Source organism: Crocodylus siamensis, chromosome 2 (assembly GCF_052110815.1).
Source record: "Crocodylus siamensis isolate JL-2025a chromosome 2, ASM5211081v1, whole genome shotgun sequence".
Lineage (NCBI taxonomy): Eukaryota > Metazoa > Chordata > Crocodylia > Crocodylidae > Crocodylus > Crocodylus siamensis.
The window spans coordinates 280,241,328-280,385,506 of record NC_143396.1 but is presented as its reverse complement, the minus strand read 5'-3'; the positions used below and the strand labels follow the sequence as shown (position 1 = coordinate 280,385,506).

Genomic DNA, 144,179 nt, shown 5'->3' with positions numbered 1-144,179 from the left:
TGGTTCCAGACCCTAGCCGCCCTGACTGTGAAGTCACGCCTCCTGATATCTAACCTAAACCTACCCTCTGCCAGCTTGTGACCGTTATTCCTGGTCACTCCTGGCGGTGCTCGGGGGAACACCCCCAATACCTGCTGATCCCCCCTGACTAGTTTATAACAGGCCACAAGATCTCCCCTCAGCCTTCTCTTTTGGAGGCTGAACAGGTTCAGGTCCCGTAGCCTCTCCTCATAGGGCCTGCCCTGCTGCCCCTGATCATGCGAGTGGCCTCCTCTGGACCCTCTCCATGCTGTCCACATCCCTCTTGAAGTGCGGCACCCAGAACTGGACGCAGTACTCCAGCTGCAGCCTGACCAGCGCTGCATAGAGGGGGAGGGTCACCTCTTTGGACCTGCTCGAGATGCATCTGTGGATGCATGACAAGGTGCGGTTGGCCTTCCTGACTGCATCCCCACACTGCCGGCCCATGTTCATCTTGGAGTCAATGATGACCCCCAGATCCTTTTCCGCCTCCGTGCTGACAAGAGGGGAGTTCCCTAACCTGTAGGTATAGTGCCGGTTGTTCCTCCCCATGTGCATCACCTTGCACTTGTCTGTGTTGAAACCCATCCTATTCTCGTCCGCCCACCCTTGTAACCTGTCTAGGTCTGATTGTAGCCTGTTGCATCCTTCCAGTGTGCCCATGTCCCCCCACTTCTTAGTGTCATCAGCAGATTTGAACAGGGTGCTTTTTACCCCCTCGTCCAAATCACTGATGAAGATGTTGAACAGTGTGGGCCCGAATACGGAGCCCTGGGGGACCCCACTGCCCACGTCCTACCTACGCCTAGTGCCATGTGTATGCAGCTACTGTTTCTGGTTCAGGATCAGCCCACCAGCAGAGCACAGCATGGTTTCGGACACCAGTCTAGCACTTGGTAAGTGTACCGCATAGACATAACCTTAGATCAGTGGTTCACATAGGTGATTGGTAGAGGGTGCATGGGTGTGCATGTGGCCCCCCTGACAGGGCCACTGCCCCCTGCCAGATGGCTGACACTGGTGCTGTTGGTAGGGCTGGTGCCACCGTCAGTAGCTTCTGCGAGTGCCCCCCCCAGATTCAGGAGGCACCAGTCACTCATGGTGGTTCACAATTGTTTTAAATTCAAGGCACTGCTTAGAAAATGCCAGCTCTTCATTTTCACTTGTTACTTGACTACAGAAAATTTAATACAGCAATTCTTCTGTTGCAAAGAACTCAAAGACCACAACAGGTCAGAATGTTTTTACCACTGTGGATTCCTATTTGAAATCTTGGGGTTAATCGTGCTTTGTATACCTAATGATGATAGTATGATAGCATTGTGATGCACCCTGTGGCATCCTTGACAGGATCCCAAGAATCACTGCCTTAGTAAAGTTTCATTTTCTCCAGTGGCTTGAGCACTTAGGGTAAAATTTATAAAGAAATTCAGGCACCTCCTTCCCAAGATTTCAGTGAGAACTGGGTTCCTTTAAAACTATGGCCCATCAAGGTGAATTAGGGCCCTAAGTACCTATGTCACCTTTGAGAATGGGACGTAGCCCAAGTCTTTTAGGTCTGCAGTGCTGAGCAGAGCGATGCCTTTAAAAATCTAGGCCAAAGTGAATAGCTCAACATCCCCAGCGGCCCAATGACAGAGCTAGGGTGAACGCTCAGGTCTCCTGACTCCCAGCCCAGTGCATGATTCACTCAGCCTACAGCTTTTTTATGAACAGATCAAGGTTTGTACTCAAGTTAATTATTACTCTTTGTATAATGATTCAGACCCAGTGGATGAAGTGAATGCCTCTAAAACATCTTACCTGATATCTACAATGACTTGAGTATCCCTTTATTCTGCCATGACTTCTTCAAAAAGAAATTAAAAGTAACAAAATAGGGCACAAGCCAACCTGGCCAGACTTGTCAGGGCTTATCTAAACCACCACACACCTCCATGATGAGACATATCTCTTTTTCACAGGGAGATGGTTGGTGTCCAGCACCATGCTGAGATGGCTTTGCTACTTTTGTTTTGGGAGGTAGAAGATGTGGCACAATCACGGCAAACCTCAGGATGGAGGTCTCCAGCCTAATACGGAGGGCCGTGTAGATGTGCCTGTATCTGGTTGTTTGGGATGAAATTCCCCACTGGACAGCCAAACCAGCACCACACCATGAACCACTTGCTTAAGTGGAACCTAATTAGTGGCTAGGTGTTGCACGGGGTTTTCTCTGACTGCCTAATACTATCAACCAGAATATCAAAAACACTGTACTCCTGACTTCCTCTCACCATATTGTGTCTGTTCATGGGCAAGGGGTAAACACAACTGCTGCTTCTTACCCAAACCTTGCACTGAGTTGAATAGAAGCACCAGCTTAAAACATACTCACTTTAAGTTTTGAATTTTCTTTCCCCGGTTTTGCCAGAAATGAATGGGTGCCAGCCTGAGTGTTGAGTGACTTGTCAGCTCCCAGTTAGGAGTCTCAGTGCAGCAATTGCTTGTATATATGTATGTATATGTGTATATATGTATATGTGTATGTACATATATGCATATGCATATGTATGTTAATGTGTGTGTGTGTGTGTATATAATGTCATGGGATTTGGGTGCAGTGGCTGCCATTTCATTAAGTTGTAGTCTCTCATCTGGAGCTGACACTGCATACAGTAGACATGCCATGAGTGTCTGAAACAGCAGCAGGCTCCGGTGTGAAGGAAATTTTGTTAACCTTCTACCTGTCAGTCATCCTCTAGGTGCCAAATTCTGACCTGCTCATTCTCAAAATCAACCGACAGGAACAAAACCAGGCAGCGTGTTCCTCAGCTCTGTGGTCACTCCTTCTGCTTTCAAACCTTTCAACCAAAGATATGAAAAAGGAGCATAAAGTATTTAAATGCAATTAAGTGCTGCTTCTGGCTCAAATTCTTTAATTAGAGACGCTCTAATTAAAGTGCCTGGAACATTTTGTGTACCAGAGTCTCTTGCACTTCAAAATGGTGGTGGGGGCGTTTATTCAATGAGCTTCAGATGAAGCGCCCTGCCATCATTTTGAAGCACAGGGATGCTAATACACCGGACACGGGAGGCTGCTGGAGCACAGTAATTGCAACACTCCAGCAGACCGGATTAATGAAGCCTGCTCCAGTGCACTGGAATTACAGCATATTGGAACAGCCTCCCTGCTCGCGTGTAGGCTACTTCAGAGTCTACATTTCAGACAGACCTCAACTACAAGGGTGCCTATACACATGCTCTGACATGTTCTACTTAGAACACTCTAGCATCATGTCAGCATTGTGTGTGTAAGTCCCCATGGGTTTAAAACTGGCCGCTGAGGCACTTTAACTAAAGCTCGTCAAATGAGCTTTAGTTAAAGCATCCCACAGACATTTAAATGTGCAGGGGCTTAACACATGGGAACTACTCTAACTAAAACACCCCCTCCCACCCCTGAGCATGTGTACAGGCACCCTCAGGGCCTCGACATAAGATCCATTTACACTGGTCCAGTAGGGGAATGGGCAGACAGTATAAACTGCTACGCTGAAGTAAGTTTGCCTGATCTGAAGCATAACTACTCTGGTGTATGATACTCTGGTTTAAGTAGTATGTGTCCGCAGCTTACCACATGATAGCCAGTTGTTCAAGATGAGCAGGCCATTAACAGTGATGAGGGTCTGTGATATCCAGCTACTTCATGCAGCTACCCTGGGAGAATTGCACGCCTAGCTGCTCTGAATCCTTGTGTAATTTATGTTGGTACAAAACCAATGTCTGCTACATCAGGTTAAACACTCCAGGTCTCCAGGCCAAAAGTAAAATTTTAGAGTAAGGAAATGTAACAGTAAGTAAAAATAAAGGAAAACGGCCCAAGTAGAGTATAAAAGTAAAAGTCTGGGCTTTACGTGTTGTGGGTAAAGTCTACTTCCTTTCCAGTCGATGGTTCTATCCTAGTTTACAGCAGCTGAGAATCTAGCCCTGAACTCATCTGAAGTGAGATTATGGAAATAGCTGGGTACAGAGCTTGCAGTCTGTGAGAACTATTACTGCAGTCTTCACTTGCATGCGTTTTGGCTGTCACCAAGTGGAATAAGATGCAGTTAAATTGTGGCCTGTGGCAATAGTGCACATTTTTGGAAGTTGTTTTTATTTTGATCAATATTTCAATTAGGTTTCTACCAGCCAAAGAGAATGCAGATCATGTAAAACTTCAAGCCCGATACAGCAGAAGAAAGGAATGCTGCCAGCCACTGATTGATGTTTTATGGGGCTGTAATATTAGAAGCTCTTCCTTGAGAGAATCAAATGTTAAATCTGTCTCTGAGGGATTTATTTTTCTAGTACCTATGGGAACCAGCTGGGCTGGTTGCCTGGAGGAATAGACAAAGAAGCTAGTCAGGAAGTTTATGGTGATTTCAGATGGATGCTGATTAGCGATTCACATTTGTATGAATAATAAAAAATGCGGAGGGTACGCTGAATTGTGACTATATTTCTCCACTGCGTTTTCATAAAAAAGACCTGCTGTATATAACTTAAGGCTGGGAATTTTCCCATTGAGACAGACCTATTTCATCGCAAAGGAGAGAGCAATACCCTGGAGAGGCAGAGATGTACAATACAGTATTGTAAATGTTGGAAATTCTGCACTGGGGACATTCATGTCAGTGAATTGATTGTAGAGAAAATTTCTGAAACATAAACAAGAAATGCTATCTTGGGGGCAAACGACACCGCTGTAAAGACTTGGAACCAGACCCTCAGGGCATTTGCCAGGGAGGCAGATCTGCACACGTGTAAGTGTTAAAATTCAGCCCGGAGGGAAAGAGTAGGTGAGACTCTCTAGCTTCCAAGCTAAATTTTGCCGACAGCATTGCTCCTGGCCTGGGCCAACAGATGAGGATGTGCTTATTACCCTTTTCCTCTGCCAGAACTATGTTTCTGAGGGGTGTTTGTCATGCCTTGCACAGAGTGATGATTTGTTTCTGCAAATGTATCTGTTGTACATTAACAGAAGCATGCACATACAGTTTGCATTTCCCAGAATGTATTAACTCTGAGGGAAAAAAAATTATTGGACTTCACAGGAAACTGGAGGAACTACATTTAATCCAATGAACGGGCATCTAAGAACTGAAACCAGAACTCTTAGTTTTCTGAGTTTTTAATGACTTGGGTGATTTTTTGAGTAAGTACCACTGCCTGGGAAGAATCAGCAGATCCTCGGTTATCGATATGGACTCCCTGACTTAGTTAACAACCTATGCATGAACAGGTTTTTTTCATTGCAATAGTATTAGCGGAGTGAGTTAAGACAGCTTCATAATGGACCACATAAAGGATGCAGGCAGGGAATAAAATGCTAAGGGAATTCCTGAGATGAACCTGCACAGGTCTGTGGAGAGAGTGTTTCTGAAACAGAGACCTCTCTAAGCTATGCTCACAGGTTGCTGCCCGGTTTGTCTGGTGGTGGAAAGGGATAGGCCTGATCCTGATGTGGATGAACTGTAACCTTGAACCTGCACGTTCCACTGAGAGAGGTAACAGCAATGCTAGATGCGAGAACCTCTCTCCGTGTCTAAGCCAGGGGCACTAAGCTGTTTAAGACATGGCGTAACAAAGTCACCAGAGGTTTAGAGCAGCGGTGCACAGCCCCTGGCCCACAGGCCAGATCTGGCCCCTGCCCCCCTGTTATCTGGCCTGTGGACCTCCGCACAGTCCATGGCCCTGCATGCTAGATCACATGATCAGGGCAGTACAGGCCCCAATCCTGATGCTTGGGGGCCAGATAGGGGCAGCACAAGGCCCTAGGGCCTGTTCCTGGCCAGGCAGGGGCAGTGCAGGGCCGCTGGAGCCCAATCCTGGCACGGTGCAGGGCTTGATTTAGCTCGTGGTGCCAAAAGCCTAAGCACCACTCGTTTAGAGAGTCAATAACCTTTACAGAGCCATGGATGAAAAATACCCATGTTATCACATACTGCCAGACCCTATCCCTTGAGATACAAGGTTATAAAATTGTACCAGATATCACTGCCGTATATTGTCAGCAAGCTCTAGTAACAGAACTTGCTACCTTTTTTCTTGCTTTTTTCATAATTTTTTTTTCTTTCTTGTACTCTGCTTCACTCTGTCATTTCCAATAACATACCATGGTACATCATTTTCTGCATCGTTTTCTAATTTTTTCCTCTTTTATACATCTCTCCTACCCTCCTTCATTTCTCTTGCTTTCTCTTCCCACGTAGTAGCCTCTAGCTCAGGGGTTCGCAGTTATTTTAGCTGGAGTGCCACTTTAAATGAGAGCAGCATCCAAGAGCAGAACAGGTGGGCAGGGCCATGGCTGGGATTGGGATTGGGATTGGGATTGGGATAGCAGGGTGCATACAGCATGGGGCAGGGCCTGGGGCAGAGTTGCAATCCGCTGCCCACACACCTCTGAGACAGGTGCCGGTTCCACAAGCAGGGGCATGCCAGGAGCAGATTGTAGTTCTGCCCTGGGCCCCAGCTCCATCCTGTTATTGTCCGGTGATCCCAGGGTCTCTCTGGAGCTCAGCTGGGACCTACATGGGCAGGGGACACAGGTAGGAGGACGGGATGGAGCCGCGGGCAGGGGGTTGTGTCTGGGATCAGGACAGCGGGCAGGGCCAGGCTTGCCCATAGAACCAGTGCCTGTCGCAGGGGTGGGCAGGCTCTGCTTCAAGCCCCATCCCCATGCTGTCACTGCCCTGCAATCCCAATCCTGACCCCCATCCCTGCCTTCCCATCCTGCTCCTTGACACAGCAACCCCTCCTGCCTATGGCCCCATCCCAGCTGCCTGGCCGTGTGCCCTGCCCAGGCGGGTCCCATCCCCTGGTATTGGGTGCAGGGTGGAGAGGCCAGGGTGCCCAGGCAGCAGGGCTTGGTTCAGCAGCAGCAGCCAGAAGAAGCCACTGCTGGGAAATGGAGTCTGGCTGCTGCACCGTGCCGCCCCGGCCCCATTGCCTGGGCCAGGCAGGGCCAAGGGACCTGTTGTGAACCAGATAAAATGTGTCGGTGATATTTTGCCCACCCCTGGTCTAGCTACTCCATACAAAATATGGAGTAAAAATATTTTACTCATACAAAATATGACCTATGGGTCATATTTTGCCCACCCCTAGTCTAGCTACTCGATTGTCTTCTCCACATCTCCCCCAAATTAGCCAGTCACTGGGAAGCAGGTTCTTCAAGCCCTAGCTTTAATAGTATGGTCTAGAAAAATACCCTCAGTGTGTGTAGTGCTAAATTGCAATGGAAAACAGCTGCAATATTCTGGCCATGTTCACACAGTTCTTAAAATAGAAAAGCGGGACCCTTTGTAGGGTTAAGTTCAGACATTTGTCTGATACCATGCTACGAAGACTCAACTTGTATCCTGGATACACAGGTGATCTTATAGAAGTGGTGGTGGCTTTATATAGCATGCAGACAGTAGCTCTGCAATAGGCACTCTAGTATTACAGGGATGGGGATCATAACAGTACTCGCATAGTGATAGAGTTCTGATCCTTCTTTTCACAGAGATGCAATAGGATCTACCTGTGTAGTCTCTGATAAGAGGAGGAAATCATGATGATTTCAATACAGCAGTATGAATGGCTTAGCTCCATTGGGGCTACAGTGATTCACAGCAGCTGATGTAGATCAGCCGTATGGCTCAACGTTTTAAAATACGGAGAAGCTCTTGAAAGAGATGCATGGGAACAGCTAAGAGTTGTAAACCTGTTCAGACATGGGCTAAATGTTACTAGAGAGATCATCTTGTTCATGCCTCCATTGTCAAACTTACTACAATAAGGTAGAATGCACCCATTTCAGAATTACAGCCCCAGAAAGATTATTTGTTCACACTGGTACGATAAAGTGGTGGCCAGCCAAAGCAAGCCCCCAAACAAGAAAATTGTAAGCAGTCAGATCCGGGTGTGCGAGGTCAGTGTGGCATATGTCTGAATCCAGTGTGCAGGGTTGATCCAATCCATGGCTAGACCTGGGCACATGGGAGCAAGCCTGGCCAATACATTGGATCACACCCAGGGACCAACTCCATGCATTGATGCCATATAGGAACTTGTCTGTGAACTGACCCTGCAACACTCATCCAGCCCACAGGGCTGGAAGTTTGGGCACCACTGATTTACATTAGTAGTCAAAGCCAATTTAAATTACACTGAAATATATGTTTGTCTATGCAAGGCCTCAGTAACATCCTCGTGGCAACTACAGCAACCTCTCACATGGAAGAGTAACACTAGGAAAAGCACTTGGAGTATTTCTAGCTGCCCTGTAATCTAATTCAGCATATCATAGCAATATGGAAGGGGGCAAGATTGTGAGGAGCTAGTGTTCCTCACCCCAACCACACGCACTCTATGGACCACAGTTCAAGAACTACTATTATTGATGCAGAGCCTCACTGAAACAAGGCAACCAATAGGACATAGGATACTGAGACATGTCTGAAGGAAGGAAAAGGTAGTAAGGAGGAAGAGTATGTAGGACAGGGCTAGGCAATTATTTGTGCTGGAGAGCCACTTCCCAATTTTGGGTGAGCTGTTGAGGGCTGCACACGCATACGTATGCACACATGCACGCACACGCACCTGCTTTCTGACCCTGGCCCACCTGCCTGCCTCCCCTCCACCCCCATCTGAAGCTGGCATCAGTCAGCTGCATCTGCAGTTGAAAGGGTGGGAGATGCAGTCTGGCCATGAGCCACCCAGCCATCAGGGCTCCTGGTACACACACACCCTCTACCGTAGCTCTCAGGATCCCTGATGGAGGGGTGGGCTAGGAGAGAGCAGAGGCCCATGGCCAAGCTCCATCCCCCACAAGCAGGGGATGGATAAGCTACTCTCAGAGCCTTGTGGCTGCTGGGCAGAAACAGCCCCACCTGCCCAGTACCATGCAGTGGCCAGAGCTGCCACAGCCTGAGTGCAGCTCACCCAGGGCCTGCTACACAGTGCTGGGTGGACAGGGCTGCTTTTACCCAGAGTCCCCTGCAGCACCTGGGAGATGCAGTCCAGTCCCAGAGGCCCTGGGTGCCATCTGCTAGCAGAGGCCAGGAACTGAGCACAACTCACCCAGGGCCTGCAGGGCTGGACCCTGTTTCCCAGGCACTGCAGGGATTGCTGGCAGTCCTCCTGTCCCTTCCATAGCACTGAGCTGAGCGGGACATGACCAGGCCCCAGCAGGTCATTGATAACAGTGTTTGTCACTCCTAACTCAGTGTTTAAGACCCCATTAAGAAAACAAGAGAAGGACATTACCAGCTACCTGTTGATTCTACCTGTTGACTGAGCACAGACCATAGCTAGCATGTGGTCTGCCATCTAATACACAGACACCTCCTCAGCAAGGCAGAGGGGAGCAGGGGGCACTCCCTGCTTATCAGGGAGTGGTAAGGGGGAGGGGGGAAGCAGCAGGCAGTCTCTGTCAGAGCTGCAGCCAGGGAGCAGAGCGGAGGGGCCAGCCCTGCTGTGGAGCAGAGAGCCCCGCCCAGCCCAGAGAGCATGCCGGGATGCTGGAGGTTCCTGGTTTATCTTAAACCAGAAAGGGGTCTGGGACAGACACTGCATAAACTGGTTTGACCCAAATCAGTTAAGTCTGATACTACATTCAACCAGGTTTATCTCAAACTGGTTTCAGCCATTTTCAAGCTGGTTTATGTGCACTGAACATCTCTTCTGTTACAGGTTTAAACCAGTTTCTGATCACTTAAACTGGTGTACGTGTAATGTCTGTCTCTAGCCCAAAAACCGCAACCGCTATGACAGTGACCAACTGGAAGCAGAAGGCAGGTTGGTGAGATGCTGTAGCAGTGATCTAAATGTGAAAAAGGCCCTGAAACAACTGGGACTCAAGTTTCAGAAGAAAAGGCAGAAGTTGCAGTGGGCCAGGCACTTTGTATTGTGTTTTCTGGATTTTAAACTCAGAAGTTATGTCTTTTCACTACGGATAAGTCAGATAAATCAACCAATGATACAGTGTCTTTCTTGGTCTTTCCTCATGGCGTTAGGTGCTGTACAGACTCATTACAGAAAAGTATCGCCTGTTCCAAAGTGCACAGCTTAAGTGTGAGATGAGGTAACAGCTAGATCCTGCTAGAGCTGGGTGTGTTTCTCCTATCCCACAAAGCTTTTTTTGGAGATTTCAATAATTTTCCTGTTCTGACTGAAGAATTTTTTAAGTTTTTCACAGAGAAAGAGACACTAACAGACAGTTTCCCAACTCAGCACAGCAAAAACCTGGCAATCTAAGCACAGGCCTGTGATGTGGGAAATTCAGGTTCAAGCTTTTGATGTGAATTGGACTGAGCAGGGACTTGAACTTGGGTCTTTGATATCTCTTATGAGAGCAGCACTAGCACTAACTATTTATGATGCTGGGTTAATTTTTTGCTCTCACTCTCTCTCATTTTAATCAAACATTTCCTCCAGGGCCTAAGGAAACCTTCTTTAAAACTGGTGTATTCCTGAAGAAGCTTTCAATTTCACCAGCCTGACATGTCCAAATAAGAAACAGCTTAGTCAAACTATTCCCAACAGCCCTAGGTACAGCAAGAGATGGAAGTTCCAGTGGCAGGAGCACAAGGAAGCAAGGAGAAAATACATTCAGCCAGGATGCTATGCACTAAGTACAGCACAGATAATGATAAAAAAGGGGGAAAAAAAGTCTGCTTCCTTTTGAATGAAGTTCTGCAGGAGGAACAGGATTAAAGTTATTCTTACCTCCCTCTAGTGAACAGATCTGACTCAGGCTACTAAGAGGGAGTGGTTCTCTACAGAAAGAAGGTGCTGCTTTTTTCCCTATAGTCAGTGGTTGTGGCCATATATATGCAGGACAGAATGGAGCTAGACTTTAAACTGGAATTTGACTGAGATGAGGGCTGAAATGTTCATCTCATTCCCTTACGCAGTCACAGTATGGGCACTGGACTCAGAATTAGACCTGGTTATTGGCAGCCTCAGCTGAGAGGCAATAAGTGTATACACTTCAGCAGATCATTGACAAGATGGGCTCTGTAGGCCAGGCTGGCAGCTGTGCATGGGGCAGCTTGCCCTGCCGTTGTCCATCCTGTGGAGAGGAGGGTTGTTGCTTCCACTGCTGGGAGCTTGGCAGCTTCCACGGGCATTAAATTCTCTCACACACCCATACTTGGACAGATAATTAAACTGCAGATATTAATTTTGGTCACACACAACCAGTACCTCAAAATAGAATTTAATTTCTATTTGATAAAGAACTATTAGCCAGCATGACAAATACGCTAGAGGCAGTTGTCCATCACAAGTGAAATTTTCTCATTCATAGAACAGGATGGAGTCTACCTAGCATGACATGCCACTTAAGTGCCCAAGGTATATAAGGAGTGAATATTGGGAGCTGGGAGAAAAGCTGTTCACTAGGCACCCTAGGGGAGAACAAGGAGCAATGGCCATAAACTGTTAGAGGATGATTTCAGATTGGATGTAAGGAAGAACTTTTTTATGGTAAGAGTGACCAGAATCTGGAGCAGACTTCCCAAGGCGGTGGTGCAGTCCCCAACTTGGAAGTCTTCAAGAGGAGACTGGGCAGACACCTTGCGGGGATCGTTTGATCTCAGCTGTATTCCTGCCCAGAGCAGGGGGGTTGGGTTTGATCTTGCAAGGTCCCTCCCAGCCCTTAATTTTTATGATTCTGTGAAAATAAGGATTAAGAGTCCACTGTGATCCAACAGAACAGATACAGGGAGGACCAAGGCAAGCTCCACCCACACTGCCAGGCCAGTGGGCTTCTACTAAGACTGGAACAATGAGAAGGTTTTCCATTGCCTCTGCCACCCTAGTGCCACTGAAGCTGGCATGAGTTAGTGGTTCTTGAGATATAAAAGGAACAGGATTGAAAGCTTCAAATCAACTCAAGAGGCTTCTGACAAACTTGAGCAGACTCTCAATGCAGATGCCAGGTAGTGATACTGGATTCTATCACCTAGTAGTCTATTAATGACCTAGTCCATCGGGTTCCCCAGTAGGTGGCTGTGCTGAGGCTTCTCATCTGGTTATGGAAGTGGTGGGAAAAAAATAAAAAAAAACCCAGGGAATTTTTACTTTCTTTTTTTTTTAATTCTGAAATTCAAAAAAATTCCTAAGTGTGAAAATATTTTGATTGTTGAAACTTTTGAACTAGTTCAGGCCTTTGCCTCGACTACATTTAATCCTTAGAATGGCATTACACAAGGTTGTTTTCCTTTGGGTGTGTGTGTGTTTGCTGCTTTAAGTGTGGACATGGACATTACCTTTGTGCTGTTGTAAAACTTTTTATAGTGGTGCGAAAGCCAAGCAGACATCCATGCCACTTGTCACACCAGCAGTGCCCAACATTAGTGGCCATGACGTAGACAGTATCAGTTTATGCTGCTTTATCGTGGCAGATGTCTGTTTGGTGGGAGAGCACAGCGAGACAAATGCTGCCCACACTCTCCAGCTGCCCCAAGCAAGTGCTGCTGGGACTTCAGGGTCCCAATCCTGTGCTCCTCAGGAATTTCTAATCCGACATCATGCAGGATTGGGTCCTGAAGCCTAGGACCTTCTGCCTGGATTCCTCTATTTGGGTTTCCCCAGGTACCTGTTCACACTGGTGCAGTCAGTCCCTGGGGTGAGCCTGCCAATCAGATACCTCAGGGTGCAGCTCTGTAAGGGGAGAAATACATCACCGTTGTCCCACAGGATCAACTGTTTAACCCAGTGAAGCAGATCAGCTGTTCCGGGACACTTCCCAGCACAGCTAATCCTCTTCATTTGGTGACATCAATTTACACCCTAACTCTCTTAACCAGGGTTGTAGTAGGAGTTGGAGAATTGTCAGTAACGTCACCGAGAGGGGATGACTGCAGCAGTCCCAGGGGATGCAAAAATAGCTGGTGCAGTTGGTGAGTGGATCTGCCACCGCTACAGCTGACAGGTGGCTGCACCATCCCTGCCAGCAGCACGGCAGGTGGCATTACCCTGAGCACCACAGCTGCCCAGCTTTTCCTCTGGTGGCTGTAGCTGTGAAGGTCCAGGAAATGTATAGAGGCAAGAGTTTTTGTGTGATATTTTTATTGGATCAACTGTATAGTTGGGAGAGAAGTTTGACCAGCTTTTGGGCACAAAGCCTTTTTTCTTCAAGTTTGAGAAAGTTTAGCCTGTGCATGCCTCTAAAAACCAAGATGAGACAGCAGGGAGTTTTGCTTCAAGGTGCTTATTTACAAGAGGAAGGTGTTCAAGAACACATTCAGACACCTCACATATGCGGGGGAAGATTCTGATGAAGTTTCTTAGGTTACTTAAACATAAATTATGTATGTTTGTAATTTATCAGGTCCCTTGTTCTCTGTGCATAAGTAGACTCCTTATTTACAGTGTTCACTGTAGACACGCACTCCATACAGAAGACCAAATGAGCTGAAGCGCAGGTTAGCAGTAACTTACACCATGACACTCTGCAGATGTTTTCTGCAATCCTCTGCTTTGTCATTCAATTATATGCACTCCAGCAAATGGCAAATCACCTGATGATGATAGAGTGTCATTGCATTGCTGCTGAGCCTGTTAAAGAGAGACGCACAGACAGACATGCAGTGCAAAAACACATTTTAGGTGGCTGGGGGAGCATGTTCACATACCTTTGCTTGTTAATTCTGCCTTTAGCTTAGCTGTGCTGCTTTAGCTTAGCTGTGCTGCTTTAGTTTGGAGTTGACCTTTTTCTTTTATATTTCTCCATAAATGTGCGAGAAGTGGTTATAGCTGCTGCAGAACAGGAATAGATACATCAAGAGCTAACTAATGAGGGAGTTGACTGCAGTGTGTGGTTATGCCGTTGTTGATGCAACACACTCTTCATTACTGCTGTATTGAAATCATCATGAAACATTTACCAATATAGAGACCTGAAAGACACTGTCCCCATGCTACCTGAGTACTTCACAATCATTAACTGACTTTGGAGAGGTAGAGTAATAATATTCCCCAGTTCACAAATAGAAAAATATTACACATTGTAGATTAAAGGCCAGATCTGAATCATCTTAGAGGCACCTATACAGGACTTATGTGGAACTTGGGCCCCTGAATCCCAAAAAACAATCTCGTCACCTGAAAAACTGATTAGGTTGTTAGAATCATCAGGTGCCTCCATCTGGATCTCCCAAGATCCCCAGGCACCTAGACTTAGGTGCATACTCAGAAGCAATCCAGATCAAGCACCTAGGGACCTTTGTACACGCCACAAAATTGGCCTTTAAAGCAGCTTAAAAGCCCATTTGCACTGCTTTAATGGCATTGCTGTTTGCATGCTCAGCAGTGTATTCCACTTTAAATGACTTTGGTACGTAGCAAAACAAAACACCTCTGAGGTGTTTTATAGTTTCATAGTTTCATAGGTGGTAGGGTCAGGAGGGACCTGAGCGGATCATCAAGTCCGACCCCCTGCCCTGCGCAGGAAAGAATGCTGGGGTCAAGCGACCCTGGCTAGGTGATTATCTAGCCTCTTTTTGAAGACCCCCAGGGTAGGAGCGAGCATCACTTCCCTTGGAAGTTGGTTCCAGATCCTAGCCGCCTTGACTGGGAAGTAGCGCCTCCTGATGTCTAGCCTGAATCTACTCTCAGTCAACTTATGGCCGTTACTCCTTGTTATTCCCAGTAGTGCTCAGGGGAACAAGGACTCACCCATATCCTGGTGGTCCCCCTTGGCCAGTTTGTAGACGGCCACCAGATCCCCTTTCAGCCTTCTCTTGTGGAGGCTGAACAGGTTCAGGTCCCGTACCCTCTCCTCGTAGGGCCTGCCCTGCTGCCCCCGATCATGCGAGTGGCCTCCTCTGGACCCTCTCAATGCTCTTCACATCCCTCCTGAAGTGCGGCACCCAGAACTGGACGCAGTACTCCGGCTGTGGCCTGACCAGTTTTAGTTTACTACCTAACAAACTGCAACAGTGCCTGGGGTCCTGGAAGCTGACGTGCTTTGGGTTTGACAAGGCCCACACAGCTTAGGGGCTGTGGGACCCGACAGAATGCCATACAGGCAGGCTCCACTAAAGGAAAAAAACCAAAATGGTGAGCCTGATCTTTTTTTTTTCTTCTCCCCGGAACCTGCCTGCCTCCTGAGCTGTGCAGAGGCCTGGTACTTCCCTCCGCAGCTGCAGGGGCGGGTACGGGTGGAGGAGAGGTAGTGTTTCCCTCCATGGCTGTGGCACCTCCCCCACCCCGGACTGCCCAGGCTCGGTGCCAGCAGGTGGGTGCCATCTGGGGACCCCCGCGCAGCTTGGAGACCACTCAGCCTGCCCCCACTGCCAAAGAGGCAGGTAAGGATTGGGCCCCCACCCTTGTGTACTCACCATGATGGTTTAGTTTGGTTTAAGTCTTCCTAACTTGAAGTGGTGTTTTTAAAAACCTACCGTTTCAATTTAGGGAGAACTAAACCGAATTAAACCCCCGTGGCATGTACAAGCACCTAGGTTCCTAACTCTGCCAAAGTCCAGATTGGACCCGAGAGGCACTTACATTCCACGTAAGCCCCTGCTCCACTAGCCACCCACAGAGCACACCGCACAGCAGACTGACACCGACAGCGCTGATTCAGAGTTCAGTGCCAAGTTCCATTGCCTGTCTTAAGCATGATGGAGACAGTGATTTGGCGAGCAGAGGTGCAAAGAGGTGGCTGTTGTGCCAGGAGGAGGCAGCCAGAGCAGAAATGGGGGGGAGGTGGGAGTGAAGCTTATTCTGGTGGAAGTCTGGAAAGCAGTGCGGATCCAGCATAAAAATGCCCTCTCTTTGGTATCAATTCAGATGTTCAGCAATAACTCTTCCATCACTCACCCTAGGGTCACCAGCCTGATTAACTTCTAAGGAACTTTTAAAACATCCTCATTAAAAAACGCTAAATAGTTTGTCAGGCAAATTTTCTGAGCTTGGCAGATCTATCGTTTTCAGCCTACATTATAAAACAGTGAAAGCTTCAGTTATCTATAGATTTCTTTTCATGGACATGTCGCAGCCAGAATATAAACATTTGAAGATTTATTGAGTTGTTTTTTCCTCCTCTTTGCACAAACTAGCAGAAACATGTTATTTTATGAACTGCTATTTATACAAGTCTTGGCAGAGGATCAAAGGGTTTTTTATTATTATTATTTTTATTTGTACTGCACGTGGAATGGAATAGAAGGTTTGGGACAACAGTTAAACCCTGGAGCCTTTTTCAGGTTGTAAGAGGAAAAGAAATAAATCATAATTTAACAGGAACAAAGAGACTCCCTGGAGTTAATTATAATGGTGCTTTCACATAGCTGGACGGAAGACGTATATGTCAGCACTTCACAAATACACTGCTCTTTTCAGGGTTCTGCAAATGTGCTTCAGTTTAGGTGCAAAGGCATAACACCAATGTGACATACATGGGGAAATCAGGATTCAAATGCTAATTTATGAATGAGAGGAAAGCAAACGTTTACCATTTTAATGTCATTTTTCTCCATGTTTAATTATTCAAAAACAACGCTGGTTTTAACAAAAGAAGTTGGCAAGACAAAATGCAAGCTATTGATGCCCGACATAATTTGATTTATGGCTTAATTGATCCATGTGTCAGGTGTATGAGGAGGCATGAGCACAAGTGTACCTCTTTGGACTGGGTCCATCAAAGCTTGCAAACACATGTGGGCTTTTAAGCACCTGTGTCAGCCCACTGGAGCGAAGCTTAAAGCAAAGTATGTACTTAAAAGTGTTGCTGGATTGGACCGCTATTGCCCCAAGGTGTATATTACTGGGGAACAAAACCCATCCTGGACTGCTTAGTGCTAACAGAATACAGCTGTTACATTATTTTAAATCATTTTAAACAAGAAATGGAGGATGGTGCAAGGGTGTTAGAGCAAAGGAAGTGCTATATCAAGGATGTTTAAAAAACCCCAGCAGCTGTTTTACACTCTAGAGTGAAGGCATCCGAGTCTCTATGGGTTCAGACAGAAGTGACAATTTTCACCTGATCTGGCCACAGAAAGCAGTCTATAGCTGTGGCCAAACACAAGTGCACGGCTACAGACCACATCAAAAATGGCTGATAGGCCACAAACCTGAACCCTCATTGCACGAGGTTTCAGATGAATACATTTCAAAACAAAGCATCTTCTGTAACTTGTGTCTCTGCTGCATCACAGCCTCTCACTGTTTTCTGAATAGGAGTGAGGGAGAGAGAGTGGAGGAAGCTCAGTTTGTGGGTTTTTCAGCCCTTGCTGGAGGGTGGGGTGGGTGTATTGGAGCCCCCCAAAATTGGGGGGGGGCTCCAATTCACCCACCACACCCTTCAGCAAGGGCTGGAGAACCCCTAGAAAAATCTCCCTTTCCTCCTTCCCCCACCTCCCATTCTGAAAATGGGACAGGCTGAGACAGGGCCATTGCTAGGGGAAACTGGCTACAGGCTCCTAGCAAGCAGCTAGATTCCCCTCCCCTTGGAACCAACAGTGAACTTCTGTTTGCTCCAGGGCATCACAACTCAGATTGCTTCCTGCAAAGTGTTCTCAACTTACAGTGGGGCACTGTGCTTCTGTCTGCACCCTGTGTCGCTTCCCCCTTTGTAACCCATGCTGCAAAGGGAAAAGAGATGAAGAGGCTAGTATGGACAAGACTCATACTTTGAGGCCAAAAGGGACCTGATCATCCAGCCTGACATCTTCCATTACTCAAGTGCTAGAATCGCAACCTGTGATTCCTACATCTGCCCAACCGCTTGCATTAGAACGAGAATGCCTTCTGATAGACAGAATGTTCATTTTCAGCTTCCAGTCGGTGAGAATATGTATACCTCCTCCTGTCAATTTTAGATCCTCCCCTCCACCTATGGTCCCAAGATGTTTCTTGTGCTTCCCTTTTACCATTTCTCTTCCACGTGTTCCTGAATCCGCAGTTATTTATATGCACAGCTGTCTTTTTTCCTTTGAGTTGTCATACTTGAATCAATAAATATCTTCATGTAAGAGCCAATGGAGAATGGCCCTTATCATGGCCATTTTTTGTAAAAAAAATGATCAAAGAATCCATCAACAACAGGCTAACAGAAGACAACATTCTGAGAGATAGCCAACATGGCTGCACTGTGGGTAGGTCTTGCCCTACCAACCTCTTTTCCTTCTATGACCAGATAACACATCACCTGGACAAGGGAGATGAGGCTGATGTCATTTATTTGGATTTCAAAAAAGCCTTTGACTTGGTCCCCCATGATGTCCTCATGGTAAAATTGGGGATCTACAGCCTCAACAACTTTACAGTCTGATGGCTGGGGAACTGGCTCTGTGGACGGACCCAGAGAGTGATAGCTGATGGAACCCAGTCAACATGGTGCATGGTGAACAGTGGCGTCCCCCAAGGGCTCAGTACTTTGACCAGTACTCTTTAATATATTCATAAATTATCTGGATTCTGGTGTCAGAAGCAGACTGGCTAAGTTCACAGATGGCACCAAATTATGGGGACGCACGGTCATGCTGGAAGATAGGCCAGCGATTCAGGCTGACCTGGACAGGATCACAAGGTGGGCAGATCAAAACCTGATGACATTCAACACAGAGAAATGCAAGGTGCTCCACCTCGGGAGAAAGAACCCACAACATAGTTACAGGCTTGGCAGTGCTACACTCATTAGCAACATGACTGAAAGAGACTTGGGGGGGGTCATCACTAATCACAAGATGAATGAGCCATCAATGAGATGCCAGAGCCGGCAAAGCAAATAAAACTCTGGCTTGTATCTACCGATACATCTCAAGCCAGACCCAAGAAGTCATCCTCCCATTTTACTTGGCCTTGGTGAGGCTGCAGCTGGAGCAGTGCATCCAGTTCTGGGCTCCACACTTTAGAAAAGATGTGGAGAAGCTTGAGAGAGTCCAGAGGAAAGCCACACGCATGATTAGAGGTCAAGAGAGCAGGCCTTATGAAGAGAGGCTGAGAGCCATGGGACTCTTCAGCCTGGAGAAGCGAAGGCTCGGGGGGACTTGGTGGCAGCCTATAAGTATATAAGGGGTGTACATCAGGAACTGGAAGAACGTCTGTTCAACAGGGCACCCCAAGGGAAGAAAAGGTCTAACAGTCACAAACTGCTGGAAGACTGGACATAAGGAAAAACTTCTTTACCGTCCGAGCCTCCAGAGTCTGAAATAGTTTCCCCCATCCCCCCGCCTCAAATGCCAGTGAGCTCTCTGAACTCACCACATGTCATAGATTTCATAGACATTAGGGCTGGAAGGAACCTTGCAAGATCAGCGGATCCAGCCCCCTGCCCAAAAGGGGATGACCCCAGCTGACTTCCTACTCTTTGGGCAGGGGACTGGACCCAATGATCTTGCAAGGTCTCTTCCAGCCCTAGTGTCTTTGAAATTTATGATGTGGTGATCTCAGAGATCTCACTGGCATTCAGGATGGTGGTGAGGGCATGCAGCCACACCTTCTTTGACTGTGTGGCACATGCACAGTGAGCGTGTCCCTTGCCCACACCCTCCCTCGCTGCACCTTCATGCTGCCATCCTGAATCTGCCTAGGGCGGCAGCCAACCATTCCCACTGATCACACAAAACCAGCACTGCCAATTTCTTTCCACTCCACTGAGTTCAACCCCCTGATGGTGTGAAAAAGGCAGGATAAAGTAGAGGCCACTGCTTTCTGCCAGATCCTAAGCTAGCGTAACGGTTGCTGCCAAAGAAACATTACGGGAGCCCTAAGTCTGCTCTAAGCTTTGCTAGCCAAACGTGGCTCCTCCTCTATTTTGCTCCAAGGCGGTCCATATTGCAAATCAGGGTCTGCAGTGGATCTGGGAAGAGAATACAAACCTCCTTGTTCCTCGACCTCTGCTGCATTGATATTTGCATCCCGTCTGTTGTCGGGACACTTTGTTTTCAGAACCCATTTCTCATCAAAATGCTCTTCTCCTTTCTTCCCTCCATGGGGTAGTAGCCATGGACAGTTTTCTTGTAGTTGGCCTCTGGATGTTTTACCTTAATGAAGCAAGAGACCCCAACTGCTCATCTCCACTGCAGCTGGATGCTTATCTTGACCTAGAGATAAGCCAAGTTAGCAGGGCTGAAAATATACTTGAACTGAGCCTGTATCTAGGTCATATAGCTGCCAAACACCCCCCTGTTCCGTTGACACAGCTATTGAATTTGCTTCTGGAAGAAAAAGGAAACAGTGGCATGCCAAGTGACACTAATTGTTAGGCAGCACCTAGTGAATATAATGTACTCCTACAAATTAGCTGGGAAGATTTTTTTGCTATTTTGTACTGTTTTTTGGGGGGAGGCGTGGGAAAGCGTATTGAGGTGAATATATCATCTAGGAAAATCTGCAACTATAGCTCTTACTGGAGAACTTTTTCAGCAGAAAAGTGTTATTTGCAGGTTAAGCACTGACAGAGAAAATATTAATGAGTCCTTATAGTTGCTTAGGAAAACACATCCCCTCAAAAGTAGAACAGTGCAAGTATTTTCATAGCCCATCAGCCACTCCACCAACCTGTTTGTGCTGCAGTAAGCAGTTCAGGCCAAAGCCCAGTTTCCCATTCTCGGTAATGATAAGGAACGTGATGGTGACTCTGAGCTGTACAATATCCTGTCTTAGTCATGGGATGTCGAGATAAATTGATGCCATAGGCTTGAACGCACAGACTGTTTCTCCTGATCACCAATTATGTTCACCTGGACTCCAGAGCTGTGCAAAAGCAGCGGGTATTTAGTCTCTTTTTTTCAGGGCGTCTTTGGTCTCTTGGCCTCAATGAGCATGTCTACCTATGTGACTAATGTGCACAAATAAATTCTGGAGCTTATTGCTCCAGAGTTTTTTGGTCCTGGGCATGCCATTTGGATGTGCACCCAGGAGCAAAAACTCTGGAGCACATTGCTCCAGAGTTTATTTATACACAACTTATGGGGCCCAGTCAGAGCAGCCCAGGCTGCCAGAGGACCTGGGGAGACAGCCTGTCAGCCCAGGGCTGCTCCAGCAGGGCTCCACGTGCTGCAGGGCAGCTGGCTGATGCACAAGGGTGCCTCAGCATGGGGGCTGCCTGCCAGCTAACCCCACACTGAAGCACCCTGTGCCCCAGCCAGCCCAGGCAGCATCTACACATGCGCTGCTGTGCATGAAAAAGCACAAGTCCTAACCTACTGCAGAGTTTAGTAGCTTAATGGGCTCTAATAGGGGCACACATGTAAATGCTGAGATGTTTACTGCACAGTTAATTAGTCAACTGCACAGTAAACATTTTGTGTAGATGCGCCCAATAGAGCTAATCATATGAAAGCTGATCCCTCTTCCAGTTCGTAATGAATATAACCTTGTTCTGCCAGCAAAAATTCAAAATGACTGAGGACTAAGGAGTTCCTTGACTTTAAAAAAAGAAGGTGGCAGAAATGGATGCTGGGTCTGTTTGTCTCTATTTCCCCATTCCTAACATAACTAGAAAAAGATAGTGAGAGAATAATAATACATAAGTTTATTTTTGGAGTTTTGTCATGCTAAGTTCATTAATGCTTTTGAAGTGCATTGAGATGACTGAGTGGGGAGATGGTGGGTAGGCACAAAATAGTACTGTTATAAAGCATGGGTAGGTGACACAATACATGGAGACAGTTGCACTGTGCTTGTTTCCAATAGTTTATGCATCCAATGCTTTTTGAAAAATAAACGTGCTGTAAGTTATGGTAATTCCTGAATTTATTCCATAGGGGAAAGCTGTTCTGCACAATTGATTGCATAGCCATATGTATTAAATCCCTATTGCTCAATAGCACAGATTCATTGCATATAGATGTAGCTGCATTAGGGGGTTTTATGTGGGCCTGGTATCACTTGCCCTGGCAGTCCAAACTAGAAAGACTATTCATTCTGCTCTGGCTGACTCTGTACCAGACACTTGATTTATAAAACAGTTTTACATTTCCTGGGGACCCTTGTGTCCTGAAGAATCTGACACGATGCATGGAACAAACCTTATGAACAGTATTGAGATGCCTGTAGTAACTATACAGTCTACCAGACGTAACCCTCCTCCAGTCGGAGTAGCAGTGGTATTTTTATTTTCTGCAGTTGGCTCAGGGAGGCATGGGGAATATCTATGCCACTGTCAGATTTGGGCTGCCACTGACAAGAGCATAAAAATATTTCCCTCAAGGGGTAGAATTTCACATGGTTTGGCCAAGGTAATTCAACTTGGGCACAAGAAACTGGAATCATTAAAGAATGATTTTATGGCCACTGGGCTAGAGACAGCTGCGTTTTCTCTGGCTAGGCTCTGGGTCCTTATTGATGGATGACACAATATGTTCCAAGGCTTTGAAGAGCTAAGAAGTGCTAAGATGAAGACATAGCAGCTGTTCACTCTACAGAGCAGGAAAAAGATCCTTTTACATAGGCCAGAGAAGAACCTCTCTGGTTTTATCTGCATGGGCTGTAGGTGAAAATATTTTCTAACAAACTTTTCCCAATCGTGCTTTCAGTGTGTGAATTTACTGTCATGTGACACTTCTGGAGTATCCAACATCCCTTGAGATAACGGAGGCTTTAACACTGACCTCAGTGAGTCTTGTATCAGACTCTATCTTAATTTTTTAATGTGCTCCTAGTCAAGCAGACAACGGCCATATGCAAACATTCAGTTTCTACTGGGTTAATCGCTGTTTTCCTGGGAGAACAAAAGTGTGCAGAAGTTCAAGCTTTTTCTTCCAAAGCAAAAATGGCCACCCGGGGAGAAAAATAGCCAACATTAATGATGTGTAAATCACTCCTGGCCTGGGAGAGTTTCTCCCAGGATGCTGAACTTCTGCACACTTTTCCTCAGCTTAACTCCTTCTGGGGATCAGAAGGATTGAAGATCAGGAAAAGGTTCCTGCACCTCCCAGAGACAGGGCAAACCCTAGTCTGGAGAAGGGCAGGTACTGTCCTGCATCCTATAGACCAGGAGGGCAGGGGAGGAGCAGTTACCAGTTGCTCCCATCTGCTCGTCACGCAGCCAGGCACCATGGGAGCCTGTACATGAGTGCAGAGGCCATTCTGAAGCACTGTAATTACAGTGCATCAGGGTAGACTTGATTCATTGAGTCTGCTGGAGCATGGTAATTACCGTGCTGCAGCCTCCCACATCTCATGTATCAGTGTCCCTGAACTTCAAAATGGCACTGGGTGCTTGAACTAAAGCTTGTTGAACAAGCACCCCCACCACCATTCAGGTGCCCCCACCACCATTTTGAAGTGCGGGGACAGTGTTACAGTACGATGTTTTAATTAGAGCAGCTCCCCCTCCACCCCGAAGCACATGTAAAAGTGCCCCAGGAGCCAAGCGCATGGACTGGTTCTGCTTCCTGCTTGCTCCCTTCCCTCCCCCCATTGCCTATGCTTTCCCAAGACTGGGATCACCCTGGTTTCAGGAAGGTGCAAGGAGCAGGAGAAAGGGGGTGGTTGCAGACTGACCCTCTGTACCGCTCCATTTTCCAGATTCATTTCTAGTGGTAGGAAATTTTACACCATAGTCATTTCTATGCACATTTGTGCCTGACCAATAACTATGTTTCCTCCCCTTGGTTCTTATATTCTTTCTCACACAACCTATTCCTCAGATTGTTTCTACTATAAAACCTTATTATTAAGGTTTTTAGCTGATCAGTATTTTTATTTTCCTGCTTAGACACATATTTAATGTTAAGCATGACTTGTTCCTTTAGCTGCTGCAGGAACCACATTTGTGCTTCAAGCTAAATACATGCTAAACGCTTTACTTAATCAAGACCTTACTGAATAATACCATCCTTATATTCGTATATAAGACATGACCCATCATTTTTGTATTTTCCTCTAAATCCTATCCTTTTTTCTCCAAGGGAAGGTATTATTTATTGTAGTCCCTGGTTGTTACTTTGATTATTCCCTATTATGGTGGCTGTTAACAAGTCCGCATTTATTAAGTCCTGTTGAGAGATGCTGGCATTTCCCCATATTATTAGAACAGAAACTAACAACGGTAATGGTTGAGAATGCCCATAAGAGGTTGATGCTTATCCAAAGGACATGGATAACTTCAGTGGAGATGCGATTTTAAGAGCACTGCGAGGCATAAAGGAACAGTAAAGCCATGTGCTACCTTCTTGGGGCAAAGATAATACGTATCTTGGAAGGACTGGGTGGCCATCCTGGTAACTGTAGCAGTGATGCAGGGATTTTATGATTCACCTTGGCCCATATAACTCACAAGACACTGTGCAGATCAGGACTTCTGAGACCTTGGAAGAGATCTGAGAGTTCAGGGGATCTTTTTTGAGATTCCTCCTGTCACATGACTGAAGAAAGGCAGGAAAAGATAATCAAGTAAACCATAGGATTTTGTGAAATGCTGAGCCACCTTTCATGGTGAATATAGGCTTCAGACCATTTCTGGCTTGGTGAGAGGTCATCCGCCTAACATGCTAGCAAGAAAAGGCAGGAAGGCCTTAAAATATCATGTATGGGGGAGAGTCTCTTAGGTAGCTAGCCTGTCACATGTACCTGACCATGTAACTGCATGAACATAGAGAACCGAGGGATATAAGGAGAATATTTTATTTGGTGACCTGCATCCAGTGCTAGAAATTTGGAATTAGAATGATTCATTTATGAAACAAATTCAATGTAGCTCAAGTACCTGAAACCTGGTGGGGAGGGAGGGTAATGGCACCTTGCTGGAATGCTAAAGGCATTATTTACACCCCCATTCAGCTAAACAGAGTGGGCAGAAAAATATATCTCTATTAAATCATTACCTGCTTTTAGAGCAATGAGCAGTACAGAAGTACAGCACTTGGAAGTCTAGTGGGTTAATGTACTTACCTCATGAATTAGACTGTAGAATACATGTGAGGATGTGCTACAGACCACCCAGTAAGATAAGGCGCATGGATGAGTATTCCTTAAATATCATCATATGCAGGCAAAGGAACTGCATTATCACAGGGGTTTTCAGCCTGGGGAATTATAGGCTGATGTCCCATTTGGCTATTAGTAACACATTTTTGAAGTTCCTCAGAACTAGGTGTGATCACATTTTGATATAAGCCTGTTTTCCCAACCAGTCTGTGGTAGCTCTATATAAGTTCTCATTCTGAGGGATGAGTGAACTAAAATTGATGATTACCTACACGCAAGTGATCATGACTAAATTTCATCTCTTGCACATAAACAGAATATAGTCACAACCAATTATATATGTTCTTGCTACTTTAAAAAGGCCAGCTTGACAGATTCATACAATCCTAGGAAATGTGGCTGGAAGGGACCTCAGGAAATCATCTAGTCCAAACCCCTGTTCAAGGCAGGATCATGCTTCTCTAAAGCATCCCGGCCAAGTGTTTGTCTAACTCACTCTTATAAACGACCCCAGTGGAGACTCCACAACCTCTCCAGGTGATCTATTGCAGTGTTTAACTACACTTATATTTGGAAATTGTTCCTAATGGTCAACTTAAGTCTGCTGTCTTGAAATTTAAGCCCATTACTTCTTATCCTGTTATCTGTAGACACAACAGTTGATCACCTTCCTCTTTATTACAACCCTTTTTATATTTGAACAGTGTTTCCAAATCCTCCCCTTCAGTCTTCATTTCTCCAGAATACCTAAGTACCTAATACTTCCAACCTGTCCGCCCATCATGTTTTCAAAACCTCTGACTTTTTTTGTTGCTCTCTTCTGAAATCTCTCCAGGGCTGTGGACAGACATTACATTTGTAGCACTACAAAATGATGGAAGTGCTACAGAAATGTTCCTGTTTGGAACAGGGACTTCTCCATAGCGCTAGGTTTTGTAGCAGCACATATAACATCTGTGCAATTATGTGTAGTGCTACTGGTGCTATTGTGTACATCCAGCATCCCACAGTGCTTTGCTCTCCCCTGCCCCTTTAAGGGAGAAGGGAGTGGTGTTGACACTCACTAGGAACGTCTACTACGTGTGCAGTAACAATCAGCTACTGCACAGTAGCATTGGTGGGCACTAACTGCGATGCACTGCTAAACTGCACAGGAGCTTGTTGCTACTGCTTAGTACCATCTGAAAAAAAACATGTGTGGACAGTACTGCTCAGTAACACTGCACAGTCGTTTAGTACTTGCTCATGTAGACATGGCCAGTGAGTGCTGCCTGAGTGGTCAGCACTCAGTGACAATTCACCATAGCCTGTTGCACCCAACAGAGGAGAGCTGCTGTTCTTGGACTTGGAGAGCACCATTGTCAAAGTAAAAGGTGAATGTCATTCAGTGAAGGTATTTCTAGTGGGGACCTGCAGTCTTTTGTTTTTGGCTTGATGCTTCTCAGTGTGTTTATTAAAGATATGGAAGAACATAATTGCTGGAAAAACATGCAAGTGACACAGACATTTGGAGCACTAAACAATGACTGAGACAGGCCAGTTCTACCAGCCAACCTGCATTGCATAGTGAGGTGGGCCTGTGTGAACACGTGTTTTAACCTAGCCAAGTATAAAGTTATACAAGTAGGGACACTGATGTGTTTACAAGGTCTATTTGGCTATAACCTAGAATGTAGTGACCGTGACAAAGACTTGGATAGGTCAGATACCAGATAGACATGGGCTCTTAATGAAGTGCTCTCGCTAAGTGTTTGAACGCTAGCGGAAAATATTAAGCATTGTTATTTTCTCTGTGAATGTCAGTAATGAGACAATTACTGACATGCTGTCCTCCAGGTCTCCATCCCCACTCAGAAAATATATAGAAAAATTGAAATGGGCTAAGAAAAGAGATACAGGAATAATCCAATGTCTGAGAACCATGCCTTATTATGAGAGACTTAAGACTTAATTTCATAGTTTCATAGTTTCTAGGGTCGGAAGGGACCTGAGCAGATCATCTAGTCTGACCCCTGCCATGGCAGGAAAGAGTACTGGGGTCAAACGACCCCAGCAAGATGTTCATCTAACCTCCTCTTAAACACCCCCAGGGTAGGAGCCTGCACTACTTCTCTTGGAAGGTGGTTCCAGACCCTAGCCACCCTGACCGTGACGTAGCGCCTCCTGATATCTAACCTAGACCTACCCTCTGCCAACTTGTGACCGTTGTTCCTGGTCACTCCTGGTGGTGCTCGGGGGAACAGGGACTCCCCCAATGCCCACTGATCCCCCCTGACTAGTTTATAACAGGCCACAAGATCCCCCCTCAGCCTTCTCTTGTGGAGGCTGAACAGGTCCAGGTCCCGTAGCCTCTCCTCATAGGGCCTGCCCTGTTGTCCTCTGATCATACGAGTGGCCTCCTCTGGACCCTCTCCATGCTGTCCATATCCCTCTTGAAGTGCGGCGCCCAGAACTGGACGCAATACTCCAACTGCGGCCCGACCAGTGCCGCATAGAGGGGGAGGATCACCTCTTTGGACCTGCTTGAGATGCATCTGTGGATGCATGACAAGGTGCGGTTGGCCTTCCTAATTGCCTCCCCACACTGCCGGCCCATGTTCATCTTGGAGTCAATGATGACCCCAAGATCCTTTTCTGCCTCCGTGCTGACAAGAGGGAAGTTTCCCAACCTGTAGGTATTGTGCTGGTTGTTCTTCCTGAGGTGCATCACCTTGCACTTGTCGGTATTGAAACCCATCCTATTCTCGTCCGCCCACCCTTGTAACCTGTCTAGGTCTGATTGTAGCCTGTTGCATCCTTCCAGTGTGCCCACATCTCCCCACTTCTTAGTGTCATCAGCAAATTTGAACAGGGTGCTTTTTACCCCCTCCTCCAAATCACTGATGAAGATGTTGAACAGTGCGGGCCCGAGGACCGAGCCCTGGGGTACCCCACTGCCCACGTCCCTACAGGTTGAGAAGGACCCATCCACCACCACCGTCTGGGTGTGGCCCTCCAGCCAGTTGGCAACCCATTTGACTGTGTGGGTGTGGACACCACAGCCCCCCAGTTTCTTAATGAGAACAGGGTGAGAGACAGTGTCAAAAGCCTTCCGGAAGTCCAGGAAGACTATATCCACTGCTACCCGTGCATCTAATGATCTGGTGATCTGATCGTAAAGGGCCACCAGGTTGGTCTGACAGGACTTGCCACTGATGAACCCGTGTTGGTTGCCCCTAAGCATGCAGTCCCCTGCTGGCCCCTCCTGGATGTGTGCCAGCATAATTTTCTCAAACAGCTTGCCTAGGCTCGAGGTAAGACTAACCAGCCTATAGTTTCCCGGGTCCTCCTTCCTGCCTTTTTTGAAGATGGGATCCACTTTGGCCCTCTTCCAGTCCTCCGGTACCTCACCAGAGCACCACGAGTGCTCGTAAAGCCGTGCCAGGGGACTTGCAATGACCTCGGCCAGTTCCTTTAGAACCCTAGGGTGGAGATCATCCGGACTGGCTGACTTGAATATGTCCAACCCCTCCAGAAGCTCCCTAAATAAATCCTCGCTAACCCGTGGCCCAGGTGTGCCTCCCCCGGGGCCCGAGGGGTCCCCAGCAGGGAGGTGGCTGTTCTGGTCCCTACTTAGGAAGATGGAGGCAAAGAAATCATTAAACATGTTAGCTTTGCCATCTGGTGTGGTGACCAAATTTCCCAATGTGTCCTTCAAGGGCCCCACATTACCCAGGACCTTCTTTTTACCCCCTATGTATTTAAAAAAGGACTTATTACTGTCCTTAATCTGGGAAGCTAGTCCCTGTTCCATCTCTGCCTTAGCCTTCCTAACTACCCCCCTACTTCCCCGAGCAAATACAGAATAGTCCTCCCTGGTGATGACCCCTTTTTTCCATTGGGTGAAAGCCTCCTTTTTAGCAAGGAGACATTCCCAGATGCTTTTGGTGAGCCATGGAGGCTTGTGTGCTCTCCTGCTCCCTTTGATCCTCATCGGGATTACCTTCCTTTGGGCTTGGAGGATCGTCTCCTTAAGGAGCGATCACTCTTCTTGCACACCTGGCTCCCCTCCTCTCCAGGACCTCAGCGCTTCTTCAACTATCCTCCTTAGCTCATTGAAGTTTGCCCTCCTAAAATCTAGGGCCGCTGCCTCACTGCATGCCTTTGCCACCTTGCGCTGGATGGTGAATTCCAGCAGGCAATGATCGCTGTCACCCAGGAGGTCGAGCACCCGCAGCCCCCTCACCAGGTCATCACTCATGGCCAGCACCAGGTCCAACAAGGCGTCTCCCCTGGTGGGGCTGTGCACCCCCTGGGTTAGATGGAGGTCCTGCACTCTGGCCAAGAACCTACGTGAGCGTTCAGACCTGGCTGACTGCTCTTCCCAGCAGATGTCCGGGAAGTTCAGGCCCCCCATGACTACCACATCCTTAGACTTCACTACTTCTGTGAGCTGACTCAAGAAATCCTGGTCAAACTCTTCTCCCTGGTTGGGAGGTCTGTAGTAGACTCCCACTGTTAAGTCTCTTTCCCCTCGACAGCCTTGTACTCTAACCCAAAGCACTTCAGAGTGCCCCTCCCCTGGCTCCTTGCTAATTGACAAGGATGTGTATTCCTCCTTAATATAGAGTGCCACGCCCCCACCTCTCTTTCCTATCCTGTCCCTCCTGTACAGCCGATAGCCCTTGACATTCACCGCCCAATCATGCATTGCGTCCCACCACGTTTCCGTAATCCCCACTATGTCCAGGCTAGTGTCAGCCAGCAGGAGGGTGAGTTCCTCCTGCTTGTTACCCATACTACGAGCGTTTGTGTAGAGGCATTTGAGGCCTCCTGTGGATGTGTGTACTGACCCCCTAGTCCAAGCGTTACCCTGGCCCCTATCTCTTACCTGTTTATTCGCTTCGCTCATTGGTCTGGGCTGGGCTGTAGTTGTGGGTGCTGTTTGGTCTGGCAGTCTGATGTTTCCTCTGCCTCATCTTCCCCTTCCCCCAACAAGCCTAGTTTAAAGCCTGCCAGAGGACATCCGCCAGCCTAGAAGAGAACACACGCCTACCTTTAGGGGAAAGGTGAAGCCCATCCCATCCAAGTATGTCTCTTGTTGTGATGTGCCAGTCATGGCTGAGGAAGCCAAAGCCCTCCTCGAAGCACCATTCCTGTAGCCACCAGTTGGTCTCCGCAATGCATGTTTCATGCCGTCTGCCTCATCCACCCACTGGCAGGATAGAAGAGAAAACTACCTGTGCACCCATCTCCTTCAGCATGCACCCCAGTTTTATCTGAAAGAAGGGTAAAGGATCACTTGATCATAGCCTGTAAGTACAGGCATACCTTGGAGATATTGTGGATTTGGTTCCAGACCACCGCTATAAAGTGAATATCTCAATAAAGCGAGTCACACGAATGTTTTGGTTTCCCAGTGCATATAAAAGTTATGTTTACACTATACTGTAGTCTATTAAGTGTGCAATAGCATTATGTCTAAAAAAACAATGTACATACCTTAATTAAAAAATACTTTATTGCTAAAAAATGCTAACCATCATCTGAGCCTTCAGTGAGTTGTAATCTTTTTGCTGGTGGAGGGTCTTGCCTTGATGTTGATGGCTGCTGACTGATCAGGGTGGTGGTTGCTGAAGTTTGAAATATTGCGAGAATTACCAAAATGTGACACAGAGACACGAAGTGAGTAAATGCTGTTGGAAAAATGACGCTGATAGACTTGCTCGACGCAGGGTTGCCACAAACCTTCAATTTGTAAAAAACGCAATATCTGCGAAGCGCAATAAAGCGAAGCGCAATAAAACAAGGTATGCCTGTACCAACATGGGATAGAGATTTCTGCTAGGAGACCGGTCTTTAATCTAGGAGAAAAAGGCATAACAATATCCATTTTATGGAAGAGGAAATTTTTTAGCACTGAGGGTAGTTAACTGTTGGAACAACTGAGAGAGGCATGAGGTAGATTCTTCTTCATTTGAAATTTAAATCCAAACTGGATGCCTTTGGAAAGGGAAGTAGAAGTTATGGGTGTGATACACCATTTAGTAGGTGAAGTTCCTTCCAGCCAGAAAATCTATAAATCTCTGATACCGTGGTATCACTTGTAAAACATTGATTTTTTAATATATATTAATGTTAACTGTTTGTGCCATTGCATGGTATAGTTCTCTGAGTCATAAAATGTTTAACAATTTTGCAAGTTAAATTACCTATTGGAATATAGATCCTCATTCATAATGCAGGGTAATCCGTTTTTCTGTCAGGTCAAGAGAAATTTTCCCCAAAGTAGTGTTAAAAAAGCTAGGGACTATACAATCCTCACTCAAAAGTATTATTCTTTAACATGTATACAGCAATAGCTCCTACAGGCCACAACCAGAGTGGACCCCCATTGTGCTAGGTGCTCTCCAAACAGAAGCCATGACAGTCCTTGCCCCAAGGAGCTTGCAGTCTGTAGTCCCCTGATTATGTTAGCATCCAAAATGGAAAATGGAAGAGCTAAAATTTAATTCCCAGTGGTACTGCAGGAAAATAGGGAAACATCCATAGTGTTCTCCTGTGAGACTTTCCTGCTTCTCCATATGCTCATGAAAAAGACTCTCTCGGCCCATCTCACCATATACATAGCTATGCTTGCTGACAGTATATCATCAGCAAGCTCTGCAAAAAGAATTTGGCCTGAGAATTTTTTCCATAAAGCCAGTGCTTCATTTGAGATTATTCTCCACTCCATTTAGTTGTCTAAATTCTGCTTCTGCTTTCTGCTTGATGCTTAAAGAAATGCCTGCCAGCCAGGACTGTGCCCTTCAGGGGAGGACTTCAAGGCTTACTGAGATTTCCATTGCAAATGCATTGTTTTTAGCACAGGTTAGGTGTTAATTTACATTTCAGAGGTTGCAACAAGCAGGGTGTTATAGCATAACAGTCTGATTCACCATTTAGCTCTTTCTCTTCATGAGAAACGTTGATATAGTAACTGCCCCCATGTGTCCTACCATACATTTGGATTATGCACCAGAATAGGAATGTTCTCAGTATCTCTTATGTGCACGGTGGTTCTTGCCTGATGTCCTGGATAACATTTCTCATCACTAGCGCTGGCACTTCCTTGCAGATTGAAAGACTCTAAAATATCTACAGTAAATCTGGTGAGCCCTATGCCATTCCTGGTTCATAAGGTGTGGCATTCTTCCCTACAGAATATCTTGTTCTGCTGTCTAAATCTTGATATACCAAGTTGTTGGCCTCTTCTTCCCCTTGACTCGCTTCAATAGTGGAGATTCTAACCTGCCTGTTCTCTTTGCTTTGGTGGATAGTGCCCATGACGTAGTCTTCCTTGTCCCATTCCAATGGATCTCACTTTGTTAGGGGGGATGGGATTAATCCAAACTTACAGAAGTATACTGGGAATCTGCACAGAGAGTTCATAATTTCTCTCTCGCATTTGCCCTCTCTTTCATTATCTTTTCTAACAATTATTCTCTCCCCTCCCTTTTTCTATGTAAGATACTTTTAGGGCTCCAATAGTATCTGGCCACCTCTTAGTCTGTAAGGTATAAACAGATATGTATGGGAGTTCTTTTAGGCCCACTTAGAGAAGGTGCAGAGAGATTGAATGACTTCCTGGAAGTTGCAAAGAAAGACTGTGGCAAAGCAAACTGCTGAACCTATCTCCTGATTCCTAAGCAAGAACCTTAGACCATCCTTCTTCTCCTTACCACCATGTCCTTATAATCCCATACGTCTTTCCTCCATTGCCTCATCCTTCTGACAATTATTCCACTGCCCATCTCCTGAAAAAGCAGTAGGACCACTGGAAGTTGCATTCCACATGTTCACAATATCTATTGTTGAGGTACTTTCAAGAGGACAAAGTACGCCTTTTCAAGAAACCTGAACCTTTAGAAGAATGGCAGGTGCCTAACAGCTAATTAGAGGTGTTCAAATCTAGACCACCTAAGACTGTATTGAGAAAGGGATGGTATTATGGGGATTGTTTTCTAGTGTGGTTAGCAGGAAGATCCTTGCCTCACCTAAGAGAGAGAGGCAGAATTTTCCATCTGTGCTGCTTAATAGAAGTGCAAGAATTTAAATAAATGTAAATAGTTGTGAGGTCAAGGTGGTTGGAAACTTTTGTGTAGAAAAATGCAGGTATCTTCTGAGCTGCATAGGTAGAGTAAGTGTTAGGCCTGTGCGAAGCAACTAGTATTCGCTTTGGATTCGGCCTATTCGAGGGACAGTGATTCTATTTGGTGATTCGAATCACTGTCCCAAACTGATTCAGCTGAATCTGATTCGGAGATTCGGCCTTTGCCTAATCAGCCAAATCTCCCAATCACACAGGCCCCATCCCCTTCCCGCTCTGCCCAGCCCCAGCTCCTGGCTCTTTGAAAAAAGCAAGCCTCCATTCACCTGATCCTGCCTGGTGGGGTTTGATCTCCACTGCCCCCACTGCTCGGTGCTGTGGGGGGGCACTCTTCCACGGGCCCCCAGAAGCCCCAAGACTTCTGTAGCAGCTGGTGAGTTCAGGGGTTTTTGTTGTTTTTTTAAAGGGCCAGGAGCTGGGGCAGGCGGGGCAGCCATGGCAGGATGGGGGGAGGTTGGGAGAGAAAGTGGGGGTTGGGGGACTCATGGCAGAGCAGCATGGGCCAGTGGGGGGAAGCTGGGATCGCCCCTCCTGCCTGGCAGCACCCAGTGAGTAGGGGCTTTTTTCTAAACAGCCAGGAGCTGGGACAGGCTGGGAGAATGGGCAGGTGTCAGGGGGCACTTGGGAGGGCTGGGGGAGCAGGCAGGGGATAGGGCCTGGCAGGGATCCCCCATGGTCACCTCCCCTCTCCTCCAGCCCCCCCACCCCTGCCCCCTACTTACCAGCATGAAGTCCAGGTCCAGCTCCGTGCTGCAGCCAGTGGGGACTGCTTGAAGCCCCGAAGCTCTCCTGATCTTTTCCAAATGGCTTCAGAAAGCTTTGAATCGATTCGGACCTTTTAATTGGTCCCCTGATTCAATTCAGATTTGTAGATTCGGCCACTGAATCAGACTGAATCGCCTCCCAACTCAATCAGCACCCAAAGCTTCACATAGGCCTAGTAAGTGTGCCTGGAGGAGACCCTGTGTGCTCACAAGGAGCTGGCTGTGATGTCCCTGGGTTAATGTGACTATTTCTGTTTAATTTGAGCTACTGCTTATACCCTGGAGAGGGAAAATAACTAGGTGGGTGGGAAAAGAGAGGTTCTTCTGAGTAAGGCTCAGAATACCTGGGAGAAACAACCAGGTGTAAAGAGGGTCTTTTTCATCAATCTGACTTGTAATACCCACTAGTTCAGTAGTCATCAGGCATGTCTGCACTGTAGTCTCTTTTTAATCCATTTTCTGGAGTTTCATAATAATAATTGTCATTTGGAGACGGAACGTTTCATCCAAAGCTATTGTAGGATTCTGGTCTCTCAGTTTAAAGAAGTTCTGAAGGTGTCAGTAACATGTGTGTCAGCTCAGTGGAGGGCAAGAAAAAGTGCATTCATTTTAATTTCCCTAGACAAAAATAGGCCATGGAGAGCAAATTGCACATGAAAGTTCTCCAAGTGGGGAGATAAAAATAAAAATTTGAAAGAAATCATCTGTAACACAGCAAAAAAAAAAAAAATCATCTCCTAAATCACCCACTGTTACAACCTACCTCAGGATCAAATGCACTGATACTCAAAGCAGGAGAGAACAAGAAAACTCCTTTAACATTCACACAGAAAAAGACACCAACTCTTTTTTGCTGACTCAAAGGAAGGAGGAGTCTGAGTTGAGATAAAAGATGTGTGCCATGCGACTTAAACAGCAACTATTCCTGTAACTAGAGTGGAGTCGGATGACAGTAACAAAGAGAAAGTAAGATGTGATGGACTGGCTCAGACCAAAGGGAAGAAATGCCTATAATATGAAGTTTTCCTTTGATTTTTCCTACTATCATTCAGTATAATCTTGTCTGTTTATGTACTTCTCTGGCCTTCATTACTGTAGTATCTGAGTGCCCCGCAAGCACTAAACATATATCCTCACAACGAGATAGTGAGGGAAGGAAGTCTTAGCCCCATTTTTTATAGATTTTCTTATAGACTGAGGTACGGAGAGATGAAATTGTGCTTGAAGATATGCAGTCTTATTCCACAGTTGAACAGTACTTCTGGGGCAGGGCCAAACCCCAAACTTAGGTCTTCCAAGTGCTTTACTCATGGGCCTATTCTTTCTATGTCACCAGTGCAGTGGGATACACACTATATAAATTTAGACACCTCTGAGTGAATAGCAGGGTGAAGAACAGGGATGTACTGCTGCTTGAACTGTGCACACTAAATAACTTCAGTTCTGTTTCACATACTCATAGCTAGTACAGAACCATTAAACAGTAGAGGGTATTTTCTCCAGCTCTTTCATTATGATAGAAAGCAGCCCCTTAGCTATTTGAGGATTTAAGCTTAAGAGTTAAGTGTGACCCTCGGATTAGAAAGACGTTTGGTTCACATCTTCCGGCATGCTGACCTGTGGATTAGCAATGGAAGGGGTAATGTTTCTCCTAGCAAATCTACAGTGCAGAGTAATGGGGATTAGACTGAATTCTGCATAAGTTTTGAAAACCCAACCGTTTGCAAAAGAAATTCTGTCTCATCCTAATTCCTGTGGCTCTGTTTATCTCCTATCAGAAACGGAGAGCCAAGTTGGCATACTGAATCACACACAAAAAAGAGCTTGACTATAAGCACAGATCATGATTTGCATACTTATTAAACTTGACTGCCAGGGAACATTCTGGTTCTTTTGTAAGCACAGAAACAGCAAAAATGTGCTAATAGTGGTGTATCAAATTTGGGTTGTAGCCAATCTGTCAATATTGAAATAGTTTGAATATAAAGTATTGGGTAAACAACCTGCTAAAAAGTATGATGTGAAGCATGATTCTAATGTGTTGAATTTTAGTCATTCTGTGCATGAGAAACTCACAGAAGATCATGAAGCTAAACACAAGTGTGTAGGCAAGATGGATGTCACACTGACCTTCATCTGTTACCAGTGTTGTTGTTTCTTTCTCCTGCGATGAGAAATAGCTCAGCTGGGCGAAGCCTATTTTATTTATTTATATGCTTCTGAGGTTTATATACCACGCTTCCCAACAAAGGCTCAGAATGGCTAACATTAAGAGACAAACTAACTTACAAAAGCTGATAAAATATTAAAATGTATACAGCAAAACTCCCTAAAAAATCCCCCAGTTAGCCTTGCATGCTAAACAGCTGCCCAAATAAGAAGATCTTACAGCGTATCCAGAAGATGCCCAGGCTTGGCTCTGGCAGGTCTCAAGAGGGGGGAATCCAGAGCTGAGAGCAACCTCCCACATGTTTTTGCAAAGCAAACTTGGTATATTGATGGTATGTGCAGGAGCTTGCTCTTAGCTGACATTAGAGGTTATGTTGGAGCATATGGGATAAAGCAGTCTCTTCGGTATGTAGGGCCCAGACTATTGGTGGCCATGTTAGGACTGTTTTTTTGGAGTATATTGTCCAAATGGAATGGTTAGATATGCCCAATTTATGAAGAAACATGGATGCTGGTCACATTCTCTCTCTATATGTACATCATTTTTTGCCCTCACCAATGGAGCTTCTCCACATCGTTCTTAAATGTGGAGCCCAGAGCTACACAGAACACCCTAGATTAAGTCTAACTGGTGCCACATAGAGTGACGCCAGCACCTTCCCTACAGTTGCTTGTTAAAACAAGTGGTGATTTGGGGTAAATGCTTGCCTGTGAGTGAATGGGACTGGACTGTGTGGCCCTCAAGGCCGCTCCCTGGCTTATGTTCCTGTATACCTATTAGAAGGCCAATCTGTCTCTTAGTAAACCTACATCTTGATAAATAGCAGCAGCCTCTTCCCACAGCTTCAGTTTGCCAGGCATGCCAAAAGCTAACTCCTAAACTAGGTTTCTACCTTCATAATGTTCCAGGTCTAAAAAGCGAGCTGTTCAGCCCTTCTAGTATACAGGGTCCAGTGAGAACAAGCCTGTTCATAACAAAAGTGATTTTTGCTAGCTCTTGCTCCCAACCTTTGCTTCTGGTTGAGATCTGAACATCAACATCCAGAAAACTGTCAAATACACTGCAGTTACTAGATAATTACTTTCAGTATAGGGGCCTGAACCTTACCTCCTAGATATTACTAAGCAAAACTCATTCTCATTCTCTGGGGTCTAATCCCACTAAAACTCATCTTGCTGGGCTTCTCTTTTGCTAAGCCAAGGTGTTTCTCTTAAAAATTAGCCCAGTACCTCACTCTGCAGTTACCAGTCTATTTCAGATGGACGCAACCACTGGGTCTCATTTGCTTCCAGTTATAATCCTCATGCTGGGTACAGTCAAAATGCTGTTTCTAGCTGTGAGACCCCATAGAATATGGGGTAATGAGGCCCATAGGCCTACAGTAATTAAGGGCTATGGGACATGTGGAGCTGCCACCCCTCCATCCCCTGACATACACACCCTGAAGCTAGGGCCACAGATCTCCTGAGCCTTCTCAGTCATTCAGACGAACGTACACTTTAAACCGGATTAAATCTGTGGAATGCTAACTACAGTTAAAGTTAAAACAAGCTGTGAGCAATCACATGTTGAGGTTTAATGCCTTTTTTGACTTCTAGTGGCTCTGATTTGCCACTGGAGGGCTGGTGAGCAGGGGCATGGGTAGGAGCCAGGACACCTGGGGTGCCTATACACATGCAGTGAGGCTGCTCGAATGTGCCGTAATTACAGCACTTGATTAATCAAGTCTGCTGGAATGTAGTAATTAACTGCTGTCCAGCAGACTCCAGTGTCACATGTATCAGGGTCCCCATGCTGAAAAATGGTGGCAGAGGTGTTTTAAATAAAGCTTATTTGACAAGCTTTAGTTAAAGTGCACCCACTGCCATTTTTCAGCATGGGGACACTGACACATGTGACATTCCAAGCACTTTCATAGATTTCATAGACATTAGGGCTGGAAGGGACCTCATGAGAGCTGCTCTGATTAAAGTGCCTCCCCCTACCTCCTAGAGCATGTGTATCCCTATCATGGCTGAGGGGAGGGAAGGGGGAGGGCAGCTAGGAGAGCTGCAAATTACTTGTTTTATCTTCATGGAGCAGATTAAAGTTACCCTAACATGAGTTAGGTAGCATGGCACAAGAGTTAACCCTCGCCTAAAGTAGCATAACCATAAGAAGCTCAGAGGGCACTTAGGATGAGTTAACAAGCTTTAATGTATGGATACTCACATTTTATAGATTCATAGATGTTAGGGTTGGAAGGGACCTCAGCAGGTCATTGAGTCTGACCCCCTGCCCTGGGCAGGAAATTACCCCAGCTAGGTGCTTGTCAAGTCTCCTCTTGAAGGCCCCCAAGGTAGGAGACAGCACCACCTCCCTTGGAAGCCCATTCCAGATTCTGGCAGCCCTTACTGTGAAGAAGTTCTTTCTAATGTCCAACCTAAATCTGCTCTCCATCACTTTGTGGCCATTGTTCCTACTTACTCTAGGGGGTGCCCTAGTAAACAGAGCATCTCCTATTCCCTGCTGCCCTCCCCTGATGAACTGGTAGGCAGCCACAAGATTGCCTCTCAGCCTTCTCTTGCAAAGGTTGAAGAGATCTAGGTCCCTCAGTCTCTCCTCCTAGGGCCCTGACTGCAGGCCTCTAACCATACGAGTGGCCGCCCTCTGAACCCATTCTCCGCATCCCTCTTGAAGTGCGGCACCCAAAACTGGACACAGTACTCCAATGGCAGCCTGACCAGTGCCGCTTAGAGGGGAAGCATCACCTCCCTGGACCTGTTTGTCATGCATCTGCTAATGCATGATAAAGTGCATTTAGCCTCGTTGATCACTTAGTCACATTGACAACTCATGTTCATCTTGGAAGTAACTATGACTCCAAGATCCCGTTGCTGTGCTGCTGAGAAGGTCATCCCCCAGCCTGTCAGGGTGTTGAGTTCTTTTTGCCCAGGTGCAACACTTTGCACTTCTTTTTGTTGAACTGCAACCTATTTCATCCTGTCCATTTTTCCAACCTGTCCAGATCTGCCTGTTTTGTTCCCTACCCTCTGTTATGTTAACTTTGCCCCATAATTTCATATCATCTGTGAATTTGGACAGGGTGCTCTCTACGCCCTTGTCCAAGTCACCGATGAAGACACTGAAGAGCACCAGTCCAAGGACTGAGCCTTGTGGGACTCCACTGCCCACATCTTTCCAGGTCGATATCGACCTGTCCACACCACTCTCTGAGTGCAACCCCTGAGACAAATTTGCCACCCACCTGACCATGTAATTATCTACATCACATCCTGTCAGTTTATTTATGAGAAAAGAATGAGATATCATATTGAAGACCTTCTTAAAGTCAAGGTAGATGACACCTACCTCAACTCCTGCATCTAAGCATTTTGTGACCTGGTCATAAAAAGAAACAAAGTTAGTCAGGCAGGATCTACCTGCAGTGAATCTGTGCTGATTTCCTTTCAGCATTATTTCATCTGTTGGGCTTCCACAAATGTGATCCTTAATGATTTTTTCCAGAGTTTTCCCAAGGATAGACGTGAGGCTAACTGGCCTATAGTTTCCTGGTTCCCCCCTCCTCCCCTTCTTGAAAACAGGGATTACATTGGCCCTTTTCCAGTCCTCTGGGACCCAACCGGAGCACCATGAGTGCTCGAACAGCTGTGCCAGTGGCTAGTTTAAAGCCTTTCGGAGGAGATCAGCCAACCTGTAAGAGAACAGACTCTTACCTTTAGAAGAGAGATAAAGAGCATCTCATCCCAGGATGACTCTCATGGAAGTGCAGATTGTGGTTGTAGAAGCCAAAACCCGCATGATGGCACCAGCTCCGGAGCCACAGGTTAACTTCCCTGAGGCAGGCGTCCTGATGCTGACAGCGACCGCTAACCAGAAGGATGGATGAGAAGACCGCCTGTGCCACCGACTTCCTAAGCCTGGCCCCTAGAGCCCTGTAGTCACTCAAGACACAGTCTGCATTACTCCTGGCTGCATCATTCATGCCCACATGGACGAGGGCCATGGGATAGTAATCAGAGGGCCGGATGAGGCTGGGAATCCTCACAGTGATGTCCCAGATCCTGGCTCCAGGTAGGCAGCAAACCTCCCATGCTGTGGGATCCGGTAACAGAGAGGCCCCTCTATGCCTCTCAGGAGGGAGTCACCCACCACGATGACCCAGCGTCTCTTCCTCCAGCTGCTCAGTTGTCGCTCAGCCTCCCTGGTGTTCGTTGTGGATGTGTCTTTCCCTGCAGCTTCCTCTGCTGCATCATCTTCCAGTGCTGCCAGGGCTTTGTGTCTGTTCCCCACTTGTGTTGGAGAAGCACTCACGGCCGCACACTCTCTAGCTCTGCAGGTGACGGTCCTGTGCTAGGTGTCAGGTCCTGCAAAGAATGAAAGTATCCGTCAAGCTTATCCTCTGCAGCCCTGATCCCCCACAGCCTGCTCACCTCTGCCTGGAGTTCCCTCACCTGCCCCTCCAGGGCCTCAATCCAGGCACGTGGGACAGACAAGGGAACCCCTGGCCCACACGCTACCCCCAGGCCTCATGGGTCCCACCAGGCAACCCCCGCAGGCAGGGGGCCAGGGCCCTGCCGACCCATCCAAGGGGCACTGCCGACCCACCCTCATAGTAGTCCCCCTCCTCATTCACTTCCCTGAAGTCCCTGTCAGAAGCTCCAGTATACTCCTACATGGTGTGTACCCCTACCCATGAACTAACTTGTGAACTTCTCCCCTGTTAGCAGTCCCTGGTCACAGGCTCCCTGGTCGCTTGAGAAGTCTCCTTTTCTACCCTTCTGGGCCTGGGCTGACTCAGGCCCAAGCAGCAATCCCACGCCTTTTCTAGCTAGGGCAGTTGTCTGTCATGCCACACATTAAGTTGTCTTTGGGCACATCCCTGCTTGTGCCAATACAGCATCCAGCATTTTTACACATTAAATAAAATAGATTTGAAAGAAGGTTGGAGACATGGTGAGGGGAATAAAAGATAACCCCTTAATGTTCCTGTTGAACCTTCCTGAGAACTCTGCAACATATAGGTGTCATAGGGCACATCTACACATCACCATATGGCGATGTTGCTATAGTGTCATGTTTTAGTACTTCCTTTTGGAAGCACTAAAGCACAGTGCAATAGGGCGGTTACTGTGCCGTTAGATTTCTCTGCTATGTTGCTGTAGTGGCGCACTGTAACTGGGAAGCACACCGTTACAGCAACATAGCTGGTGATCACGTGTAGAGTCATGTGATTGCTATGTCACCATAGTGCGCCATATGGTGATGTAATGCGTCACTACATCACCATAGGGTGACGCACAGACACGTCCATAGGCAACTGATCGCTCATCTTCTAGTGGCTGCAAGAATTATAATCGCAAAAACCTGGATACAGTGATACCCCTACAATCACTGACTGATTTCAACAAGTTTGGGAAGTTTTTGTAATGGAAACATTGTCCTATTAAGTCAGTGTTCTGCAGGGGAGGGGGCAACAAGATGCTTACTTGGAAATCTGATGGACATTTTTGGAAATTACTAAAAAAAAGAATCTTCGCCTTCCTCCAAACCAACAAATTTGAAAACCCTTTTTGAATATTGAAATGTAAGGTCTATGAGCTAACACTTAAGAATAAATTTAGAATAAAAGTTAAAAGATGAGTAGAACATAATGAGAACTGGATTGTGCAGAATAGTAGGGAAAAGGAGGGGATGAATTATTGTGTGGAGATGAGAAAACATGGGCGCTTAACATCAGTGGAGATATGCGTTTGGTGTTGGAGGCTGAGCGAGGGAGAGGTAGGGAGCATGGGACTTTTGTGGACACTGATCTGGGTTGTAGTAGCACTGTTGATAGGGGATGAACCTCTGTCTTTGTGTAAGTGTTGGGGGATTGGGTGTATCTTTAGATGTTGAACTTGTTTGCTGGGTTGCATTAATTAATAAAGACTATTTTTAAAGGATATAATAGGACTCAGAGATAACATGTACTGCCACAGCTCGAGTCATTCATTTTGGTTAAATACTTTTCTCCTCTCTGCAGTAAATATGGAGGTGGGCATGTCTTTTAGTGTTGTAGGCTGCTATAATTCATCCAGCTATATGGAGTGTGGTTTTTCACCTCTGCAGGTCCTAGAGATCCTGTGGACAGCAGGGATTTTGCTCTACAGATCCTGCTTGAGAAAGATGACCCAACAGCAGAAATAGATATAACACAAGACAAAGATGATCCTAAGGTAGCATGCAACAGAGCATGCCCTTGTGGACATCTGGGAGAGACACTACATCACAAAAAGGTATGCGTTTATTCACTTGTAGCTGAAATTCAGGCAAGAGACATAGGTTTTAAGTGTCTTGAAGCTTATGTTTTCGGTCACGTTTCAGGCTGAAGCTTTTTACCCTTGGGGTATTTCTGTTTTCTTTTAAAAAGTTAGCAAAAGAACTCCAGTCATTTTCTACACTGAAAAGAGGGTGTGTATTTGTGTGTCTGTGCAGCGTGGGGGAACACAACTTTTTGCAAAAGAGACTCTCTGTATTTCTGCTGTGGAACAATGACCAGCCTGGCGCAGTGACCTCCTGGAGAACCGTGCTTCCTGGAGCCTGGCAGGCTTTCTGTTTAGGCACTGAACCTTAGGAAAAGTGGTCGTGGAAGGGCCCAGCTATCTTCCTTGCTTATTTTCCGTGTTAAATGTAGGTTTAAAAACTTTCCCTCCATGCCCTCCTGTTATTCCTGGCTTTCATTCATGTAGGTAGGTAGTTTGTCAGTATAGCTTGTGCTAATTGTGCTCTTTGCCCCTTGGAGTTAACCAGCACTGAGGGCCTGGAGGGTTATTCCTGTTAGGACCAAATACTGATGATGCAAGTCAGGTCTCTGGTGTAACCCTATTCATTTCCAAAGAATGGCCCCCTGGCTTGGTGCCCCTGGCTGCAACAGAAGCAAGCAGCAAACAGTCTCCCTGCTCCCTTTTCTTCTCAGGGTCATGCTCACATACGGCAGAGTCTGAAGTAAGCAAACTTCTTGGCCCCCCGTGTTAGTGATCAGAGACTCATTAGATCATGCAGCTCCGGTCTGCTCCGGTCTTGCAGCACAGCCAAGTGTTTCCAGCCGTCTTGCTGCAGAGGGGCTGGCCTGCTTCTTGTGCTGAAGACTGCTGCTGAATCAGGACTCCATTTTGCCCCAAAATGGCCTACTAACTATCCCCGGAGTCAAACACGCTTGGTGTCCAAGAGGGTAACTTTTCCAGTAATTGTAAGGGACATGCTTCTGAAGGAAACCCTGTTATAAGCAAAAGAGATCACAGAATTTGGTTCTAGTACCCAATGGGGCTTCCTTGTGAGAGCAAAATGTTAGCTATAGGACTTTATTCTGCTCAGGGTAGGTGCCAAGACTAGGCAAAGAAGTACAAAGTAGAGTGAGAGCAGCACAGGAAGTGAAGGTGAACCTGAAGAAACAAGTTATTCCTACCTAGTAGGAGGAGTAAGCTAAAGAGAACAGCGCGGACTCAGCACCCCCTTGTCTAGCCAAGGAATCACGTATATCCTTGCTTCCTGTCAGACGTCCCAGTTTTCCACCCACGGATCTTTTCTGTCCTCTGCTCTGTACCTTAAGAGCAGAGGGTCTTCGGGTTTACACTCGGTTCAGCAGCTCGCCCATGAATGTAGTGCAAGTCTCAGCAGCCTAGAGCCCTAGGAGCAGGAATTACAAATATATATCTATATATCTGAACAGTTCAGGCATCATTTATTTTTAAAAGTAGGCTTGTAACTTGAAAATGATACCCTGAAACGCTCAAAACACCTGAAGGCAAATGAAAAGGCATTTGCTTTGAGGGGCCTGGCTTTTGCCTCTTGAGGGCCCTCAGGGTCATCGGCACACTTTTGTCTTTGCTACTGGTTTTCGTGCTTAATATCTGCCCGCACATTGGCAGAGGCAACAACCTTGCTTTCTCTGCTCTTCATCAGGGAAGGTTTCCAGGATTGACAGCCAGTGATTCAAAGTGCATTAACAAGACATACGCTGTCAGGAAAAAAGTTAGCATTTTTTTTGGTTACCATACAATTGCCTCTGAGAAACAGTGGCATTGCTTATATCTAAAAGAAGGGGAAAACACTTTATCTTGGATATCACAGGGTGGTAACTGTAGGAAAAGTTAACTCGCTAATAGCAATCACTTTGTCTTGTTTGTCAGTGATTAGTTATGTAAATTTGTCCTCCTGGTAAATTCTATACCCCTGCATCAAGGTGACATACCGCACATTCATAATTGCTGCCAGTGTTATTTCCAGTCCTTGATCTACTGAATGTAAAGTGCCACTTACTACAAAGTCCACACAATCAAAAGGGCTCCTTTCAGTGCTTTCTGCATGTTTGCTGTTCTCTTTTGATGGGCCCAGCATGTCAGAAGCCAGTGGGAAGCAAACACTACATGCACAACATGGTTTCTCTTTAGTTAATTAGCTAAATCAGGTGCATAATGTTGTCTGCTTGGCTCTTGGAGAGTGAGCAAAGGGAGAAAGAAAGGCTGTTTTACCTAAGCATGACTCAAGTCAGAAAGGAGAGCAAAAATTAAAGAGCAGAAGGAAAAATTATATTTATTTTGTTTATACAACACCAAGGCACTTCACAGGCAAATCACAAGAAGCTCTCTAGACCCCAGTAACTTATCATTTAAAGGCCAGACTCACGCTGGGTCATATTTTACTTTATAAGTTATCCCATTAGCATTGGTGCTATGCAACCTATATAAAACCCCCAGGATCCAGCTTTAATTAAGGACACCTAAACTACTAATAACTGTTATTAGGTGAAAACGATGCAGCCACAGCCATAACTCTCTTACAGTGGGAAGTAGAGAAAAATAACTATCATCAGGTTTCAATCTGTAATATGCAGGCTAGTAATTTCATGGACTTCTCTAAGTCATGCTGTCCTCACACAGTCAGAAAGTCAGTGTGAGGCCAGCTTATTAAAACAGTCATCCTGATGATTTAAAAGATTCTAATTAGCATATGCTTTGTAAAAAAACATATGCCACTGCTGATGCTTCTCTTGATTACATGAGTTTCTCAAGTAATGAGACCAAAAGAATCCCTTCCAGGCAGCAGAAGGAAATGGGATTCTTCCCATATCAGTCCTTTGCTCCATCCCCTGTCAAGTTCACTGAGATTTTGTGCCTTCCAAAATGTGCCAGCCCCTTGTTCAAATTTTCCTAATAATTTAAGCAGCATAAGTCAAGCACAGGTAAGGCTGCCTGCATATCTCCATGTGGCTAGGTTTGGGCAGCAAGAATAAACAGGCCAGAAATCCAGTAATATGTGTACTTAGTACACTGCTAGCAGGAGTACAGCATTGAAGGTGGAGGCTTGGTCTGGTAATGATTGAGTTATGCGAGTATGCAAATTTCAGTTGGCACCTACTTACAGACATCAGATTGTACACAGCAGCTGAACCAATGGTGCCTAAAATCGCCGGTTGGGCTGGAGTCTAGGGTCCAGAAAAAATACAGTTTTTTGGTTTTTAAAAAGTTAACAAAAAGTAGGGTTCGATATTAGTTGGCACAGCTCATCTTTAACAATATACCACAGGGTGGCTCAAGTCCCAGCCCACAGGCCACATCTGGCCAATGGCGCTGTGTCATCCAGCCTGCAGGGTCCTCACAGGTCTGCAAATTCGGTGGGGGGAGCAATGGCAATGGCAATGGCAATGGCAATGGCAAAAGCAATGGCAATGGCAATATTAAATGCCTCTGTCCTACTGCCATACTTCAGGGCCTGTGAGAAGCCCTGCAGTAAGGATAGCGTAGTCTTGCACCCTAGATTGGGCACACAGGGCCGAGCAGAGGCAGCATGGGGCCTGATCCAGGCATCTGGGGCCAGGGTGCAGCAGGGACCACGGCTGGTGTGCAGGGCCTGATCCAGCCCACAGAATGACCCCATGCCACTCTTCTGGCCAAAGGGTTGAGCACCACTGCACAACAGTAAAGGCTACTGGTGAACTCCACAATACTCTGATGAAGGGATTTTTATAATGAGGGAATCAGGGAGTGATGCCATTTTGTGTTTCAAATTACAGGAAAATAGGCTACTCCCAGGAATATTTCATCACTCTTGAACATATCAAAAAGGCTCTCTGCCAAACCTCTGCCTGTTGAATCAATGTGGCTCCTGTTACTGTAGTGAATGAAGGCCACAATCTCTAACATATTTCTCTTCGTGAAGCAGCTCAAAGGGTTGGGAAGAAATGCTGCTATCCCCATTTCATAAACAGGGAGTGGAGATGAATTCATAGATTACATAGATTTCATAGACATCAGGGCTGGAAGGCACCTTGGAAGATCGTTAAGTCCAGCCCCCTGTCCAAAGGGCAGGAAGTCAGCTGGGGTCATAGGATCCCAGCAAGATAAGCATCCAATTTGCTCTTGAAGGTGTTCAGTGTAGGTGCTTGAACCACCTCCAATGGCAGACCTTGGGGGCTTGGACAGTAAAGAAATTCATGCTTATGTCCAGCCTGAAACGGTCTTGTAGTAGTTTATGACCATTCAACCTTGTCATCCCTTGGGGCGCTCTAGTGAACAAATGTTCCCCCAGATCCTGGTGGTCACCCCTGATAAACTTATAGGTGGCCATCAGATCACCCCTGAGCCTGCGCTCTTCCAGGCTAAAGAGTCCCATGGCTCTCAGCCTGTCATTGTAAGATCTGTTTTCCTGACCTCTGATCATGCGCGTGGCTCTCCTCTGGACTCTCTCAAGCTTCTCCACATCCTTTTTGAATTGTGGGGCCCAAAACTGGATGCAGTACTCCAGCTACCGTTTCACCAAGGCCGAGTACAACAGGAGAATGACATCCCAGGATTTGCTTGAGATACATCTATGGATGCAAGCCAGTGTTTTGCTCAATTTGCTAGCTGCAGCATCACACTGAAGGCTCATGTTCATTTTGTGGTCAGTCATGACTCCCAAGTCCCATTCGTCCATAGTGCTAGCAAGCATAGCACTGCCGAGCCTCTAAGGATGCTGCAGGTTTTTCCTCCCAAGGTGGAGAACCTTGCATTTTTCAGTGTTAAACATCATCAGGTTCTCGTCTGCCCATTTGCTGAGCCTGTCCAGGTCGGCCTAGATCGCCCTCCTGCCTTCAGGTGTGGATGAAGATGTTAAACAATATGGATCCAAGGACAGAGCCTTGGGGGACTCCACTGGTCACAGGGCACCATGACGATTGCCTTGCATCAATTACTACCCTCTGGGTCTGACCACGGAGCCAGTTTCCCAGCCAGCGGATCATGGTGGACCTAAGGCTGCAATTGGCCAGTTTCACCAAGAGGTGATCATGGGATACCAGATCGAAGGCTTTTTGAAGTCAAGATATATGACATCAATCTCTTCTCCCTTGTCCAGGTGATAGGTCACCTGGTCATAAAAGGAAATGAGATTGATCAAGCAAGACCCGCCCGCAACATACCCGTGCTCGCTATCCCTTAGGATGTTGGCGTCGGCCAGTCCATTAAGGATCCTTTAATAAACTTTACTATGACCTTCCCCAGGATAGAGGTCAGGCTGATGGGCCTATAGTTTGCCAGATCCACTTTCCTCCCTTTCTTGAAGATCGGCACCACATTGGCCTTCTTCCAGTCTTTGGGCACTGCACCAGAGTGCCAGGAGTTCTCGAAGATTCGTGCCAGCGGCTGGGCTATGATGCTCACCAGCTCCCTGGGGTGTAGGTTGTCAGGGCAGGCTGACTTGAAGGTATCCAGCTTTTCAAGATGTTCCTTCACGAGGTCAGCATTACTGGAGGGCAGGGGATCTCCCTCACCCGGACCTCCCTCTCTTATAGTGGGCATGGGCGTCCCATGGGACTGATGAAAGATCGATGCAAAGTACCCATTTAATAGGTTGGCTTTTTCCTGGGTTTCAGTTGCCCCATCTGGTTCAGTAGGGGTCCAGTCTTGCCCTTGCTTTTCCTCCGGCTCCCCACATATCTGAAAAAGGACTTTTTATTGTCCTTGATACTTGAAGCTAGTTGGAGTTCAGTTGCAGCCTTGGCTTTCCTGGTTTGCTCCCTGCAGGACTGGAGCAGTGCAAAACAATCCTCATGGAGGTGAATCCCATCCTCCATCCTTTGTAGGCCTTTCTTTTTAGCCTCAGGAGGTCTGCTAGATCCTGGAGAGCCAGGGGGGCTGCTGTGCCCTCTTGCTGCCTTTCCTCTCAGATGGGATAGATTTTGCGTGTGCATTGAGGATCGTTCCCTTGAGGAGCAACCACTCTTCCTGAACTCCCCTCCCCCTGGGGTTTTGGTCCCTTAGGGCCTCACTGACAAGCTTCCTGAGCTTGTCAAAGTCAGCTTTCGTGAAGTCAAGGACTTCAGTGTTGCTGACTGGCTTGCCAGCTTTACGGCAGATGGTGAAGGTGATCAGCTCCCATCGATCACTAGGTGGCCGATTAGTCAACCCCAGTAGCCAGTAGCAGGTCAAGCAGTGCTTTACCTCTTGTAGTACCTATGAAGTGTGAATAAGTGCCACAAAGGTAGTCTGTGACAGAAGAGAGACTTGAACATGGGTCTTGTTGAGTTCTAGCTTAACATCCAAACCTCGTACCATCTTTCTTCTAAGTTTCTGTGACAAGGCATCAGAGTCTTATCAGCATATATTTGGGAAGACAGTTGGCCCTTAACATGTCTTCTTGAAAACAAGCTTGTAGTGGGGCTGTTTCATTATGGTTTGATCACCTTGCACAAAGCTGGCCAATTTAGTATACACTAAACTGGCCAAACAGTCCCTGTCTTCCTGACCAGCCCATAAGCAGTGGGCAGACTGTCATGTCTTCCACCTCTCTTTTGGGTTTGGCTTGATGGGCTCACTAAAGAGATGCCAAAGACCTTCTGACCCTGTTGCCCATTCTTTAGCAGCTCTGTGACGTAGACCAACTTCAGCTCTGTTTGAGGTGAGAGTAACTGGCTAAGCCACTCCACAGACTCAGAGTATAAGACCACAATATGCTCTAGCCATAGCTCCTCCTTGCCTCTGAACATGATATATTTGGGGGTCTGCAGCAGAAGGCACAAAAGCTGATTACCCGAGATCATTGTGGAGTACCCCATGCTCATGGACATGGTCAATAGGGTAGACCTAGCTGTTTTTCACTCCCTTTGTGACATTAGAGCTGGAAGGGCTGGCAGGCCCAGCCCAGCATCTGGGCTGTGGTTTGCAAACCTGCACAAATACGGGCAACCCTTGAGTTTATTTGCATCCCAGTCTCAGTTGCATCCGTTGGTGTAGATCCGGTGCAGTGCCTTTGAGGTTGATGGCTTTGCTCCAGACTGACATTGGTGCAAGTGACATCTGAATAAGCCCATTTGTGTCTGTGGTAATACAAGGGGAAAGCTGTGCTCAATGCTGATGAAATACACATGTCCACAGAAAATTTCCTGCCAGAGCACGCATCCGTCCCGGTATGCTAAACTGGAGGATGGTGCACCCCTTTTCCAAGCCAGCCAGGCCAATTCCTTGCTGTGTCTCTGGCACAGAGTGAGGGATGTGGAGGTTGTCCGTCCTCCTGGTGCTTCAAACAATCAGTGAGAGCCTGGAGCTGGGGCTTCCCAGCTTTCTCAGGAGGCAGCAGAACCGCACAGGCATTTACTGACCCTGCCTCCTGCTTTCTCACAAAATGAGAGGGCTGGAGAAAATTGAGGGTGAGCAGCAATACAGACCAAATAGAAATCGGGAGCTAGACTGAGGCCAAAGGCTCTGGCAAAGCAGTCCCCCTCCTCCTACAAGCCTCTTTAATTAAGAAGTATCTTAATGAAGCCCTGTGCTATGGCTCCTGCTCAGTCGCACGGGAGCCGGAGAAGTAAGCAGCACACTTGCTTAAACATTACAAGGCAGGGGCCTTGCTCCTGACCTCAGACAGGTCTCTAGTGAAAAATGAGAGAGACTCAAATTAACTGATGCACATAGAAAGGCTGGTTTCATAACAAGTGGGAACAGATGGGAATCCTCCTCTCTGGCCTGACTCACCTTCTAACACCACTTCCAGTCACCCCTATTAATGGAACTAATTGAGACATCAGGAGATGCTTGGCACCCAGGTGGATTACATGGCAAAAGCGCCTCTGCTTTTGAGAGATGCTAATTCCTCCCACCCTGGTTTTTGTCTCCAGGGAAAAAATGCAAATGTAAGTGCTCCTCCTGAGCCTGATTTATAAAACCGTATAAAAAGAATGGCTTGGCCAAAGGAGAAATGCTATGGGCCAAAAAGACTTTAGCCTCAAGTCCTTGAGGCAAATCCTATTTCAACTCTGAGGCACCCCTCACCCCTGAATTGGTGGTCCTATTCCATGCTGCCTGAGTCCCAGAAAAGCTGTTATCATACTTATTTTTGTAACATGCCCCATCTTAGCCTTAAGACTATGTTACAGAAAGGAATGAGCAAGGGGAGGAGCCACTTGCCTTTTGTACTAAGATTTTTCAGGGGCCCAAGCAAAGTGAGATATGTTTAGTCTTAGACTTAGATTTTGGACCTTAGACTTAGATTGTGGTGCCTTAGAGGTGAAATAGGATATGGGCCTGCCTTTCTCACTGACTTCAGTGGATTATCACCAGTATAACCAACAGTGGAAACTGCCCCATAGTTTGAGATATATATTAGACCATAGGGTGGAATCATACAACCTTATGGGGCCTGTAATGTATTCTGCAACGATGAGCCTGAGTCCAAAAAAGGATTTGTCGCTGAGATTTTACTTCCACTATTCTCTTAAATGGGAGACTTCCTTAATGTCCACAAAGTGCTCTGAGATCCTGGGATGAAGTTGCAAAAGAACTAGGAAGTATCACTAGCATCTGTTGGAGTACTAAGCCTGGAGTAGGCTCCTGTAGGGAAAAGATGCAGTCTTCATCGTGCAGCTGGCTGAGGCTGGAGGAGCTCAGAGTAGGCAGCATTCAGCAGCTGCAGAAGGGGTTTGTTTTGGTTTTTAGGTTCGGGGTCTGGAAATGAAAGAAGTCCGGAGGGAAGGGGTAGGAAGTGACTGCTTGCTGGGAGCCCTCCCGGTGGGTGTTGCGATAGGCACTGCCAATAGCTCCTTGCGGCAGAGTTAAGGAAAGGCTTTTTCTTCAGGATCACAACTCAAAGCCATTAGCCCAGAACTGGTTTAAGTGATGTGTGGCCTGTAACAGGGAAAGACCAGTGGGAGTAGAAATCCCAACACAGGCAGCAATTTAGCACCATTGTGATGTCGGTTTTTCTCTTTCGTTGTGAAAAAATCATATGTGACAAGCCACTTTTGACTAGGTCACACACTACACTGGTCCAGGTGAAAGGAAGTAGCCCAAAATGATGGAGTTACATTGATGCATTGATGACAAGACGGAGCAAATGACCCAGGACATTCCTCTCTGTCTAGATCCAGTGGCCGTATGATTTCCCAGTATATTCCTACACCTTGAAGGCAGACACTTGTATCATGTTGAAGTGCTTTATTTCCTTCCTAAATCTCTTTCTCTGTTTGCTTGCAGTAGTAATCAGGAGGATATAAAATTTTCCTTTTAGACCATCTGGAAGCCACAGGAAGCATCAATTATCTGCATACATTTGAATCCTAAGCACATTAGGCTAGAACTTTCTACAGTTCATGAAAAGTAAATCCTATAAAAAGATTTTAAGCTGTTTAACATGTAATTAAATGGCAGCACAGCAGCCTATGGTTCAAAATAGTGAACTCACATTATGGGATGGTATTCCCCAGACAGCCCCACAAGAAAACACCATGGTGGTGTGCATGGCATCTCTACTTCCTTGGCATCATAGCACTATCAAAAGCCTTTCAGTGACAGCCTTATCTGAAAGGTAGAAATTTCAGCGTGAGCCGTCCAACAGAGACCCTGAAAAATAAAGGCAGAGCGCGCCCTACTGGATAGACACCCTCAAGGCAGGTCTGTGGGAGTGATTTGGGCCCGTGAGTTTAGCATATGGACAGTAGCTAAAGGGAGTGGCTTTGCATTTTGCTTTCAGTTGGGGAAGTTACAGGGTCATAGGTATAGCCGCTCTGATCTGGTTGCTGTGCAAGGACCAGATGGGGCAGAAGTGTAGGGCCCCGGCATTCTTCAGACAAGGACTACTTATCTATTTCTTTATGAGATGTATACACCAACCTCTCTGATGGGTTCAGGAGGGCTTACAATAAATCAAACTGACCCACTGACCCAAACAACCCCCCAAATCCTGAAAACTACAACTGCCTCCCTGCCCAAACCCTTCTGCAAATTCCAGCCATGCCACCCTGCAGCCACTCACAGCCAGAGACGGCGCTTCCCCTCCACCCCACTCCCTGCCTACCCTGCTCTCTTCACCCCACTTCATCCCCAAGGGGCTTCCCCACCGCCACCCCAACATCCCTTCCAAGCCCATACCCCCTCTCCTATAGAAGGGCTGTGGCTGCCACTCCCTTCCCCCAAAACACACAAAATTCCTCCTCTGCCCCACAACAAACACAACACAAATTCCTACAAACCCTACCAAAGAAGTAAAGGGAAAAGAAAGATCCTTGGTCCCTGCTGAAGTGCGATGCCAAGATCAAAGGGTCCCCTCAAGCAGTGTCCTTCGGTGACCTACGGAGGCCTGCTGACTGGCATTAGACAGGGTGTCTGGTAGTACTCCTTGTTCATCTGGTGCTCTCCTCCTGGATGACCTCGGCAAGGCATTTTGTTTCCATGTGCCCCGGTTTCCACATCTGACCTTCCTTGCAATGAAAGATGAAGAGTGCTGTAGAAGTGTTAGGAGCCAGCTGTTGTTATCAGTGAACTCCTGGCACAACCACAAGCAAGGAGATTCACCTGCTCACAATAGTGAGTGCTGATCATGGTTTCTCTAGGAAGCAGCAGGACTTCTGGCTTCTGTTTTCCTCCCCACTTTCCCAGGCAGTAATGCTCAAAGGGGGAGCAGGGATGAAGTGCAGCTATGCCTGGGGCCACTGGCACCTGGACCACTGGGGAGAATCATCTAGCACTGGTCTAGAGACTAGTCCGTGTGTAAGGAGCAGCAAAAGAAAAGACTGTGCCCATATCCCTTGTGTATCTGTGAGCCCATATCCCTTGTGTATCTGTATCACATTGCCCCCATCTCAGGGAATAGCAATCATGACTGAACATAGGTACTGAAGGGAGTGCAGTGTTCAGGACAGACTGAGATAAAGGGGAAGGTGAAGCCCTGCACATCAGTACTGTGGTAGATCAGGCCTGGACAACTTTGAAGGGGCTGGGGGCCTCATGCTATGCGGGTTGCATCAGTTGGAGCCACAGAGCTTCTAGGCCACATGCCATGGCACCCCCGACCCCCGGTAATCCATGCTGTGCGGTTGCTCCAGCCTCTACCCCCAGGTCCCCAACTGTGGGCTCCTCTGATGCACGTGCCAGGCAGCCACCCCAGGCGATAGGCTCCCCCACCCCACGTGCTATGCTGTGCCACCCTGCTTCCAGGGACAGAGGCAGAAATTGGGCTCTGGAGGGGAGAGGGGAAGCCTGGAGCCCCTGGCTACTGCTGCAACTGAGACCATGTGGAGAATGGCAGAGAAAATGAACTCCTCATAGGCCATGAGTTGGACAGCCCTGTGGCAGACTATAGGGGGGAATAAAAAGGGGTAGGATAGAGAAAACAGAGCCTGTTTGGGTCAAAATCCCTTTGGGGAAGAATGCTAAGAGAGATTCTCCTGGGGTGGAGTTGCAAGGCTTCAGTGGTCTCCTAAGGTCGGAGTGGGACACGGATTGAGAAATCTCTAAAGTTATTAGAGAGAAAAACGCAACCAGGAATTGTGTCAGTAGGGGAGATTTTAACTTCCTAGCTGCAGAGCAGAAAACAAATGCTACTGATAATGGGATGGCCTAGATACTCCTCGATGTGATAGCCAACACATCTTCAGCAAATTGCCACTGACCCAAACAAGACTGATGCAATTTTAGACTGGGTTTGGGGATCAGTAGGAGAGACATTATAGAAGGTCCAGATATAGCCAGAAACATGGAATATGTGATCATGAGTTGATTCAATTTAAATTGAATTACTTAGAAGTAGAAAGAAAATTAGATTTGTAGCTAAAGATCTCAGGTATTCTCAGGGCAAGATTTGATGAGCTAAGGGCAACTGTTACTAATGGTCCTAAATTCCTGGAGAGAGCTGGACTGAGAAGCAAATGGGCTTGAGTGTGCAGAAGGCCTGAAATTTCTTCAAGTCATAGCTACTAAAGCTATCAGGATTCTGAATCCAAGAGAGAGATAAAGCGTGTAGGAAAGGGCTCCTTTCCTAGCTGGAGGAATAACCACCTCCAAAAATAAGCAGAGCATGTTCAAGAACTGGAAAATAGGACTGTCCAGTAAAGAAAGCTATGTCTTAGAGGTCAAGAAGTATAGGGACAACATGGGAACATCCAAAAGTCAAGCAGTGTTAGATGTGACCAAAGACACTTTAACAAATAGCAAACACTTCTTTTGCTTTGTAAGTAAGCAGTAAACACAGAGAAAAGGGCGCTGCTCTCGCTCTGTCATAAGGATAGGAAAGAGGTTAAAGATAATCTAGGTGTTGTCCAGAATCCAAAGGAGTACTTTACTTTAGTTTTCAGTAAGGAGGATTATATTCAGGGGTAGCGCTAGGGGGAACCTTGGGGGAGGTTATAGCCACTGCAAAACGTGCCTTAGCCCTCCTATAGCCACCCCGCACATAGCCACCCCTCCCACTGCCACCCCTGTCCAAGTCCCATGCCTCCCCTCTGGCCCACTGCTGTCTGCCCTGCACAGCTGAGCCAGCCCCACTCCCCGCCACATCCTGCAGAGGCATGGCGCTTCTGGCCCGGCCCTTGGGGCCTGTGTCCAGCCTTTGTCTAAGGAAGGAAGGACGGAAAATGTATAGTGCAGCCCCCTAAATTTTCTGTCTAGTCCACCTCAGCCCTGCCACTGGGAACAGACAGGCACCACCGCTGATTATATTAAACTTGGGGGCAGAGCCAACCCATGAAACTCTTGGGCGGATAGCAAGGAATTTTAATAATTATCTTAAGCCTTGGCTGTTACTGGAAAGTTGCAAATGTAGTGCTAGTTTTTAAAGAGGGGCAGACTGTGATTTGGGCAACGACAGACCTAGAAGCTAGACCTCAATGGCGTACAGGCTCTCAAAGAACTCTTTAAGGAAAGCATAATTAAAGATGTGGGGGGCAAAGGCAAAAAGGGGTGAAATACAATGTGGGTTTACCAAAGGTTGATCATACCAAACTAACCTGAGATCTGTCTTGGGAGGGTGGAAATCACTGATTTGCTAGACCAAGGAAATGTGAAATCTAGACTGATGAGATCTGTCACTAAATCATCGCGCACTGTGTCCATGGCGAACCATTATTTAAGACAGAGGGAACAGGGATAAGCAGCAAATTCATGAGGCAAGAAAGAAACTGGCTTAAAGGGAGATGGTAACCAATATTGTTCACAGGGGAAGTGTCAGCCTCGGGAGAGGTCCTGGTGCAGTTCCTCAGAGATCTGGCTTGCAGTTCATGTTGTTTCGTATTTTTACTAATGGCCTTGGCAAAAGTAGCAGGAAAGTGCTTCTGAAATTTGCTGATGCCAAATGATTGTGAGGCATCAGCAATACAGACAAGTATCACAGTGCATCCATGAAGACCTGGATGACTTTGAAGACTGGAGTGATGCAACAGGGAGAGAATTCAGTTGTGAAAAGTGCAAAAATCACACACTTGAGAACTAATAACAAAGATCTTCAGCCATCAGCTAAGAGCACATTAGGTGGGAACAACAGACAGGGGGAAAGGAACAGACTGTTCCAGTCAAACACAAGGTGACTCAGCTACCAATGCGATGCAGCCATGAAAAAGGCTACTGTGATGGTTCAGGAGAGGTAATCCCAGTTCAGATCTGCAAAAAATAATATCATTATGAAAGGCAAGTTCAGACTGGAGCAGGTGCGGAGAAGGACAACTGTAATGATCAGGGGACTGGTGAATCTAAGCTACAAGAGGAAACTATAAGAGCTTGGCTTGTTTAGCTTAGCAAAATGAAAGCCGAACAGGGATCTGATTGTTCTCTAATACATGGGGGGAGATAAGCATAAGGGAGATAAATGAGGATGTTAGCACAAGAACAAATGGGCATAAACGGCTCATGAATAAATTTAGCCCAGAAATTAGAGGAAAGCTTCTAACTCTTAAAGCAATCAGGTTCTGGAACAGCCTTCCATCTGGAGCAGAGGACTTGGAAGCACCTCAAAGACCTGCTTCGAAACGGTCTTCAATACGTTTAGAACAGAGATCATATACTGCAGTGCCCTGTAATAGCAAGGGGACTTCATTCATTGACCCAGCAGGTCACTTCCAACCTCATGTTCTGTGATCCTATTGCAGCAGTGCAAATCAGAAATCTGATCTTAGCTTGCCATCTTCTGCCCATTTGCAAGACTGCAGCCCAGTCTCACAAAGCAGGAGATGGTTTTATGCAAATGGTTAAAAAATCCTACTGAGTAGTTGGCTTTTTTAGGTGTGTGTGTTTGGGGGAGGGGGGAGGTTGGTATCTAAACCGTACAAGTTCTGGCTTCTTCCTGGCACCACATCTATCATGGCAATGTGGATCTCTGCCATCTAGGAAAACAGACACGTTAACACATGCAGAAAGAGCAGAAAGAAAACACAAGCAGAGAACTTAATGAAGTTTGGAATATTCCAAACTATGCTGTCCTGAAGGAAGGATTATATTAATAATAATTGCAACAAACTACAAAAGCTGGAGTCCAGAAAAAGGGGGTTGAATAAAGCAAAACCACTGCAAAGTCAGGGTGATTTTTTTTAAAACCTTCTAAGTAGGCTTGTTGGCAGTGAATTTTATTTCTTCCAACCTCTGGTCACATCTGCTGCTGCTGCTGTTTGGAATCAGCTGCTTCGGGTGCTTTAAATAAGCCATCGGTCTTGTGTTTTCTATAGAGTCACTTCCTTCGATAGCTTAGGTGAGCACCCAGCACTTAGAGAAATATTGCAAACTTTGCAATTGAAACATGTATATTGCTTTTTAATTTTCTGAATTACTAATTTTTCATATTCTTCCTGTTCTCTTTAGTTGTGGGAAAGGGAAGGACTCCAGACTTGAATTTTGCACCCAAGAGCAGATAAAAAGACCCATTTGTTTTATTTATTGTAACATATAAGACAGGCAGACGGATCACAAGTATGGCCTCTGGGGCTGCCAGGTGCACAAAATTACCCACAAGCTCATTAACAAGGTGTTTCTCTGTACACAGCAGTGTCTGCTCGGTATTCTCATTAACTCTATTACATTAGAACGAGAAGTCCAGCACAGATCAGGGCTCCGCTGTGCTAGGCACCAGGCACATGTATAATGTAAAGAAGGGCCCTACCCAAGGAGTTTACAGTCTGCGATGAAAATTTCATTCCATTCTATCTTAATTCCCACATTCACTTCAAAAGGACGCAGTATTTCTCCCACTTGCTTTTGTAACCTGTTGCATGATGTTGCTTGAGCTTGTTAAAGAACTACCATGTTCCACCCCAAAAGCAGATTCGTTTCATAGGTGAATACCGTGGCACAGGCACACAAGCACAACCTCAGGGATAGTGTGAACTTAAAGTGCCTTAGTTAATGTACCCATGTGTATGCTTTTACCCCCAGAGAAAGGCAGCTTGCTCCTTAAAGGGTCCAACTGCCTCTATTCATTCTGGGTAAGAAAATGCACAGTTGCTTTAGGGTAGCTGATGTGGTATAAATGTGGTATGAAAGGGACAGTTGCTTTAGGGTAGCTGATGTGGTATAAATTCACAGCCCAGCTGAACTCGCAGGCCAGGTACAGACATTACACATCAACCAATGTAAGTGATTGGAAACTGGTCTAAACCTGTAACAGAACAGAAGTTTGGGGCACATAGCTTGGTTTGAAAATGGCAGAACCCGGTTCAAGATAGACCCGGATGGATGTAGTATCTGACTTAATCAGTTTACGTTAGATGGTCTATCAAACTTCTGCACCAGATCCCCTATTGATTCATTTTAGGTTGTTGTCCACCAGCGTCTCAAGGGCCATTGTGGGCCTGCCCACTCCCTTCCCCCTCCCCACCCACCTCGCATGGAGGCGGGGAACTCTGCTAGGGTGCTCCAGCCAAGCACCTAGCTGGCCCCATGCCTGGGCTGTCATACAGCCAAGGCAGCAAAGCTTTTGCTTCCTAGCACTGTGTCCGGCCTGTGGCAGCCAGTGGCAGCACCAGGAGGGGGGTGGGAGAGCAGAGACCCCCACTACACAGTCCTGCCCCAGCTATGTTTGTCAGGTCTGGGGTGTCTGGGCTAGGATGCAAGTTGGGGGTCTGCACTCTCCCCTGTGCTTCCAGGGCTGCCTGGCCTGGCTGACAGCCCTGCGCTGCTCTTCGCTCTGTCTCCTGCTTGTTATATAATCACAGAATCACAGAAAATGAGGGTTGAAGGAACCTCAGGAGGTCACAGCTAGTCCAACCCCCTGCTCAAAGCAGGACCAGCCCCAACTAGATCACCCCAACCAAGGCTTTGCTTACCTACGTCTTAAAAACTACCAAGGGCAGAGAGTCCACAACCTCTATGGGCTTTCCAGTGTTTTAATACAATATCTAACCTAAACTTCCCTTGCTGCAACTTGAGACCATTGCTCCTCATTATGTCATCTGTCACTAACAGTTTAGCTCCATCCTCTTTCGAACCCCCTTTCAGGTAGCTGAAGGCTGCTATTAAATACGCCCTCAGTCTTCTCTTCTTCAGACTAAATAAGCCCAGTTCTCTCAGCTTCTCCTCAGAAGTCATGTGCCCCAGCCCCCAAACCATTTTCATTGCCCTCAGCTGAACTCTCTCAAATTAGTATACATCCTTTCTGTATTGAAAGGCCTAAAACTAAACACAGTACTCCAGATATAGCCTCGCCAATGCCAAATAGAAGGAATAATCACTTCCCTCTATCTGCTGGCAACCCTCCTACCAACATAGCCCGATATGCTGTTAGCCTTCTTTGCTACAAGATGTGCTGAGGGTGCGCTCCATCCCATATTCCACTTCATTGATGACCAGCACCACAACCAACCCCTGGGGCACCCATTTGATACCAGCTGCCAACTAGATGTCAAGCCATTGACTGACTACCCTCTGACCCCAATGATCAAGGTAGTTTTCTATCCATTACAGTCCATTCAACCAACCTGTATTTCCTTAGCTTGCCTATCAGCATGTTGTGGGAGAATGTATCAAAAGCCTTGCTAAAATCAAGGTATACCACATCCACGGTTTCTCCATGTCCACACAGCCAGTCACCTCATCATACAAGGCAGTCAGGTTGATCAGTTTTGACTTGGCCCAGTAAATCCACGTGGCTGTTCCTAATCACTTCCTTCTCTTCCAAGTGCTTAGAAATGGATTCTTTGAGGATCTGCTCCATGAATTTTCCAGGGACTGAGATGAGGCTGCCTGGTCCATAGTTCCCTGGATCTTTCCCCTTCCCTTTCTTAAAGATGGGCACTATATATTTGCCTTTTTCCAATCGTTTGGGACATCTTCCGATCATCATGTATTTTCAAAGATGATGGCCAGTGACTCTGCAGTCACATCAGCCAACTCCCTTAGCACTCTTGAAGGCATCCCATCTGGCCCCATGGACTTATACATGTCTAGCTTTTCTAAATACCTTCCCCCAAATTGTGCTGCCAAGTGCAGTAGTCCAGAAGGTGACCTCGCCTGTGAAGACTGAAGTGAAAAAGGTAAGACTGTGCAAAATTTCACCGGCAGTTTTCGTTTCGACACTGTTTCAACTCATTTCAAGCTCGAAACAACAAAATTGAAATGAAACAGAGAGCTTTGAAACAGCCTTGAAACGAAACGAGGCAAGTCAAAATGTTTTGAAAATTTAGAAACGTTTTGAGTTTTGAAGCTCAAGCTGGGCTTGCCTGCAGGGAAACAAACTACAGTAAGGAGAGGGAGGGGGAAGAGGGGGGAAGGAGTGCTCTCATATTGGCTGTGCAGCTGGCCAGTGACTGTCCCCCTTCCCTGAGGTCCCTTCCAATCCCAGTGCTTTGGGGAGGGATGGAAAAACTGCATAAAAGGCAGCATTGTTTGAACTGCCCTGCTTTCTGCCTTGGTGTCAGTTGAGTGAGGGCGCACCTTAACACACTCACACAGTGTCACCCACCCATATCACAAGTTTTGCCTGCCGGCAGCCAGAGGTGCAGGGCCCCAGAACCCAGACTCCCCTGCACCTATCTCCTTGACAGCTGGCAGGCTTTGTGGCTGCAGCAGGGCCTAGCAGACCTGCCCCAAGACAGACGCAGTCCCACAAGCACTCATGTCGCAAGTTTTGCTTGTTAGCAGCCAGAGGTGCAGGGCCCCAGAACCCAGAAGCCCCTGCACCGATCTCCTTGTAGCTTGGCAGGCTTCGTGGCCTCAGCAGGGGCTAGGACGCCTGCCGTTTTGACCCATGCCACACACATATGTGGCATGAGTTGTTTGCTCTCAAGACTTTGAGGTGCAGTTTCCCTAAAACCCCTGCACCTCTCTCCTTGAAACACGGCAGGCTTCATGCTACCATTCCTGCAAGTTTCATCCAAATCAGGCCAGAAATGACAAAGTTATGGGCTGTTTCAAGCTTCCGCATTATAGCCTATGGGCGAAACTTCGAAACAGCGTCGAAACGGCAAAAGTGTTTTGATGAAACGAAATGGAACAGCAGTTTCGAATCAAAACAATATTCGAAAAAAAATGCTGTTCCGTCAGAACGCAAGTTGAAATGGAACGGTGCCATTTTGCACAGCCTTAGAAAAAGGCATTGAGCACTTCAGCCTTTTCTACATCATCTGCGATGAGGTTGCTTCTCCCATTCAGTAAGGGACTTGCACTTTTCCTTGCTGACATACTTCTAGAAACTTCCACTCTTGTTGCTGACATACTTCTAGAAACTCTTCTTGTTACCCTTCACATCCCTTGCTAGCTGCAACTCTACTTGCACTTCAGCCTTCCTGATTTCACTGCTGCATGGCTGGGCAATACTTTTATACTCCTCCGTAGTTGTTTGTTCAATTTTCCACGTCTTGTAAGCTTCCTTTTGGTATTTTAGCTCACTTAAGAGTTCCCTGTTAAGCAAAGTTGGTCTTCTGCCACACTTGCTCGTCTTCCATTGCATCAGGATGTTGCCCTCAGTAAGTTTTCTTTAACATAAAGCCAGCTGTCCTGTATCAGCTGAGCTGGGCAGCACTGGAGAGGGAGGCAGAGGGTGGGGGGTGGAGGCCCCCCCTCAGCTGTGCTTGCTCAGGTCTGGGGGTGCCAGGACTGGGGGTCTGTGCCTCCCCATCTCCCTCAGCGCGGCTCTCAGCCTTTCCTCCTGGCTGCCAGTGTCAGCCGAACCACACAGTGGTGGAGGATTGTGGGAGCAGAGTCCCCCACCCTGTGGACCTGGCCTCAGGTGCTGGGGGGGGAGCACAGGCCCCTGCCCCATGGCCTGGCCCTGCCCCCCTCCACCCAAGCAAGCACAGTGCGGGGGCACCCTCCTTCTCTCCCCTCTCCCCCCCCACCACTGCTGCTGCCAGCTGCCCCTGGGCAGGGGCAGAGCTGGGGAGAGGAGCTGCACTGAGCGGTGTGCGGGAAGCACCCCCTGCCTTCTGGCCTCGTCCAGTTCTGGCATTTGTGTGCCGCCCAACCCCAGCGTGAACGTGCGCTCTGTTTGCTCCCAATCCAATCTGCACAGCTTAGAGAAACCCATGTAGGTTGGCTCGATCCTCCCTCGGGTTTTTTGAATGTCTGTACCCAGCCACATAACTTGTTTGTGTGCTCAGAGCGCAAAGTAAAATTAGGCCTGTAATGAGCTTTAAGAGTCTTCAGGGCCATATGAGGGGGTATAAATGTATGCTACTATAAAATGATTTTGGACTGTCTCTTGAGCAACTCAACCTCCTGAGGCCTCCTAAATTATGTAGAGGCTTCTGCTTATACTGTGGGATGTAAACTGGCACATTATGCAGTGCCCCCAAGAGCTGGTGAGCTCTACGTATAGCAGGTAAAGAACAGGCAGTGAAATGCTTGTCTCATAACAGCAAGGTAAAGAAGGAAAAACAAGTAGTGCTCTGGAAAAGATCTGCCTTGGATGTTAATTAAGTATAATCTTCTGTGCAGCAATTCATAGATAATTACTCTTAATTTTGTATGTTTAGTCTAAGGGGAAGTAATAATGCTGATGCCTTTTGTCCTTGCCAAGACTCTTATTACCCTAATATTTTTTTGGATTATTGTGTTTCTCAGGAAGCAAATGTCAACCGGAGGCAAGTCCCATGCATTTCCAGTCTAGATTTATTCCTCCTGATGCATAGGTTAGCTCCAAAAGAGGAGAATATTGCAGCAGTTGATGCATGTCCCAAAACTCCTGCAGAGAATAAGAAACACGAACAAAAGAGGGCGCCAAAGATAGCAACATGTTGTCAAGAGAAACAGTATCACTAAGTCACCCACTCCAGTGTATACTAAAAAAAATGTTCAGCGTTCCAGGGCAAGATCAAAATGAGGTGCTTGGAGCACGTGTTAGGAATACAGAGCATCAAAATGACAGCGCAGACAATTCAATGCATGCTGGCGGTGAGCCCAATCCGATGCCTGGTCTGAATCTGAATTCGCTGTGCCACATTCTGTAAGTATAGCAATACTGCAAGAAATAGTGATGTCAGAGGTTAGGTCAGATTTCTGTTTGTTAAAGGACGGCACTTATCCCTGTTTGCACACCAGACAGGGCAAAATGTGTCAAGTTAAGCATGCATAGCCAGCTCCTGGCCCCTGCTGGAGTGGATCCATGGATCATGACGAGTTGGTGCAGTGACACTCACCTTGGGCAGGGCATGGAAAATGTAATGAGCTGAGCTCCCAGCTAGTCAGCATGGACTCGTGCTGGATCCACAGCTTTTGTGCAGCTCTGGTACTGAGGGAGTGGGCACTGCTTACCCCCTTATCCTCTGCCCCCAAATTCAGCATGGGGCAGAGAGGGGGGTGGGGGAAGAGAGAAATGGTGGCATTGCTCACCTACTGGGCTCTGGAGATGCATGAAAATAGTGGCTCTGGCAGGAACCCATTTGACCAGCTGGGAGCTCAGAGAGTTCATTGCACATGCACCATACAGCCAAGGGGCTGTGTGTGCACCCCCCTCACATCTCCCCTGGATCTACCCATGGCCCCTGCTATAGGGCTCTTTAGCAGTGGTCTAATTTTCCCATTTTCAACCAGCTGTCTGAAGAGAACTTTCCAAAGAATGAATTGTCAACCCAGAACCACAGTATTTCCCAGAGATGCCTCCCCCATACCAGACCCATCGCCCTCCGGAAGAAGCCTCCCTGCATATACTCAGATCCCTTTCCAGATCATCAAGTTCAGGCTCTGCTTTGAAAAGGCTCATTTCCATTTTTGCGCAAGCATTTGGCTTTTGTTCCCCTGCAGAATGTAAATAAAATCCTGAAACTTGGGAAGTTCATGCAGAAGGGCAGCGGTGTCCTCAGGTCAGTTCTGCCGGGATATAGGATTATAGAAAAATAGGGCTAGAAGGGACCTCATGAAATCATCTAGTCCAGCCCCCTCCTCAAGGCAAGATCATCCCTGACTAAATTATCCCAGCCAAGTGTCTGTCTAACCTGCTCTTGAAAGTTTCCAGGAATGCAGATTCCAGATATAACGCTAGGGAAGCACGGGGGGTAGGACCAGGCTCTTGAAGTCCTGTCATCATCTGCTCAGATAAAGCCCAACAGGCCATTAGGAGGCATTCTCTTTTCTCTAATCCCAGGCCAGAGGAATGCAAAAATAAGTTTCGTAAAACAATCAGAGTATTTGAAACAGGAAAAATGTTGCACGTATTTTTCTCACAACACATTGGAACAGACCATGCAATTGCTACTTTGGGAATATTATTGTTGTTACTACTACTATTATTATTCAGTATAATGCTAAAGCTTGATGTTCCAGGAATCTCTTTCCCAGAGTATAATGGGCCCCCTGAAATGCCTGTTTAGGTGAATGGGGAGGCTGTAATTCAGGCAAGGTAATGAACTGGCACCATATTCAAGTAAATAGGAGGAACGCTTCTTGATGCCTATGCAAAACTGCTCCCAAATGCCATCATTTAGATCCATTCTTGGTACTTTTAAGAGAAGCTGTAACAAGGTGTGGTTCTTTTCCTTTGCATGTTGTTTTTTTCCCTTGTTTTTGACAGACAGAACTGCCGAGTCAGGTTGTTGGCATGGACCACGAGGTCTTAGAAAAGAGATCATAATACTAACCTAAAGGAGTATAGGCTCCTCAGTAGTGCTTTGTTCCCTTCTGGGATGGGGAAAACCTCAATCTCCTGAAACCAAGGGCAGGTAAGTTAAAGATATATGCTACCTTCAAAACTTGGCCTTATCTCTGCCTTTGGGAGCTGCCAAATAGCCCTTGGGAGTGCATGAGGAAGGGGAATACCATAGTAAACAGATATAGGGAAATTTTAAAGAAATGTGCTACTACTTGTGTTACAGTCCACACATTCAAACTCCAGCCAGCTCCCTTCGTTATGCTAGGTGGCACTAAAGGAGGGGTTTCTTAGAGCGTCTTGACAGATCTGTTACTCTTATCTGAAGAGAGCTATACTTCAAAGGCTCAAGTTCAACTCATTGCAGGGCCAAATTTTGTAGGTTGTCTGCAGATGTTCTCCAGAGTTTGCATTTAGGCCAGTTACAGATAGCTCTTCTCTGCTGTGCCTGAGTTAAACCTGTGTTCTTTAGTAGCAAAGAAAAGGTTTCATAGACATCAGGGCTGGAAGGGACCTTGGAAGATCATCAAATCCAGCCCCCTGCCCCAGGGGTAGGAAGTGAACTGGGGTCATAGGATCCCAGCAAGATAAACATCCGAATTTCTTGTGAAGGTGTTCAATGTAGGTGCTTGAACCACCTCCGGTGGCAGACTGTTCCAGACCTTGGGGGCTCGGACAGTAAAGAAATTCTTCCTTATGTCCAGCCTGAAACAGTCTTGCAGGAGTTTATAACCATTCAACCTTGTTATCCCTTGGGGTGCTCTGGTGAACAAACGTTCCCCCAGATCCTGGTGGACACCCCTTATAAACTTATAGGTGGCCATGAGAGCACCCCTGAGCCTACGCTTTTCCAGACTGAAGAGTCCCATGGCTCTCAGCCTGTTGTCGTAAGGTCTGTTTTCCTGACCTCTGATCATGCGCGTGGCTCTTCTCTGGACTAGGTGCTCAACTTGGTCCTACATTTCTCAGTCCAACTGTGCTTTGTACCATTTCTCCACCATTCATGGTTCTCCAACTGCTCAGTGACCCCCACCATGCTCCAGCAGGGTCCCAGTTCTTCTGATAGTCTCTTCATTACACTCGTGGCTCTGACCATCCACTCATATCAAACCACACACACATTGCTCCAAGCTTCTCAAGCACATGTGCCACACTCCCAATTGACACTCCCTGGGAAATCTTGGAGAAGCCATGTGGGAGTGGGCAGGCAGTAGTACTTTGAGAAGTATCATCAGAACCTGTGGAGGCTTTAGATCACTTTTAATAATTTCTCATCATCCAGAAAGTATAAGACAAAAAGTGATGAGCACTGCTAAGGTTAAGGTTGACAGCATGTGGTTGACTTAGGTTCAATGGCCATAGCATGTCTTCCATAACCACTGTCTTAGGTGACTACAACACTCCTTCTTCTCCTCTTGCTCTACTTGAACCCTAGTTTTGTGGTACATGTCCACTTCTATCTGTACAGCTCAGCAGTTTATCATAAGCCATTCCATAAATCCAAACCCCAGGTCAGTATTGCACAGTGAATGCCTTGCCTTAGCCAAGCTATGGTTTTGAGGCAGGGGTAGTACTTAAGGAATCCCTTGCTCAAATGACCCCAAATTTAGATCCTTAGCCCTACTTCCAAACTCTATAAAGCACAATAAATTTCAAGCCAATAGGCACGTGGATCACAGAGCACTTAGAGTAGTCCACCTGCACAGAGAAACGCACAAGCACCACACCTATGTTAAGGCCAGCACTCCATTACAATTTTATCTTTATGTAGAAACTCCCTGCCAACTTTAGTTTGAAATTCATTCCTGGGCACAGGGCTCACATGCACCCTATTTACCTCTTCTGTCTTCTGCTAGGGGGCTAAGTTGTGTGTGAATCCTCTGCAGAGGAGTGAATTAACTTTCCTGAGTGTGGCTAGCCAGGGAATATTTTCCTCATAAAAATGATGGAAATGGAAGTTTTCATATGTATTATTCTTCCAAAGTTTATCCTTTTCACTGAAATCCAAAAGGCCAAAAGACCATTTTTCTGAGATTGGACATTTCTCAGTTAAATTGACATTATGAAAAAAAAAAAACCAAAAAAACCCACCTCCTTTGTCCTTTCAAATGAAACTGAATTTCAATCAACTTTTCTCATAGCATTTGTGTCAGAGAAGTCATTCTCATTTTCCTCATGCAGAAAGAGGTGAAGTGAAATAAATCATCTTGTCCCACAACATAAAACAAGTCAGCTACACAACACTGGAATAAAACCAGTTCACTGGATTCCTTCTCCTTTGCTTTGACCAGAAGATCATCCTTCCTAGCTAACACTCCTCCTCCAGTTGATTAAATGGGCTGATTTTGTAGCATGAGATGGCAGTAGATAAAGGAGGGCCTCGCAGCAAGAAACAGAATAAAATGTATATTCTCCAACAGTGCAGATGGCATCTTTTTCTAAAGAATCTTGTTGATAGTATAGTGGGCACATCACAGAATAATTCAAACCAATAAAGATGCAGAGTCACTGCAAGGCTAGATCAGGCTTGAGCAGAACGATGAGGAGGGGACAAGTAGTAGATGAATTCTGACTCCTACTACATGCACCCAAAGCCTGAGGAAATAGAGAACTGAGGGACACTAGTCCCCAGCTTTGCAGTTCCTGGCCATCTTCATGGAAGGGCTACCCTCTCACGTCCCACCAGTCATAGCAGCATGGTCAGGCTTATCAATGTGTTGGCATAGTTCTTCCCTCCCAAATCTTAACCCTCTGTGACTTTCTTAGGGGAGGAATTTGCAAAGCACGCAGTGGAGTTACTGCTACTTGGAGCAACAGTAATAATCCCCAGGTTCCTCCTACCAGCATGTCCTATTTCTTTGGGGGTAGAAGAAAGCTGTGGTGCTGCTTGGGCCGTAGCTGTGGTGTTGCTTGGGCCATACTTTACTTGTTGCTGCCATTTAGCACAGAAATATTTTTTCTGAGGCGAGTTGGACAACGGTGCTGAGATGAGGGACATTTTGCTTTGATATGTTTCTCCTCTACCCATAAAACTGGTTAAAATGTTCCAAATTCTATTCTTTTTAATATATATCTATGTTTTGTGACCAAATCTGAGTGAATTTTACACAGAGTTTTTGCCCAAAATTAAACCCAACTGTCAGCTAGCTATTATCTGGTATAATGGAGGAATATAGGGGCAAAGGAAAAGAGAGCAATCCTCAAACTTCCTGGCCTAATTATTATTGCATATGCTATAAGACTTTTCATTTGGTATATTCATTGCTGCCCACAGTTCTAAGACCTGATTCACAATTGTGTTACTTCAGTTTATGCGATGGTCACTCCATTGACATCAGTAGAACCTAACTTATCTAAAACTGGAGTCATGCAGTGTTGACTGTAACTGTAAATGTTCTCTCTTCTCCAATAGTAAATGCAATTAAGATGAATTAATAATAGGCATGTCAGTTTTCAGTATTATGAACTTTATATACAGTACTTGTAACTGTAGAGGCACTTTTAGTATATATGGAAACCCTGTTTTTCAAGTATTTGTGCATATTGTGAATGTGACTCTTTTGGCTTCAAATCCCTTGTATTATTATAGACATCCTTCTGAAGGAAGGATGCCTGTAAATTGTCTTTAACTATCATAGTGTGAAAATAATATGTTTATCACTTAAGAGTGTTGACACACATTTTGCTGTCAGAAGACCGAAGAAGGTGGTTTATATCAGTGGCCCTCAATCGTTTTGGACTCAAGGCACCCCTCACTGGACTCAAGGCACCCCTCCATAACTTTTGTGAATTGAACGGCACTCAATTTCAAAACTAATTTATATATTTCAGTGATTACCTCCTTGCAGAGGGGCTACGCAGTAGGTACGGGGGATAGTTCAAGTAGGTACAGGCCTGAGCCTGCCCTTATCTGCTTATCTCCTCACACCTCGGTACACCTTCCAAAGGAGCTGGCAACACTCCCAGCACCCTTGTTGAGAATCCCTGAAAATGAAACACTTGAAAGTTTCCAAGTGATTACCCAATGTATTCCTTGACTATGGATTGTACTTTGTACCTGGAGGACTGAGTCACATACTGCTTTGTGGACTTTTCAGGATGGGACTGGATATATATACCCCTAAGACATGATTATAGATCAAGCTCCAACATGTGTGGTTTAGTCCATCTTGTCTAAGAAATGGTCAAAAATATTCTTCTCGTCAGCTTGACTCAAGTGACTGTTTTACATGTGCCTCGGTAGAGATAAACAGGGCAAAGAAGTTACAAATAGGGAGTACTCTGCTGGGGTGATTTTTTTTGGTCTACCGTTTTGTCACACAATATGACATAAGTACTGTATGGCAGGGGACTGTTGGTGCCTGGCACTTTAAGGGCTGAGCCAGGCAGCCAGCAGGTGTTTAATGGCAGCAGCCATTTTAGATCCATGGCTGCCTATATAAACAGGGCAGTTGGCTGCTGGTAGGCCAGGCAGTAACATTGCCTAGCTGCTAGGTTGAACATAATATCTTGGAGGTAAGGGCAGGAGCTGTAGGGGATGGTTTGGAGGCTCTTGGTCCTGGGCATGACCTAAAACTGCACTCTGCTGAGAGTGGGTGACCTGGTGGGGCTCTCAGTGTCATGGGTGTTCCCAGGAAATGCCAGGCCAGTTATCACCCTGGTGAAAGGAAGGTAGGGCTGCCTTAATCCCAGCTCTCACCTTCAGGTGAGTCATTTACCATCGGAGCAAGGTAGACCAGGTAAGCTTCTGGAGGCACCTGAGCCTGCTGGGGAAGTGACCCTACAAGGTCAGGCATGCTTCCAGGAGCATCTGAGGTGGGAATATAGGACCCAGATCCCTAAGTGCAGGCAGGAGGCGTAAACCCAACTAGAGGGACTCAGCTGGTGAATGCTGGGGCCAGGACCGGAAGGGTAAACAGGGCCAGGGGCCCACCACGAGGGATGCCCATAATAAGCAAAGAAGCTTGGGGTCCCGACTGGCTAGAGACAGGGCCAGGGCTTATGGAAATCAAAGGTCCCATGATTGGGACCACAGCTAATGGGCGAAGGGGATGGGTGAGCCTACTGCCTGAGATGCTATCTGCAAGGCTTGGGCTGTAGTGTAGGGGTGGAACAGAGCCGTGGATATCCCCCTCCATATCAGGGTGTAAAATGGGCAGCCTCCCACCTAATTAACACTCAATTATATTCCTTCAAGGCATGGCAGATGAGACAGGTGGGTGGTGTGCCCAAAGGAAAGTGAGGAAATTAGCCCTGAGGCTAGTCAGGGACTCCCACTTTGCATATACTGTCCATGTTGGTGTCAACTAGGTTTTCCTGAATATGAATCTCAAGTATTGAATGCAGTCTGGGGTTGGAATAGCATAATGTCACCAGCAGCAAGACATTTTCATGATGGAACTTACCTAATAGTTGCATTAAAAATAAGACAGGTAACTTGCACTTTTATATGCACCCTTTTCGGGCTCTGTCTAATATGCTTGCAGAACACCATGGCACCAATCCATCAAGGCACATGTTTAATGTTAAGCATGTGAACAATCCCATTGACTTCATCTATATGACTTGCATGACTGAAGATAAACAAATGCTTGCATGCTTTGCTGGCTGAGGCATATCCAGAACATAAAAAAGGAGGGGAGCAGATGATAGGCTGATGGGATTACATAAACAAGAATGCTTTAAGATTTATCTCTTTCCCTAGCAACATGTGGTTATTTCATAGGGCTGATCACTTGACATGGAAGTTGGAATTATTTATCAGTCTTCTCTGCCACACAAGTTATGCTTTTTCAAATTATAAGCGGTCTTAACAATATTATCATCTGCCTTTGTTGATGCTTATATTCCAAAAGGAATTTACTTCCTATAGTTTTATAACTATTGAGGTTGGTAGAAGTCATCATCACAAATTCACTTCACACTCCTTATTACTTCTTATAGATGACTGATTTTCATAAATTTCATACACATTAGGGCTGGAAGGGGCCTCGGAAGATCATCGAGTCCAGCCCCATGCCCTAAGGGCAGGAAGTCAGCTGGGGTCATAGGATCCCAGCAAGATAAGCATCCAATTTCTCTTGAAGGTGTTCAATGTAGGTGCTTAAACCACCTCCGATGGCAGGCTGTTCCAGACCTTGGGGGCTCAGACAGTAAAGTAATTCCTCCTTATGTCCAGCCTGAAACGGTCTTGTAGTAGTTTATGATTGTTCAACCTCGTCATCCCTTGGGGCGCTCTGGTGAACAAATGTTCCCCCAGATCCTGGTGGTCACCCTTGATAAACTTATAGGTGCCCACCAGATCACCCCTGAGCCTGCGCTTTTCCAGGCTAAAGAGCCCCATGGCTTTCAGCCTGCCGTTGTAAGGTCTGTTTTCCTGACCTCTGGTCATGTGCGTGGCTCTTCTCTGGACTCTCTCAAGCTTCTCCACATCTTTTTTGAATTGCGGAGCCCAAAACTGGACACAATATTCCAGCTGTGGCCTCACCAAGGCCAAGTACAGGGGAAGAAGGACATTATGGGATTTGCTTGAGAAGTATCTATGGATGCAAGCCAGCATTTTGGTTACTTTACTAGCCGCAGCATCACGTTGCAGGCTCATGTTCATCTTGTGGTCAACAATGACTCCCAAGTGTAGCACTGCTGAGCCTATAAGGATGCTACAGGTTTTTTTTTTCCCTAGGTGGAAAATCCTGCATTATTCAGTCTTAAACACCATCATGTTCTCGTCTACCCATTTGCTGAGCCTGTCCAGGTCAGCTTGGATCACCCGCCTGTCTTCTGGCGTGGATGCTTTGCCCCAAAGTTTGGTGTCATCAGCGAACTTGGCCAGTCTGCTCCTGACTCCAGCATCCACATCATTAATGAAGATGTTGAACAATATGGGTCCAAGGACAGAGCCTTGGGGGACCCCACTGGTCACAGGACACCATGATGAGTGACTGCCATCAATAACAACCCTCTGGGTCTGACCATGGAGACAATTTCCCAGCCAGCAGATCATGGTGGACCCAAGGTCACAACTGGCCAGTTTCATCAAGAGGTGATCATGGGATACCAGATCAAACGATTTTTAAAGTCAAGATATATGACATCAATCTCTTCTCCCTTGTCCAGGTGATAGGTCACCTGGTCATAGAAGGAAATGAGATTGATCAAGCAAGGCCTACCTGCAATAAACACGTGCTGGCTATCCCTTAGGATGTTGGCGTCGGCCAGTCCATTAAGGATGGCCTCTTTAACAAACTTTTTAAGATCTTCTCTGGGATAGAAGTCAGGCTGATGGGCCTATAGCTAGCCGGATCCACTTTCCTCCCTTTCTTGAAGATCGGCACCACGTTGGCTTTCTTCCAGTCTTCGGGCACTATACCAGAGCACCAGGAGTTTTCAAAGATCTGTGCCAAAGGCTGGGCTATGATGCTCGCCAGCTCCTTGAGTACCCTGGGGTGTAGATTGTCAGGGCTGGCTGACTTGAAGGTAACCAGCTTCTCAAGATGTTCCTTCATGAAGTCAGCATTTATGGAGGGCAGGGGATCTCCCTCACCTGGACCTCCCTGTCCCGTAGCAGGCATGGGCGTCACTGATGAAAGACCAACGCAAAGTAACCATTTAATAAGTTGTTTTTTTCCTGGGTGTCAGTTGCCCCATCTGGTTCAGCAGGGGTCCAATGTTGTCCTTGCTTTTCTTCCAGCTCCCCACATATCTGAAAAAGGACTTTTTATTGTCCTTGATGCTTGAAGCTAGTTGGAGTTCAGTTGCAGCCTTGGCTTTCCTCGTTTGCTCCATGCAGGATCGGACCAGTGCAGAATAATCCTCCCTGGAGGTGAATCCTATCCTCCATCCTTTGTAGGCCTTTCTTTTTAGCCTCATGAGGTCTGCTAGATCCTTGGAGAGCCAGGGGGACTGCTGTGCCCTCTTGCTGCCTTTCCTCCGAGATGGAATTGAATTAGCTTGTGCATTGATGATCGCTCCTTTGAGGAGCAACCACTTTCTTGAACTCCCCTCTCCCTGGGGTCATGATCACTTAGGGCCTCACTGACAAGCCTCCTGAGCTTGTCAAAGTCAGCTTTCATGAAGTCAAGGACTTCAGTGTTGCTGACTGACTTGCCAGCTTTTCGTTGGATGGTGAAGGTGATCAGCTCATGGTCACTGTCACCCAGCTTCCCATCAATCACTAGGTCACCGATTAGGTCATCCTCAGTCGCCAGGTCGAGCAGCGCTTTGCCTCTTCTTGGCTCATAGACTTCTTGAGTCAAGTAGAGGTCATGGAAGCTTTGTGGCTGCTCGGGTTTTGCTGAGTGATCCTCCCACGAGATGTCCAGGTAATTGAAGTCACCCATGACAACCATGGTCCTGGAGCATGCGGCCTCAGCCAGTTCCCGGGCGAACTCCTGGTTAAGCTCAGGACTTTGGGTGGGAGGTCTGTAGTCGACTCCCACCGTTGTGTCCCCTGTGCTGTGTTCCCCATGGATTTTAACCCAGAGGGTCTCCAGTCGTCCACCCTGGTTGCCAATATCAGCTTGCAGGGATATGTAGCTTTCCTTAACATAGAGAGCTACACCCCAGCCCCTTTAATCTACATGATCCCTCCTGTACAGGGTATAGCCATCTATACCTGAGGTCCAGTCATGGGTGGAGTCCCACCAGGTCTCTGTTATCCCTATAACGTCATAATTATTTGCATTGGGCAGAAGGACGAGCTCCTCCTGCTTATTCCCCAAGCTCCTGGCATTTGTGTACAGGCAGGCAAGTGTCCCCTTGGGGGCTCTTACCTTGCCCACAGATTGTACAAGGGCTGGGGCATGGGTGGGCTCCCTTAAGTGCTGTGGCCAGCTGGTTTTGCAAGGGTTGCTCTGCAGGCCAGCAGTGGCGGTAGTCCCCCTGTCCTCCAGCGGGCTTAGTTTAAAGCCCGGTGTAGCAGGTCAGCCAGTCTGACTGAGAAGAGCCTCCTCCTGAGTGGAGAGAGGTGGAGGCCATCTCTTCCCAGCAGCTTGCTGCCTCTCTCGCCAAAGAGCGGGCTGTGGTCATGGCAGCCAAAGCCTTCCTGATGACACCAGCGCCACAGGCTTTGGTTGACTACGTGAATCCTCCTCTCCCTCCTCAGCCCATACCCCAAGCCTGGGAGGATCGATGAGAACACCACCTGTACCCCCAGACCATTTAGCCCTGCTCCCAAATCCCTGTAGCGCCTCATGACCCAGCTGGGAGCTCTCTGAGCCATGTCATTGGTGCCTACATGAATAAGGAGCATAGGATAGTGGTCTGTGGGCTGGAGGAGCTTTGGGATCTTCTCCGCAATGTTCCAGATGCGGGCCCCCGGGAAGCAGCAGACTTCCTGGGCTAAGGGTTCAGAGAGGCAGATTACCCCCTCAGTCCCCCTCAGGATGGAGTCTCCTACAACAAACACCTTACCTTTTGTCTTGGGGAGAGTGGGGACGGTAGCTGCAGGTGAACCTGTGTTGCCTGTGGGAACTGGCAACTCACCAGGCTCTGCTGGAGCAGCAAGAGGTGTGTACCTGTTGCTAAGCTCCGGCGAGGGAGGGGCCTTGGTGTGGCGGGCCTTAGGGCCCTTGACCACCTTGGTCCATGCCCCTGACTGGACAGAGCGGGAGGTCCTGGGGTCCTCCTTTGTCCTGGAGGGAAACGGTTGTGTACCCTCCTGCTCTCAGGGGAGAAGGGCCTGGCAGTAGGAGTCAATCTCCTGCTCACAGTCCCCGATGGCACACAGTCTCTGGACTGTGGCCTGGAGCTCCTCCAGCTGGCACACCAGAGACCCCAAAAGGGAGCAGACCCCACATACGGAGGTGGCCATGCTCTCGGCCGCCAGAGCTGAAAAAGGGACAGGCAGCCCCCGCAGCCAAGAGCCAGGGGCTCTGTCTGCGTGGAGCCTGGAACCATGGGCTCCGTCTGGGTGGCCGTCTCTGAGGTGGCAGGGGGGTGCCACAGAGCCTGAGGGGACCCTTGGGGTGTGACGCGTGCCCATCCGTGTCATGCCTCTGGTAGGCTGGCTACGGCTGGGACTGTCTACCCTAGCGGGTTCGCAGGCAGGGTCTCGGGCCCTCCCACGCACCCTCCTGCACGAACTCCATGCTAACTCGCACTAGCAGGCCAGCACGCCTGTTTGCGCAGCCTATTCGCACGGCTCTGGTTGTATGGCTCCCTGCAGGGCTGGACGAAGTAGGGGCCTGGGCAGGGCTTGACCTGACCCGGCTCCATTCAGCCGTCTCCTCCCATTCAGTGAGGGGTTAGCCCCCTCCCACCATGGGCCCCGCTTGCCTCCAGCTGTGCTGGGGGTTGGTGGATGGCTCCACGGCTGGTGGGGGGCCTCTGGGGGGCATCAGGGGAGCAGGGGCATGGCAGGCTTTCACCCGCACGGCTCTCACCGCTCCGGAGCCTAACTGGGGCTTTTTTGGCTGTTGATTTAATCCTGCAACTTATAAAAGTACTTTGAAGAAGTCTTTATACATTGATGTATATTTTCCCATGTATATAAGCAGGCACGTATCCAGGACATATGCAGAATACTTATCTTGGTGTGTAGGCATGTGCATGTAGATATTTTCAGCTGAGAAGCACTTCTGTTGGTTGTACACTTGATCCGCTGGCTAAAATGAATGACGTGTGCTGCTGTGAGCCACTGTAAGTCTCCACATTAGTCACATTCTTGCAAGTGGGCTGGGTTTGCCAGCGTTCAGATTACAGGCAGACCATTTGGCTCATTTCCACTTACCATGTGCACCCAAAATGCATATCAGATTTTACTAGACTGTATATGATTGCCAGACTATACCACCTTTCATAAACCCCAACCAGGACAGGAGATTCTGGGTGGGAACCAAAATAAAGGCCAGGGAGGAAGCCCTTTTAAGGCCTATGGCTGTTAGAGTTGAACACCAGTTTATTTTCTGACCCTTGATTGAGTACTCAGGATATGGGATCACCGGGTTCAATAATCAGAGATATACACGAATGAGAAGAACTAAACAATGACCTGTATTGTGGACCAGTAGGCAACTTTGGCAGATCCTTGGTTTCTCTCTAACTAGCTTGCTGCTGTCTCACTGAGGGACCATCTTACAATTTCCAGTTCCCGCAGCTCCCTGTCAGGGAGCATCTCTATATTATAACCTCTGTCACTACATGAGACAGAACAAGAAGTCAAGTTGCTCCTGCCAAACCGGAGTGTTCAGAGGTAGGCAGGAAGGTTAGGGTTAATCTACATGTAAACCATTCTTAAAGACACAATTGCACGGCAGAGACCTGAGCCGCTCTTTCACACATTGTGTTTCTTGCCTAAAGCGAAAGCAGAGGTGTCAATAGCGGAGCCTGAACACTGAGTTCTGCGGGCTTTCCTTTCTTGACCTCTACATTTGCAGCACTTGCTCATTTGGGAAATGAAGACAAGAAACCTTTCCCTCTTCTTTACATGGTCTGCCTCCTGCTTGTATTTAACTGCACGGTTTTAGCAGGCAGGACTCCTGGGTTCTCTCTTTCAGGAGGTCACTGAAATGCTCTGTGCCTCAATATACCTCTCTCAAATAGACAAGTGAGGCTTAAGCATTTACACTAATCTTGGAAGGGATGGCAAGGCTATATGATTGCTTGAAAATGGCTTTGAAGTGAATGGGAACTCTTAAGAGAATAATATGAGAACTCTCCTGTGTTATATAAGAGAGTTTTTCTCCAAAACTTCAACTATGTGCAATTAATGAGACAGAGAATAAGATGAGATGAATGTCAAGGTGTGCCCATGAATTAGCAAATTATAAAAGGCTTCCAGATGGATTAGTTCAAATACATTTTATCTGATTTTTAAATTAAGCTTCTTGCTGCTTGCTCAGCTTCCTATAGAGTGCCCTTCAAGCTGCTAGTAAAACATAAAGGTTGGATAAATGATATTATGTGCGTGTTTCTTTTTCTCTAATGTTTTACTTCACTAAAAAGCCTAGGGTTTAACTGGAGAGAATAGTTAGGTAGAGAGTTTGAAATCCTGGCCCTTCTGAGGACAAAGAGAAAGCCTCTGTTGTCTTTGGTGGAGTCAGAAATCCACTCAAAGGCTCCAGTCCCGCACTTTTCCTATTTAATTCTGATTCTAGGGATAAACCCTTGTCCTTGCTCTAGTGATGAAACTTAACAGCCTATTATAACTCTGAGCATTTTCATTGTTCACACATGGTGGCTGGGAGAATGGTAGTGGTGGCTGCTATTTTGTTCCCCCACCCCCAATTACCCAATATCCCACCACACACTCTGTGGCAGTAATATCCACAGCGTAATCACACTGCATTTAAATGTATTGTGTCTCTTTTAAAAGGTGAAGTATATTGAAATTTTACTAACATAGCCTTATATTTTATGTTCACTGTAAAACATAAATATGTCCATGTAGGCCTCTACATTTGACGTGTTAACTGCTGCCTGATGCCGAACATAACTGTTTTTCTTACTGCACAGAAAATTGACTGCTCTTCTCACACTGGCTTACTCTGTGTTTGCTGTAATGATTCTATTCTATCAACCAGCCTTCACATCTTTCAACCTCATCTCATAATATGTTGGATTTAAAGGGAGCTCAATGTGATTGAGCATACACAGTCTACCCAAAAATTTTGTAGAGAGTAAATAATGGCACTTGACATTTCTTATCATCTCCTTTCATCAAATCTCAAAAAGGTTTCAGAAGTAAGTAGATACTATTATCTTATTTATCTAGTCAAGAAACTAGGCATCTGTATTTTTGGCATTGTGCTATGGTTTGCTTTGAACTAATATCAGGAAAATGTTCCTTTAATACATATAAGAGAGTCCAGAGAAGAGCCACGCTCATGATCAGAGGTCAGGAAAACAGATCTTACGATGACAGGCTGAGAGCCATGGGGCTCTTTAGCCTGGAAAAGCGCAGGCTCAGGGGTTATCTGATGGCCACCTATAAGTTTATCAGGGGTGACCACCAGGATCTGGGGGAACGTTTGTTCACCAGAGCGCCCCAAGGGATGATGAGGTCGACCGGTCACAAACTCCTGCAAGACCGTTTCAGGCTGGACATCAGGAAGAATTTCTTTACTGTCTGAGCCCCCAAGGTCTGGAACAGTCTGCCAGCGGAGGTGGTTCAAGCACCTACATTGAACACCTTCATGAGAAATTTGGATGTTTATCTTGCTGGGATCCTATGACCCCAGCTGACTTCCTGCCCCTGGTTCAGGGGGCTGGACTCGATGATTTTCCGAGGTCCCTTCCAGCCCTAATGTCTATGAAATTGATATAAACTCATGAGACCATAGACACACATTATATTTGTAGCCCTACAAACACCCTTGTAGTGCTATAAAAAGCGAGCATATACATGTGTATGTCATCTCTAGTGCTACAAAAAGGCACCAGCACTACAGAAATGTTCTTGTTTGAAACAGAACCTTCTCTTTATCGCTACATTCATAAAACCACATGTAATGTGTGTCCAATTACATGTTCATTTACAGTGCTACAAAGTTCTTCCTGTTCGTGACAGTAGGGTTTCAGCTGGGCTCATGGAGGGAGGAAGAGCAAAGAACTGTGGGGTGCTGCAGGTCTGAGTGACCCTCGGTTGCACTATAGGCTCTTCTCTCCTTTGACAGCCTTTATCCGTCTGAGCAATAACTGAAACATCAGTGGCAGGAGAACTCAAGAAAGATGGGGAATCTGTGATCTGTTAGGTGTTTGTACCGTATTAAGGCCTCTTAGCACAATCAATAGTTAAATAGTCATTCTTATCACTGATCAAATATGCTTAGGCTGAACAGGAGGCTGTCTACAAACTCCACCTCACTCTGATTTAAACATCTTTGGATCAATTCAATCAGCGAGATACTAAGTTCACGTAAATTGTTATAGCTCCGGTGAAGCTCTTGGAACTTAGGAACAGAGGCCTGGAAGGACTGTCTGAGTCGCTGAATTGGGTACCCTGCTGTGTCAGGCAGCCATGTCATGTAACCCCTTTGATAAACTGATCAAACTCTTAAAATAGACAAGTTATCTGTTTCCACTATTACAGCCTACTGCCCCGGAGCATGTGACCCAATATTTCTTTAAATATATATATATATTATATATATATATATATATATATATATAATGTAGTTCCTCAATCCTCCTGGCTCAACTACTTTTTTTTTTTAGGAAACCTTATCCCTAGCCCTTTAATTAACCACACTGCCCATCTGCTTAAAACTCTTATCAGATAACACCATTCTTGCATCCGTGTTCTTCATCTAGTGTTCAGAGCTATCATGCTATCTGGCCTTCACGATAATCCACCTTCTGTTCCAAGCCAAGGAATTAGTTGGGTTTTTTTTGTTTGGGGGTGGGGGGAGGCAGTTCCCACTCTGTCAGTTATGTTGCACATGGACCTTATTTCCATTAAATAGCTCTGCGACCGCCAGGTTCGAATAGCCACTCTCAGGTGGCCTTTGCCCTGTTGTTAGACATTGAGCACCTTAAGGACTTGTGTCGTCGCCCAAGTCAATGTCTTCCCCTTGGGTCGCCAACCCCATTCTCACCTGCCATGACTTGTTGTTCCTTCAGTAGGCGGGGTTGGTCGTCAAGTGTACTCGGTGGCCCGTGGTTCACCCGATGGTCATTCACAGGGCTCCGCCATCCCTACACCCCGGCCTCACGCCTCCTTTGGTGCGTCACCCACCCATTGGCCTCGTCTGCTCTGTGGGGCAACGCCTTCTGACTTTGCTTCTAGGTCTCCATGGCCTGTAGCCATGTTCACCCAAAGGGGCCTGCCCGTCAGCCCTCCTTACCTTCACCCCTTCCTTCAGGGGAAAACACACAAAAAAAAAGGTAAACCTTCCGAGGCTTCTCTTCAGCCTCGCTCCACGGGGTACACGCCCCCTTCCCCTATGCCCCTTCATCTGGGGTAACTAAATAAATGCAACAACTAAATATTGAATGACAGACCACTCCCTGCCCTCTTACTATCCTCCCTGAGACTCTTACTGGGGTTTTTTGGTCCCCTCCTGACCTGTCACCTCCAGCATTACTCTCATCTGCCCGTCACTCCATCTGGGATTAGCGGCGATGCCCCCCCTGACTGTAAACCCCCTCAGGGCTCTCCCAAGGTCTTCTACCCCTGGCGTGGCTTCCTCAGTGCCCTGTTGTCCCAGCAGTCACACCTGTGGTCAGCTCTGCTTGCAGGTGCCACTCCAGCAAAGTCTCTGGCCGGCGTGCCTACTGCTCCCTCGTTGTCCTGTTTGGGCTCCTGTTGGGGTGCTCTATCTTGCACCATTAGTGTCCTCCCCAGCTTGCCAGGCTCTGTGGGTCCCATGGGGAGAGTCCCTCTCACTGCCAGTGGTGGCTGCAGCTCCTCACCCATGCTGTCTGCCCCATCTGTGGCATTGGCTGCCATTTTTATCTCTGCCAGCTGGCATCTGACACTGACGTCATCGGCCAACCATAATTGAATAAAAAGTTGGCTGATGAGCTGCATGGGCTCTTCATTCCACCTGTTGTATGCTGCGTCTCAAGTTGCTGGTGAGTATTTCCCATTACTTTGTCTCCTGGGACAATCACTTATAATGTTGTCATACCTGGGACTGAGTCTGATTCTGGGGACATGAGAATGAGAGGAGAGTTGACATCTGCTGTCCAATGGGAGTCACTAGATGGCACTGTTACAAACAGATGTGTAACTACCTCGAAGGTGGTTAGATCTTGCTGTGTTCTTCACAGTGTGGTTCTTTTTAGTAGCTATGTGCTTTCACAAGCTACAGCTTCTCCTCTGCATAATTCATTACACTAAGGGTATAGGCCCATAATATGATTGCCACAGGTTGCATCTACACAAGACACTAGGGCACAGTAGCAAAGAGTTACTGAGTTGTAGCTCATTGCTACTGCGCAGCAGTGTTGCTGGGCCCTGTCCCTACGGTGACACTATGGTGCAGTAGTAATGTGGGCAAAAAACATGTACTGCGCAGTAGCGCTGGTCATTGTGCAGTCATTCAGTAGTTGTTTATGCAAGGGCCACATTTGTGAGAGCCCTGCAGGGGAAGTGATGTTGAGGTGTAACCAACATGGGTTTGTGCCAGGCTGATCCTGCCTGACCAACCTGGTCTTTTTCTATGACCAGGTAACAAAAAGCTTAGATGGGAAGGAGGAAGTCAATGTCATCTTCTTGGATTTCTAGAAGGTCTTCAACACAGTCCCACCCAATTCTGGTGGGCAAGCTGAGGGACTGCAGCATTGACAAATGCACAGTCACATGGGTGGCAAACTGGCTCCAAGGGCGCACCCAGAGGGTGGTGGTGGACGGGTCGATGTTGACCTGGGAGGGTGTAGGCACCGGAGTCCCCCAGGGCTCGGTCCTTGGGCTGGTGCTGTTCAACATCTTCATCAGTGACCTGGACAAGGGTGTGGAGAGCACCCTGCTCAAGTTCGCTGATGACACCAAGCTGTGGGGTAAAGTGAATACACCAGCAGGCAGGGACCGCATCCAGGCAGACCTGGACAGGTTAGAGAAGTGGGCAGATCTGAACAGGATGCGGTTCAACAAGGACAAGTGCAGGGTGCTGCACCTGGGGAGAGGGAACCTGGGCCACGGGTTAGCAAGGATTTAGTTAGGGAGCTTCTGGAGGGATTGGACGTATTCAAGTCAGATGGCCCGGATGATCTCCACCCTAGAGTTCTAAAGGAACTGGCCAAGGTCATTGCAAGTCCCCTGGCACAACTTTATGAGCACTCGTGGTGGTCTGGTGAGGTACTGGAGGACTGGAAGAGGGCCAACGTGGTCCCCATCTTCAAAAAAGGCAGGAAGGAGGACCCGGGAAACTATAGGCCAGTTAGTCTTACCTCGATCCTAGGCAAGCTGTTCGAGAAAATTATGCTGGCACACATCCAGGAGGGGCCAGCAGGAGACTGCATGCTTAGGGGCAACCAGCATGGGTTCATCAGTGGCAGGTCCTGTCAGACCAACCTGGTGGCCTTTTACGATCAGATCACCAGATCATTAGACGCAGGGGTAGCAGTGGATATAATCTTCCTGGACTTCCGGAAGGCTTTTGACACTGTCTCTCACCCTGTTCTCATTAAGAAAGTGGGGGGCTGTGGTGTAAACACCCACACAGTCAAATGGGTTGCCAACTGGCTGGAGGGCCGCACCTAGAGGGTGGTAGTAGATGGGTCCTTCTCAACCTGGAGGGATGTGGGCAGTGGGGTTCTGCAGGGCTCGGTACTCAGGCCTGCATTGTTCAGCATCTTTATCAGCGATTTGGATGAGGGGGTAAAAAGCACCCTGTTCAAATTTGCTGATGACACTAAGATTTGGGGGGACGCGAGTACATTGGAAGGATGCAACAGGCTACAATCAGACCTAGACAGGTTACAAGGGCGGGCGGATGAGAATAGGATGGGTTTCAACACAGATAAATGCAAGGTGATGCACCTGGGGAGGAAGAACCAGCACCATACCTACAGGTTGGGGAACTCCCCTCTTGTCAGCACGGAGGCGGAAAGGGATCTGGGGGTCATCATTGACTCCAAGATGAACATGGGCCGGCAGTGTGGAGAGGCAGCAAGGAAGGCCAACCACACCTTGGCATGCATCCACAGATGCATCTCGAGCAGGTCCAAGGAGGTGATCCTCCCCCTCTATGCGGCACTGGTCAGGCCGCAGCTGGAGTATTGCATCCAATTCTGGGCGCCGCACTTCAAGAGGGATGTCGACAGCATGGAGAGGGGCCAGAGGAGGCCACTCGCATGATCGGGGGACAGCAGGGCAGCCCCTATGAGGAGAGGCTATGGGACCTGAACCTGTCCAGCCTCCACAAGAGAAGGCTGAGGGGGGATCTTGTGGCCTGTTATAAACTAGTCAGGGGGGATCAGCAGGCACTGTTTCCCCGAGCACCGCCAGGAGTGACCAGGAATAACAGTCACAAGCTGGCAGAGGGTAGGTTTAGGTTAGATATCAGGAGGCGCTACTTCACAGTCAGGGCGGCTAGGGTCTGGAACCAGCTTCCAAGAGAGGTGGTCCTGGCTCCTACCCTGAGGGTGTTTAAGAGGAGGTTAGATGAACATCTTGCTGGGGTAATTTGACCCCAGTACTCTTTCCTGTCATGGCAGGGGGTCGGACTATATGATCTGCTCAGGTCCCTTCCAACCCTACAAACTATGAAACTTGAAACTATTATGGTTATAGTTAGGGGCTGACACTCTCAGCAGCACAGAGGCAGAGAGGGATCTTGGAGTCAGGATTGACTCCAGGATGAATATGAGTCACCAATGCGACGAAGCAATAGGCAGAGCCAACCGCACCCTGTCATGCATCAACAGGGTCATCACTAACAGGTCCAGAGAGGTCTTGCTCCCCCTCTATGCGGCACTGGTCAGGCCACAGCTGGAGTCCTGTGTCCAGTTCTGGGCGCCACACTTCAAGAGGGATGTGGAGAACCTGGGGAGGGTCAAGAGGAGGCCCCCGCATGGTTGAGGGCCTCCATGGCCAGCCCTATGAGGAGAGGCTGAGGGACCTGAATCTCTTCAGTCTCTGCAAGAGGAGACTGAGGGGGGATCTTGTGGCTGCCTGCAACTTTATCAGGGGCCAGCAGCAGGGACTCGGAGAAAGTCTGTTCACCAGGGCCCCCTTTGGAGTCACCAGGAACAGTGGCCACAAGCTGAGGGAGGACAGGTTTAGGTTAGATATCAGGAAGAACGACTTCACTGTAAGGGTGGCCAGAGCCTGGAAGAGGCTTCCCAGAGAGGTGGTGCTCTCACCTTCCCTGGAAATCTTCAAGAGGAGACTGGATAGGCACCTGGCTGGGGTCTTCTGACCCCTGCCACCCCCAGTGCTCCTTCCTGCCCATGGCAGGGGGTCGGACTCGATGATCTGTCCAAGTCCCTTCCGACTCAGTGATTCTATGAGTCTATGATTTCTATGATTCCTGTCGCACCACCTACTCATACTATTTTGTTTAATCACCAGGACAATAACATTCAAATGATACACCCCCTGTTTCCCCCAGGTCGTCTTTGCCGATGCTGCCTGAGGCTTGGGCTATAAAGATATTCTATAGACCCATTAAATATATTTAACATAGGTCAAAGATCTTATCTTTCCCCCCACCCCTTGCATAATATTTGGTTGCTTTAAAACATGAAGTCTATGTTCATTTTCAAAGTGTAATGTTTATGGCTAGAGCTGATTCAGGCCATCCAGTCCTGCATCAGCACTGATTGCTCCTTCAATAATAAGGACTCTCACCGTGGGTGGATCCAGGATTTTGTAAGGGAGGGAAGCGGGGAGTGGTGCCTGATGCTTCAGTGGCGGCTGTACCCTGGCTCCCAGCCTTCCCCCTCCCCTCCCCTCCCCCCACAACAAGGCAGACAGACCATGCTATCAGCTGGGGACTTTTAAAGTCCCCAGATCAGATAAGAATCTCCCCCCAGCTCTCACAATCCCCCTCCCATCCTCTCTCTTTCACCTGCTTCCCTGCCAATGACTGTCACTGTCCCTGCTATTTCTGGTGGTGGGGCGAGCTGCTCCTGCCCCACTCCAACTGAGCTATACAAAGAGCCAAGCTCATCCAGGGACTGTAGCAGTGGCGGCAGCATTGGCAGGCAGGTTCCCCATCCCTGCACCTGCTCCTGGGCCAGTGGGGAGCCCCTGGAGGGCTGAGCAGGGAGGAGGACCCCTCCCATTGCCATCAATTACCTGATTTGCAGACTTTAAAAAAGTCCTAGACTGCTGCTTCCATGGTTTGACCCAAAAGGGTGATGCAGCCATGCCCCTGTACCCACTCTGGATCTGCCCCTGCCTATCACAGCTTCCCATTTTGAATAGCTGTTCAGTTTAATTTTGAACAAGATTTTATTACCAGGTATTGGCAAGAATTCTTTTTTTTCCCCAAATAACAGTGATAAATTAAGACATGGGGGTGTATGTTTGAAGGCACAAATGGCACTGTACTATGCTACTTAGCTTCCATTAAAAGTTGATAGAAATTAAGTGAGCTCTTGGTGGAAAAAAACAGTGGGTCCTGAGTATCTAACACTCATCCATGTGTTTGAAAATCGCTCCTTAATAGTCATGGGGAGGTGATACTATATGCAAGGTGTACAGCATATGCCATAAAGTGTAGACGCACAGCAGGATTGATCCAGAGTGATTTACCCTGGATTTTACTCCATAGTGTTTATTCCATGGCAAGGGCCAGACTCTGAAGAAGCTGGTTGCCCATAGTAGGTGTTAGTAACACACCTGGTGCCTAGGTGGTGAAGGAGGCAGTTTTCAAGCTACCCAAGGATGAAAGTGGCCAGGAGGGCTGGAGAGTGCACACTAGTGTAGAGTTACTCACTTTGAGAGGTACATTTACCCTGGAATGGGATGATTTGCACCTGCGTAAAACCATGTTTTCTGCCTCCGCACCCTTAAGTCAAAGTGATGTGTATCTGCACCCGGCGTCAATGACCATTTCTCTTCTCCCTGCATCACGTGAGACCCCTTTCCCCTCACTTCATACACTGCACTTCTGCCTACTCACAGCGCTGGTCCCCATCTAGTTCTCCCTCCCGATCACATTCACTTCCTCTTCCAGGTGAGGAATTCTTTCTGTTCCCACAGATTCACCATTGTTGTCAAGGATTAGTGCACAATATTCTTAATTCTAATTCTTTGCATCTTTCTTCCTGTATGCCCACTGCTGTATTTTAGTAATCCCTGAGATGCTGTGGATGCTACCCAGGTCAGGCTGCACTGACATATGCGTTGATAATATATGATTTGAAAAATGTATGAGTAACCAGATTTTTAAGATGGGTTTTTCAAACCAGGATATATGTGCAATTAACCTTGTTTCCTCCTTCTGCGTGTAACAAGTAGATCAGTGAAGTCTAAAGATCACAGAACCTGTTACCCTGCAATAGTGGTGGTCAGTCATTTTGGCAGCTGTGCCACAAATTAGGCCTCCTGGCCATTGCAATCTCTATCCCCTGCCCAAGCTGCTGCTCTGCTTTCTGATTCCTGCCCTGTGCTTTCAGCCTGGTTTGATGCTCTGCTTTCTGCTCCCTGCCCAATCTGGCACTGTGCTACCTGTCACCTCCCCAATCTGCCTTGTGCCACACACAGAGGCTGCCCCTTGCCACTTGTGGCACCTGTGCTGTAGGTTAACTACCCCTGCCCTACAAGTCTCCATCTAGAACAGTGAGATGACTTTAAAATCACTTCCAAAAGTGCTCAGCCTCACAATTAAAAGGTCTGGTGGGTAGGATTGCAGGATCAGTGCAGGTGACTTAATTCTTGTCACTGAAATGGAAAACATCCAAAACCTGTCAAGAAAACATTATTCAAAATCTGGTCCAGCTAATATGGTTGTTTTGTAATGTAGATGGGACCTATGAGTCTTTGTGCTGAAGTTACATAAACAGGAAATGTTAACAATAGCACTGAGACAAGAAGGCTCCCCTGCAATCTGTGGGCCAAATCCTCAGCTGATTGTAATCGGAGGAAGCTTTTTGGACTTCAGAGCAACTGTGCTCATTTACATCAAGTGACAGTCATTCAGGCCCATATATTTCCAGCATACATATAAGACTATGTAAACAGCCTGGCCAAATGTATAAGCACTGGCAGAAGTAAAAGATCAAGTTTCCTTTAAAACCAACTATGTCTCGCTTGCCAGAATAATTCTCTCTCCAATTCCTACTCTGTGTATTTTCAGTCTACGCCATTAACTTAAAACCTGATCTTAGTTATTTGTGTGTAAGCGGCAAATAATCAAATGGTGCAATTGGGCTTGACTCAGCTGACTTGCTCCAGCTAAGATGCTGCCCCTATTAACCTGCCTGTCCTCCTTAATCTCTGAACTGAACTGAGTGGAGTGTTGCAGACAGTCATGCTCTTCATCCCCCGCCATGACGCTGTTTTCTATATATTTCTATGTCAAGCAGAGCAAAGAAGAGTGACTTGGTAGCATTTCACAACCAACTTTGCAGCAGTAACTGACAGCCCAAGGTACAGGACAATGGAAAGGCTAAGATAGATGCAATAACTTTTAGAGGTCCTGCTCATTGCATGGCAGTTCCCTCACTTGGTTGAGGGAAAGACTTACTCTCTTTGGAGTTCAACCCAACAAGGCCCTGATCCTTGATTGCTGCGAGGGGTTACTGCTCCACCAACATATAATACTTGTTACCCTCCACGTGAGCAAACCCACCAGTTTTCAAAAATTATCTTCCAGGCTTGAGCACTGAGGGTTCATTGTTTTTAAACTCACTTCTGTCTGTATGAATCATAGCTCCAGTAAGTCTCCCCAAGCCAGATGTATACTAGGCCCATCTACTTTATGCTTCCTGATCTAAGTGTGTGTCTGCTAGGTGCCTCTGATACAGGGGGTCTCTTACCCTTTCCTGGAAATGGGATCTCATAGCCCAGCTGCCCACAGACCAAAGTTGACACCCTCAGGAACACCTCTATCATGTATCCATATTCTTTCCAACTTTAACCTTGCGGACACTGTGGGTTAGAGTTGACCCTTTAGGAACACCTAGCTGAAGCACAGAGACTTTGCAATAGCTTCCAAAGCCAACCACCCTTCATTCTTGAGAAATATACTAACCCAGGCAGAACAATAAAACTCCTATACATCTCTCCCTACCACTCTTGAGCATTCAGTAAGGATAAATGCAAAGTGCTTCATCTGGGGAGAAGTAACCAGCAACATAAATATAGGTTAGGAAGAGTTGTCCTGGCCAGCATGATGGCTAAAAGGGAACTTGGGGTTATGGTTGATCACAGGATGAACATGACCTGCCAATGCAATGCTGTAGTCAACAGAGTTAATAGCATATTGGGATGCATTAGCTGATACGTTGCAAGCAGGGCTAAGGAAGTGATGCTTCCTCTCTACTTGGCACTGGTGAGACCCCAGCTGGAGTCCTGTATCCAGTTCTTGGTGCCGCACTTCAAAAAAGACATGGAGAATCTTGAAAGGGTCCAAGGAAGGGCCACAAGAATGATTAAGGGCCTGGAGGACAAACCTTATGGGGAAAGACTAAGAGATCTGGGACTGTGCAGCCTGGGGAAGAGAAGACTGAGGTGGGGACTTGGTGGCCATCTATAAGTATGTAATGGGGGGAATATTGGGAGCTGGGAGAAAAACTGTTTACTAGGGCACCCCAGGAGAGGACAAGGAACAATGGCCATAAACTGTTAGAGGACGGTTTCAAGTTGGATGTAAGGAAAATCTACTTTACAGTAAGGGTGACCAGAATCTGAAATAGACTTCCCAAGGTGGTGGTGCAGTCCCCAACCTTGGAAGTCTTCAAGAGGAGATTGGACAGACACCTTGCTGGGATCATTTGATGTCAACAGTATCTCCTGTCCATTTCCTTTTGTCTCTGGAAGTCCCTTTAAGATTTCAAAGATAAGCACTGCCACCTGGTTGTCCTGTTTCCAGCCCCATTTTCCACCCCTGCCTGCCTTCAGACTGCCATACCAAAGAACTCAGATATGATGACTAACAGCTTATTTTCTTCATGCTGTTCCTTCTTCCAAAGGAGGTGGGGTTGGGAAATTTTTACCTGTCAAGACCTGTTGCTACCTCATGGTTGTTTTGCTAAATGCTGAAGAGTTCATCAAATTAACCAGAATTCATAAATTGTACATAGTTTCCCCCAAATGAACACATATGTGTATGATACAGAGTTCACTGTATCAAGTAATGATATAAGAGAGATCACAACTTGATCCTATGGATTTGCACCAATTATTAGCACCAATGATTTTAAGGCTAAGTTAGGTTTGTTTTATGGGATAAGAAAACATGCAATCATTTGCTCAAAAGGAAGAGGTAAATTTGGAGGCCCTGTTTTCTACTCCTGTTGTTCTCAGTTCTGCTGGTGTATATTTTTAGCCAGACCAATCTCATTTGCACTGGAAATGTCACAGTCATTAGTAGTCATTCTAGAACATAGGAATTGCCAGCAGGGTTCAAATTACACTTTGACTATGTGCTACCCATTAGTGGGTAAGTGCTACCCATCACAATGCCCTAATAAAATCAGCACTCTAATCCTCTCAGGTTATGATTTTCAAATCTTGCGAGGCAGTTCTCATGCCTTATGCGGGGCCTCAGCCCCCCCCCGAGCTCCCCCGTAGTTCAAACCCTGATTGCCAGGCTGGGAACAGACTGGTAGACCCTGCAGCCCAGTATCCGGTTATCAAGTTGGCCAGTACTGCAGGGGAAGGTACAAGACGGTTGTAGTTGGCAGGTATTGGATAAACTGACTCCAAGCATGTTTTATCTCAGTGCCCAGTTCTCCAACTACATCTCCATGTAACTGAGGTCAAAATTAATGTGGTGGGAGTAGACAGCGTGCAGTGCTTCTAAGAACTTTATTTAGGAGTTGCAACACAAAGCCTTAGTGCCTAACCTTACACACCCAAGTCTGTAAATTGTGGCCAAAGTAAGCATTTTAACTATAGCAATGTCTTACTTCACATATTGCTTCCTGTGCTTTTGTGCATTGTTACTTCTAAAGTTATTCAAAACATCTAAAAGAAGGCTGAGGCAATTAAATCTGCACTAAAATAAAGTCCTAATTTTATAACCCACTTCCCCCCTCACCCACAAAGAAAAAATCCATAATTAAAATGTTGAGCATGAGAAAATACAAAGTATTCCACCCACCCTGAAACGGTGTGTGTATCAGCACATCTCTATCACAGCCAGCACCAGGCTGCACCGCATTTCATTAACTCATATTATATATGGGTATAAGCTTGATAAGAAAATACCAGTGTTCCCAGCACAGCAGCCAAACCCTATGAAAACCCAAAACAATAAATTTATTGAAAGCTTTTTTAAAATAGGAGGAAATTATTACTCATTTGAATTCTGTTCTTGTTAAGGTCAATGGTCTTTTTTCTTCTGATTCTGATTGTTAATATGAGATGAAAGGACATTTCCTTTACATTGTATTTATGAACTCTAAATGGCACAAGGAGGATAACAGCCACATACATTATACACCAGAAACATTTCTAGGTTTTGCATTGTTTGAAGCTGAGTTCATTACTCATTTTCCTTTGACCTTTAAGTTAAAGCCATGATTCTTTAAATACACCGGACCAATTCTGATTTCTGGAGGCACAAGGCTGTAGCTTCACCTTGTAGATTTGTGGGTTCTTTGGCGCGTGCGTTCTTTGAATCGCAACACGGACAAAGGGCTCCTGGGGATGTGCAACATTCACGTACTTGGACATAAAGGGTTAAGGACGGTTTAGGGGAGTAGGGTTTCAAAGTAACACGAGTGATTCACATTTTGGACACCAGTGGCCACATCCTCAATGAGGGGGCAGAACCCAAGTGACTTGGATGGAGCTGAGCTAGTCTATGCTCAATGACAGTTTGGCCCATGCCACTCCCTTCTGTGTGGACAGCTTTCCAGGCCCGAACAGCTGCATCGTGCAGCCTTTGTGGGTAAATGTTATCACTTACTTATTCAGATGAAACATGCCAAAAACTGTGTGTACAACATAATCTGGCCTGTTACACCTATAGTCTAGCCTTAATGTGACATGTAACAGAAAGAGACAATTCTATCATGAACATTTCCCAGAAACTTTATTTTTTTGTGTGGCGGTAGTTCTCTTACATCAAATCAATCTACCCTTATGTTTTCATCTCTAATTCCCCAGAAACAGCTACCTTTTAATAGTCTGGTATTGATACAAATGAAGTCCCCTGCTCAGTATGGCCAGAGGCTTTCTGTTCATACAGGAGAAAGCCAGATGTGAATTTGGAAGCTGCGTAACATCCTGTTGGGCATCACTGCTCTTAGCCATGGCTACTGATGACCCAAAGGAGCATAGCTTTTGCCAAACATTCACCCATCTATGAACTTAATCCAGATTCCCTCTGTTATGCAGGAAGGGCAGAAGTTGGCTGTTGATGTTGTGTAATGCAACCTCTCCAGTCTTTGACCAACTGACAACGTAATATGTTCCTCTGCAGGAGGGTACCATGGTGTGTTTTTTATCTGGAGATGCCCGTGGTTCTGCTTCTTGTACAAATCCTCTTCTGTTTTGCTGACATAGTTCATGCTTCTTTAGTTCATGCCCATGTTTCCCTGTTGGAATGATGCTCCTTTTCTTATCTGATGTCCAACACCGACCACATTTTCCTGGTGAGAGTGAAACAGTTTTGCTTTTTGGGACTCAAATTCTACAAAACAATGACAAAATTATCCTTCAGGCTAGCTTCTTAAAAAAAAAAAGCAAGGGTGAATTATGGCAAGGAGAAAGGCAGTAGCTTAGAGGGGCTCCATTCCCCTTGAAGAACCTTTGCTCTTCTGAAAAGCAGAGAAAGCATTTTGGCCTTAATGACTGATTCAGGAAGGGTTTGGAAGAATCAGAAATGTTGCTTCTAGTCCATCGTAACAGATGATGATATGAATAGCCAGCATAGTCCATATTCTCTCTGATTATCTGCTGAAGGCTGTTGAAGAACACATCAAATCAACTAGTACAAGCACTTGTTACTGCAGCACAGATTTCCCCTCTATTCCCAAAACAGAATTTATCAATAGCATACATGTTTGATTCTAGATTTTCTAGGGTACCAGTATGACCTTAAAGTAAGACGTCTTGGTCTGTTAGCATTGTACCAGAATGGGGCACAGGTTCTTTCTCACATTGTTTACTAATCCTGCTCTGCTCACACATCACACCCAGTAAAAATCTAGAGCAGTGGTTTTCAACCTGTGGTCCGTGGACACATCGGGGCCTGCAGGCTATGTCTAAGGGGTCCACAAAAGATGACTTTGATCAATCAAAAGTATGTGAATACCCACATTTACCATTCAACAGTGTCCACGCCTCCATTCCAAAATTTTTAGGGGTCTGCAAATGAAAAAAGGTTGAAAACCATTGCTCTATAGCATTTCTGAATCACTCCCATAAAAGACTTAATTTCAAGTGATAAGTTTAAAACATAAAGAGTTCAGGAAGTGGCCCACAAAAAAACACAATGCTGGCAAGGCCTCACTTGAAGTATTCTGTCCAGTTTTGGGCTCCACACTTCAAGAAACATGTGGATGGATTGGAAAGAGTCCAGTGGAGACCAATAAAATGATTAGAGGTTTATTCAGGGTTATTTAGGTTAAAGAAAAGAAAACCAAGGGGGTTTTGGCATTGTTTTGTAGAGCTTCAAATACCTGAAAGATGATTATAGAGAAAATGGAGCTGGGCTTTTCTCTGTGTCTGTAGGGGACAGGACTAGGAGCATTGGCTTCAAAGTACAGCGAGGGAAATTTAAGCTGGAGATTAGGAGGAACTTTTTGACTATGAGGGTGTCAGGCACTGGAACAGACTACCTGGAGAAACTGTGAAATCTCTACCCCTCGAACGTCTCAACAGCAGGTTGAACAGATACTTGGCGGGGATAATTTAGTCGGGGATGATCCTGCCTTGAGCAAGGGGCTGGACTACATGACCTTGTAAAGTCCCTTTTAGCCCTACATTCCTATGAACCTAAAATGGTATGGCAATTCTCTGAGTTACCTGTAGCTGACTACATGTAAATGGTGATACACTACATTTTCATTTGTTTGGCTTATGTTACAAAACGTATAGGGAAGCCATTTTTGTAAAACTGTCGCAGGGTTTTAAAATATTGTATGCAGCACTTGTTTCTCCTACCTTTTAGCAAGAGGGTACCTTAGAGGTGTTTGTACAATTATATGGACCTCAACAGGAAAAACCATAATTACTACATGTCGTATTCCCTTCAAAATATTAAAAAATAAACTTACCATTATCTTAGTTTCATAGTTGTTAGTTTGATAGTAGTTTCATCTTGCATAGCTGTATATGGTTTATTTTTATTTTAAATGTTTTACCATCCACCATTAAATGAATGCTTTGTGCAGTGCTGGAAAGAGTGACTCCCTGGGTCTCTGCTATAAGAGAGCACATTTTACTAATACAGAAATGGTTCTCAACCCTTGTCACTCAGGGACCCCTTCCATGCCAACCCACCTGCTGGGATCCACCTCCAACTCAATGGTATGGGGAAGATGGAGTGATCATCACCTCCAAGCACATGTCTTTGTCCTCCACATGGAGAACCCATGCTCTAAAGCGGGTGTCGGCAACATTTTTTGGGGCAGAGTACCAAAAATACCCACAACCTTGACTTGTAAAATGTTGACATGCTACGATGGCATGGATGGCAGAGAAGCTGTGAGACGCAGTTGTGGCAGTACAGCTCTGGCCCTTTCCCTGCCGTCTAACCAAGGCACATGTGCACCCACTTCCAGCAACGAGCCAGGCCAGGGCTCCATGGACCGCAGTACAGCTGTTTACAGCCTTCCTAGTGCCTGCTGTGAGCAGCCTGGGCTCTGTGACGGGCCTCAGGGGACCGCCCAGACCCCAGGCCAGATGTGGTAGACAGCTGGAAGGCTACAAGCAGCTGCACTGGGGTCCATGGAGATTTGGCCTGACTTGTTTCTGTCTGTCCTGAGGCATGCATAGCGAGCAACATGGAGGCCAGAGGTGCATGTGCTGGGGGATGCTGACCCCTGCTCCAGAGTCATTAGATACAGGACTGCAAACCTGTCGCTGGTCAAGAATGAAATATTTTCCAGCCTGAACCTCTGGCCTGGATAATTTAAGAGCAGGGATTCATGGAGTCCTCTCACATCTGGAGGGAATAGAGAAGCCATTTTGTAGCCGAGGAAGTTTCGTTTTAAATATGGATGCTGGCTATAAGCTGCTCAGAAGTTTGAATCATTCGTAATCCTAGAGAAATGCATTGTAAGTGCCATGCAGGTGTGGTAGGGAAGCGATGGACAAATATGCATATATGAATCAACACAAAAAAACTACACCATGTAAAAAATAAGGTCTGTCAAGTGCGTTAACTAACCACACAAGCAAACACATCGGCAAGCCTCCGTAGAGTCTCAGGTTCCCACAAAACATAATATGCCTTCATGTGACTTTTTCAGCCAGAGTTAAAATCATACAAACCAACTGGTGCACAACCCATAATCCAACCAGGTGAGTTTGCAAACATCTGGCTGGATACATGGAGCACTGTGTTGTGCTTAGGAAGAGCGTGGCACAAAATGGCACAGGAATTATGATTGAATTGATAGGTGGCAGTGAGCATGAATTTTAAATGGGAAATATATCAATATATATGGGATATGATTTGATCTAAGATTTAGACAGTGAGAAGGGGGAGAAAGTTTGTGTTTTGAAAGGCCAATATAGTTAATTGTCCCAAGCAACCGTGATTCAGAATTGAAAATGAGTGCTTTCTTGGTGATTATTTAGAAAGTAAAGGCATAGCGTGCAGAAAACAACCCACATGGTTTAAGTGGCGTGTCCCTCCTCAGCACTTTTCCTTCTCTTATTCCAATAACGATTCCTGGAGGCAGTTATAAAGCTGAGAAAGACATTTAAGAGATGAGTTCCATTATGCTGATTTCCCAGGCAGTTGCATCCACATGCCTTTTTAAAAAAAAGACTGCCTGCAGGTCTCTGATTGGGATTAGTGGCTTATTCTTTCATTGGCTCATCTTTTGTCATGAAGAATTCACCCACTTTTATCCACTGCAAGGCAACGTTCTCCACAAATCCCTTCTTTCAAACCACCTGATCTACAGGTTAGAAGAAGCTTGTTTTCCTTGGCCTCTCCATAGATATGTATGGATCTATATACACGTACAGAGTACCTGGGTCCCCGTGCAAACTTCTTCTTGGGGACTGGTATTCCTTTGTAAAATTGGAATACATTCCAGAGGTTCTTCCTCTCTCTCTCCCTCCTTGTTTCCCTTCTTTATGACTGAATGAGTTCGTTCAACAAGCTGCCATGGGATTATTCAGGTGCATAAGGCAAGCAAGATTTGGCCCTTTATTTTTCTTCCTAAATGAACAAGTAGCGTCATTGTTTTTAAAGATGAAATAAGCAAAGGGATGTGTACATTTGGAAGGAAAGAAATGCTGGCCCTATATTGGAGTTGAAGGAAGGAGGCCTCCTCGTCTGACTGCACTCTTTTCAATGTTATTACATTCAGAAGGGGGAGTCATTAATATGAGGCATTATGGAAGGTTTATATCATGTTTTGAGGATTTATCCCTACATACTTCCTAAAATCACTAGTGGAGCCTCTGGTTTTCAGAAGTGGGAAAATTTAAAAGACCCTGCTGTAGTGATCACTGGGTTCAATAAATACAGGCATATGTGAATGAGAAGAAGTAAAAAATGAACTTTATTATAAAAAAGTAATCATCCTCTTCAGACCCTTGGTCTTTATCTAACGGGCTAGCTGCTCCCTAACTGAAGGCCTATCTCCCAAATCCCAACTCTCCTAAATAAGGGAGTGTTTCTAAATTATAACTTTTATCACTACACCTGCCTGCCTAGTCCAGTTTTCTTGTCCTCTCAGTATTCCTGTCCAGTATACTTTCACCTTTCCGTTTCCTTCCCTCTTTTCCCTCAACTGAGCTTCCCAGTACTGTAACCGTTGCTCCGTGACATTTCACCTAGGATGGAAGTGACACTTCATATACTAATACCCTCCAGAAAGCAGGGAAGAACAAGAATGGAGACCAGCATCTTAAGATAGCTGCACACAGGAACAGCTGCCATTAGGCTGTGACTCTTTCTTGCCCCATAATGCATGCAGGCAGCTGTGTAAGGCAACATTCAGGACAGTTCTTGCCCTCAAGTCATTTCATGATCCTGGTGTTGTGTTGACTTGAGTAGCTGCAGAGGTCATCTCTCATCACCAAGATTAAATAATCAAGCTCCATGTAAAATCCAGCCATGTGAATTCTGCACATTGGATGGGCATTGAGTAAAGAACGACTTTCCATTTCTTTGCTTAAAATGTTGCTGTCCTTTCCCCCTGTTTCCAAGCTATTGGGCCAGGCTGGAAGAAATTATCTGACTGAGTTTGAATGGAACTCAAGGAAGAAAAAGTGAACTAAGAACAACTGGGTGAATCAAGAGCAAGGTAGGTCGGGCTGCCATCACCTTCCTCAGGATGAGCCAAGGATTTGGCCTGCATGGTTGAGGACAGCAGTGTGGGAGTAAAGCTATTTAAATGGTCTACAACTCCTTATTCAAAACCATGAAAAAATTAGGTTTGTTTTCTATAGAGCTAGGGCCAAGTACCATTAGCCAGAGAACTATGGGTTATTTCCCAGAAAATCCTGGCAAAAAAATGAAAAAGATAACGCTTTTGCCACAATATGCCCTAGAAAATGTCAATTTTTCATCAAAAACCCATTTTTTGGGAAAACTTCAAGTTTTTGGTATAAAAGTATGTTGAAAAAAAAGCATGTAATTAAAAAAAAACATTTTTTAAATACAAAAAATCTGTTGGGATGGTGTCTCTGCCTAGTCCCAAACTTACAGAAGGTTTGAAGGGTTGTTTTTTTTTCTTGAAAATGTTTCTACATTTTAAAAATAATTTACCATTATCTCAGCAAGTGTTACTCATAAGAAATGTTTTCTTTTGAGCTATTAAATGCATTATTAATGCTGGAAACAGCAAAAATATTCTCCCTAAACAAACATCTGGTTGCTTCCACTTATACATCTGGGCTTGCTTAAATAATGACCTCTCAGGAAAATACACACCCACAAGGTTTCCATAATAGCTTTCTCCATCTTGTGAAAGAGGCTTTTACCAAACACCTCTGCTTCTCCATCTTGTTACCACTGATGCCATGCCTCTCCTCTAAGCTAATACAGCTCAATTAAGCAAGGGGAATTTCAAAGCAAACGTAGGTGGTAGGCAGTGAGCAAGAGAGTTCACAGTCTAAGTGACCTCAGATAACATTGTAAATTGAACCTAGCCCACCAGTGGGAGAGTTGGAAAGTCTTGTTAGTCAACCAAGATTATGTAAAGTAGGAGGCAAGCAAAGACAAGCAAGCTGCCTTTGGATTAAGAACATGCTTTTATTTTTCCTGCTCCATGATCTTTCCTGAGGTTTATTTTCCAATCTTTAAACAGTTTAAATCAGGGATTGGCAACATTTTTGGGTGGAGTGCCCAAAACAGCTGGAACCGTGATTTGTAAGGTATTGGCATGCCAGGAGCAGACAGCGGGGGAGCCACAAAGGGCCCAGTCCTTGCTGTGGCAGCGCAGCCCCAGTCCCTTCCCCAGCATTCGCCCTTAGGCCGCTGCCAAGCAAAATGCTGCCCGTGCCACACTCTGGCACCTATACCAGGGGCTGCCTACCCCCAGTTTAAATTGTAGCTCCGGAGTTTGGAGTATTTAATTGGGGTTGTTTTTTTGGGGGGGTAGGGGGCGTTGGCTAGATAGATATAATGTCTACTATGAAAAATTTTCCAACCAACTGACAGGAAATAACCTCTTCATCTCATGAAAAGCAAGTGTGGAGAAGGACCAGGAGCTGCCATCCTTGCTCCTTATTCCATCTTGTGCTTTATTTTATCTTTTTCCCAAGAGCAAGAGGGGATGGTCCTGAAGCGTCTTTCAGCAACCTCTCTCAGGTAACCGCATGGCCCAGCTGTGTGCACGCATGGCACATTGGTTTGTGTTCAGCTACAATAACAAGAGCTGCAATGGCAAAACTCGTGCTACTTGAAGCAAGTCAAGATTTCCCCCTCTATCTTCAAATCTTTATATGCAGTTTTAATTTTCCTTGGAAACACTTAGAGAAAATGTAGAGCAGGCGTGAGTGCTATGGAAAACCCTAGGATAATACAGTGCTACTGAGACACATGGACTTTGGTTGGTGACAACCATGCAGGAAACTGCAAACCCCAGAGCATAATAAGAAAATGGGGCAGCAATAGGCTCCTATGAGGGTGACCAAGGGTTGTGTATGGTCCCAAAGGAACATAGCTGCATAACTGTTTTATGCTTTGAAAGGAAACATGGGGATATTCCATTTGGTAAACTTCAAATGCTGGCTTAATTTGCTTTTGTTTTTCCAGTTCCATTTGCACAGTTCGCAAAGCCATTTCTTGCCATTTGCAGTGTCTTCTGTGAAGAGGCACAGGCCTGGAATTGAAGAAATATCAAGGTCAGGGGAGAAAAGCATGGTCCTGGCAGCAAAGAGGTGTCTTGCAAGGGCCTCCAGCATTATGACTAGCTCATGCCAGCCCTCTGAGTCACTTTGTTTTGTGAGCAAGAAATTCACCCAGGAGCTACACTAAAAAGAAAGCCAGACTTTAATCTTTGGTTTTGCGCAATTATAAAAGACATGAAATTTCTTAAAGTTCCTGTTCAAACACTAAATCTTCTCTCAAGTGCCACCCTGCAGCTGTGCATTTCAGGCATTCATAAGACCATTTCGCCACATCTGAGTTCTGAGGTTCGACTGCAGTTTGGACCAAACAGAGCTAACGTTCACGGGGAGAACGCACAGAAACAGGGCTAGGGCAAGCACAAAGGGCCTGACACAAAGCCCACTGAACTCAGTGGCAAGATGCCTGTTGACTTCAATGGGCCTTGCTTCAGGCACCAGCGAGCAGAAGCTAAGGGCTTTTATGTGTGAGCCATGTAGTGAGGCCTTGCTGGTTGCCAGTGAGGTGAGCTGGGAGCAAACACAGAAAGAAGCAGACTTCCACACTGCTTTCCAAGGAGCCAGATTGTACATTAGCCTATTCAGGGCCCTTGGTTTTATAAATGCTGTGAATGGTACTGTTAAAATCAAGTCAAATGTAAACAGCCAAAAAATCTATTTCTATGTTTCTGGATGTATTGATTGGCCCTGTGAGTGCCCATGTCTATAGCAATAAAAACATGCCTCAAGACATGGGCAGATACTTATTAACATAGACAGTGGAGCTAGGGACAGACATTCAAAAAGCCAGAGCCTGACTTGATTCAATCTTTGCAGGTTAGTCTAACCTGCCTAGGTTGAACCGATTTGTAACTGTACAGACATTCCCTCTGGACTGAGGAAATGCTGGCACATGCCTGCAGTTGCTCAGGCCAGGTGCCAGCGGGCACTAGAGCGCGCCATCGGCTGCAGGGGAACTGTACTGGGGGGAGCATGGCCAGCCCGGGCAGTAGCCGCGGCTGAACTGGCCAGAGACGGGTTTAATTTCCCCCTCCCTGTCCCACCAGCAGAGACACAAGCTGGGTCTGCCAGGCGCTCCCCCCTCGCTGCTGCAGCGGCGGGCCTGGGCATGGCCAGAGGCGGGCCAGCATGGCCCCCAAGGCAGAGGGGGTGGGAGGGGGTTATTTCTTCACCCAAGGGACCACAGCTGGGTCTGCCCACCCCAACTACCACCACCGCCGCTCACTCCCTGCTTGGGGCAAGCAGCAGAATAGGCCCCCTATTGCCCCCTCCACTGGATGCTGGAGGGAAGGGGGAATAATCTCCCTCCCTGCCCCCAGCCTAAAGGGCCCTGCTGCCTACTGTTTGGCCATGCCCCCACCCCGCCACTGCAGCGATGAGGGGGCAGGTCTCTTGATGGGGCAGCAGCTGCTGTCACGGTGTCAGGGAGCATGATCCCGTTCCTGGTGGGGGCCCGCACTGTGGGGTGGGCATAGATTTGGTGGACTGTGTGTGGCAGCACTGGGACTCAGAGGCGGCCATGCTGCAGGGTAGGGAAAGCGTGGGGCGGGAGGGCGGAGTGCTCTGGCCCCCTCTGAGCCCCGATGCTGCCGTGCACAGTCCACTGCAACTCTTCCTAGCCCACAGTGCAGCCCCCCCTGCCCCCGCCAGGAAGGAGCTAACACTCCCTGACACTATGACAGTGGCTGCTGCCCCCATCAAGAGTCCTGTTCCCTCGCCACTGTAGCAGTGGGGTGGGTCGCGGCCAGACGCCAGCTGGCAGGGCCCCTTAGGAAGGGGGCAGGGAGGAGAGTTATTCCTCCCTTCCTCTGGTGTCCAGCGGAGTGGGCAGTATGGGGGCTTATTCCACTGCTTGTCCCAAGCAGGGAGCAAATGGCAGTGGCGGTTTGCCACCTAAGGTCCCCTGGGGGTAGTGAGGGTCGAGGGAGGAATAACCCCCCTCCCTGCCCATTCTTTCTCCAGGGTCATGCCAGCCTGCCTCTGGCTGCGCCCGGCCCTGCCACTGCAGCAGCAAAAGGAGAGCGCCCGGCAGACCTGGCTTGGATTCCTGCTGGGGGGACCGAGGGGGGGGAATGAAATCCCTCTCTGACCAGTTCAGCCAAGGCTACTGCCCGGGCTGGCCATGCCCCTGCCACTGGAGCAGCCACGATGGCAAAGTACAGATTTGTGTTGGTGGGACAGGGCAGGGCAGGAGCAGGTGAGGAATAAACTTCTTCCCTGCTCCCTTTGGGACAGCATCTGGCCAGGCCCTCGTCCCTGCCTGTCCCTGTTCTGGCTGGGGAACAGTGAGCACAACCCAGCCCAGAGGGTATTCTGGGATGCTGGGGGACTCTGTTTTAACTTAAACCAGAAAGGGGTCTGGGACAGACATTGCATAAACTAATTTGAGCTCAATCAGTTAAGTCTGATACTACATTCAGTTTATCTCAACCTGGCTTCAGCCATTTTGAAACTGGTTTATGTGCACTGAATGTCTGTTCTCTTACAAGTTTAAACCAGTTTCTGATCACGTAAACCAGTTTATGTGTAATGTCAGCCCTTAGCCTAAGAAAGCACCTCAAGAAGAGACACTCACAGATACCAGTATACATATATAGCTGCAAAACTGGCTCTGTTTTCGATATATCCCCTGGGGAAATTACTTCATTTAACAAACACTGTAGTGCTAAATTTCTAAAAACTCTTTCTCATGGCAAAGATAACATATGTGTCCTTAGTGCACCTTCAGGTTGTAGGGGGGCAGAGATGCACTCTGCTTTCAAATGCAGACCTTTTCATTTTTTCTCCCCATGTCATTTTCTTACTTAAAGGTCATTCATATTCACATGGCCACCTTTGCATAGGAGAGCCCTTCATTGGAGTTAACACAAAAACCGTGTTTTGTGCAGTAAATGTCTGTGTGCGTGTTTTTCAGATTGATGAGTTAAAAAAACGGTTCCCAGATTAAAACAGCATTGAAAGCACTAATTACTGCCCTTTATTTTACAGCAAATATATTTACTTGGGTCTTTTTAAGCCAGTGTTTTCACTGTGTTAATCAATCTAAAGTCTTCTACAACAAATTCTTATTGAACTGAATGGGCTTTTCCACAGATAGTGTTTTTCATCATCATGCCTTTTCAAGTTTTAATTCCATACTAATTGTGCAGCTTCACTGAAGGACCACACCTAGGTCTGCTTATTTGCTGCCGAGGAGTACCTTTAAAAATGAATGAAATTATCCTCCATTAGTACATACCTTTGACTAACATTGACATGCTAACTAGTACATTTCTGCCACATGCTACCCAATGCAAGTGTGCAAATGATGCTTTTGCTCCTGTGGTTTCAGTTAAACAGGGAAGTGATTCTTAACCAGGCTGCCACAGTACCTCCACATGTCGTGAGAGTCTTTTCAGGGTACCACAAAACTAGCTACACATGATTCACAAAATAAACCTAGAGGTTTCAAATAGAAACTCATCACTCATTCTGATGTGAGTTTTTTGCAACAGAAAAATCGCTCTGTTGTTTCTCCATAGTCAAAAAACATGGGAAAGTGAAAAGCTGGCCTTTTATGAGGGGTTCCTTGAGTTTAATACGGGGTACCTTGAGTCTAAGGAGGTTGCAAACCACTGAAATAGTGACTTGGGTAATTCTACCACTATTTAAATAGTATGTTGTTATAGAAATGCAACAGGATATTTTTACAAATGCAAGCACTCACTGCTTATGAGATATAAGCCCCATCCGCTGTGCCCGTACAGTTCTATTGCTGTCACAGGGACCATGTTGTTTTAATATATGCATCATGCTTAAGTCATCCTTGATGTAATTTTGTGGAATTCTGGCATGGATTTAGACTTGTATTATTACTTATGCAGATTAGCTAGTTTATAGTGTTAGATAAGACAGAAGGTAGGGCAGGATGGGGTAACTTAAAAACAAATTGATTCGGAAGGGCATGAGCTTTCATAGGCAAAAACCTACTTCTTTAGATGCTAATATCTGCTAGCAGATGTACCAGGTGCTGCTTCATCAAATGTTACCACCTGATGAAGTTGGGTGTTGCCTACACATGCTCATGCCTTTCTGAAACAGTCAGTCTTTAAGGTTCCCAACCTTCTGTCTGACTTCAAACATGGATATCCAATAGGGGTGCGTGAAATGGGCCATACTCAGTTGATGGGTCCTGGGACCCATCCTGTTCAACATCTTCATTAATGATGTGGACACTGGAGTTAGGAGTGGACTGGCCAAGTTCGCTGATGACACCAAACTTTGGGGCAAAGCATCCATGCCAGAAGATAGGCGGGTGATCCAGGCTGACCTGGACAAGCTCAGCAAATGGGCGGATGAGAACCTGATGGTGTTTAACACCGAAAAATGTGAGGTTCTCCACCTTGGGACGAAAAACCTGCAGCATCCTTATAGGCTCGGCAGTGCTACGTTGGATAGCACTACAGAAGAAAGAGACTTGGGGGTCATCATTGACCACAAGATGAACATGAGCCTCCAATGCGATGCTGCAGCTAGTAAAGCAACCAAAACGCTGGCGTGCATCCGTAGATGCTTCTCAAGCAAATCCCGGTATGTCCTTCTTCCCCTGTACTTGGCCTTGGTGAGGCCGCAGCTGGAGTACTGCGTCCAGTTTTGGGCTCCACAATTCAAAAAGGATGTGGAGAAGCTTGAGAGAGTCCAGAGGAGAGCCACGCGCATGATCAGAGGTCAGGAAAACAGATCTTACGATGACAGGCTGATAGCCATGGGACTCTTTAGCCTGGAAAAGCGCAGGCTCAGGGGTGATCTGATGGCCACCTATAAGTTTATCAGGGGTGACCACCAGGATCTGGGGGAACGTTTGTTCACCAGAGCGCCCCAAGGGATGACGAGGTCCAATGGTCACAAACTCCTACAAGACCGTTTCAGGCTGGACATAAGGAAGAATTTCTTTACTGTCCGAGCCCCCAAGGTCTGGAACAGTCTGCCAGCGGAGGTGGTTCAAGCACCTACACTGAACACCTTCAAGAGTAAATTGGTTGCTTATCTTGCTGGGATCCTATGACCCCAGCTGACTTCCTGCCTCTTGGGCAGGGGGCTGGACTCGATGATCTCCCAAGGTCCCTTCCAGCCCTGATGTCTATGAAATCTATGAGATTCAGCCCAATTTGGGGGACAGTGATTTGATTCATTGATTCGGATCACTGTCCCCAGTTTGATTTGGCTGAATCCAAATCTGAAGATTTGATGCTAATTTGGAGAATCAGCGATTTAGCCATAGACACAGCTTTAAATGTTTTTTCTACATACCTCGAGGTACCAGGCGTGGCTTATGAACACTTTGATGCTGAGGCAGATGGAGAATCCCATGCAGCGAGCCCCCCAATGTGCTCAGCAGTGAACCCAGAAGTGGACCAGAAGTACATCTTGTCAACTTTTGGATCTGCCAGGGAGTGCACCATGGGGGCCCCCACATCCTCCTGGCTCGGTGATCAGCCATGGGGGGACCCTCAGTGCTCCCCCAGACCCAAGAAGCACCAGTTGCTAAGCTGGGGGTGCATGGAGAGGCCCCCCTGAGTGCTCCCTCGTGGACACATAAGTAGACTGGAAGTGCTTCCGATCTACTTTCAGGTCAGCTGCTGAGCATGCTGGGGAGCCCCCCGCGCTCCTGTGGGACGATCCATCCACCCCAGCATCTCAGTGATCACAAGCCGCCTGGTACCTTGAGGTACAGAGAAAAAACATTTAAAGCTGTGTCTATGTCCGAATCTCCGAATCTTTCCAAACCTCTCTGAATCAACTTGAAGGGTTCCAGTTCGATTCGGAGAGATTAAAGGGTCTCCTTATTTGTTTCAGAGATTTGGCCACCGAATCAGGCTGAATCTCTGCCGAATCAAATCAGGACTGAAGCCTCACACAGCCCTAATAACCAGTCATGTCTGTGTTCAGAGTTACGTGTTAGAGAGAGATCTAGTTGCAGTTAAGACACCACATTGGGACTGGAAATCTGGCTTTGGTGCCTGGCATACCATAGGACTTCCTTTGTTACTTTAAGCCAGTTATGGTGGTTGCAGACTGCTTGAGCTCAGACATGCTGTATTTCCTCTGGCCATGTAGGAGGCAAGATGTTAGATAGCTACTGTGCCAACAGCGTGTAACTGCCCTCACAGCCCTGTCATCACAAGAATTAAAAGGTGTATTTTTTTTATCATGTGTTACCTAATGTGATTTTAAAATGACCCCATGAACAGGGAAGTCTTTGATGGCTTAATGTATAGATATTTGAAGCATTTTCCATGGAGAAGAGATAATTATTAAGTTTTAGTCATAAAAAAAAAACCCAAAACATTTTTTTTCTCTTCTTTCTGGGATTTTTTTTCCCACCAAACTTGGCCACTTATTACAGTACAATAGTACATTGGCCATCTGTGCAGAGGATAAGAGGGCTTTAATGAATAGACAAAGCAGCAAATGACTGACTGAGCGGGCCCGATTCCCAGGCTCTTTCAGACTAGCCTCACAATGGAGACGCTTCTAATTTACGCTCGCCGGCGAGGAGGCAGAGTCCTGTCTGGTTCGAGCTAATTCCACGAAAACCCAGGCCGCAGACTTTTCAAGCATGCGCTGATCCATCTCTCTGTAATTTATTCCCGATGTAGCTGGTCTATTATATTGGCTAATAACATTAGCTTCTCCTCACCCCCTGTCATTGTGTCGTGCAGCAGACTTGGCCTTTGTGTGAGATGGGGACAGTTTGCATTCAGGCAGGACTTGTTTATGCAGCTCGGCATGTGCTGCCCGCTTTGTCTCCAGGTAGAATGAAGAAGTTCTGGGCACGTGGGCAGATCACTTTCTCTTCCCTTTTGTCAGTGTACAAATTTACAACAGCCTGTTTGCACACCGTGCGCTGGATTTTAATCAAGTTCACTGTAAGGAGAGAGAATAAAAATGAGAACCATGATTACTTCACAGTTGATTTCATTTGAATAAGTTGCCGCTCAATGACAGATGGTTTCTAGAGCTGCTCTATCAGTGAGCTTCCATGATGCTGAATAATAAGGAGCACAAGGAAATGCGCTGCTATGGTCTTTGGGTCCTTGCTTGTCTTATCTATATTCATGTTTTATTCAGAGAGGAAATTAGATTCCACACCATTTTTTATTCAGAAGAGAGGCTAGGCAAGGGGTAATACACAATATGCAAACTTTCCAGCTTCCCTGAGTTCTGCTGTACCTGGCGAGCCGTTGGCAGGTAGGGCTGTATCCTGTATCCACAACACACTCCCAGTATGGACACAGTTTATACTTTGCCAGTATAGCTTATCCCAGCCCCACTTCCAACCCCGGAGCAAAGTAAGTTGTACTAGTCAAACCACAGTCTATCGTAGGGGCTTTAGCTTGTCTAGCCATGTCCTCAAGGGACCACACATATGACCATCATACCATTTCAGCAAAAGTTTGTGATGTAGCTAAGAATTAGCAGATCCTTTTTTGAAGGAAAGAGACTGCTTAAAAACTGAAGAAGCATGCTATTGTGTTTCTTAATCCACAAATGACTTTCGTTGCAGTGAAAGCCATCATGTATTGATATGGCAAATTGATATGCATGCAAATCTTTTCTTCCTGTGAGGAAACCTTACACACATGAATTTGCAGGAATGGGCCCCAGTTTTTTATTTTTTCACTAAACAAGCATGTTGCATTTGCTTGCTGGAGCCATGTGCATTGACACCCTGCAATTAGGGCACTGCATCCGTTCTGAGCTTATGCTCTTTCACAGCATTTTGCTTCAGCTGAGCTATTCCCAATTACTGCTGGTTGGAGAATGTCATGAAGCAAAACATCAGGCTTGATTTATGTTGGGAACTTCCTCACCAGAAGGGAAGGTAAATCTGTGACTGTTTGAGCATTTCATGTATATTTAGTGACTAACACTTAAAGGGAAATATTCCAGCTTCTGCAGCCTTTTCAATGAGAACGTTTCCACTGGCTTTAAGCAGTGGTCTCCAACCTTTTTAAGTAGTAGATCACCTTTGGCATTTAAAAGCAACCCAAGCTGTACCGTGTGCTGCTGCCACCCCCCGCCCAGCAGTAAGTCTGTGAGGAGGAAAGTGGGGTGGGCAGATTGAGGCAGGGGGAGAAAATGTATTTGGGGGTGCACCTACCCAGCAGGCAAGTCCCACCTAGCTGGGGCCCCACTCAACTTACCCCTGCTCCTGCCTCTGCAGCACTATCCCTCACTGTGGAGGCCTTGATCTTGGCCCCCCCCGCCGCCCTCCCCCACAGACTGGCCTGCTGGGCTGGGGCATGTGCATACATGCACGTGGGCACTAAGACCCCCACCTCTGCCTCAGATTGACTCCAAGAGGATCCGAGATCTACCAGCGGATCGAGATCCATTAGTTGGTGACCACTGCTTTAAAGTGTTTTGAATCATGCTTATTGAACACATCTTTTAGGGTTGCTAAATTAAACTTTTTAGACTAAATCATTAGTTCAGGTAATGAATACCTGTGACTATTGGGACTACTATAACCAGTAACTTAAATGCACAGCACCCACTTCTTGCCCAGTTTATTCTAGTATTCAACTGTTCTGTATTGTCTAAATTCCAGTTTTTCCAGCAGAGTCCATCTAGGAACCAGTCTGTAGATAACTTGTCTCTCTTTAATTGGCAGGAATACAGCAATAGAGACAGGAATTGGGATGAGGAAAAGCTGGAGTAGCAGGATTGCTGCTGGGTGATTTCCAGAGACTGTGGTCTATAACTCCCAAGAAATTGCAGACAAGGATGAGGAAGGAAGAGACTTGCTACTTGTACAGATGTTCAGTTTCTCCTGGAATAGTTGCTGCTTTCCCAGGAAAAATCGTGAATGTCCAGATGTTCAAGCTTTTTCTCCCAGAGCAAAAATGGCAGCTCCAGGAGAAAATAAGCTGGGAACAAGTAGGGTTAAATCCTAGGAGACTCAATATCTATACATGCTGTGGCATCACCCTCCCTCTCCCCCAGGTTGTACATGTGTTGTTCACTGGACTCTGATGCTCCAGCAGGAAGCAGAACACCCCCCCTTCACCATTTCAACATTATGGTGTAGGGAAACACAGGCTAACCGAACAGGGCTGCTCTATGTACTGCTGCCATCTGTTGCCAGTCATACTAAGACTCAGAGCATGCTGAGATGGGTGCACAGGGTCCTCCTTGGATACACAGTGTCAGATAGCACTGCAAACTCTCTACTCTTCAGGGCTTCAACACTCAACTATCTGCACACATGGCCCTGGGTAAATTTTTCTAACAGGAGAATAAACCTGGGAGATTTCTCCCAGCTTATTTGAATATGTGTATGAAACCTCAACCTTGTTCACTGAAGGGCAGTAGGGCTCTCAGGCTCAGGTTTAACTGGCATTAGCAGTTAAATTCCAGGGTTCCTGGTGTATAGTTAGTAGGTTAGTAAGTATTGTCTTTAAGTCACCCCTAAGGTCAGTCTAATGATAAATATAGGCTTAGGCCTATTGTCTCCAAGGTCTTTGCAATTGCTTTCCCATGGGCAAAGGGTTGGGGGGGAAAGTACATTTGCGGCTACATTGGACCCAGTAAAGTATGACCATAGCCATATCAGCAATGAACTTCAAAGGCAGATTACCATCAAATGGGGAATGCCAATTAGTAATCTGAAAAAAAACTGCTGGAAAATCAGGAGATATAATCTGGACCATTGGGAATTGAAGATCTATAGGGGTCTGTTTGCAGTGGTGGGAACAAGAGAAGGCTACAGAAAAGGATCTGGTGGGTTGAGTAAAGCAACAGGTAAACAGGGATGTCTGCATTTGACATGTAGCTCCCAACCAAGGGCAAGCCCAAGCCGTGAAATTTGAGTCCAGACTGGACAAAAGCAAACTTTAATGAGGAAGGTCAGAAGTGAGGTGTTAATTTGACCCATATTGGCACGTGCCAGGTCATGAAATTTGTTTCCAGGTCTGAATCTAGTCCCTCATCACCAAAAGGCCTTGTTTTGTGTACATCTCTACTACAAGCCTTCACTAATGTGAATAGCAGTATTTGACTTTTCAGTTGCACCTTTCTACTGTGTGACGATGATTATTCATCAGTTGATGGTGATCTGATCTCAATGGGGAGTTCTGCTTAAAAATTGATGGCACAGTATGGTGCGGTGGCTCAGATCCAATCTTCATTTCATTAAAGAATGAGACCCAATGTGGCTGTGGGGTTGGGTTGTTATTTCCATGATCCAGAGGGTGCTATTTGCTAATTCAGTCCCATCCACATCATGCAAGGCAGCCTTTAGGCTGCTCTACATTGTGACAGCTGGTCATGACCCACAAGTGCTGTTACAGCTGTCAGGAATATCTAGGGTCCAGAAAATGTAGGAGCTGATTTGGTGGCTGCATGCCATTCAGGAATTCTTTTATGCCAAGGGAATCCTCCAACAGCTGTTTAGGCTGGCTTTGTGACAGCCTTGTTCTGCGGAAGCTGAGCAGAGCTGCCTGAGCTGGGCCAAAGATCTGGCTCAGTCTGTGGAACTTGCTTATTTAGGCATGATGCCCCTATTTTAGGCAAACCCTACCACTTTTAGTGAATGTGGCATGTTTTGTACAGCTAGGCAGTCTTTGCCAAAGAGCAAAATACTGATGAATGGAATTGGAACGTGAGATCTGCAATGCTTGAGAGTTCTGCCAAAAACTCAGGAGCTATAGATGGCATCTTCCCAGGCAGAAGGATGGGGTTCCTGTGCATGCTGACTGTGCTTAGACCTTGCAGTGATCCTCTGACCAGAGTGTGTCTACAGCAGGTTTGCCATGGGGGGAGGATGCATTTGAAAGAGGTGAAATAAAATGGCCAGGCCCTTGGATAGTGGGAACAGATGCAGCTCTGTCAAAATCAAGACCTGGCTCCTAACTGCATAGTCTTTGCAATGAGAAGTACCACTTCCTGGGTTAGCAAGCCTGTACTGGATTGCCTCTCTTGTGCATTTGTGTTTGTGCCATCCAACCTGCCAGGAGCATATCATGAGAAGGGGTGGCAATTATAGCTCCTCTGTACCTAATGAGTTGTGACTGACAGTGTCTGCTTCAAGGGTCACCTTTGAGTTTATTGACCTGAGCTCCAAGTCTTTTGACTTATGTTGCTTGGGACAGGCAAATTCAGAGGCAGAAATTATTATTTTTATGAACAAATGTTAAGTATTCTCAATAACAGGAAATCAAGGGGTTAATATATTCAAATATGTTTCCTTAATGTGGTCTTTTGGTAGCTAGATGAAATAGATCTTGCCTGAGCTGTAGGGCTGTGCAAGATTTTCACGGAACAGCATTTCATTTTGAATTTCATTCCCATTCGAAACAACTGTCCTATTTTGCTTCATCGAAATAGCGATGCTGTTTCAACACTGTTTTGACATTTTGCCCATTCACTATAATGGGGAAGCTTGAAACAGCCTCTCTCATCTGGCAGGCAGATGGGGGCCTGCAACCCCAGGAGGGCTGCAGGGGCTGTGCCAGTCCTCCCGGGGCTGCGGGCCCCCAGTCTGCCTGCCTGATGAAAGAGGGAAGCCAGGTGCTGCCACCTGGGACCGGGGAGCTGGGGAAGGGAACTGAGCCCGATCACTCAGCTCCCCTCCCCAGCACTACAATTGGGCTGGGGCAAGGAACTCAGCCCAGCTGGATTGAGTTTGCATCCCCAGCCTGATCATAGCACCGGGGAGGGGAACTGAGCAATCAGGCTCAGTTCCCTTCCCCAGCCCAATCGCAGTGCTGGGGAGGGGAACTGAGCCCGGACTCAGTTCCCTGTCCCTATGCTGTGACCGGCTTCCCGCAGCCCTGCCACGGGAGGCAGGGAGAGCCAAGGCTGCGCTTCCAGCTGAGTCACTTGGGGCTGCAGAGCCACTGGGAGGTGAGACTGGTTCTCCTGTCTTTCACCCCCTAGCTGCTGGCTGCTTCGAAACTCAAAGTGTTTTGAAACATTTTGACTAGCCTCATTTTGTTTTGAGGGTGTTTCGAAGCCCTTCATTTCGATTCGCTTTCACTGTTTCGAGCTCAAAATGAGTTGAAATAGTGTCAAATCGAAACAACCAGTGAAATTTCACACAGCCCTGCTATTTGATGTCTCACATATGTAAAAATATTTGTCCTTATTCAAAAAGGAACAGGGTACTGCATACTGTAACCGGAACAGTAGCATACAGGGATCTGGAAACCTAAGAAGTGCCTTTTAACTAATTCATATGAAACAACATGTCTCCTCTGGTGTATTGTTCATGTGCAATCAGTTACCTGCAAAACTGTCAGGCAAATAAAAGTGGCACAAAACAAACCACTTGCTACAGAGCAGGCCCATTCTTCACCAGCCATTAAATATGTAAATAGTCAAACAGGTTAAGCAACTGTAGCTAAGAAAGAAATATCCTTCTGTTCTACTTGCTTGCATTTTGTAACCTGCCCGATTACATTTCAATGCCGAAGGCTTGCTTTACAGGGATGTTCCTTGCAGGATGTTCAAAGGCTTCCACGCATTCCATTAGACAAACCATATAAGCAGCATGCTTGGTTTCTTTGCTCTGAGTGAAAGTGTCAGTGATATGGATCCACAATTCAGTGCTTGCTGCATTGCTAAAAGACAAATTCCATTTTGGTAGGTGAGCAGGCAGGTGCAATAGAGACAGACACAGTCTGGCTCAAAGTGGAAAATGTTGCCTATTACTTGTCATGTGCCTCCATATTACAGTGGGGAGGGTGGAAATCGTCCATTTTTGTAGTCACATGTTCTGGACCAAGCTAGAGAATCCCCTAAAATGGCATCACTCCGATGATCAATAATACTTCAGTGATGTCCTCCCAAGCAAAAAGGGCTGAAGTGGCTCTGACCTGCCAAGCCTGCTGCTTTCTGGATTCAGAAGGGGAAAAGTCCAAGGCCAGGCAAGCCAAGCAGTGGGTGCATGAGCTCAGAGTGGGGGGTAGCGGTATATGCTGCCTCAGTCCATCCCCATGAAACTCATGTGGGAAAAAGCCAATGCATCGACAATTCATAAATTTCATAGGCATTAGGGCTAGAAGGGACCTTGGAAGATCATTGAGTCCAGCCCCCTACCCCATGGGCAGAAAGTCAGCTGTGGTCATAAGATCCCAGCAACATAAAGATCCAATTTTCTCTTGAAGGTGTTCAATGTAGGTGCTTGAACCACCTCCAGCAGCAGTCCATTCCAAATCTTGGGGGCTCGGACAGTAAAGAAGTTCTTCCTTACGTCCAGCTTGAAATGGTCCTGGAGGAATTTGTGACCATTTGATCTTGTCATCCCTTGGGGCGCTCTGGTGAACAGACATTCCCCCAGATCCTGGTGAACACCCTGATAAACTTATAGGTGGCCATCAGATGGCCCCTGAGCCTGCACTTTTCCAGGCTGAAGAGTCCCATGGCTCTCAGCCATTCATCATAAGGTCTGTTTTCCTGACCTCTGATCATGCATGTGGCTCTCCTCTGGACTCCCTCAAGCTTCTCCACATCCTTTTTGAATTGTGGAGCCCAAAACTGGATGCAGTACTCCAGCTGTGGCCTCATCAAGTCCAAGTACAATGGGAGAATGACATCCTGGGATTTGATTGAGACGCATCTATGGATGCAAGCCAGTGTTTTGCTCAATTTGCTAGCTGCAGCATCACACTGAAGGCTGATGTTCATCTTGTGGTCAGTCATGACTCCCAAGTCCCATTCGTCCATAGTACTAACCAGCGTAGCACTGCTGAGCCTATAAGCATGCTGCGGGTTTTTCTTCCCAAGGTGGAGAACCTTGCATTTTTTGATGTTAAACACCATCAAGTTCTTGTCTGCCCATTTCGTGAGCCTGTCAAGGTAAGCCTGGATTGCCCTCCTGTCCTCAGGTGGAGGCTTTACCCCAAAGTTTGGCGTCGTTGGCAAACTTGGCCAGTCCACCTCTGATGCCATTGTCCACATCATTAATGAAGATGTTGAATAATATAGGCCCAGGGACAGAGCCTTGAGGGACCCCACTGGTCACTGTGCACCACAATGATTGACTTCCATCAACCACCACCCTCTTGGTCCGACCACAGAGCCAATTCCCCAGCTAGCAGTTTGTGGTGAAGCCGAGGTCCCAGTTGGCCAGTTTTGCTAAAAGGTGATCGTGGGATACCATATCGAAGGCTTTTTTAAAGTCAAGATATATGACATCATCTCTTTCCCCTTGTCCAGGTGATTGGTTACCTGGTCATAAAAGGAAATGAGATTGGTCAAGAAAGACCTACCTGCAACAAACTTATGCTGGCTATCCCTCAGGATTTTGCCATTGGCCAGTCTGTTGAGAATGGTCTCTTTGATAATCTTTTCTAAGGCCTTTCGTGGGATAGAGGTTAGGCTGATGGGCCTGTAGTTTGCTGCTTTCTTGAAGATAGGCACCACATTGGCCTTCTTTCAGTCTTCAGGCACTTCACCAGAGCGCCAGGAGTTCTTGAAGATCCGGGCCAGGGGCTGAGCTATGATGCTTGTCAGCTCCTTGAGTACCCTTGGGTATAAACCGTCAGGGACGGCTGACTTGAAGGTATCCAGCCTCTCAAGGTGTTCCTTCATGAGGTCAGCAATGGTGGAGGGTAAGGAATCTCTCTCACCCAGGCCTTCCTGTCCCATAATGGGCAGGGGCTTCCCATGGGACCCATGAAAGACTGACACAAAATATCCATTTAGCAAGCTGGCTTTTTCCTGGGCGTCAGTTGTCAACTGTCCCATCTGGTTTAGCAGGGATCCAATGTTGCCCCTGCTTTTCCTCCAGTTCCCCCCATATCTAAAAAAGGACTTTTTATTGTTTTTGATATTTGTAGCCAGTTGGAGTTCAGTTGCAGCTTTGGCTTTTCTGGTTCACTCCCTACAGGTTTGAACCAGTGCAGAATATTCCTCCTTGGAGGTGGAACCCGTCCTCCATTGTTTGCAGACCTTTCTTTGCAGCATAAGGCAATCCTGTCACTCTGGAGCCAGGTCTTTGAGGCATTTCACAGAACTTCATCCTTGTGACAAATCCCCTGCTGATTTCCTGGGAGGCAGTGGTTCTCAACTTCTTTGGACTTGAGGCCTCCCTCCATACCGTTTGTGACTTGAGCAGCACCCCTTTTCAAAAAGTAATTAATCTATTCCAGCACTTCTAGTAGGTACTTGATGAGGAGCTAGGAAGGAGGCACAGCAGTTGGCAACAGGTATCCAGAGATAGCAAAGCACTTTGCAAAGGTGGATAAGTATTTTATGTCCCCAGTTTACAGCTAGGACAAATGAAATTGTGTTTAGCAGTGACACTGCACCGTGTTCTACAGCGACTTGAATTCTTTTGATTGAATAATTTAGACAAGGAGTGACAGAATTATTTTCTCATTCCATATTGAATAAATATTTTTGTTGGCATTTAGCCCTGCACCTTAACCAAGTGGGTCTTTTTCTCTCATTTTCCCTTTCTTTCTTGCAAGCAAGAACCTCCCCAAAACAGGACCCAGCCACGGCCTTTAATCAATCACAGGGAAAGGCAGCAAGTATGCCCCTGCCCTTGCACACAGACATCCAACTGCAGTCCACTTCAAGCTCACTCCCTTTCCTCAGTCCCTGCCATGGCCCTGCCATCCTAGGTACTGGAGTGAATTGTTCAGTTTTGCAATGGGCCATAAAGCTCTCCCCGTTCAGTCTGTCTCAGAACATGGTGGGGCAGAAGACTCCCGTTGAAGAGAGCAGCAGCAGCTCCATCGCTCCTCCCATGCTAAAGATATTCTCAGCTGAGTGTATGTTGGCTGCAAATGTTGCAAAAAGTCCAGAGTAACAGTTCCAAGATATTTAAGGTTTTATGGGACAAAACCAATGCATTACATTCCATCTCAAAGCCAAGATATTATACCATGAGCAGCAGTGTCCCCAGGGTATGTTATACACCAGCTCCAGTTCTCAGGTGGACTTCAGCTCTAACCCCAGAGGGTACATGATGCTCTCTAGTCTCAGCAAGTCAGTCATTCGACTGCAGCACTTCCAAGGGGTGGCTTTGGGGATTCAGCATGTAGCACACTTCCGGATGAATAAGCATCCTGGCAATGATCCAGCCAGAGGACTGATTTGTGTAGGGTGTAGTCTTTCCAGGTAAGGCTAAAACCAAATCCCTGGTGACTTGTGTCCAACAGCAGTTTGGGAAAGGGAAAGTAGGGCGTTAGTCCTGGTGTCTTGGCTACAAGCCTATTGGGTTAATTCCATTCTGGTTACTTAAGCCTGCATTTTCTATGCCCTGGTGACATGTATTATTAGATTTTAGGGCAGGCAGAGCTCAGTGCCTACACCCTTCCTGGTGTCACAGTTTCATAGTTTCATAGTTATTAGGGTCGGAAGGGACCCTCAATAGATAATTGAGTCCGATCCCCTGCCCCGGGCAGAAAAGAGCGCTGGGGTCATGTGACGCTAGCCAAGTGCTTGTCCAGTCTCCTCTTAAAGACCCCCAAAGTAGGGGAGAGCACCATCTCCCTTGGAAGCCCATTCCAGATTCTGGCAACCTTTACCGTAAAGAAGTTCTTCCTGGCGTCATGGGTATTTCAGCCACATTAACTACAGCCTATTGCTCCAAGAAACACTCAGTGTTTCATACTATATGGCTCAGGGATCAGCATAGATAAGTGGAAAGTGAAGAAAGGGGTGAACAGGAGAGGAAGTGCCATGGGACCTGGTCCAGCATTAATAAGAGCTCTGCTGTGTGGGTCCCAAGTTACTCCTGTCTGGCAGCCGGAGCAAGGCCAAAGATGGCAACATGAATCAAGCACCTTACTGGTATGTGAAGGCCCATGCTTCCCCCCACTGCTCCTCGAGCATGGTTTTTTGTCGCCATATCCATTCAAATTCCTCAAACTTGAAAGCAAGGGAGTGAGTATGTGAGGGTTTGTGACTGACTGGTCTGTACTGAAATACCAGGTGCTAACTTCAGATCCCTACTAAAGCTTACAACAGAATGCAGCAACCTTTGTGCTTCAGGCAGTAAAACCTAGAGGATGAAGCTATAGGTCAGGACCGTGCTTGGCTCCTGCAGGGCTTTGCCAAACGAGGGAGAGATTCCCTGAATACTTATTGTCTTCCCTAGCATGGGTGTGCAGAGCAGCTAAAAGGTCACGGTAGGGCCTTGGTCCAGCAAAGCATTTCAGCCCATGTAACTTGAAGCATCTGTGTACATGTGGGTATGGGAGCAAAGCCACTGGAATGACTGTATGTTTAATGTTACATTCATACTCGAGTGTTTTGCTTGAAACCGGGCAGAAAGCCTTCCTTTCTTTTGCTCGGAAATGCTACAGTGTTTGCACAAGACTGACAGTGGATAAGCAATTTAGTTTATTGTAGCAGTGCTCTTATTCTAGAAGGATTGAAATCATACCAGTAGGAGACTTCACTGTCATAAGCCTAATCTCCTCTCCTGTGAGTTATCTGTTTGGAAATCACTGCTCAAGGCCTATATAATCTGACTTCATGTTGCATTAGCCCTAATTGAGAGAACTTGCTTTCCTCCTGCATGTCCAGGCAAAGATTGTTTGCCTACAACTTTATACAATTATTTTGCTCCCATAAATAAGCCAGAATGAATTTCCCTTGCTTGATTTAAAAACTGAAAAAGGAATGATCCCAGGGAAGGGAAAAAATAAAAACCATCGGATATACCTCAACTCTGGAGTTTGCAGTAATAGTTTGAGTGGCACAAGTCACAATGGAAAAAAATAAATTGGTTCAGCAGGATGGCGTGAGTATTCTGGTATATGAAACCCCAACAAAGTGGAACTCAAGTGACTATTAAACTATTCTTCACCTAAATGATACATATGATCAGTGTTGCTGTTCTTTAATTAATAAAGGTATACATAAACCCAGAGAATCTTAAGCTGCAGTCTCAGCTTTGGACTCCTTTTCTTCAGTTAAATCTAAAATGATTTTGCTTATAGATAAAACTACCCTCTCCTTTTCTTATAATGCAGTACAAGCTACAGCCTGCTCTGTTTCCATTGAAGCCAGTGGCAAAACTGTTGTTCACGTCCCTTGTGCAGGATCAGGGCATTAAGAAAACTTGAGTCAAAAGCTGTAACGTTCTGAGGTTTGACTACTCTGATCATATTCTTAACAGTGATTGGACATTGGGATTTCCTAAAAAGGGCCTAAACAATAGCCACAGACTATCATGTACTGAATCTGCCCACTGTTACAGATCTTGACACCCCTTTTCCAGCTTCTAACTGAACGCTGAGAAAGGACCACAAGGAAAACCAGATTAGGAAAAACACATCAAGAACTCCTACAAGGCCAAGAAGACCTCAGCTTGTGGGCAATCTCTAAGTGGAACACCTCATAACAGAGACAGTTTTATGGTTAACAAAAGACGTTTGCTTTGATTGATTACTGCCATAGCCAATAAAAAAGGTTTCCTTAAAAAAAAAATAGAAAGACTAGAGGTGTCCAAGGTGATGCTATTTACAAAGTTACATGTACAGAAACAGGGGAAGATGAATAGAAGTTTGCTGTGGATAAGATGAGAAGAAGGATGAGTTCGTTCGCACCCAAGAGTTCATGGAGAAAGGCTGTACAGGGGTGCCGTGTGTTTTGCTCCACTGGCTTGCGGTAGGGGAGAGGAGGAAGATCAGTGTGCCCCTCTTGTCCAGCACTGTCAGCTGAAGGAGTGCTGGACCACTGTATCAGACGTCCAGCAGAGTGAGAGAGCTGCTGCGCACTCTCCTTGAATGGCTGCCTGGGGATCAGGCAAAATCTGTCTTAGAAAGGGGAAGACCTATGACAAATACACAGGGCATAAACCAGGGTCTCTTCTTACTTCCTGATTGCAAATGATGACAGAACTTCCCTAACGGGCCGACTTTTGTCATTCGCACAAGGGATATGCAGGTTTACTGAACACTGCTGAACTGTAGTCAGCATGAGTTGATGAGTACACTTTCTCTCTTTGGTCTGATCCTCCAGGAAGACTAGCGTGTGTGTGTGGCTGGATCCCAAGGGTGTGCTGAGTGAAGATGACATGTTCAGTTTTGCCAATCAGTCCAAGTGCCATGTGCCTCCCCTCAGAATGCCTTATTGAGTTGCTCTAATAAAAGATATCAGATTTACCCAAAGAACCTTGTCTGCTTATTGATGAATGGAATTAGCAAGTGCTGGTTAGTGTAAGACATACAAACTTGTTAGTTAAACTTCCATCAATACATTTTACATCTGAGGACAATGTTGCACATTACATAGGACGTGTTAGCTGCACTTAAATGTGAGTGTCCATTTGTTCAAGCAGGAAAACGTGTGCTAAGCGTGATCCTAGCTAAGTTATGACATTTCATGGGGGGATCATCTCCAGATCATATTAAGATGCATTCAGCTATCATTGGATTGCACCATGGAGATCATATGAATTCAAGACTCTTGCGCAGTGCCAGGGCTGGGACTGATAATCAGCCCCAGCACTATACCAGAGCTAGTTCAAGACAGTCATCAGCAAAGCTGTGGCTCACCTTGTGGCTCCAGAGGCAGGAGCAACACCCTCTCTCAGTCTCAGCTCCACCTGCCACCAGTGGCAGAGGCCCTGCTTGCACTGGCATGCCAGAGGCAGACAATCCCAGGCTGGGGAGTGCTGGGCACGCAGCAGGGAGGGCATGGGCTCTAGGCATGGGGGTTGCATGTCCACCCCGGTGCTGGGGTCAGTGACTGGGGAAGGGGAGGTGAAGGGGGCCACATCTGGCTCCACCCCTACCCAAAGCGGGCTGAGATCATAGTAAGCATTACCATGTGACTGCTCATAACATGTTCTAACAATAATGCTTACCAGGATCTCAAATAAAACACATGCTAAGTGTCCCATGCAACAAGGACCTAATTTTGCTTCCTCTATCCCATCCTCTTCCTAAGGGTTTTGTGGCTCTGACTAGGAATGTCAATGTAGAACCTGCCAGTAGCAAACAGAGTGTAAATTAGCGTGACAGTAAATTCTTCTGTAGTTTTAATGTGAATTCAAGTGCAGTCATTTACATAAGAGCACCACCTTTGGCTCAGCACCGTGCAATAAACAAGGCTTTGTTGATTACAAGGCAGTCCACAAACAAAGCAGGCTTCTGAAATGGAAAAGATTAATGGTGGTCACAGAAAGAAAACATGCTTTAAAACAACACACCAGGTAGAAAAAGGCAAGTTGCAACAGCGAATTTACTGCTGGGGATTTGAATAAGGGCCAGAGCTCCCCTGGTGCTCTTAAGCTCTGTTGGACAATCTGGGTTTATAGATTTGGAGCCAGATTCTCTGCTTGCATGAACCAGCAGAGCCCCGTTTGAGTCTGTTGTGCGGTGCTGACTTTTCGGAGCTGAGGACTGAGCCCTCAGAAAGGATGATTACTCCAGAAAAGCAAAACGCACCTTTTTTGTATGTTGAGTGATAACTCCCTGTAACTGTAGGATCTCCACTGTGCTATTGTCAGTTTTTCTCTCAGAGGTAAAAAGTTAACTATTTGTAATCTATCCGTAACGCTTGCTAACTTCCAGATACCCTGTTTCGATCAGGTGGAAGTTACTGGGATAACCTGACACCTTGTTAGGGCTTGTAATCATCAGACTTCATTATCTCTGGTTATCCAGCATCTTTTATACTCCATTTCTTGCATGGCTTTAGAATATTAAAACTGTGTTTCATTGCAGGGCTGATGCCCCAGTAGTGACACGACTGCAATGCAATAGTTTTGGGTAAAAACCGTTGATTAAAAAATGCTTATGGATGCCCATTATGTAAGGGTATCTTAAGAAAAATTACACCTCCCGCCCTTACCCAGTAGAGGTCAGTGCAGAATGAATGTATAGAAATGATTTCATTCTTGACATGAGAAACCATTTTAAGTCCAAGAAGCAGAGTGGATGTCTTCTTTATTTTATTTTGGACTCTAGAGAACCTCTATCCCAAAGATTTTTTAACATGTACATAGAGCTGTGTTTCTTTCCTGGACTCACATGAACAAGCACATCTTATTTTAAATGGTCTTCTTGATCTGTAGGTAGAACAGTACTGGTTCTAGCAATATTTGCACAATAGAAAGATCTGCTCGAACAAGTAATAGCATCATTACTGGTAGGCAAATTAACTGTACCCTTTAAATACGTATAGACATTTTGACAGCATAGCTGTTGTTCAAAACTGGGGCATGGGCAGTCAGGGAAGGTCACCTGGTATGTGGGCAGAGTCCATGGGCTGGCTTCCCCGGGGGCCCCAGGTGTCAGAAGCCATACTCAGGGTGATCCCATAAGCCAGTGCTAAGGTTAGGCTGAGCCACGAGTCAGAACCAGTATCAGGATCCAGAGCCAAGTCAGCATATGCCAGAGCTAGAACCAGAGCTGGGCTATGCCAATGTTCAGAGTCAAAGTTAGGATTCACTAGGAGTCAGAACCATAATCCAGAGCCAGAGCCAAATCAAGGAGAGTCAAATGTCAGGACCAGAGACCAGACAAGAGAAGCCAGAAAGCACAGGGAGGTCAAGAGCAAGTATCTGAGTCTTTGCTCAGCCAGAGTAGTGTAGGCTGGGCCTATCCTTTAAAGGCTGGAGTAGGTGGGGCCTCTTGCCTGTAACCTCAGGGGATTGGCTTCCCTGACTGCCCATTAGGACCAGCTGGGCCCAAAGCGCTGATCCAAAATCTCTACAGGTGGTGCCAGTTTCCCTGCAGCCTCAGGGGCCAAACTGCCCTGAGCCTCTGATCGGGACCAGCTGGGCCCAGGGCTCTTATCTGGCATCCTTCCAGCTACAGTATCTGTGTAAAGCAGGGCCTGGGCTATTTTAAAAAAATGATTTTAAATTGCCTTTCCTAATTTGTCTGAATGTCCAAGGCCCCATTAGTAAATGACTTCCAGACAATGAAATGTGATTTTGATGTATGCTGCATGAAAAAAAGTCAAATCATTTGTCTCACTCCTGTAATTTACTCACTGTAATGTGAATTTCTAAGTGCACAGAGCAACAGGGCTGGCCTTTTTGAGTGTATACGCAGGACTAAGGAAATAGGCATTAGGATTTGAATTATGGCAAAGCTGGCGGGGGGGGGGGTGCTGAGCTCCCCTCCCCCCCCACCATAAGAGACAAGAGTCTCCCTGTAAAATTTGAAAATCATAACCGGGGGAGGGGGCTTTGATTTCATTAGGGTATCATGATGGGCAGCCCAATTTTTTTGCACACCCCACCAAGAGTTAAAATGCAATTTAAACCCTGGCAGGCATGGAGGGCATGATTCTGAGTGCATATCAGTGTAAATCAGGTTAATAAACTGTAGGGACAGTTATGGTCACCCTGTCTGTTCTCCTTCATAACACAAGCCATGGAGCCTCACTCAAGGATTTCTGTCTCAAGCTCCTAATTTTTGTTTCAGCTGTAGCATATCTATTAGAAAGACATTAACTCTTGACCTAAAGACTTAAGGTGATGGAGAATCCATCACATCCCTAGATAAATTGTTTGAATGATTGATTAATTAGATTCACTCTTAACAATTTGTTAACAGTTTCAGTTTATTGTAACATTACAGCAATAATCATTATTAACCTGAAGCTTGAGGGAGCAGGAAGCTCCTCTCGACATCTAGGGTGCATACACAAGTGATTTTTTTGCACAGTCAGGCCCTGAAAGCTCTCTGCAGCCGTAGCATAACACATGTGCATGGCTGCAGAGCACTTTTAAAATAGCCAATCATGTGAAAAATGAACCCTGGTCAAAGGAGATATTACATTAAGGTGCTCTAAAGCAGGGAACTTGTGTTCCCTCCAAAGTTAATCTTTCACGTGGGGGCAGGCCTGGGCTGGGCTGGGTTGGGCTGTCATGGGGAAGGGAAGGGGAAGGAGAGGGAGGTCCCAGCTACTGAATGGCCAGAGTTGAGGTGGGAAGGGGATGAATCCCTGTTGCCTTGCCAGCCCCTGCCAGCTACCCCATCTAGCATACTGTGGGGAGCTGGGCCAGGCTCACAAGGTGAGGGGGCTCTGTCCAGTCCCTCCCCTCAGCTCTGCCCATTCAAAGCAGCCAGGAGGAGCCAGCACAGAGCTCCCAGCTGCTGAATGGCCAGAGCTGGGGGGGGGAGGAAGCAGAGCCCCCTCACCTTGCAGGCCCAGCTTGAGTCCCCCCGTACCCCAGCCAGGGTACCGGGGGGGGGGGTGCAAGGTGAGGGAGCTCTGTACCCTCCCCTGCCCCTCAGCTCTGCCCATTCAGAAGCTGGCAACTCTCTCCCCTTTCTCCTCCTTCCCCCACTGACAACCCCAGAGCTGGAAAGGGCAGGGCTTGGGAGAGGGGTGGTTCGGCAGCCTCTTTAGAGGTCAGGGCCAGTGCAGTCTGGCGTCCCCCCTTCCCTCTGACCCAACACGTGAATGTCTGTTGGGCTGGGGGGGTGATCTAATTCATGGTGCGTTTTGTAGAGCACCGTGAGTTACAGCAGGGCCCTACTGTCTGTAGGCACCCCTACGGGTGAACATGAAGAAAGAGCTTATACTACCATCTATTGATAAGGTATAAGGCAAGGCAGGGTGGTACCTAAGGGACTATATGTTTGAGAAAGGCAAACTGTTTGATCTTTCACAGACAAAATGCATCTGACAAAGTAGGCTCTTGCCTGCAAAAGTTTCTGCCTCTCTGAACCAGTTAGTCTCTATGATACTGCCCTGCCCTGCCCCCTGCCTGCCTTCAGACTAACAGGAAGAAGCATGCAATGATTGAATGAGCCAGGCCTCATTAGTATTGCAGTAATGCAAAAATTTGGGGCTTTCTTGTCAAAATGCATTTGACAATGCAGAACTGAAATGTTGGATTGTGAAAATAGGGCACAAAGTGCTATGCTGGTGTTTGCCAGTAAGTTGATGGTGGTTGAAGGGAATCTTCTATGTCATCAAACCTGGTCCACAGCTAACAAAGCAATATAATGCATGCCTGACCCATAAGGCGGCTGACAGAAGTTCAGTTAAAGGTGTGATGGGATCTGACCTGTGATCCTAAAAGTTGTGCCTCCTGCCATGCTATACACATAGTAGGACATGCACTTTTGGGACTGGGGATCAGACTTCAATCATGCCCTACTTGCCAGTACAGGCGAAGCCCTGGATCACAATCCCAGACTCCCACTGCACCAACAAAGGTGCCATCAGTCAACTGACTGTTGGCTGGCTCCTGTGTCTCACCAGGCTGGTTCTAGCCCCCAGGGCTAGCTGATGATCAGCTGATTGCCAGCAACATCAGGACCAGACTGGGAAATGAATGGGCCCTGGTGTGGTCCCTCCTGGCTAATGAGTATCTGATTAGCAGCTGAAAGCCAGCCACAAAATTATTACACATTTTTTGTAATAGTTTTGTAGCTGGTTTCACTTTTTGTCATGCCTTAATGTGTGGCTGGGTTACACTTTAAGACATGATTAACTGGTTAATAGCATCTTAAGTGTAATGTCTCCCAGGGACCTAAGTGTTCCAGTACTCCCTTCATGCTATGGCATGTTGGTTGGGAACAGGGCTTGACTTACACTCAGACTCTTGGGGGGTCTGAGGCTGCGGCAGCCAGAAGCTGGAAAGAGCTGCCAATGTCTCTGCCACCTGAGCTACTTAGAAAGGTATGGGGTGGGATGGGGACTCTCATCTCGTATGGGGGGCTCAGCCTCCCCTCCTTCTCCCCACTATATTTCAAGCCCGGGTTAGGAAGCATTTGCCACTAGGATTTTCTGGAAGTCTAGTGGGTCCAGGAGTCTGCTGGGAAGGTCTTCTGCTTGTACAGAGCAGTTCTAATTTGGGGGCTGAAGGAGATCTATGCTCCGGGTCACGCTGGTTTCTCTGAATACATCCCTTCTTCCAATAGTGCTTGAAGTGGCTTTGCACTGGGCTAAATTTCCCTCCAGATGAATACTTTGGTTGCGGAAAGTTGTCTGTGTGCTGGCCATGAACTTTTTGGCTGGGCGCCTTTAGGCACTAAGCAAAGTTGCTAGCATTGAGCCTGAATCACCACAACATTTCTGCAGTTTGAAGTTGGTTCAGTTCCAGTGAACTCAGTGGAACCACACCAGTGCAAAGCTGCAGTAACTTAAGAGTCACTCAGGCCCACTGAGAGGAGATCTGCAGGTTCAGACTGACTGTGAGCAGCAATTTCATTAAAATGTCTCACAAGCTACGAGCAGTCTCCCCTGGCCTTTTTTTCTCATGTATTTTTGTGTGGAAAATCAATTTCTGTGAAGCCTCAGCCTCCCTGACAGCCCTGCTCTAGGTTATGTCTTGACTGAGCCATGCACTGATATGGATAAATAATAAAAAGAGCCTGTTATTAGAGGTGTGCAAAGCTTTGGTCCCTAATTTGATTTGGTGAAGATTCGGCTCAATTTGGTGGCCAAATCTCTGAATCTGAACCAAATCAGAGAACCCTTTAATCTCTCCAAATCGAATCAGAACCCTTTGAATCAATTCGGAGAGATTTGAAAACATTCAGCGATTCAGACATAGACACAGCTTTAAATGTTTTTTCTACATACCTCAAGGTACCAGGTGGCTCGTGAATGCTGCGATCCTGGGGCAGATGGAGCATCCTACTGGAACGCGGGGGGCTCCCTAGCGCGCTCAGCAGCAGACCTGGAAGTAGACCAGAAGCACTTCCAATCCACTTCCGGATCTGCTGGGGAGCATACTGGAGGGCCACCCCTCCCCCCCCGCTCAGCAACTGGTGCCTCCTGGGTCTGGGGGGCACCCAGGATCCCCCCGCGGCCAATCGCTGAACCAGGTGGATGGGGGGGGGCTGCAGCGTGCTCCCTGGCAGACCTGGAAGTGGACTGAAAGTACTTCCAGTCCACTTCCAGGTTCACTGCTGAGCACGCAGGGTGTCCCCCCGTGCTCCTGTGGGATGCTGCATCCGCCTCAGAATCACAGCATTCATGAACCATGCTGGTGCCTTGAGGTATGCAGAAAAAACATTTAAAGCTGCATCTCTGGCCGAATCACTGATTCTTTGAATCACCATCAAATCTTCAGATTTGGATTTGACTGAATTGAATCGGGGATCACAATCCAAATCAATGAATTGAATCACTGTCCCCAATTCAGGCCAAATCCAAATCCGTATCGAATAGGTCCGGTTTCACATACCTACCTGTTAGTGCTCCCTCCCTTACAATGAATGAACTCTTACAAGTCCTATTTTGTTGGGGAGAGAGTAAAGATTACACAGACCCTGCATCATAAGCTATGAATAGAGACCCTCAAATTGTGATAATAGTAGAGTTCAGTTTACATTAACATAACCTGGTGCACTGAGGAAAGAGCAGAATGATTTAGGACCCTGAGGTTGGGGAAGAAGGCAAATGAGATTATTGGCTCTACATGCAAACACTGTTTTATAAGGGAAAGTACTTATTTATATACATGCAAAGTAGGATGATTTTCTCATTAAAGCACTGGGCTGATTCTCAGGAAAAATTAGTTCAGTTGCCTGCTTCATTCTGGATTTTCTTATGCAAATCATTCAGGTTTTCTCTGCTTCAGTTCCCTTGCCGTAAAATACCATTTCTCTTCTCCAACCCCTTGCCTGTCTTGTCTATATAGGTGTATGGGGATGGGGCAGGATGGAGGGTTTGTGCAATGCTTGGTACAGCGCAACCTCTAAATGTTGCCATAGACAAATATAGACACATTGCCATGGATAATCTTCCTACATTGACTTACCTGCTGATGGGCCTACAGTATCCATCCCCAAAACTCCATAAGTATGCCAGACCTGCATATGCGCCCCCCTCAGTCCTTCTATAAAACAGATTAAAGATACCAACTGACCCCTTTAGGGTGACTTGGAAGAGAGAGCCCAGAAAAAAGGGAGATGGAGTCAGCAGGGTAATTAGGGAATATATTCCTCTTCCACTCTTTTCAACTCATTTCCTTCTTGCTTACCTGTTTTTGTCCTTCTGCTACCTAATTCTCCCTCTCCCCATATGCTTCTAATGTCTCCATTGACCAATTAAACTGAAATGATGTTACTGATCTGAGCGAGTTTTTCACAAAAAAAGAAGAGATTTTCGCAAGCTGTTACCATTATACAATGTAAACATAAAGTACTTGTTCCCGTACTCCCATAACCTATGTGATGCTTTACATAATGCAAACACATTGGCAATGGCTGTCCTCTCAGAGGACATCACACTTGATTAGCCAGGAAATCTAACACTACTGTCTTCTTTGGGTGTAGTCTAGGTTTATATCTGTGTAGGTTACAATGGAGGTGACGCTAATAGTAATAGTGTGAATCTTGATCTTGTTGATACCTTTGTTATATGATTTTGAATCCTCTGGCTTTGGAGAAGTTATTCCTGATTTACACTGGTGGAAGGCAGACCACACAAGACCCAGGGAGGCAACTTCATTTAATTTTTCTTTGATAAACAACAAGCCATCAAAATTATGACAGAATAGTGAGTGAACACATCAGATAAAGGCCAGGTCTAAAAATTGTGCTAATTGTACCCAATTGACTCCTTTAAATTAGTTTTATTCCTTTACTGCAAAACTTTGTGTGGAGACTTTTTTTTTAAAAGGTGGCTGAAATTTAGGTGACCTTTATTCTGTATTTGTACAGTATCTACCAGGATGAAGTCTCAGATTTGGTGAAGATCAGTGCTCCCTACAACAGTAAATGTAATGAATAGGTGAACTTGCTTATTAATAGCTTAAGCTAAATCAGCTTTAGCCATGGTTAGCCCAAAAACACATCAAATGAACTAAACCAGTTTTAACTCTTGTTATTTGGGGGAATGCTTGGGTGTACGTGAGGCCATGTGCACAGTTGAAAGAACTGATAAAAGATGTGCAAAGCCATAATAGTAAAAAAGAAAGGTTGCTTGCATATGCAAATAAGATAACTATGTATGCAGATTGCAGTCAGCATCAAAATAGATTATTTGCATTTGAAATTTCTGTTTAACATGCACAAATATTTTTGAGTACAAGTGATACATGCACTGTTTATAGAAGGGAATCTCATGCATCCTTCTTTGATAATTCATCTTCACTCCAGTCTTCATCTTTGCCTTTACTGGACTGGATCTGAAGCTGGCATAAAATGGTATAACTCACCTGACTTTGCCTTTTTTTGGTCAATGGAGTACATGGTCTATGATTTGGGTGGACAACATTAGGACAGTATTTCAAACAAAAAGGACAAGACTTTAAATCTAAATTGGTCTCCAGTTATACTTGACAAAGAAAGCTGCTGTGAAAAAGAATAGAAAAGCAACCTCAGTGGACTAAATCTCTCTGACATAAGTAATAAAATAATAATGATATCAGTGCTATCAGTGTGTTCAGTACTCTGCTTTTCTAATAATGAGGTGTTCTTTTGCCCAAATTTGGGCTTTCAAGTGGTATCAGTAGCTATTAATGGGGCAATCCCATTTGAATTACACTTTACAAATTTCTACTATGAGTGAGTTTTGCAAGCAGTTTGTCTGGAGGTTTCTTTGGAGGCCGAAATTATCACATAGGTAAAATTAAAGTTGTGGGTACAAGAGCCCCTTATTAGAAATAACAGAGTCTGTTCCCATCTCTATCTGTTTATGCTCCTCACAGACGTTTTCTAGGAAATTATTCAAGTATATGACTCTTTTTCTACTTGATTTGCTCTGAAATTATATGCACAGTTAAAACAAAGGTTAATTATTGATTAAGTTTAATGACAATAAAAGGAACAAACTGTGTGAAAAACCAATGGTTCTTTCATTTTTGCTGTCGTAGTTCATTTATAGCGTTTGATTCAAATTCCACCCCATGCAAAGAGTTGCTAACAACATCCTATTTCAAATTCTAATGTGCTGAAACTGTAGCACAAGCATGTGAGCTGGCAGGAATCAAGTTATTTGTAAAGCCTACACGGGTTTATTCATTCATCCCTGTGTTCTTGGGTCATTAAACTGTTTTCAAACATTATTATTTTATTGTTTTGCATTAAGAGGTGCACATGGTATGTACAGCAAGTTTTACAGAGGAATGGTTCACTTCATTTTTGTACCCAAGGTTGTTCCTTCTCTGCACATTCATCATTACATGCAGTTCCTTCAACTTCAGTTAAGAGCCGCGAGGGAAATCAGCTGGAAACTCTCTCTAAAAAAGGTTATTCTTTTCTTGGAGTCTGGACATAGACCATGCCTTTACTGGTGTGAAAAAGGAGTGGACAGGTTTTGTAGATCTGAGATTTGGGCAGGCTCCCTTGACTTCAGTGACTTAAGACCAAATCTTTTTGCTATATAGATGGAATGGTCCTCCCACTGTGACTCTAATTTTGCCTTCCATACACTCTGAAGAAGAACTAAGAAACAATTTGGGTTTTAAATGATGATGGTTATGACAGCAGGGAGCTGAGTGCATGAATAATAGTGTCTGATCCAGATTCTACAGCACTTTATACCAGGATGCTTGCTTTTAGTTCCAGGAAACCACTTTTGGTTTACACCAGCATAATGGAAATAAGAATCAGACTTTCAAGCTGCTGAACAAGGGTCAATGGGCATTGTCTTTCCAATATGCATCTATGCCTCAGCCTGCCAGCCAAGATAATTAACTCCATGCTAAAGAAAGCAATTTTGAGACTTTCGATGTGGGCAGGAAATAAGCATTAGAAGCAGACCATGGTGTCCATAAGGCTGTGTGAAGCCCTTTTGAATTGGCTTGCAGCTTTCTTTTCCTTTTTTTCCTTTCCTTTTTTCTTTCTTTTTCATGCATATAATATGAAGAGGAGAGCTTGTGTTGCTAGTAGAATTTTCTAAGCTCCTGGCCATTCATATTATGAGCTATAGCTTTTTTATGCTCAAATGTTAAAGTGTTTTCACAACTGACCTTGTCTAAGAGAACAAAGATGAAGACAGCAATATTAGCTTGACCTAATAAAAGCGCTTCATAAAAGTCATGGTTTGTGTTACAAAGGGCTACCACAGGAAAGGGGCACTGTGCTTTGAAAACTATTTATGAGACAAAGGTTGGAGATCAGATTTCCTTTATTTGTAGATTATACCTGAATTCAGAGATGAATCAGGCTCTTTTGAACTCAGATAGTTACCAGCTGAATCACTATAGAAATCCAGAGAAAGACTGGTCTCTTAAGCATATCATTAGATCTTGACATGATATGGACAAATCTCAGTGGGAGTAATTTGCTGAAAATATCTCATGCTTACATGTAGATTGATTCCAGTAATATCAATAGAGCTATAAAGATGCTAGCTGCTTTAAAATGTTCAGCAAAGCTAATTGACAAAAGAGCAACATAATAGCCCCAAAGTATTGAAATGGTTCGTTGCTTTAAGCCAACACAGCTTAGCAGGGTTGCGATAGCCCCAGAAAACACAGAGAAATAGTTCTCTGAAATATTAAAAATTCTCATTTTCAGTGGTGTAACAGGGAAGCATCTCGATTGACTTTTACAGTTACTCCTCATCTACACCAATGTTGCTAGAAGCCAAATTTGCCCCTTTCTATGAAGTACTTTACAATTATTTCTGGGAAGTGGGGTTTCCTCTCCACCCTACAAAAAAGGTGATTGTTGCAACTGTGTAAGACCAAGTTCGGCATTATATAGATGAGTTCATGGGAATAGTCTTTTCATACAAATGCTGCAAAGCCTATTGAAGTCAATGGAAAAGCTCCAGATGACTTCAATGGGCTTTGGATCAAACCCAAACTCTGGAGCCTAGAAGTCTGGAAGCCTCAACTGGGGGCTGAAGTAAGTCTTAATTGTGTGAAAAAGAGGAAGAATTCAGCAAGGTCAAACTTGTTCACATGTAATGGGCCTACTCGAGCGAGGTGCTGGGAGTTTCCGTAAGGGCCCTCAAGCTTTCAACATCTTGTGCAATGAGGTCCTATATCAGGGTAAGTGATTACTACTCTCATTATGAAAGAAGCCTAGTCAATAAACAGACCCGTTCAATTTTCTTGCTCATGCCCCTGCCAGTGAAGTTCAGATGTGGCTCTGGATCTAAAGAGCAGAGGTTTTGGTACCAATGCTTTTGACTGGAGTTCATCTCTTGAGCTTCAGAAGTGACATGGAAATATGTTTCTGATCTAACGAGACTCTTCCCACAAGGAATGAGCCAACAGCAAAGAAATAAATGTAAGTTGAACTCTAAAACAATCCTTTACTATAAAGTTCCCACCCAAAGAACTAGTTATATGCCTGTTTTAATGAACAATATTGTTCAAAGAAACTGTAAGAGGCTACACATTTAAGAAAGAGAGAGAGAGAGATGCAGCTAGATTTAGTTAAACAATTGACTAATAACTCAGTCAACAATATTCTTATCCTAGGTGGTAGTTATCAGCTTAGACAGCTGTTACAGTCTTTCACTGTAATACTTAAAAGGCTAACAACCAAATTCAATACCATATTGTTTGTGTAGTAGTGTTTGTTTAGAAGTAAATCACTCATAAAAGTGTAATTTCCTGCTGATACATAATGGCGGATGGTGACAGGAAGCTGCTTGGAGCAGATTGAAACACTGAGATATGCAGCACTTTAACTTGCCAGGAGCCCTTTACCTCCGCTGTAGAAAGACTATTTTTTTACACAAAGCCACCTAAATTAGCATCAACACATTAGCTCCTGCTGAAGAGATCTCCTTTCTGCTTGTGCTACCCAAGATAAGGAAAATGCTGCCATCAACAAGATGAAGTCACATTTCTCCACATCAGGAGCCCCTCCTGCCATTGTGACCCTGCTGGGCAAGACTCTCTTCACAGTTTTTTTTCATTAATTTGTCATGATTTATTTGACATACATTCATTCTGTTCCTCCTTTGCTTCCGTCTATTACAATTTCTCATTTTCAGTGCTGCCATGCAGGAGGAACTCTGCTGAGTTTTGGTAGAGTTATTCCAGATCTCTGGCAGGTTAACTAAGAGCTAAATTTTAATGTGGAGATAGGACTTCTTACCAGCCCTACCCTTGAGGGTTCCCTTGAGCTCCATGTAATGCCTACTAGCATACAGGAGACCAGGGTGCTTTCAAAGCCTATGGCCTTCTGGACTTCTTCCACTTCTATAGTAAAATAAAATATGTCCTTGAAGAAAGCTGTTGTTATTCATATTCTGATTCTTGAGATACATCTCACAGGAAGGGTTCCCACTACTACCCAGGAAATGTGATCAGCCCGTGCTAACATCAGGCATAGTGAATGCCATGAGGATGTATCAGATAGAATCCTACATATCTCAGGTATACTTGGGATGACTCCTTCTGAAGTGCCCATGGGGACACCAGACATGAATAAGGACCATTCAACTAGCTAGAATCACACCAAGTGCACAGGGGTACAAGGAACAACTCCCTTTATCTTCCCTTTCCCTTTGTCACAACCTTGTGAACTTGAGCAGGATCTGACCTTAATCCAGCCCTTATTTCTAAACCATTGTGTTCAATGGAACAACCCTGTGTTTGATAGAATGACTGTAATGGCATTGGAGCTCCCCGGATTCTTCTCATAAAGACAGGCTGGTGACTTGGTATAGCTTCTTGGGATCCCTTTTAACAGTGCACAGAAAAGGAAAACAAACTCAGAAAAGATCATGGGAAACTGAAATACTTAGCTATATTTGGCTATATTTAAAGCTTAAATTACTTTAAAATCTCAAAGCATTAATATAAGCACAGACTGGACATCAAATCCACCTTTCGTCAGCTGACAAGTTCTGATTTCTTTGCAATACTGAATGATCTCTAAAACACCTACAATAGGGCAGGTAGCATAAGAAAATTGTCCCATCTCTCCATTAGAGAATAGTGATGTTATTGAATGGTTCCTTTTGGGCACACCTACATGAGATGCGTTAATGTGCATTAGCCTAAGTTAATGCGCATTACAGGCATGTGTCTACATATGTATGTCCTCCATGTACATTAACTTATGCTAATCATGCCTAAATTTGATGCCTGCAAATGCAGGCATCAAATTTTAGGCGCAATTAGTTAATACTTCATTAATGCACATGTAGATGCAGTCCAGTGCTAACTTTAGTGCTGAGTTTGCCAAGCCACTAGTGGGCTGGCTGAGCTTCAACCCAAGGACGACCCCCGGGGGTTGAGGTGCAGGGCACCTGCCCTAGGGCCCTACCCCCTAGTTCCCCCCCCCACGCACACACGGCCCCCCACTCTGGGCTTGAAGACCCAAAATATTGTTTTTGCCTTGTATATAGTTTCCCACTTGTTAGTGAGTTTTTTTTATAGTGGTGGGTGGACAAGCTGGTGGAGGGGCTCTGTTGGATGGGGGGAGGGTTCTGTTTCTTTAGGGGGGAAGGAGGGAGAGGTAGGGGTGGGTGTTGTGTAGGTAATAAAGTATTTTTGTTTCACCTGTGTCTGTGTCCTGTCAGTAGTGCTAGGGGTGGGCAGAAGGTAGAGGGTGTGTGGGCGATGGCACAGGCAGGCTGGAGCAGGGAGTGCAGGAAGAGGGGGTCAGGCAGGTCCTCCCGCAGCCAGTGCCCTGGCCACTGTTGGTGGGTGTGTGGCTGTCCTGGGGCCGGGGGGGGGGGGGGCGAGGGGGCAGTCCCAAGTCCCTGAATATGTAGTCCCAAGTCCCTGCACATGTAGACATGTGCCAAAAATTGCTTTGGGCATTTTTACATGTGTTTCTGACGCAATGCTGGGCACCCTTAATTAGCGAACTGCAGTCGTTAAAAGTGCCTGCATCTCATGTGTATCTGCAGCACAGCACGCCTCCATGCTGAAAAAATGGCAGCTGTGTGCTTTGAACTAAAGCACATCAGAAGTGTTTTAGTTCAAAGCACACTGCCACCATTTTCTCAGCAGAGGCACTCTGTGCCGTTAATACATGTGATGCAGAAGGCTGCCAGAACGTGTCAATTTACATGCTCCAGCAGCCTCCATTAATTGAGTCTGGTCCGACATGCTGGATTTCCAGTGTGTTGGGGCAGGCTCCCCACACATGTGTAAGTGCCCTTAATACGCGTTAGATTAATGCGCATTAAATTTAGTTATGCTTAAATACATGTGTGGACACACCCATTGTATACAAAAATTGGGGCTAATTAGAGCATCACTGCACTCAACCCAGCAAACCTGCCTTGGGAACAGAGAGCCAAGTTATCTGCTAAATTCCTTCTGCAATGGGTTTTCCCAGGTATAACTGGAGACCAGAAATTGGTCCTGGAATTGGAACTCGGTAAAAAATTCTGTTAATATTGCATTATATTGTAGTCAAATAGCTCACACGTCATTGCAGCAATGGCTCTGAAACACTAATAAACATAACAAAACTTAAAATTTCACTAGAGTAAGCATGTAAATCTCAGACTATGGCATAGGAGTTAATTGACTAACTGTAATGCTGGCTATTTTTACATGGTTTTTTTGTTCTTGTTGTTACCGCACATACACCTTTCATTGCATGTATTCCAACGTTGTATGACCCTAGCACATTCCCTGCAGTCCACATTATTAGAAGGTAAGTAGGGGTTCAGTTCCTGATCAGTTGGATGACATCCTTTTGCGAGTTGCATAACTCACAACTAAATGTATCTTTTGTTGATGCTTGCCTCAGCCGGGGGAAGAGAAGACCGTTTATTGGCTTCCTCCTAATTAAACAGTTGCTAAAATAAATTTCTTTGTTTAATGAAATGCCTACGGTCCCAGTCAGGTGCAACTCCTTTTTCTTCAAACAAAAGGATAATAAAGGAAGCATACAAGTACCACGTAACCTCGTCATCCTCTTTGAGGAGAAGAAGGGTTACAAGCCAATCATATGTTTCCTTTATTACCTCAAGGACAGAATGAAACAGCTGTCAATCTGGAGGTAGCGGGATGGAGGAGGATCTTATGCAATGTGAAAGCAGAATAGGATCTGGTATTTAGCAGCAGGGTGGGGGGACTTATTCAGCCGGTGGACACTTATTCACCCAAGGGGTTCCACTGAACCCAACAGGATTGCTTAAGCAAGTGCCCACCACTGAGTAAAAGGCTCCATAGTCAGGCAGTATCTTGCAAAATCTATCTTTTCTGGGGAGGACTTACTGTCTTTTCTGTTTCTATATAGACACTACTTTTATTGTTGTTTGAATTAGAGCAGCACCTTGTATAGCCCCTGCTGAGTTCAGGGCTCTTTTGTCATAGGCACTGTTTGTACACAATCTGGAATGGGCCCTGTCCCAGAGAGCTTACCGTCTAAGCAGACAACATGGGCACAGGATGGGAAGGGAAACAGGGACACAGAGACTGCGTCTACATGACATGCTGACTGTGCAGTCATTACTCTGCAGTCATTTCATACTTGCATAAACACATATGAAATAATTGCACAGTAACCTGAGTTACTGTGCAGTAGTGCCAGCAAACATTTTTTTTATTACACTACTGCACAGTAGTTCCATGTCACAGCCATTGCCACATGATGCTACTGAGCAGTAGCATCGGGCTACTGCATAGATAGCATCTCATGGCCAGAGGGAAGCAATTTCTCCAGTGTTACGTACAGACGGGGGACTCATGACAAAACCCATTTCTGTGAGGTCCTGGTAAACTAGTCCATAATTTTTCTCCTCCTACTAAAGTGCAGAAGGTGGGCAGTTAAAATGGATGGAAGGAAAACCCCAGTTAAAATGGTTGAGGACATCTTTCAGAGATGGCTTCTCTCTGAATAATATAGAGAAATGCAAGGTTGTTTCATAGCCACCGCTCTGTGCAGTAGCATTGGAATTTCACTCTTCTGCACGGGTCTTATGGAGTTCTACCACCAGTGTCAATCAGGATTGGCTCAGCTACATCCAAGTGAAACCGAGGTGAGATCAGCATCAGTCTGTCCTTTCTATGGCTATGGTAGGATTCTGTGGGAGTGGTGGTGGCGTGCTTTTCCCACACTGAATATTCCTCGCAGCAGAACTGGGATTGATCCTCACTTCAGCATCTTAGCTGCAATTCTGAGTCTGATATGCAACAGAACAGTCTTGGGTGCGAAAGCACTGAACCAAACACAGTAAGTGGCAGGACATGACCTTATGTAGCCTTAGAGGCAAAGTCAGCTCTCCATTGTAGGAGGAACTGGTAAGCGGGAAGTAACCTCAGTGACGGCAGTGGAATTCAACAATTTATAATTGCATATCTTTGGAGTGCAGAAAGGGCCATTAGCTCATGTAGTCTTACCTCCTGCATAAACAGGCCACAGGACTCAGTAGCTCTTGCAAAAAGCTCCAAACGACTTGAAATTGAGTCTATTTTTAGGAAGACATCTAGTCTTGCTTCAAAGACTCCAGAGGATGAAGATCCCACCACACCCCTCAATAAACTCTTCCAGTGATTAGTTGCCTTCACTGTCAGTTTCCCCGGTGCAAAAAAGAGGAGGAAAGGGTCTTTCTGGCATGATAAACTGATGTGGCTCTACTTAGAAAACAGGAAACCAGTACCATGGTTGACAGTAAATGATGTGGACCATATTTTGATGCCATGGAAATGAAAAGCCCTTTCTTCCTCGTGGCTGGTCCATTTCTCTAGCTCAAAGCCTCCACATCAAGGCAGATTAGTTTATACAGGTTTGGGTTCATTTGGGCAGATTTTTAACAAGTATTATTTAACCAAGGAAAGTCACTCTGTCCAAGTCACCAGGGCACTAGTTAGAATGTTATCTAACCCAGTCATTGCTATTTGACAGGATAAATCTCTCTTGGCCTTAGAGAGGGAGGTAACTTTGTTCAAGAGGCCTCCAAGGACATTAAACCAGAATTTCTTTTCCTATTTTTGAAAACGTCTCCTGCAGAAACACCCTTCAAGGAAAATCACAAATGCAGGAAATAACAGTTACAGTAATGCTTGTTTTCCCTCATACAAGGAGTGCAGGGATGTTGCTTTGGAACAGATTTTCTTTTTTGTTGTTTTGGTGCGGCAATGTCATTTTCTTGAGCAATGAAACATGCTTCTAGCCACGCACATGGGCTTTTTCCCCAACACGTTCCTAGAAATTAAAGTAGCTTTTTCCATCTCTAGCCACGCTTTCCCAAAAATAGTTCAATGTAGTTCTGGTGTAACTATTACAAGGACCCAATGCCAAGTATGCCAACAGGAAATTAGACCTAGTCATTTGCTCTGAACTGTAGGATAAGTTCTATACACAGCAAACTTCAAGAAGCCTCTTATCATTTCCAGTTTAAGGAGTCTCTTGTTCATTTATGACATAGATTATTTGCCCATTAAAAACAGATGTATTTGATCATGTGATCATACTATCCAGATACAAAAAGTAATATTGTGGAGATCTGAAATAAAAATAAGTCGGCAAATGTAGGCTGGCATTTTCAAAGCCATCTGTGAGAGTTAAATGCCAGACTCCTAGCAAATGTCCCTTGAAAATCCAACCAATGCTTTCATTTTGCAATGGGTATGTTCAATGTCATATGTGCTTCATTTAGACACCATGCTTCTACATGCTAAGCAGATGACCCAGGGCTTGGAGATCTCTACTTGCACTTCTCTCTGTGAAATTATCCTTTTTACCCATTTTATGGGTTTTATTATTTTTTACAAAGAAGTGGGGAATCGATGCTTTTTTATTGCTCCATATAATCCACAAGAGACTCCTACTATATCTATGACTGGGAAATGAGCTGATTTATTACATCCTCTCAGCAGTCTTCCCGAACAGGGCCCTTATGTCTCCACTGCCACAATGTAAGGCCTCAGTTCAGGACAGCAGCCCTGTTCAGAGAAGCATGTGAGCACATCCTTATCTGAGGCCTATATTTGATGTTATGCATGTACTTATATGCTTTCTTCAATGAGGTGTTCAAGCTCCCTCTAAGTAGCATTCCCACAACAGACAGTGACAATAAAGACAGCATCTGCCTTCCCCAAGAAAGAAATAGCCCATTTCAGAGCCCTGGCCCCCAATGCCATTTTCTGTTCACAACAATTGAATTGTACTGAAAGCTGGCATCTTTATCTGGAATAGCCTGCTGTTAGTTTAAAACTGGTAATACGTTGTATTTCAAGAACACCTTTCAGCTGAGGACCTCGGCATGCTTGGCAGCTGTTAATAACTATGTCTAATTAACAAAACCCCTCTGCAGCCCTCTCAGTACAATGTCCATTGTATAGAAAGGAAGGCGAACATGACATTCCAAAGGACTAGCACATAAGGGTGCAGACAGAAGTTATGTGTGTTGTGTGATTGGCCCCTTGAAAGGGCTATACAACCATGCCCTTAAAGAAGGGCACAGCTGCAGAGCATTTTAAAAGGGTCCGGTCCCATGACAATCTGAACCCTTATTATACGAGGGTTCAGATGAAGGCACTCCAGAGCGCAGCATCTTCATTAACTTGGGTCAGCGCGCAGCCTAGCCCTTCTTCCAGTGCTGTCTTCAGAAAGAGAGTAGGGAAAGGTAGTGGAGGGAGTTCTGTCTGGTGTTTTTTCAGCCATCACTGACGGAACCCAAGGTGGGCAGATTCCAATCCATCCACCCGATCCTGTAGCACCAGCTGAAACAAACCCAGACTCAGCTCTGTCTGCTCCATTCTCCCTCTCCCACTCTGAAGGCAGCATAGGGGCAGGGAAGGGGGAGGGGCCACTCCAAATTGCAACTGGATTCCCAAACCCTGGGACCTAACAGTGATCATCTGTTGGGTCTAGGGGATCGCTGTAACTCATGGTGCTTCCTGCAAAGTGCCATGAGTTACAGCTACACTTGCATCTGCGCCCATAGTCTCCTATGGAGCCTGTTAGGTAAAAGATTGGTTACCATTAGGATAAAAAATTGGTCTCTAGTAGCTGGAAAGCCAAGATGATGCTTGTGTTTTTCCTTGGACTGTCAAAATATGACCAATTATGCACAATTTTGATATGGGATAAAGTAAAATCTACAAAAACACTGAGACTGCATTTATTGATAGCATTTATCCTACTGCTCATTAAAAAGCAATAAAGAGAATGTGTTATGCTTGGGCTGCAGTCTTGCAGGAATAGAGGGAATGATAGTAACACCAGGAATATGCCAACATGGGAATGATGCAAAAGGTAGAAGATGATGTATATGTAAAATGCAAGTTGATTCCCAAGGCTGATTTGCGAAGCATTATCGCTTTACTGTAGCTTGCATCATGGAGACGTCACTGTGCAGTTTCCTTGTTTTTACTGTAAGACATTTATAATCATGTCTACTAACACTCAACTGAACTTTATGATCAGAAACATCAGACCTATGGTTCTGCACTCAGCAGCACTGAAATTGGATTTACAGTCCTGGAGCCTTAAAATCCCACCTGATCTGTAGAGTTAATTCAACTGAACACCACTAGTTCCCATAAAATAAAACATTCTCCCTTCCTCCCAGACAAAAGTAACTATGAGGATGAAGGACTAAAATTTGCTGAAGAATTAAAATGATTTAATATATTCAAGAGCATTTCAAGCTCAAATACCATTTTGCATTGCACAGTTATCTCACAAGAAAAGACCTAAAAATCGACTGAGCCGAGGATGGAAGATTGTAAACATCAGTCTTTACATTAAATGAATGTCTTTTCTCATGGTTTCATACTACTTGGGAAAATAGTTATGCAAACACAGGTGTCCTGCCAGCATCACTGAGGACTTTGTACAGCTGAAAGGGTGTACCTTCAGTGGATCAATTCACAGGACTTGGGCCCAATACCCAATGCAACGTAGCCATAGTCTCTCATAGTTAGATGAGGCAGAGATAAGTTAATAACAGTAATTTGACAAGGTACTTTCAAGTGCCTGAGAGATAAAAATGTATACAGAAATAGAAAATAAGAGCTTCTCATGAATTATTAATCCTTACGTACTACTACTGCGTGCTATTCTCTATTCTATTTGCAATATGCTAGCAGAGGGGCAAAGGTCACTTTAAGCAGAGTAAAAGGGCTGTACCAGAAGTGAGAATCCCTCTCAAAGGTTCAAACAGACTGCATCAGGATCTCCCCACTCATTTTACCATTAAGATTTAGAGAAAACATGTAAAAACCACTATCCAGAAATCTAGTTCTTTTTTAATAATGTTTAGCTTCCAGGTTGCAACAGGAAGAACTATCTTGGGACAGGCTTCTTAGATCTCATATGACAAACAGACTTTAAAAACCTTTACCATTTGTTTCAAACATCTTTGAAATTAACAAAGGAGCTCAATTTCTGAATTATTATATTTAAGCTGTCTTTCAACTTTTCTTTTTTCCAACAGCTTTAAATCTCTCTGTGGGTGGAGGTCTAGTGTTGGCACATGCAATTCTATACTTTAATCATTTTTTAACTGTGGGATCAAAGCAAGTAGGCTTTTATTGCACTAGTGTCCTAGCTTAACTATTTAGTGCCAGGAATCAGGATTTCTTGATGCCTTGTCTTAACACAGAAACCTTTCCAAATTATGTTAGGTCTTCCAGGTGTAGAACTCTTCCCCCTACCAAAAAAGAAATTTGACAGTGTTCTAGTTGTTCTGTTTAAAAATGTGTAATTGCACAAACACAATAGTGCAACACAATTTTTACATTCACTGTGGAGCCATGTGTACAATGGACTATACAAGGAGAAACCTGGTAATAGACACTATGAAAGCATGAGCTTATTTTTACTTCTAAATGCCTTTTTAATACTTTTCACATTGCTTTGCTCTAGTGTAGGAGCTCAGAGAAATGTAAGAATGGTCTCTTAATGGTTCCTAGCAAGATTTCTTAAGTATAGAATTGCACAGTGGTGACATTCAACCTAGAAAAACAACTGAAGCTGTAGTACAGCAAGGATTCCAATATTTTTCCTCACAGCATCCCCAAGTCTGAGCCCTGTCTACACTACAGTATGTACTACTGCTCTCATAGCTACTACCACTGCAGCTACATGTTTGCTAGTGTAGACTCATTGCTAATGTGAGATGTTGACAATTTTGTGTCTGAATCTTACTGGAATGAAATTCAGGAAGTTTTTGGAGAGTGTTGGGGACAACTTTCTGGTGCAAGTGCTGGAGCAGCCAATTAGAGGCCAAGCTCTTCTTGACACTGTTGACAAAGAGGGATGAATTGGTAGGGAGTGTAGTGGATGGCAAGTTGGGCAGCAGTGACCACAGAATGATTGAGTTTAGGATCCTGAGGAAAGGAAGGATGGAGAACAGCAGAGTAAGGACCCTGGACTTCAGAAAAGTGGACTTCAACTCAGGGAACTCCCCTGGCAAGACAATCAGAGGGGGACCGGAGTTCAGGAAATCTAGCTGTACTTCAAAGAAGTCTTACTGAGTGCAGGAGCAAACCATCCCAATGTGCAGGAAGACTAGCAAGTATGGCAGAAAACCAGCTTGGCTTATCAGGGACCTCTTCAGTAAACTAAATCACAAAAAGGAAGCTAATAAGAAGTGAAAACTTAGATAAATAACTAAGGAGGAGTATAAGAGCATTGCTTGGGCATGCAGAGAAGAAGGCCAAAATACAAATGGAGTTGCAGCTAGCAAGGGATGTGAAGGGTAACAAGAAGGATTTCTACAAGTATGTAGGTAGCAAGAGGAGAATCAGGGAAAATGCAGTTCCCTTACTGAATGGGAGAGGCAACCTTGCGACAGAGGATGCAGAAAAAGCTGAGATGCTCAACACCTTTTTTGCCTCACTCTTCACAGCCAAGCTCAGCTCCCATACTACTGCACTGGGCAGCACAGTTTGGGGAGGAGGTGAGCAGCCAGCAGTAGCAAAACAACAAGTTAAGGACTATTTAGAAAAGCTGGGCATATACAAGTTGATGGCCAGATGAGATGCACCTGAGGCTGCTGAGGGAGTTGGCTGATGAGATTGCAAAGCCAGAGCCCATCAGCTTTGAAAACTTATGGTGATCAGAAGAAGTGCCAGATGATTGGAAAAGGGCAAACATAGTGCCCATCTTTAAGAAAGGAAAGGAGGAGGATCCAGGGAACTACAGACCAGTCAGCCTCACCTCAGTCCGTGGAAAAATCATGGAGCAGATCTTCAATGAATCCATTTCTAAGCACTTGAAGGAGAAGAAGGTGATTAGAAGCATTCAGCATGGTTCACAGCATGGTTCACCAGGGGCAAGTCATGCCTGACTAACCTGATTGCCTTTTATGATGAGATAACTGGCTCTATGGACATAGGGAGACCAGTGGATGTGGTATATCTTGATTTTTAGCAAGGCTTTTGATAGATTCTCTCACAACAGCTTCAGAAATGGTGTCTCAAGGTGGGCTCTGGCTTTTTGGACCACGACCTATACTTCAGGACCAGAGACATGCTTGAGTGGGATGGGCTTCACCTTTCCCCCAAAGGTAAGCATGTGTTCTCTTTCAGGTTTGCCGATCTCCTCTGGCAGGCTTTAATTAGGCTCATCGGGGGAAGGGGAATTTGAGGATGGAGGGAGCCATGGAACACTGAACAAAGAGCCACCCACAAGAACAGCCCAGCCAAGACGGGCAATAAGCACAGGAAATATCCAGGTAAGATTCAGGGGTCCAGATAGTCCTGGGATTAGGGGCACGGTGCATACACCTTCAGGAGGCCTTAAATGCCTCTACAATAATGCTTGTAGTATGGGGAACAGGCAGAAGGAACTTGCCCTCCTGCTAGCTAACACTAACCCGGACACAGTGTGGCTCACTGAAACTTGGTGGGATCTAACGCATGACTGGGCAGTAAACATCAAGGGCTATAAGCTGTACAGGGGAGAGAGGACAGGGAGGAAAGGTGGGGGTGTGGCACTCTACGTCAAAGAGCAATACACATCCTCAACAAACAGCACTGGGTCAGAGGAGAGGGCAGACTGAAGTCCTCTGGGTCCCTATACAAGAGGGTCACAGGGAAAGGGACTTAACAGTAGGGGTTTACTACAGGCCACCCAACCAGGGGAAGAGCTGGACTGGGAATTCTCAGGTCAGCTTGCGGAGGCAGTTAGGTCAAGGGATGTGGTCATCATGGGTGACCTAAACTATCTAGACATCTGCTGGGAAGAGCAGTCAGCCAGGTCTGACTGCTCACATAGGTTCCTAGCCAAGTTACAGGACCTCTATCTAACCCAGGAGGTGCACAGTCCCATCAGGGAAAATGCCTTGTTGGACCTGGTCCTGACCACAGGCGATGACCTGGTGAGGGGGCTGCGGGTTCTCGACCACCTGGGCGACAGCGATCATCGCCTACTAGAATTCACCATTCAGCGCAGGGTGTCAAAAGCCTGCAGCAAGGCAACAACCCTAGACTTCAGGAGGGCAGAGTTCAATGAGTTGGGAAAGCATTGAGGTCTCGGAAGGGAGGGGATTTGAGAGTCCAAGAAGAGTGGTCATTCCTTAAGGAGACGATCCTCCAAGCCCAAAGGGTGACAATCCCCACACAGATCAAAGGGGTCAGGAGTGCTCAAAAGCCCCCATGGCTCACTAAAAGCATCCACGAATGTCTCAAAGCTAAAAAGGAGGCATACACCCAATGGAAGGGAGGGGCCATCATCAAGGTACCTCAATTGCCCAAGATTGTAGCGGGGCTGTCAGGAAGGCCAAGGCAGAGATGGGACTGGGACTAGCAACCTGGATCAAAGACAACAAGAAGTCCATTTTTAAATACATAGGAGTAAAAAGAAGGTACCAGGTAATGTAGGGCCTCTGCAGGATACGCTAAGAAATCAGGTGGTCACACTAGATGACAAAGCTAACCTCTTTAACAATTTCTTTGCCTCCATCTTTTTGAGCAGGGAGCGGGGGCATCCCCCCACGCTGGGATCCCCAGCGGACCCAGGGGAGGTGCTGCCAGGCCCAGGGTCAGTGAGAACCTAGTCAGGGATCTTCTGGTGGGTCTAGATGTGTTCAAGCCAGCAGGTCCTGATGATCTTCACCCCAGAGTGCTGAGGGAATTAGCAAAGGTCATTGTGGGACTCCTGGCACGGCTTTACAAGCACTCATAGTGCTCTGGTGTGGTGCCAGAGGACTGGAAAAGGGCCAATGTGGTCCCCCTTTCAAAAAAGGGAGGAAGGAAGACCCAGGAAACTACAGGCCCATTAGTCTTACCTTGGTCCTGCAGAAGGTCTTTGAGAAAATTATCCAGGAGCATATCTGCGAAGGACCAGCATGGGAGATCATGCTTAGGGGCAACCAACATGGGTTCATTTGAGTCGCCTCCTGTCAGACCAACCTGGTGGCCTTCTATGACCAAGTCACAAAATCCTTGTGTATTTCTGGACTTTAGGAAGGCCTTTGACACTGTCTCTCACCCCATTCTCATTAAGAAATTAGGTGACTGTGGTGTTGATGCCTACACAGTCAGATGGGTCACAAATTGGCTGGAGGGCCGCACCCAGAGAGTGGTGGTGGATGGGTCTTTTTTGACCTGGAGAGAGTTGGGCAGTGGGGTGCCCTAGGGCTCTGTCCTCAGGACCACACTGTTCAACATCTTCATCAGTGACTTGGACGAGGGGATGAAAAGCACCTTGTTCAAATTTGCGGATGACACTAAAATGTGGGGAGAAATGGGCAAGCTAGAGGAGAGGTACAGGCTGCAACTAGATCTAGACAGGAGTGGGCAGATGAGAACTGGGATTCAACACTGACAAGTGCAAGGTGCTGCACCTGGGGAAGAAGACCCAGCACCATACCTACAGGCTGGAGAACTCTCTTCTAGTCAGCACAGAGGCAGAAAAGGATCTTGGTGCCATTATTGATTCCAAAATGAACACGGGCAGCCAATGTGGGGACACGGTCAGGAAGGTTAACAATACTTTGTCATGCATCCACAGATGCATCACAAGCAGGTCCAAGGACATGATCCTCCCCCTCTATGTGACACTGGTCAGGCCGCAGCTGGAGTCCTGCGTCCAGTTCTGAGCACTGCACTTCAGGAGGGATGCACAACATGGAGAGGGTCCAGAGGAGGGCCACTCGCATGATCAGGAGACAGCAGGGCAGGCCCTACAAGCGGAGGCTATGGGGCCTGAACTGTTCAGCCTCCACAAGAGAAGGCTGAGAGAGGATCTGGTGGCCATCTACAAACTGGCCAAGTGGGACCAGCAGACTATGGGAGAGTCCCTGTTCCCTCAAGCACTACCGGGAGTAATGAGAAATAACGTCCATAAGTTGACTGAGAGTAGATTAGGAGGTGCTACTTTACAGTCAGGGCAGCTAGGATCTGGAACCAACTTCCAAGGGAAGTGGTGCTCACTCCTACCCTGGGGGTCTTCAAAAGAAGGCTAGATAATCCCCTAGCTGGAGTCGTTTGACCCCAGTACTCTTTCTGACCCATGGCAGGGGATCCGACTTGATGATCTGCTCGGGTCCCTTCCAACCCTACCTACTATGAAACTATGAAACATTCTCTCAGGCAAGCTAAGGAAGTACAGGCTGGATGAATGGACTGTAAGGTGGATTGAAAACTGGCTGGAACATCAGGCTCAGAGGATAGTAATCAATGGCTCTATGTCTGGTTGGCAGCCAGTATCAAGTGGAGTGTCCCAGGCAGCATTTCCTCTAAAATGTGTGGTGTGCGCGGCCACACAGGCATGCCCAGCAGTGCAGCATGAGTGGGCCTGCACAGCCACACACACTACACAGCTTACAGGGAACACTGGTCCCAGGGGTCAGTCCTAAGGCCAGTTTTGTTCAATGTCCTTATCAATGACCTGAAAGATGGGATAGAGTGCACGCTCAGCAAGTTTGCAGATTACACCATGCTGGGGTGAGTCGTAGATACACTAGAGGATAGGGCTAGGATTCAGAATGACCTAGACAAATTGGAGGATTGGGCCAGAAGAAATCTTATGAGGTTCAATAAGGACAAGTGCAAAGTCCTGCACTTAGAAAGGAACAATCCTATGCACCAGTACAGGCTGGGGGCTGACTGGCTGGGCAGCAGCTCTGCACAAAAGGACCTGGGGGTTACAGGGACAGTAAACTGAATATGAGCCTGCTCTTGTTGCCAAGAAGGCTAACAGCATACTGGGCTGCATTGGTACGTTTGCTGCCAGCAGGTCAAGGGAAGTGATTCTTCCCCTCTATTCAGCACTGGTGAGGGCACATCTGGAGTACTGTGTCCAGTTTTGGGGCCCCCACTACAGAAAGGATGTGGACAAATTGGAGAGAGTCCAGCAGAGGGCAACAAAACTGGCTTGGGGGCTGGGGAACATGACTTATGAGGAGAGGCTGAGGGAACTGGGCTTATTTAGTTTAGATAAGTTTGAGAAGGGATTTAATAGCAGCCTTCAACTACCTGAAGGGGTGTTCGAAAGAAGATGGAGCTGGATTGTTCTTAGTGGTAGCAGATGACAGAACAAGAAGCAACAGTCTCAAGTTGCAGGAAGGGAAGTTTAGGTTAGATATTTGGAAGAATTTGCTCACTAGCAACATAGTAAAACCCTGGAACAGGTTACTGAGAGCGGTTGTAGACTTTCCATCCGCGGAGGTTTTTAAGACCTGGCTAGACAAAATCTTGGCTGGGATGATCTAGTTGGGGACGGTCCTGCTTTGAGCAGAGGATTGGACTAGATGACCACCCTTAGGTCCCTTCCAACCCTCATTTTCTATTATTCTATGAAATCATCTAAACGTACTACACATTAGTGATTTTTTTTTTTTAAAGTTTACTGCCATTGCTTTCATCAGCACAGTACCAAAGCTGGCAGAATGAGAGGAAAACTGCTGTTAGACTGGACAATGTTCTGACCGCTATATTTTTTAGACCTATTTTGCAGTGGCACGGTGGTTAACATTTCACTTGCACTGTGTGTCACAATACCTTTACCATGGCTAACACTGGAGGTGCAAACAGAACTGACAATTTTTGCCTGATCTGGCCACAGGAAGTAGTTTATAACTGTGACCAAACACAAGTGCACAGCTGCAAACAGCTTCAAAAATGGTCTGTTGGGTGAAAATCTGACCCCTCATCGCATGAGAGAT

The 144,179-nt window shown here is 46.2% G+C and overlaps 1 pseudogene; it reads right to left on the bottom strand.

Annotated features, from left to right (window-relative positions):
- Positions 1 to 39,701: 39,701 nt before the first annotated feature.
- LOC149872279 (uncharacterized) lies at positions 39,702 to 102,662 on the bottom strand (annotated as a pseudogene).
- Between the last annotated feature and the right edge of the window lie 41,517 nt (positions 102,663 to 144,179).